Source organism: Drosophila erecta, unplaced genomic scaffold (assembly GCF_003286155.1).
Source record: "Drosophila erecta strain 14021-0224.00,06,07 unplaced genomic scaffold, DereRS2 tig00000126-arrow-pilon, whole genome shotgun sequence".
Taxonomy (NCBI): domain Eukaryota; kingdom Metazoa; phylum Arthropoda; class Insecta; order Diptera; family Drosophilidae; genus Drosophila; species Drosophila erecta.
The window spans coordinates 2,775,405-2,911,532 of NW_020825209.1; the positions used below are offsets into that span (position 1 = coordinate 2,775,405).

The following is a 136,128-nucleotide window of genomic DNA, read 5'->3' on the forward strand; positions in this document are numbered from 1 at the left end:
TGTTTTCTGCAGTGTATCCCCTTGTTGACCTGTCAGTGTCGCTGTTGCTGTCGCTGTCGCCAAAAAAAGAGCGTCGTCTTCATCGCAGCCCCAATCGGAAGGCTCATTGTATGGGGACTGCGGATCGGGATTCGGGGATATATATATCGGGGATATAGGATAGGGAGCAGGGACTCGACTCGGGCGATTCCCGATGCTGTGAGCTGGAAGACGGCGGATCACCAGATCGGGACTTTGTCTTTGATCGACTTGAAGACTGAAGCAGTGAACGACGGTTTGAATCTGAAGCTGGAGCTGACGTCGTTTGGGAGATACCGTTGTATCGCTGTATCCGCCGGTTCTGCAATGCATCTGCATCCGAAGCCGTTGCTCGAAACTGAGGTTGTATCTGAAACCAAAACTGAACGTTGCCGCTCAAGCTGTTCGTTCTTTTTTGTTTCGGGCTCTTGGCAATTGATTCGCAATTCCGTGGGGCGCATTGATTTTGATCGACCACGACAGGCGCGCCATTCGGTCGCTCGGCGGCGCCTTTCCCCCTCGATTCCTCTGCGTGTATAGCCCCCCTCTGACTTTGTTCCTTTATTTTTAGGGGGCAGACGCAAATTTTATTGACAGCGCCTGTTGGCAGCCAAGGATCGAGCGTCGAGGATCGAAAATCGGGAATCGGGAATCTAGAATCGGGAAACGAGAATCGGAGCCACTGAGCCGCTGATGATTTGGCACTCGTGTGAATAAGCACTCAACGAAGTAAAGTGCATAAGCTGAAACAGCATAACGATATCCCAAAAGCCCTATATACTCAACTAGTTAGCCGGGCACTTATTTAACGTATTCGTTAAACATTCTGCTTAGGATGCTGACCGAAGGCTTAAATTCCCAGCCTACACACATTTTTCGCCGACTTCCTTGGCAGTTTTCTTTTATTATGCCTGCCAAAATGCTGAAAAGGCTGACAACAAAATCGAGGGAATGCCGGGGTGTTCCAGGGAACTTTGGGTTCCCATCTGGGTTGAGCACAGACAACAACAGCAACGACAACGAAAAAGAAACGACAATTTGACGGCCCATTTCACTTGCAGTGTGGCATCACTACAAAGCGCCCCACGCTAATTGCGGCAATTAAGTGCACAAAAATCTAACGACAAAAATGCAAGGGGGGGTTGGAATGATATAATTTCAACGAGGGGGGCTACAAACGTTTTGGGGCCGCGGCCAATCAGCTACCTGCCTTTTGTTGTCCGGAATTCGGCGCTAAATGCTCTGCGCCCAGTTGCCTTCACCCTTTGAAGTTAAATAGTGCCGAGCGGCTCGGATCCTGCGACTTTATAGATAATGGTCGAGGGGCACGGGTATCTCACAGATCGCCAGATCGGTCGAGTTCTAAATGACATGCAACAGGCGGAAAAAACGCAAAAAACACAAACTAAGAGAACGTCGCCGTTCTGACAACATGTCAACAGCAGTTGGACGAGTGCGATCTTTTGATTATATGGCGAACTTTGACTACTCTTCCAAGGTATTCATACTTCTAAGCAAATATTTATCGAAGACTTAGCTTCGATTAAAGAGCTGCCTGTAACCATTTATATGCTTGATGTTCTGCTTAAAATATCTTGGTTATGCTCACCGAAATGCCCGGAGTTCTCTGTGTATCAGAGGCTATGGCATGGAGACAACAATTTGATAGACGCCAGTTTATGTCGCCTGAGATTGGTCAGGATCGGATGCCGAGTCCACTGTCGCCAAGCTCCCCGCCCTCCTTCAGTTAGAGGTGCCTTTGGCAGTCCTTTTTTATTCAGCTCCCGAACTCCTACACTCTTGCTTATCTGTATGCTGGCAGGAAATTTGCGCCGCTTTGATATGATCGCCGACAATGACAACGGCAACAGCAGCAAGGCATCATCTGCACAGCGAGAAATAAATACATACTTAATATTAAGCAAGAGAAGCAACATTTAATACATTGTCTTAGTATATGAAAAGAATATGTTAGGAACTTAGGTTGGCTTTGGAAAATATACTGAGAATTGAACAAGTTCATTGGCGTTATACTTTTTGTACGGTGTAAATCAGCGAACGTTGCTGAGATTTTTGATGGAACAATATTTTCGTTTGTCCGTCCGTTTGTCCGCTTGTCCGCTTGTCCGTTTGTCTGTCCGCTGTTGTTGTATCGTCGGGCCATGTCAAGCGCCAATTGGAGCCACACTTTGCCAGGGACTGGGAAGCCATGAGCGGGGCTAGCAGCAGCAGGGGGTGGGGGTGGGGGGCAGGACAGTTCGGTTTTCGGGCTCAGTGACTCCATGGTCCGCTGGCTTCTTCCTGTGCTGCCACTGACGATGACGAAGCGTTGACAAGGCGATGACAGATTTCTGCGAATTTTTCGCATTAGGCTTTGAACTCGAGCATTTGTTTTTGCAGCCACTGGAACTGGGTCGATGAGACCTACACCGCGAGAAACCAGATGGTTCGGAGACTATATTTTCTTATGTAGCTAGTTACATTGAATGTACTTGTATTTGCGAGCAATCTTTTTTAAAAATACCCTAGACTGCACACCAACCCATTAATAAACATGAGGACTATGTAATTAGTGTGCTCTTATTTTTCTCCGTGCAGGAACGGGTGAGAGGGGGACGGACAGTACCGGTGGGTACGGCGCTACTGTTTTCGCTCAAGCGCTTCGCTTGCTGGCGGCTCGGAACGGCGGGCAAGTGGCGCTGCCCTTTGATGCTAACGGTTCTAGAGATGCCTCGATTTCCGCAGAAATTGCTAATAGAATCACAGCCCCTTGGCCCCTACACTCCTACACTCCTACACCCCCTTGCCCCGCCAGTGGCCCATTCAGCTGGCCAACTTTATCAAAGGGTTGACTTTGTCTAAGCGCCTGCTCCAGCCGCATTTCTTTAATTTCCCGCAGAGGATGCTCGGCTGGAGGATGGTTTTACGAGGCTGCAGATTCTGCGATTCTGCAGACTCTGCAGATTGGGTCGATATGGGAGTGCTGGGGCGGGACAACGCCACCTGATGGCGACACGTAGCTCGTTTATGGCAGCGCCTGATGGCGGCGCCTGTGGGAAAATGTTATCCAACCCGCGAGGCTCTTTCGCTGCACTCAGAAAAACTGCTTGCACTTGCATATTATAGACTTAGCTGGAGTATATTGCAAACCTTACAGTTCTCACAGTGTACTGTCCAAAGAGGGTGTGGCACATGGCTCACGCTCAAACTCCCACTCCCAATTCAGCTGCAGCTCCATCAGGTCCATGTCCACGTTTATGTCTTAGGAGCCGAGATCTCGGTGGCTGATGCCCTTTGACCAATCTGCGCCAAATGCCAGCAAGTGAATGGCTAAAGCAGCAAAAGGAAAACCAGAAGCTGGAGAAATCCACTCAATGAGTTGGCCCTGGGTTGCTAATAAGGCGACATGTGAGTTATGAGTGCCGAGTGCCGAGTGCCTGAGGCAAATGAATACCAAGTGAGTGGCTGTGAAAAACGTGAATGCCAGATACCGAAGGTATTCGGCATTATGCCAATAGTTGCAGATACCAAAAACCGCTAGATTTGATGGAAGGTAGTGATTCTACCCAAAATATTATAGATGCTCATTAAATACACATGCCAATAAACATACCAAAGCATTAGAACTTGAAAGCGATGAATTAATTTTGGTATTTTGTTATTTCCGCTGCAGTTGATAAAAAATAACCGTTTAATTAGGCTCCCTTAATGACGAAGATAACGAACTTGAGCTATAAAAAGAAAACGAGTCTGAAGACAAAAAGCGGATTGTGTTAAGTGGACCGATAGGAACCAGCAAATCCGGCAGTTAACCAGCAACACCAGCGATTAGATCTCCAGATAGGTGATAGACGGTTGCGACATTTGTGGTTAATGGGCGAGATGCTGATGTTATCGGACGGGATCGTGCCTCCCCAGAAACGGAGGCATTTGGTCATTAGGCATAGCATTGTCACAATATTTGCGAGTCGGTGGCTGGTGGGTGGTGCGAGGTCGATTGAGAGATAGTTGGATAGTTAAGCCCATGTATCACCAGACGTACACTTACTCGTATGTCTATATCCCTCACCCTCGCTGACTTTTTCAAGTGCACACGCGTCGCAGGGCTAAAATGACAAAGACGGCGGCCGCCGTCAAGCCATTGAGATTTAATTGCACAAACGCCAGTTGAGCAATAAAATTTATGGCCTACAAATAATAGGTCTCATCCGAATCCCAATCCCAATCCCAATCCCAATCCGAACGAGGCGCTGAGGGGGTGTAGCTCTGTACCTTGGACAATCGAGGTTCTTTGATGAATGGCCGCAGTGACAACTCAAATGAAAGGCCAATGGCGCTGGCACCAGATGAAGATGCGCCTCAATACTGGAACACTTAGATACTTGAACAGCAAAATGTGCATTTTACTCATTCAAAATTGATTTATCAAAGCGTTTGTTTGATTTGAAGAGTTCCCAATACTTTAAACATTTAATTGAGCTCTGATTTGTAGGCTTTAGCTGCTATGGCTAGCGATACTTCATAAGTGGATTAATTTCGGGCTCATTTTTCGCCAGAAAACCAAAGTCAGCCCGCAGAGCTTGTCCATACGTATGTGATTTGATAGCGAGTTCAAAAACTTAGGCCCACAGCTGCTGATAATTCCTGTGATCTTCCTTTTATATTCCTGATATGGGGGTGCATGTGGGATTTTTGTTTTTTTGGTACTGGGCATGGGGAGGCAGTCAAGTAGATTTAATTGCCGCTAGCCCTCGATTTCAGATGGATTTTGGATCTGCCTTACTACTTTACTTTCTTTTTTGTTGGTGCAAATGTTCTCGATTTCATTGATTTCAATTGCTGCATTGCATTGCCCAAATATCGATTACAATAAACACACACAGCACTACAAAGGGCGGGACTCGGGCAACAGTCCTGCAACAAAAGGGGCAGCCAACAATGGAATGAACGGAATCGTTTAAGTTAAAGGCCATTAGAGGAATTCCAGCTACCTGAATATTTTCCCTTCCTCCCCCCTCCCCCCTACTCCTCCGCCCACCGGATTTAGGATCACTTAATTTTCTTTTCTTTCGGCTATTTTCCAGCACTCCCCCGCAATTTCCAGCTCGGTTTCAATTCGCAGATGCCAATTGTTTTATTTACACGTGTAATCGATAGCCGAATAGCCGAGCAGGTGGCTTTGCTCACTCCACAACCATTTCACATGGAATATTTTGTGGGCAAATAACAATAGTTTAAGTCGCAATGTTTATTCAAAACTGATAGCAGTCTTCTTTAAAATATATCAACAGATCGATTTCCACGGCATTCGCTCAATTAATTATACGTGTGCTACCCGTTCCGCTATACCAGCATAGTTGGGAGCCCTTAGCCATCATCGCGATCCGATCCTACACACGAGTGTATCTGGTCTTTCCCAATTGCCCACTTGCCCAGTTGCCCAACATTTTGTCAACGGACCGACAACAGATACCGCCCCTAATTACAGGCTCCCACCCTCTGCCTATTATGCCGCAAATCGCAAAAGCGTAAAATATGTGACAACGCCCGAACAGCGCTCCAATGGTCACAGCTTGTTATGGGCTACACTCAGCGGAAATGCGTTCAGCTGAAGCGTTCAAGCCCGAAGATCTGTGTGTACTAGGCAGCTTAATCTATGTAGTCAGCTTGTGAACGAAACTGCTGGTAATTAATTGAATATCCAGTTGCAGTGCACCCGTTGGGCTGCCGCTCCACTGGCCGCTCCACTGGCCGCTCCACTGGCCGCTCCAGTTCACGCCCACACGTTGCGTCGCCTCCTTGCATAATGGATAAAGAGCAGGGATCGGGGCGAGTCGGGGGAACTCCCATGCGAGCACTGCGAACAAACGCGATGGTTGTGCAAGCTGCGGGGGGTGGGGCGCTTCAACTGGGGCGGGAGGCCTAGGAACCCCCTTCCAAAACAGCCCAGAGATCGGGAGCTACGCTCCGCCGGCGCCCCAGGTGAAAGTGCGTGGTGCTTCAGTGCGGTGGACCTCCACTCAATGTCCCCTAAAGTAGCACAGGTTGTGGAAATCACACAAAAAAATGAGGCAGCTCCATGACTGGTTGCATAACGATTTTCAAGTTCAGAATAGGTAGCTCTCAAATTGCAGAGCGTTAAACGTAGTCCCAACGTCTTTAGGGAAAATTATATGGGGGAAGGTGCTTATTCGCGATTTAATGCCACCACTTAAAAGTTCTTGATTTGATGTAATCAAAACGGCGGTTTTATTAAATGAGTACTGCCAATATAGAGTTCCTGGCACTTCAATTGGCTTGCTTGGGGCTCTTCTTCTACGGGACCTGACTGCAAGACTCGTCTTCTGGGTGGGCGATTCTTCTCGGTTGCCCAAATTGCGTGGCCACCTCAGTGAGCGAGGGAGAGAGCAAGAGGGGGTAGCCACCAGGAGGGGGAGCGAGGAAGAAGACATTTTGCATAACGCGACATCAGCATGCAAGCATTACACGGAAAAAAACTGGATACATTTATAAAAACAGTGCATTAACTCGTTAACTCCTAAGCAATTCACGTAAATCGTAAGGGTGTGATGTAAAATAGCTATAAAAGATATGTATTACAGCAAATTCTACCCATTTTCTACCGTGTACTGAAGACTCACCATTCGCTCTGTGGTCTCCTATTTTCTCAGGCTAGCAATCAAATTGTGAGCTGGAGGGGGGAAATGGGGATCCGTGGAGGGACAACGACCAGCTAAATTTGAGCCCAAAGTGGAGGCGACGCGTCGCCATCATCATCTTCATCTTCATCAGGCGGACAAAAAGTTGAGGCAGCATCGTGCATTTACAATTTTCTGCGAAATTTCTTGAAATCTGAGCAAGCCCGCCCTCCTTTTCCACACCCACTCTCTGGGTTTTCCATTCTTTTTTCTCTTTTTTCCATTTGTTTGTTGTCTTGTTTTCTGGAAATTTCTCAACTGTTGTTGCTGTGGCCCGCCCGCCATCATCGCTTCGCAATTATAATTAAGTTTAATTGAGTGATTGACGTTTTTAGAGAGTGCGCGGTCACCCACAAATCTACAACAACAAAGCCAACAGCAGCAAGCACATTCAGAAAAAAATACCATTACAAAGATCGGTTCGATCTATCTAGAGTTTCCCCAGAAATTCGAAGCCCAACTGATCGGTTGTTCGTGGGAAAGATTCCTTGTTGAATATTGCCCGCTGAATATTTTTTTGAAATTTCATATGCGTATCTAAAGTTCTTTAAGTACTTCGTAAGTTTATTGATAAATACTTGACAGAACCGGTGCCCAGTTTCTCTCGGTGCATGACTAACAGAAGAGATTATGAAATCAACGAACAAACAACGACGACGTCCCCCGTCATAATCAAAACAAGTCAAAAACGTTGAAAGACAACAGCAACAATGGCCGTTTATTCAAGTGCCTCCGCTCCTCTGACAGCTGAAACCCCTCTTCCCCTACCCCCTTTTTGTTTTTTTTTTTTTTGGTTTTTGGGGGCGGGCTGCTTGGGTGGCCCCTTCACTAGACCAAAAGCTCAGACAGCGATTGCAGCATGCCGCTTTTCCACTTTTCCACTTTTCCGCTTTCCGCCGGCCACTGGGCATTGCACAAATTCGAGGCAGCAACTACTGCAGCAGCAACATCTGCATCAACAACAACAACAGAAACAGCGGACACGGCAGCAGCATGAAAATGTTGACAACTTTTTTGGCTCGATTTTGGGTGGTCCCTCCAGTTAGTCAAAGGAATTTGGCGAGGTGATTGGCTAACTGTTCCTCTGAACGTTGGAAACCTGGGATATGCAACCGTGATAAACATGGGATTCATATGAGTTTTGGTTTGGTATGAGTTTGGTGTTAAACACCTTTCATACTAGAATCGGTATGATTAAGTGCCCGAACTAAAACACCAGTTAAAGGAAACCTCAATGAAGCTGTGTGGCCTCGGAACAACCAACTTCCAACATCGAATAGAAGCTCAAAGACAAAAGCCACACACATAAGTAGCTACGTATGTATATACCCGACTGTCTTTGATTTTCCCCTTATTAAATCCCCCGCCGACGGTACGGATTGGATTGGCCATCAAAGCGGGTCATAAAATGCTCCCATTCAGCGATTTTTAACAAGCCACTCGAGTGGCGGAGGGCCCCATCGATAGACTCATCACATCCGCGCGTAATAAAATGCACGCACGCACGTCCGACACCCAAGAAGATATGGTGGAGTCACGGGCGGAGGGGATTCTGTTTTATAGGGGGGTATCCGCAGCCGTCTAATCAACTTTGATCGCATCTGGGGCCCTAAAAAGTGCCCACCGCACACACTCAATCTGTCCGTCCTCAGCTCGCCTTTCTTCTGACCATTTCTTCTGACCATTTCTTCCGACCATTTCTCCTGCTCATTTCTCCTCTAATCTCGCGTGATGGTCATTTGTAACACCTAACGGTTTGATTTGTATAATCGATTCACTAAAAACACTATAATTAACATAAGCTACGGCCATGATTGGACAAAACAAGTAGTTTTTCATTCTTTCCAATTGAGGAAGAATTCTTTCCAAAGAAAGCTACGTTAGAAGAGCTCTGGATAAACTGGACTGGAACTTGTGTCGCTTTATTTCTGTTGATGCATATCAGTCTCTAATCTTTCGTATCTTCTTATGAGCACTAATAATATGTTGGGTTCGATTTGATCATTATATTTGATATATTCCACAAAGTTCTGCCATTTAGTGAAACCTTTTCTTTAACGGCAATCAATGAGCTTGGATTGGCGGTTATCTTTTTGGCCTGGCTGCGATCCATCAAAGATCACCTGCCCGGATCAGAGCGATCATAACTCCAGCCACTGCCGCCGGTGACATCTCTCTATCCCCGAATCCCGAATCCCGACGCGCCAGGACTCCGGGCTCCCAGTTAATCCAAAGTTACGAGCTGCTGTCAAGCGCAGAGCAAAGCCAGTGACGTGACCCTTTGTCCGCAGTGCCTCCATAAATTGGATCGCCCGGAATCAAAATTTAGACGAGTCGAGATGGAGATGGAAGATGGAATGGGTTGCGATGGATTCGGATTGGATTGGATGGGATTGGTTGGAATTGGTTGGGATGGGATGGGATCCGTCGAGAGTTGAGTGAGTTCGGCGGAAAGTCGGACGGTCACGGTGGTCTATGTATGTCAATTAAGAGCCAGCGGTTCGCCGCCGCTGATTTATGCAATTGCCTTTACACAGAACACAATTATGTGAATGCACATTCTCTTGTTAGATTTTCTTTAATGACAGTTGGTATTGAAAATATTCAAAATAGCAATGGGTTCTGGAATTTGTATTCTTAGACATGCTTGTTTGATTAACTATAATATATTTATTCATAGACATATGGAACTTGCAGATACGTCTATCTTGTTGTATTTACTGTGAACTTTGAATCAGTTGCCTTCCAAATTCATTAAATGGTTAATCTATACTCTTTTTCTCCGAGTGACCGAGCGCCCACGGCTTTGGGTTAGAGATCAAGAAAGAGTGGGACGGCGACTTCCTTCCGTTACAGTTGCCCAAAAAAGAGTTTTCTCGGACATTGGCCAACTAATTGGCGGACGTTGCCCGCTTTAGGCGATATATCCAAAAAACAAAAAAAAAATATAATAAAACGGAGAAAGACGAGAGACAAACGAGGAGGCAGGGGCACTCTGATAATAACTTCTTCAACGAGCCCCATGAAGTGAAATTATTCGGGTAAACATGCACGCTAATTACAAAACCCTCAAACGAGCAGCCAGAAAGCCAAAAAAAGGAGGAGGAGGAAAAAAATAAGGCAGAAGGCAGACGAGGCGAAGGAGGCGGAGGAGAGGGGGGGCTTCAGAAAAATGATATAATATTTTATGAATCAATTCACGAGAGCGCCAAGTGGACCACCGTCGCTGTCAGCGGCGACGCCAGTCGCCAGTCTTCAGTCTCCGGACTCCAGTCTTCAGTCTCCAGTCTTCGGGGGGCCCTCTTCGGCCCCCGCCACGCCCCCAGCCCTCTGGGGACTTGGGAGGCACACGAATATCGCCATCGTCGTGCAGTTAGCGAATGAGCCACTTAAAGAGCCACAAATAATAATAACGACTTTAACGACAACCACAACAACAGCCGGAGATCAGGCCGCTGCCACACAGAGCGAACAGCGGTCTCCAGTCTTCAGTCCGCAGTCCGCAGTCCTCAGTCTTCGGTATTCGGTACTCCGTCTTCTGGGTCCGATTCTTCGGACGCAGTCTTCCGTCTTGAGGCCCAGGCTCTCGACAAAGTTGAGCTGCGCTTATGATCTCCTTCGCTGGGTTATGACTGGGCTTTCGGGATATTTTCGGGTTCTACTCATATTTTTTTGATTTTTTCTGTTGGGTTTTGGTGGGGCCTCCTGAAAAGGGTCGTTCTGGGGCCACTGCCGCGCCCTAACAAGCTCAAATCAACAGGTTTGTTATGATATGGCCCAGAGGATCGGCCAGTGGCTCTCAAACTGCGGCCGGGTCATTAAGAACAATCATAAGCTGGGTTTAAGCAGAGGCAAGATAACATTCGATGCATTTTTATTTATTTATTATATTTATTTAATATTATCCAAAACACATTCAGTAAATGCAAAAGTTGAAGCCAAAAAAATGCAGCCTGACATGAAAGTTACAAATTGCAAGCTGAGGTACAGGAAACTCATAAAATCAGTTGCAAAATGAAGGATATGTTCATTTTGGGCACTTGCATATTGGCAAATGGACTGTCCATCAATATTTGCACCTTTGACCCGACGCCTGCGTCATTAATAATGGCCGCCGGGCAGACAAACGACAAACTCACACCTCAAACAAACAGGGAGATGGCAGGCAAAGTCCACATTTACCAAAATTCTGTTTGCGAATCGAATTATTAGTTGATTTTGCATTGCTAAAAGTCACACAAATAATGCTGACCAGTCTGTTCAATGCAATAGTACAGTTTTCACAATTTTCTCTCCTTTCACTACATATTTTTCACCAAGCTTTTTCGATTCTCTGCCCAATCGTATGGCTCTTGAACACGTACCACTTTATACAAAATGGCTCAAAGTTAGTGCACCAGCTTAATCGCATAACTTACTACATTTGTTTAGTTTACGGAGCCAGCGGAACAACTGTGGCAGATGTCCTGGAATCTAGCCTAGACTTACGGGATTAGGACAATCAGAGTAATGAGGAGGGCATACGGAGGGGAAGTCCCTGTCAACAATGGCAACAGCTTAATTAGGTCTCTGTGCTTACCCAATTAGGAATTAGCATTTCGCGAAAGGGGAGATCTTGTGATTCCGTCCACAAAAGTCCCAAAGTCCCGAGGAAGGACTGCTGGAGGATCGAGCCCCGACCCCATATAATCTTACACGGGCTCTCCACAGGCTCAATGAATGAAACTCAAGCACAGGATATGCGGCGCCTTTGATGCCCTGGAGGAGCGGGCCCAAAGGGACGTGGGCGGAGCTGGCACAGAAAACTTAGACAGCCAGGAAAAGATCAGAGGATCGCTGCCGCCGAGCCAGCTTATGGTAATTCGAGACGCCCCAAACAAAAAAGGATGTGTGCAGCGGATCCATTCAGCGGCAAAATAAGGATAACCCACAATGACTGGGTCGTTCAACTGCGGAGTCAAAGAGCATCTGCATATAATATGGCGAATTCACGGCGATTAGCTGAACGTACGGCCAAAAAGTAGTTCAATCTTTTCGGGCGTTACATTTTCCGCCTGTTTGAAAGCCAATATACATTTTGACAAGCCAGCGAAAGCTGGTGTTGGTTGGGCTTTAATTTCTCGCATTTCTTGGAGGGAACTCCACTCTTACAGGAGTGAATGCATTGACCTCCTTCGCACGCAAGGATGAGGTGAAGTGCGGCGAGGGGGGCAGGGCAAGGGGCACGTGAAAGGTGAGCGAAGGTGAGGAGCAGCACATACAACACACACACTTACATGGCACTAGGCAATAATGGCCGGTCCGAATGGCAAACAGGGTTCCCCATAGGGATTTCGCCATACAAGGGCATACATATACATACATATATACATACATACTTGTATGCCCGTCTGAGAATTCCACCCCATTTCGAATGTTCGGCGTCTGGTTCTTGTGATTTCCTGCAGAAAGTGCCTCGAACGGAGCTCTAAGTGGCCTAATTAGCAGCCGTGCGGCGATCAACACCACTCGTCACCATCATCCTTATCGCATCGAGTGCGCCCTCTGACCCCTGACCCCTGAAGCCACCGCCCACCGCCCACCGCCCACATTTAGCTCTGTTTGCACAGCACTTACACCACATACATACATGTGTGTGCGCCCGAGTATTTTGCATATTATTTCACGCCATTGTAGCGCTTTCAGCGCAAAACTGAACAAAGTAAGGTAAAAACGTGGACGGAAAAAAAGATGGCTAAAAAGTGGTCAGGATGGGGAGATTAGGTGGTGGCTGGGGTGAAGATGGAAGCAAACTACGAAACAATGAGGCGACTGAGTGCCATAAAAACTCTGTCGCCGAGGCCTCAGAAACCAGGGTTACACATATTCCAACGTCTGCTCACTTGGACCACTGCAAAAATAAACGTAGTTCCACATTCAAGGTGAAGTAATGGTTGATGATCTTAAGTCTTTGAACATTCCTTTGAGCTTTCCCTTTTCTTAAGATTTTATTTGAGATTTTCCCTTGTGAGCCACTGCCTGCTGCTAAGATTCGAAGGGGCTTCTTTGTCTGGAGAAGCAATACTTCTTTTTTTCAGTGCTCAAACAGAGTCTGCAGTTTTTTGTGGTCTTTGGCGTTAGTCGCCGCACTTTGGGCGGCAAAAATGCGCTCGACACACAGCAATGGCGGCCTCCATAGTTTACGGTTTGATTTAACCCCCTCGCGCACTCCGCCACCCCCCTCCCCCATCACCTTGAGGTAAATGCAGGTGTGCCGCCCCCTCACGTCCCCTCCCCAACCCCTTTTCTGCCGGCTTTTTGGCATGGTTTCCGTTTTGGGCTGACGTTGCCACTGCCACTGCCATGATTTGTTGAATTTTCTTTGCTGCTCTTTTTTGTTTTTGCCATTTTCCTGTGGCAGGTGTTGTCGTTGTTGCCCCACACAGTGGATCATTTAGTGGCTCCACATCCACTTGGTTCTATCGCAGTCTAATGCATTTGAGCGCATTAAAACGGCAAGATGTTTCGATACTTGCACGAATCCTAGAGCCTTTAATTTGAAGATAATTTGTATAATGATAGTAATCAATCTGAATCTAAGTCTGGAAAATGTCTTGGCAGTTGGGAACATCCTTCGACTTCACAAGTCGCATCTTGGTATTAAAAAGGGAACCAAAATTCTTTAAATTTGTTGAGTTAGAATTATCAAAAAAATGTTCATGGAGACGTAGCGGATCAGCCAACTTCGTGGTATGCTCCAAGTTTGGACTTTGTCAATTAGCATAAGAGAGCGTTCTATGTGGATGTCGACCACTGGCTAAGCCAACTTTTCACATTCGGGCTCGGGGTCAGAGGTTGCACATTTTTGGTGGGGTACAGTTGCCACCGCTTTCGCTGCAGTTGGGTGCCTCAATTAGTGGCACTCCACCAGCGCAAGCGCGCTGAAAAGGGGGCAAATGTGTGGGGTTTTGGATGGTAGTAGGCTCGTTCTCGGATTGGGGACCCGCCATTCGAGAAGGGGTTCTTCCGAGGCAGAAGTGTGTGCCATTTTAGCCGAGAGAGTCGCACACTCGTCGGCGTGTGTGAATGACATGGAAGACAGCAGTAGCGACATATGCACAAAAGCGGCAGCAACAACGACACATGGAGGCGGCATTGTCAACGCTGCAAACTGTCACACACGGGCGAAAGAGGGGGCTTAAGGGGGCTAGCAGGGGGGCGAATGTGGAGACAAGTGGCTCTCAGTCGGGGTCACCACCCAGCCCCATCCACTATCCCCATCGTCATCGCCATCGCCATTGCCATCACCATCCACATTCACATCCACATCCACATCCTCCCACAAAACTGCGAATGGAACTGAAACTGGCATGCAAATTACTGTCGAGCATGCTCATCTAAATTAGCAGCGGGATGGTACGTAGTAGGAGGTGGGGGCAGGGGGTTATAATGTTAGGGGGGTTTTGCAGAAGGGGGCCAAACGGAACGAGAGGTTAAAGAGCCGCTGCGATTCGAAGAACACCGGAGGCTCTGCGACCGTAGGGTGGCATATGCATAATTATTTTTATTATTATTCCCTATGCCTGGTAGCCGTAACCCTGTGACCCCGCCCACCGTTCCCATGCCGCCCCTCGTGCCGCACTAGACCCCCTCAACCGCCGCCTCTGGCCAACCCCATTTGGGCACAGATTGCGACTTCAGCGCCTACAAAACAGTGGGACTAATGATGGTTAGGACAGTAAAAAGTAAAATATAACAAATAAAGATATATATCATTTACATGATCAAGATCGTGTGCGATTTACGCATTTGGATGAACTCGAAAATATCTACTGATGTTGAAGCCACTTACGAGTATGTGGCAATTAATACCAGCCCACTGTGCGGGGTCTCCATCTTCTGTGGCGGCTCGGAGACCATGGCACCGACGCAATGTGCCGTAAAAATAATTATGGCTGCAACTGCACAATTTTCCTAGCAACCCCCCTTTCGGATCGAGCCCTCCCGTTGCCGCCCCATGAGTTGCCACACCTCCTTGCAACGCTTTCTGCGCCCCTTGCCAGGAGCTTTTCTGCTGGAAAAGCGGCGGGAAAATGCGATTCGGGGGTGTGGCAGACGGTCTCTTGTCACAAGAATCTAATGTGCATTTTTACTGTACCGCAGCATGCCACGCCCCCTTTCGCCATGAGGAACTCAAAGCCGAAGCCCCAAAAGGGGCGAGACTTACCTTACATAATTAACATACATGCTATGTGTCTTCTATGTGCAGTTCCCATCCCATCATCCCTGAGCATAGTTCCATCCCAATCCCCTTGCCATGTCCTCTCCGTATCCGTGACGATGTCCGTGTCCGTGGCCAAACACGCCATCTCCGGGAACTGGGAATCGAGCACCTAGAAATCATCAGTGTCAGCTGGCCAAAGGCAAGCGTTTGACTCGAAGAACTACAGGTCCTGCAGCAAATTAGTAAGAAGTTTATAAAAACACAAGGCGTGCGAATTAATTCTTGAAAAGAAGATGAGAAAGGGGCTTTGTCTTCTGGGAGGCACAATAAAATACAAAAATAATGGGCTTTCAGGCGTTTATATTGAATCATTTGTGCCAAGTATCGATTATGGAACATGAAAGTAACACAAGTTCTTACAAATCAGTAACATAGCCAACTTGCATGGTGCTGACATGAATTTGGGTTTAGTATTATAGTTTTTTTTGTTGGTATTACAATTTATTGGCTAGACCAGAGCAAATTCCAGACCATATTCATATTCAGTTTGCCATTACAGTATGTCATCAAATCGAAAGTCAAGTCGATAACCACGTCGATTGCCTGGAAGAAGATATTCATGAACTCGATCGGCTCGAAAACGCGAAGGAATCGTATGATGTAAACTGCAGAGACCACAATCATCAGCGGCCAAACGATCGAGATCAGGAAACGGGCCACATAGAGGACGAGGAACCAGGCCAGCAGGAACGCCACGACATAGAATATCACGGTGGTCAACTCTTCGAGTTTCATTTCCTTGGGCAGATGTTTGAAGCCCGTCATGGTCAGCAACCAGTCAAAATACTCAGCCATTGTAGAATACATGTATCGCGCTGCTTGAAATTCCACAGTAATAACTGAAGCTCCGGACTGTTTGAAGTTCGATTGGGTATGACAACGGAACGGAAAAGTGCTCGACAACTTGGTTTTCGCTCTCGAAACCTATAAAAGACTGCCCGAGTTGATACCTATTTCCAAGTTCTATCTATTTCTATAGTTCCGATACAAATCAACACTGCTAGTTTTTCTTGCATCGAAATGATCGTAGTTCCAAGTCCATAATTAAATATAATAAATAATTTGTTATAGATTTTTTATATATTTGTTATTTGTTATTGTTGGCGCAGGAAAACAATATTTGGGAATGGGGCATAACCACCTTCTAATTTCCACATTTCCCTCGCTCATTTTCCAAAAAGAAAACAATGCAGAAAGTGTCTCTTGTCACAAGAATAAAGTGCTGTTTTACTGTACCGCAGCATGCCACGCCCCCTTCGCCATGAGGAACTCAAAGCCGAAGCCCCAAAAGGGGCGAGACTTACCTTACATAATTAACATACATGCCATTCAGCATATTGAATGAAACTCTCGCAAATTGATTGAATACCTTGGCTCATAGGGCATAGGAAATATTAATATTTTCCTTAAATTAAACTTTCTATATATGAATGGGTTAAACAAATAGAAGCAGTACCATTTGCTCAGCTTTAAGTCTTTCTGAAATCAATTTAAAAATCGCAGCAAGTAAGCTAATTTCTAGCCGACTTTTTGAGGCAACTTGAATTGGTTTTCCGCCAAATCTGAATGGTGCTCATTATGGGCTCGATGGTTTAGGTGGTTGGGTGGTTGGGTTGGTCCGTAAAAGGCTTTGCATTAACACCACCCAAACACCCCAAATGCAGCCAACCAAATGTCAAACGGGGCTACTTTTCTCCTCTCTCACTCGCTAATTTCTGTTTTTTTTTTTTTTTTTGGATTTTCCCTGTCGACGTTTTCTTCCCTGCTTCTTTAATGGGATTTACCTAAATGAGAGCTAATAATGCCCCGGTTGGGTCCGAAAGTGGAAAATATTTCCGGGAGGCTGTACAATTTAACATGCCATTTGATGTCGAGCTGGCTATGTTTCTGTTTGGGTTTTGGGCTCTGGGCTCTGGGTTCTGGGTTCTCGGTTATGGGTTTGTGTTTCAGTTCCTCCGGCTCTGCGTCTGCCTCTGCTGTGAGCCATGATTATTATTGGCACATTAGTCGGCGACTCGCAGCCAAGTGCCGAGCCATCCAGAGCCACTCCAGCCACACACTCGACACTCGCCTGGGTCCGGATTCGAACCCCTGACCCCAGATCCCAGATCCCCGACCCCAGACTCCTAACCCCTTAGCCCAACCCGCCACTGCGACAAAAATGCAGATTAATATTCGGGTAGAAAACTCATGAAAACTCCATTTTAATCAAACAAGAAGAGCAATGCAATATCCAAACTGTCGCTCAAACAGTTTAAATCAGTGCCTTAATATGCCTGAAAATAGACCGAAGGTCGAGCCGATTGGTATTAGAAGCAGATGCACTGTCATTGCAGCATGCCTTCTCACGCCCTATTTCGCCCAGTGTGGCTGATATTTGCGAGGCGGAGCGGAAGCGTCGAACGGAACCTGCATATGTAAGCAAAAGCCAGCGGCGGTTTTTGGGTCCAACCCTTGGAATCTGGAGGGGATGGAGCTGGATCTCAACGTGTGGGGATGGGCGTCCAGTTGGGGAGGGGGAACGAGTCCAGGACGACAATTGTCGCGTCTAGAGGCACTTACGCTAAATTGCATTTCACTTGTGTATGCGTGCCGGGGAAAAAAGCAAATAACCGACCGTACTTGCAAATACACTGGTACAAATACTTTACGATTCGTTTTGACCTACAAAAATCGCTCTTGGTGGTAGTGTTAGTAATAAAAGGATGACATTCAAAGAGATTTACATGTCTATTGTAGTTGTTGAGTTGCTGAATCTAGCTTACGAAATTCGTAAGCGTTTTTCCGGTTGCCCCATTAGCTACAGTGAAACCTCGACTGCAGCACGCAATGAGTGTGTGTGTATGTGTGTTTCGGGCCAGGTTAAAACAGCTCAACGCGCATCTCATAATTATCTCCTCGCTTGGCTGCCGATTTGAAGGGCCACCGCCACGGAGACAGTTTAATAATCGTCAAAATAGCCACCGAGGGGTCAGCCACTGAGCCGCTGTCCCTCCAGCACCGCTAGCACCGCCAGCCGATCTTTTCCAGCCTTTGTGCCTTCCTGCTTTTCTGCTTGTTGCATGTGGCTGCGGTGTCACATGTGTCTTCTATGTGCACTTCCCATCCCATCATCCCTGAGCAAACTTCCATCCCAATCCCAATCCCCATGCCAATGTCCCTCTCCGTGCCCGTGACGATGTCCGTGTCCGTGGCCAAACACGCCATCTCCGGGAACTGGGAGTCGAGCACCTAGAAATCATCAGTGTCAGCTGGCCAAAGGCAAGCGTTTGACTCGAAGAACTACAGGTCCTGCAGCAAATTAGTAAGGAGTTTAAAAAAACACAAGGCGTGCGAATTAATTCTTGAAAAGAAGATGAGAAAGGGGCTTTGTCTTCTGGGAGGCACAATAAAATACAAAATAATGGTCTTTCAGGCGTTTGTATTGAATCATTTGTGCCAAGTATCGATTATGGAACATGAAAGTAACACAAGTTCTTACAAATCAGTAACATAGCCAACTTGCAAGGTACTGACATGAATTTGGGTTTAGTATTATAGTTTTTTTTGTTGGTATTACAATTTATTGGCTAGACCAGAGCAAATTCCAGACCATATTCATATTCAGTTTGCCATTACAGTATGTCATCAAATCGAAAGTCAAGTCGATAACCACGTCGATTGCCTGGAAGAAGATATTCATGAACTCGATCGGCTCGAAAACGCGAAGGAATCGTATGATGTAAACTGCAGAGACCACAATCATCATCGGCCAAAGGATCGAGATCAGGAAACGGGCCACATAGAGGACGAGGAACCAGGCCAGCAGGAACGCCACGACATAGAATATCACGGTGGTCAACTCTTCGAGTTTTATTTCCTTGGGCAGATGTTTGAAGCCCGTCATGGTCAGCAACCAGTCAAAATACTCAGCCATTGTAGAATACAGTAATATCTGAAGCTCCGGACTGTTTGAAGTTCGATTGGGTATGACAACGGAACGGAAAAGTGCTCGACAACTTGGTTTTCGCTCTCGAAACCTATAAAAGACTGCCCGAGTTGATACCTATTTCCAAGTTCTTTCTATTTCTATAGTTCCGATACAAATCAACACTGCTAGTTTTTCTTGCATCGAAATGATCGTAGTATAATATAAATAATTTGTTATAGTTGGAGTGTACAGCTTATTTGCAGATCCTTTGGCGCAGGAAAACAATCTTTGGGAATGGGGCATAACCACCTTCTAATTCCCTGGCGATTTTCCACATTTCCCTCGCTCATTTTACAAAAACAACACAATGCAGAGAAGACAAAAAAAAGAAATGGAGACTCTTGTCAATTCATAACTGAAAATGAAACGTTTTCCGCTGGGCTTGTTGTTTGTTTGCTGTTACCATTATTATTGCTGCTGCTACTGCTACTACTACTACTACTACTACTATTATTGCTGCTGTTTTGTTTCATGCAACTTTTACCATAATTGCGGGTAGCATTATGACATCGGGAAGCGACAAGCGAAACGCAACCTGAACATAATTACAACAATTTGTTGTCTAGTGTTTGACAACAACAGCAGCAACAACAACAAAAGCACTGAGCAAAGAGAAGCCGAAGAGATGATTGTTGTCATGCTTGAATGATGCAACTGGAAAAGGCAGAAAACAGCAGCTACATCGGCAACAAAAGTCACGCACATTGACATTCGCCTGGAGAAACCGAAAAAGATGACACGGTAAGGCAGCCAAGGAAAGGTGGGAAAGCCTGCAGCACGCCTTCAATGCACTGAGCGAAAAAAGGTATTGCAAATAGCACTTGTAGAGCATGAAACTTTCCTGGTGTCTTCAGGATTTGTTGAGGCGTTAAAACCATACAAATACCGACTGCAAAAATCTAAATGTGATGTGCCCAATTTAGAAGCTAATGAGTCGCGGAGGCTCCTTGCTAAGCAAAACAATACTTAATACATGTTCTTTTCTGAGGTAGGAGAAATTGGACCTTATTCCTTGCAGTGCAGTCCTTCCCCCGAGGACAAGAAATACATCTGTGGCATTGTGGCAGCTCCTCTGCGATGCTCGTCACACTTCATTTCGACGCTTTCAACGCTTGTTGCGCCTCTAAATTAATTGCCACAGCCTGTGCAGCGCCAAAATTTAATGCAAAGTTTAGCAAATACAAGGAGGGAGTGTATCTTGGCCCCCAACGCCACCCTTTTCGTGTATCCCTCGGGATCGGGAGCTTCGACTAATTAGCAGCCGAGGCGCAGGCGCCAGAGCTGGGTAAAAAAGTCGGGCTATATGGAATCGAGACGCGAATCGGTAGGATATGCGCGCCACATGCCCCATTATCAACAATTGCACATTGCGCCATATTTTACAGTTGATTCTCATCTGCCATAGCAGATGCATTCAGGAACTCCTTACATGTTATTTTTGATGTTCTCGGGGTTTCGGAACATCATTGGTTTGGCATTCATGGGGTACATTTCGCTTTTTAATTGGCACACATTTGTTTTATAATTATTTTGAATTAAAGGTTACGAATAAGGGATAGAGGTCCGGAATTTTGATATAAAAAATATATTTGTTTTCATTGCAATATTTATCTAAGCAAGCTGATATTCAAAATCATAGTATTGTCCGCATACCATTTTACTTTATTTTAGTAGATATTTTATTTCCCCTCTAAATCTCATTTTTTTAGCTCCCTTTTCCCAATTTTAGCCTAAAATTTCGCGCCAAAAAACCGAATAAAGCCAAATAGTTGGAGTGGAAAATGAGGAATAAGGGAGGGGGAAGGCAAGGAGACGAAAAAGGACATTTTTGCTTGTGTGACAACATCGCTGCCTTCGTGTGTGTGAGTGTTTTCCTTCTCTCCATGTAGCTCTATCTCGCTTCTACACGCACGCACACACACATAAGCCCCGGACTCCGCCCACTAAGCGATCGCGATGAGATGAAAAAAAACTCACCACACCTCGGTAAAAAACGCTCAACTCATTTCAGTCACACACACGGCCACTCGCTCTCCCACTCTTTCTCACAGAGCATGCGCATTCCCTCTAGCACTTGCCCTCTCATTCTTGCGCACCGGCACAGTGTAAAATGGTCGCCTTGCAGGGGGCGTTACTCTATGGCTGTCTTGCTCGCACCAATGCGAACGTGGCGTAGTGTGAGCGAGAGGGAATGCGTTTTGGAAGGGGGCTTTTGAAAGCAAGAGTAGAGAAGATGCGACGCTGTAATCGAATTTGCATATTTCTACTGCTTTACGCTTATTGCATATTTTATTCATTACGTTCTGGCGCTTCGGCGGATGAAAACCCAAGAAAAGGCGAAAAGCGAAGGAAAGTGTCAGAAGGTATTCCGACTACCGTTAGCTCTGCGTAACATCGGTCCTCCCTTTCGCACGCCGAATCTTCATCTTCCTTCCCCACTACTGCTTCTTGTGGAGCTTGGACGTCCTTCTTTTTTAACTTTATATTTTAATAATTTGATAATAAAATAAAAAAAATTGTTGTTGTTTATTTCCTTTTTCAATTAAAAACGTGCAATTATGATTCTTACAAAAAATCTTTCGAAATAGTTCCTAATAAGCCCGGTTATCTTTACTGGTCTTATGTGAACTGTTCCTTTAACTCAGAATTAATATTTAAAATATTTATTTTACCAGGCTTGTTGGGTTTATTTACAATTGATTACAAAGTATTGTCAATCCAAATATAAATATTGCTTAAACTAATAGTTTCACGCATATGTATACGTCTTACAAGGATTCTGAGCTGTTTTAATATTTTAAAGCTGTCTCCTGATTTTGTACAGATACCAAAGGTCATAACAATGCCCCCTCCCAATTTTTTTTATTTGGCTCCTTTTTCCCGAAATTGGTTCCACGTATTTTTGCAAATTTGTTTATTTTCGCTTGGCAGGGACTTAATCTGTGCTCCAGTTTTTCGTTGTACCCCCCCAAAAAAATGGCCCTCACACACACATACACACACATTTAACGGTTTAACCGTTGTCCTTTTTTCCTAAGGAGTCAAAGGATGCGATTCGAATATGCGTGAGTTATCCGGCGTGTTGTTATCCTGGACCAAATAGGATACGAAAAACATAGCATAAAACCGGTTCTGAGTAAGTGCTCAATTACTCAGATACTCATTTACACACACACACAAAAGTGCTCACTCAAAACGAAGCGAAACGAGGCGAATTCGTGCCTCTGCCTCTGCCGGCGTCGACGGTGCTGCCGTGGTGAGTTTGGTGAAGCCGAACGCCAAGCAGAGTGGCGAATAGCGTCATTCAAAATTGGAATTCTGTTAGTAAACGTCGACACCTCATATGAAACGAAGAGCGGAGATCACAGCGGAAAAACCAGGGGTGTAGGTGGGTTTTGAATAGGACAGTACACAGAGGGGTTTCACTCAACGAAGAAAATAATACTTATATAGGGTTCGACCAGTGGGTAGGCTATGTATAGCCACAAGAAGCAGGAAAGCAGGAAAGAAAAAAGAATGGACTCGCCAAGAAAAGCTAAGAAGAGAGTGTAGGGATTACAAAGAAAGGCTTTAAAAAGAAAAGATGTAACCTACAAAATAGCAACTACAAGACTACCCACGACTTGGGTGTCAAAATGCTTGTCATTCGACAGACAGGCGAGGGGGAAAACCTATGCTAAGCTGGCCTAAGCTTTTTTGCCCGCGTGTGGTGAACATAACACGGGCCAACCCACCTCCCCCCACGCGATGGGGATTCCCCACTTTCGCACTCTGTCGGCGTCGCTGCGGACGTCGCTGTCGGCGTCTTGCACTTTGGCGCTCGGCGTCGTCTTGGCCCGGTTATTTGTTGTTTTTTTGTTTTTCGGGCTTTTCGGCTTTTTGGATCGTTCTCGGCCAGCAGTCGCCGCCTGTCATACGCTCACGTCAAACGCTTTTGCCGTCGCGTCGCCAGATAAACCAAATGTCTCGCCGTGTTTACGTGTGATTCCCCTTTTTTGGTCCAATCCAAAAGCAAAATAAATACTCTGACCTTAACCGATACGGTTCACCGTTTAACCGCTAACCGTTGACCGTTTCGTGGCCGTCCGTCGACGATAGGGAATCAAGAAACAACATCATCACCCAGCATATTCTGTTTTGTTTTGTTTTTTTGTGCAGCCCAGAATTTTTCGAAAACCTGACAAGATTCAACAAATAGTGTTTAAAAAGTGCGTAATGTGTGGAGTATTTTAACTTAAAAATAAATACATAAAAACAAACAAAGCAAGGTGGGAGTACTAAAAAATACAAATAACAAACACACTGGTTTTCGCTGAGATTTTCAACATACCGTTTCAGATCATGAAAATGTAATATACAAATATAGTATGTTTATGGCAATACAAGTTATGAAAAATATCTCCTATTTGATTTAATCGTTTCTTGAGATCTTATTGCAAACAGTGAAAGTAGAACCGATATTTTGGAGATCCAATAAGTAAATGGGAAAGTCCTTTATCAAATCCTGAAATAACTCTTACCAACTATGGTAATAGGCGCATCTCACCAGGGAGATTATTCAGATTGATCCAACCCTCGGCGGAATCCCCATCCCGATCCACTGAAGCGCAACGCAATCGGAACCATTATCCAATTAGCTAACTCTTTCCGAACCCGTATCATCAGTTTATCGCCTCGCCAATTGTTTTCTCATACTTTTTTCGCTACTTAACTGATGTGACAATTTGTAGCCATTAGCCGGAGGCAGTCAGTCAAACAGTCGCTAGATTTGCAAGTTGTTCAGGCATGACAAAAAAAAAAGAAAAAAAAAGAGACTATATATATGTGATGTGCTCTATGTGTGGGGAAGGACGGGGGAGTTGGGGAGCGGGGTTCCGGCGAAGAGATCACGATCGCATCTCGACACGCAGCTTAAAGTGTAAATCAGCTCGCCTTCCATTATGTCAACAATCTCTTTGTCTGTCCGTATTATTTACATTTGTCAAATCAAATTTGACAGCTGCGGAAAACATAATATCTCAAGTCGGCGTCTGCGGCACAGTCCGGTTTTTGTATGGGGCTTTATTCTATAGGGGATATAGGGGCAGCCTAGGACCACCGATACAAACGTGTATTCAGAACTGGATTTGTCGCTTGGCTCTGCTGTGCCAAACGAACTGAGCCATGAACACGAGAATACTTGGCCAAGCACTCGATCGATCTGGTCTTTGGAAAAGTTCCTTCACTTGAAGAACTGCAAAACAAATTTGAAGCGCTGTTATATATCTAGAAATTTTACCCCATTATGATGTGGATTTGAGGGATTTGCAACTTGCAAGCATTATGGGTACTTGTTAAAATTTCGAAAGACTGAAAATCTAGAGAGTTTCAAAACAGGCTATGTATGCACTCGAAATAGGACCAATAAAAGTTATTGATAACGAAAGGAGTCTAATATTCCAATCAACTGAAACGACAGGCTATTATCATCCGCATCAACTATGTTTTGAAAGCAAGAATTTGCCCTAATACTTCACCACCTAAATAGTTTCCTCTTTGGGGGAATTTATTGTAATACTTATTAGAGCTTAGTGACTTTTATGACTGTTTGGAAACATAGTTCTTAACCCTTCTCAAAGTAGTTAACAACCCCTAACCATTTGTATCCTTATCAAAGAATGTTTTCTTCTTGTTTCTGAGGCAACATGCATTTCCTTTTTGATCCATTATTAGTAGGGATTACACCATATGCATTGGGGCTAGAAGAATTGCTTGAAATTGTTCACTGCTAATGCAAATTATTACTCCACAATAGGTAATACATATTGGATGCCTTGATAGAATTAGGTGTTATATACATATACCGAAAGTACTGCCTAAATACCACAACATATAATGCCTATATATTTTGCTGACTTTTCAATTAATTGGAGAGGTTTCCAGTCGGGGTTGTTCGTTGGTAAGCAGCTAAAGGACTTATGACATGGATATGGGCTATGATTCGGGATTCACGATTCATTATTCGATGGGGTATATGTATACCGTGCTACTATAAAATGCCAGCTCCATTGTTGTTGTTATAACCGGCGGAAGAAAACGGAAAATACAATCCCCTCGTATTTTTTTGATTTCGGGAATTGGGAATGGCCTGGATGTGCGGCACTTATCCTTGTTTTTGGGGGTTGAAGGCAACACTGCACACTTAACCGATAAATACGCACCACAACCATATTATATGTGTACGTACGCACGTATATGGATGCGTGTGCGTTTGTACATCCGATGGACAGATCCTTTGTATCCTGCTATCCTGGCCCTATCTATTGACTGACTAACACGCCAGCTGACTTGGCAGGGGAAGAAGCCAGGCGCTGGGTATGGAGAAGGTCCTGTCTCGTGCAAAACTAACTGACATCCAAGCAACTTCCTTTGGCCTCAGACTTCAACAGCAGCACACGCAATTTTCCTCCAACCAAAACCCCCCTCCCAGCCGATGGCTGATGGCTGATGGCTTTCCGGGGGTGGTTCTCATTCGGGCGATTTTCCAACGTGTTGTAATCCCATTTGCAGGATTGCGGATTCAGGAATCAATTACGAATTTAATTTATAAGCAAAGCTCGGTGGAAAACTCAAGAGAATCCAGCCGAGAGCTCCCAGCCCGAAGCTCTCTCTTTCCTGACAAGGGTGCGTGTGCCTGCAGGTGGGTAGAAATTGTATGCGAGTTTAGTCAGCGGGAGGATGCTACTTGTTACAGGATCAAATTGATTTCGATGGAGACTGCTCTCGAAAAAACTTGAGGCACTTCATCGAGCCTTTTGATGGCATCCAGAAACTTTTTTGAGCTCGCAGCTGTCAAGTGCAACGTTGCCCCCTCGAAGATTTTCCACCCACCGTCTGACAATGCCAGAACTAAAATTCCTTTTCGTACTTCTCATCTTCCTTTCATTTCTTGTTGTTTTTGTTTTTTTTTTGTTTTGTTTTCTGTTGGAAACATTGCTGGAATGATTTGGCCGCCGACATAAAAAAAAAAAAAAAGTTTAACGTCTTGGCAGCTGAAACAAACTCCGCCTCTGATTTCCTTTTGATTTTTTTTCGTCGTGTTTTGAGTGGCTGTGCATAATGCATACAGCAAATTTTTGTCTAACAATTTGGCGCATTTTCACGCGATTTTTCTTCTTTATTTGTTTGTTTGCTGCTCTAGAGGTTAGGAAAAAATGTATGCAAGGAAAAAAAGAGAAAAAACACTTGACAGTTTCCTCTCGCTTTAATTGCTATGCAAATTGCCAAGGGAAATGCTTATTCAAAAGGATTTAGCATTCTTGTTTTTATTGTGCGCTAACTAAAGAATTCTCGTTAACTTTCTCCAGAGTTTTTGGTTTTTCATATTTCCTAATTAGATTACAAAAACAAAAAAGGCGAGTGGAGGGAAAAGAAAAGAAAAAAGAAATAGAAGACACAAAATGTAATGGATACTGGCATTACCTTAAAACCTTACAAATTTTAATTTGGAGAAAAACCAATCTCTCGTAGATGCCCACTATTTTGGGATAGCTAAGCATCAGACTTGCAACTTTAAAGGATTCAGTTGCCATAAGTTTCGAATGCGAAATATCTAGCAAAATCAATTCAATTCAATTTCTCTTCTTCCATTTAATTTGACTTCTACTTATTTTCGGTCTTGTCTCGGCTTTTATTCATTTATTTTTTTCCCCATTTTCTTTTGATGGGGAAAAGCTCAAACCGAGCGCAACTTTTTATGACAGCATCACTTGTCACTTTCAATACAATATCATAATGGCCAAAAGGAGCTTAGGAAAGTAGGGAGGTTGAGTGTAACTAAAGTGTATTTCTATCCCAGCGCCGACGCCTCGATTTTTGCCATTGTCTGGCCCTCTCTCTCCCACACCAGCTGTTGCCGTCCCTGTCTGTTACTGACTTTTACATTAATGAGCATGTTTTTATTTATAAGTGTTCTTTTCTTTTCTTTTCTTCTCCTCACAGCATTCCTAGCCATTCTCTGCAGTTCTTTGTTCGCCCACGAGCTTTGTTGTAACACCCTGCTTGGGCCCATAAACTCCCCTTGTGGAAACCCCTCGAAAGACCCCTCCAAAATTTTCCACCCACTGCCCTTTGGTTTGACATTTTGCTGGATATATATATTTTTTTCGGCTCTCGGGCAACGCTCGATTTCATTTGATGTGCCCACTGGCGCGTCCGTTTGGTCAGATTCATTTAGCTGATTGGTCAGTGGATTGGCAAGAAATCGTGGTGATCACAAGAAATAGGCGCTGCAGCAACAGCATCCAAATATACTGGGCAATGCTATACCAAAGAATCTATCCATAAGTTAATGCATTGCTATATGAAAAGATTTTGTTAGGTAAAGAGCCTTTGGATCACACTTTAATAGACCATTGCGATTCTAGTATACTTTCAAACTTTCAACTTCCAAAGATCTTGCCGCAATCTTCATTTCGTACATCTCGAAAGAGAGCCAACCACTCCAGTGGCATTCCATTAGTCCGTTCCATACCTGCAACTTCGATTTGAACTGCAGGGCGCAGTGCAATGTTGTTGTTTACCCATCGCACCTATAAAAGAGCCAGAGTTCGGATATGGGGATTACGGGCATTACGGGGATTACGGGGGGCAAAAGTCCAGAGGGTGTGTTGACCCTTCTCTCTTTGAAAACTTTGGCATTTTCTTGCGCTTGTTCTTGCGGCACATTCACATGCTCTCCCGTCCATTTTAGCCATTGTGTGGCATAATTGCTGAACGCGTCGTCAGCCTGGCGCCTTTTTTATTGCAACGCCCCTTTGGCCAACACCCCATACACTCATGAACTCAACAGCTCACTAGCTCACCAGCTCACCAGCTCACAAACTCACATACCCCCACACACACACACACACACTCACCCATACAAATCCAATCCGACTGGCAAACAAACTTCGACACACACGCACACAGCCGCAGGTCCTGTAATGAGCTTCTGCCTCAGCTTTTCCAGCTTTTCCTTTTTCCGCTGGTCAGTGCAGCGGCACTTCAGGTTGCACTCCGTTATGTATGTGGGCTGCGATTCAGCAGTACTACCCTGTAAATGGGCCTCTGGAAGTGGCCAGTGTTCGATGCTCAAGGTTCGATACTTGAGAACCAATAGTATAGGTCTTGAATTTGGAAATGCCTATGAAACGGAAGTTTTTATATATGATTTCATATTTATGTAGTATTGGTGAACACGAAATTGCGAGGACACTCTGAACAATTGAACTTCGCAGTGTATAAAAATCTGATAAATATTTGAAAACCCCGAGTTAAGAGCTTAATTTTCAAGTTGAAAAACTACATTATTGGGTATCATGAAGTCGGAAAACTGCACTTTCGCAATCTTGTTAGTTAGTTTTTTTTGTTTTTTTTTAGTAAATTCCTCTGCAGCTATGCTCTTTGCATAATAAACGGAAAGTTTGCTTTTTAGCGCATCATAAAAGTTCTGCCAGGTGTCATGTTTTCATTTACACTTTGCTCTCCCGCTTTGGCCCCTGTTTTCCCCTCGGTTTTCACTGTTTTTCCGCTTTTCCAGATGCACTGCATGGGGTGCCCGCTGCTGCCGAGTTTTATGAGCGCCATAGAGAGTTTTGTGCGGCTGTTTGTGTTGGCGTTGTTAATGGAATCGTAGTTGGCTTTTGAAAGACTTGACACGAGTCAGACACTTGATGGCAAGCACACACACTTGCATTCGGGGAAATGAATAAATAAATATGTGAATAAAAGTTTTCAAAATGTTTCACAGCGATTGCTGGTAGGAAAAGTTCTCGTCTTCTCGTCTTCTCGCTTCCCGCTTTTGCACTGCTCCAGAGTTTACTATTTTCATATTCAGGCCGAAAATCGATTGACAAAATTTATAATTAATTTCAAATGGGTTTTACTAATTTGGCCGGACGAACGATGTGATTTCCTCATCTGTTTAGCCAACTGGTGGGCCCCGAGAATTGATTTTCCTTAATTGGCCTGCACTCAAATCGAAAGTGGAATATGCTCGTTTAATTAACACAACTGACTGGAAATTGCTTTCTAATATTCCTCTTGGCTTATTTATCGATCAAATAAAGTGCAAGCTAATCGAAGTGTATCTTTCAAATTGGTCTTAAGGTACTTTTGATTATTATTAAAACGATTTTTTTTCATAAACTTTATGAAAGTATGTTTCTTGGGTAGGCTTTTAGAAATTCGGTGCCTTTTTACGTTCTTCATGTAGGTTTTCCTTTATTTTATGTTAAATAAGATTGCTGTCCTAACTCTTTGGAAAAACCAAATGCATCGTGAACATTTTCCCTGTACTATTTTTATTCATAGAGAGATTACTGTACGCGGGTAGCCCTCATCTATACTCCCATCTGAGAGTGCTCGTTGTGTTTGTTTGGATGGATGGATATGGCCACTTTAGCTGGGGATCAGATCCGCTTTGGCATCCTTGACACATCCGCAACTGCCACACACATGCACACCAACCAACACCCACACACACCCCCACTTTAACCCACACTTGGACATGAGTGTGGGTGCCTTGTATCTCACATGTCGTAGGTGGCTCTTGGCTTAGAAACGAAGACAACTTTGCCGTTTGCCCATTGGCAAGCAATCGCCCCATCTCGCTCTGGCCGGCTACGGCGCTCTCTGTCGCACACACTGTCTCGCCCTCGTGGAGACATACAAACATTTCCATTTTCCCAGTGAGTGGTAAATTGTCAAGTGTTGGTGTTGGTGTGAATTTTGTGTACTTTGGCCACTCCTCCGCCATCGAGGAGATGCCCCCCTCTTGCCCCATGTTTTTCCATCCTGTCTCGCCCTCTCTCTCTCGCTCCGCACTACCCATCTCGCTTGCACACAGAACGGACTGCGGGTCTCCGTGTCTTGGCCAATCGCTTGTGTAAACACTCGAAGCCCAGACATTCCCTACGCCCTCAGAGCTTTTCACACAAAAAGTGTTGGCTGCACACACCACCACCCCCACTTTCCAGCCCACCCGACGCCCCTGACTCCAACCACTTGAAATACCCCAAGTCCTCCTTGCAGCCCACTTCTTACACTCGCAATAAATGTGGGTAAGTTGATGAAAATCTCTGGAAATTCGAAAACTTTGAAACCACTTCAAATGACGGTGATAAGTGTGTTAAACACTTTACTGGAATATATGATTGCATACTTTTAGTGACGGCTATGCAAAGGTTTCACAAAACGTATAAAAATTTGGGATTTTGTGCTATTAATCGAACATGTAATCGAAATATGTATATTTTCCACGAGTGTAGTTCCCTTTTAGCAAGGCGATTATTCATATTGCAGCTTTGCAGCTGAGCTCCGGACTTTGCCATCCATTTATCTTGGCCACATTGTTGGTGCTACCAACTCCGAACCCCTCCCCCCAACTCACGCCCCCTCCCTCCGCCCAACGAGTTGTCCGTTTCGCTTGCGGCGCGGCGTGCAAAACGCTTTTGTGTGTTTAATTGCTTGTGAAGAGCGCTTTTCAATGGAACTGCCAAACAGCGAGAAGAAAGAAGAGAAAGTTGGGTATCGAGTGGGAAGCGGAGGAAGAGGAGGAAGAGCCGGGTGGGAGAAACGAGAGACAAAACAAAGGCAGTGCAGAGAGGCAGAAAGAAACGCCGGACCCGGCAAATCGCCATGAGCCGGAAGATGCAAGAAGTCTGGGGGAAATGGGGAAACTAGGGAAGGTGCATCTAATGAAGAGAAGGGAAAAATTAAAAAAAAAAAATACGCTGATAATATTACGATTAAAAAATGATAGCAGAACCCAAAAGGCAGTATAAAATTATAAATTTAGAAGAAAAAAAAGTAAGTGGGGCAGGTAATAAAAAAAGCAAGGAAATTTAAATAGAAAGAAGCCACAAGAGCCAATGGTAAACATCGCACCAACTATTAATCTTTGCGAAATATGTTAAAATGCAAGCATGCCAGTTTTGTTTTACCAAAGTTAGAATACATCCAAAACTTTAGCCATTGCAAAACACGTTACTAAGTTTTGCAAATTACACAAAATATTTTACACTTGCAGTGACTAAACTTGGAAAAATCAATCAGGGCAATCCCTACAAACCGAGTTTTGATAGCAAAGTAATTTTATTTTACAATTCGATCATATTATCATCTGTTAAATCGCATTGGAGTAATCTTGTAAAGCTTACAAGGTAACTACGCGATAATCCCCTCTGGTAACACAATCTTTATTCCACTTTTCGGCGCATCGCGATAACGATAGAGAAAGAGGGGGAGAGGGAGAGGGAGAGGGAGAGAAAGCGAGCGAGTGAGTGAGTGAGATGGGTTCTCGGGGGAAATGCACTTTGTTTTTCACACATTGCCCTAACTGATTAACTTTTGTGTTGAGCTGAAAAAACAACAACAAGCGGCCAGGATGCAAGGACTATGCACAGAATGCACACACACACACACACGACAGCCCACATACATACACACGCACGCACACACACATGTAACAGCCAGACACACACAGACAGCAGACAAAGCCGAGCAAACAACATTGAAAGTCTGTCTCTCCGACGCGTCGGCTGGCTGTCGTGTGTGTGTGTGACAGACAGGCGTAAAGTTAATTAAACAATAAATACACACACACACACGCACACACACACACACACAGACGCGCCGCGTTAAAAATGGCGAAAAACTACGGACTACACTTGGCAGCCTGGCGTGAAATTCAACACAACATAACACACTCAAACACACACAGCTGCGGTGCGCGCATGCATCGGTGAGGCTGTGTGTGTGTGCATTGTCTGTTGCACTGTAATTGAGCAATTGCAGTGGCCACCCACTCGCCGCCCAACCGCCCACAGCACACGCCCACCCATCCATTATGCCCACAATGGCTGGCAGTTTACTTGACGCTGCAAAGTAGGCAATACTCATCAGACGAACGAAGTGGGGAGCAAAATATAGAGATGAAGGATTCTACTCAAAAAATGGCGGTTTAGTGCCAAATTGTATCACTATTATGCATTATTTTTTCAGCTCATTAAGTTAATTTCACAAAAGGTGCCCATACAGAACTAAAATTGTGGTAAACTTAGTGATTCTCAATTGGTAGTTCGATTTTAGTATTGACACGGTATTTGTTATAATGCAAGATCCAGAACACAATGTTCGAACCGAATGTCACTTATATAGAAAGTGAAAGAACTTTTTCTAAAAAAAAATACTACTTAGCATATTATAATAGTTCAGCTCGCGCATTTGAGCTATCTATAATTGGATTAGTACAAAAACAGAAAAAATGAAAAGAACACAACAAAGCTTTAGTAAAATGCGAGGCCCAACAATTCAGGGCGGAAAAGAGTAATATTTTCTAAAAGTTAAGCGCAAATGCGCGATTTTAGCCATGAATTGGCTATATATGCATGTACATATATCCGTGGGTAGACCTAAATATGGAAAAAAAACCAAATTCTGGCAGCTTCAATATTCAGGGAAATAAAGGCAAACCCAGACCTTGTATGACACACCCACACACAGTAATAAGTAAGCATATATGTACATCCTGTTTACATAAGACTAGACATATTTATTATGCTATCCCCCCTTTTGTGATGCTCCTTCTCTATTCACGCGATATATGATTTTTCTTCCCCATTTTTTGGGTGGCTGCCAGTCCAACCATTGTTTTCCTTTGCCACATATAACATTTAATTTTATGCTAATTTTATCGATTGCCTCAAACGTCGAGCAAGAAAAACAAGAGCAAGCTCGTAATTTTCCGAATCTTCGCTTCAGGCAATTGGAAATTTGTTGTATGTGTGGGTAAAATTAATGGAGTATTTTCTGTAACATTCGAATAATGAGTTTCCCATCGATTTAAGGTGGCATTTGAGATCTATTAAAAATGTAGAGTGCTTATTTTCATATTCATATGACCATTTATTGATATCTTAAACCTACTTTTTATATAAAAAAGGGCCCCATGATTGGCACTTTATTTTGCTTTTCAATAAATGTATTATGGGATGCCAATACATGTAAAGGATACACGTACACCCACACACAACACAAACAAAAGAGCAGCATCGCATCCGCAGCTTCCCAAAGTGTTAACCCATTCGTCGTCACCTTTTTGCCCCAAACATATTTAGATAATTTAACGCGCGCCGCTCGTAAATTTCCACAAACACTAACACACACACGCACACACAGAAAAGGAGGAAGCGGCTCACACAGACACGCACACATACACAGACAGAGAGAAAGATAGAAATGCCTCCACCCACACAGACATAAAGCAAACAGTTGCAGACACCCACACACACACAAACACAACTAAACCATGTTAAGCAAATAAACAAGAGAGTGCGACAGAGAGAGAGACAGAGAGAGAGGGAGAAAGTCGCTGAAAGAGAGATAGATATGTAGGTGGGAAAAGAATAGACAGCCAGTGAAAATAAATGCCGCCAAATAAAGTTTTCCTCTGATAATTATGACCTCTCTACTTATTTTTTTTACACACACACATCAACTTTTAATTAGCTACAAAGCGCGAGCAAAAAAATCACTTAAGAGAGCGAATGAGAGTAGGATGCTGTGTGGGTGTAAGTGTAAGCTTTTTCAACACACCTCTCGCACACAGTCACCACAGACACACACACTCTGAATCAATACCGAGAGAATTGAAGAGCATACGAGAGAGAGATAGAGTGAGAGAGCCACAAAGACCCTTTGAAAATGCCGAAAAACTTGAGATTTTCTGCATTTTGGTTGGTTGTTTATTAACACCTTTCCACTTTTGACTTTCACCGACTTTTTACAGCATTCGTATCACTTTGTGTCCACCATTCAAAAAATGTTTGCGCCAAATGTCATAAAAAGGCGTCCGAAAATTGTTTCACACATGTTAGAAGTAGACAAGTTCTTTTTAGATTGATTTTGTGTAATTTAAATTCGTTTATCTTCTAATCATAAACTAAAACATTAAAAAAAAGATTCTGATTTAATGTTAAATGTAGCATTTTAAGATGTCGAGAATTGAAAATAAATTATTTTTTCTGTAAATTTGATTCCAAGTTTTTTTTAAAAAGAAAGTTTCGTAGACCAATTAAGCCGCCTTTTCCACGCCTCCTTGTTCTTTCTTTTCCCCCAACTCTTACAACACACAACTCCTCCGCCTTCTTCTTCCGTTTTGCACCCACACCAAGAAGACTCGAACTGCAAACATCCCACTCATTCGAAATACAAAAAACCACCGAAGAAAGAGATCCGAAAAAACCAACCGAAATCGAAGAAGAAACGAAAAACGTCGCTGCTATGCTGTAATTTTTCACACCACACACACAGACGCAAATGTTGTCACCTTATCGGGCGTCTCTTTCGCGCAGGAGAGAGAATTAGAGGTTCCATTTTGATTGAGCTCTCCCCTCATCCAGGGTGTGCAAGTGTGTGTGTGTGTTTGTGGTTAAACTTGTCACACAAGCAAAAGAGGAAGAAGCAAGTCGCTTGTCGTCTTTTTCTTGCACACGGCAAAGCCGCCATATTGCCGGCTCGCTCTTTGTCTCCTTTTTGGTTGTGTGCGTAAATGCTTGTGTACGTGAGTACGTGTGACAAAATACATTTGGCTTCTTGGTGTTGGTGACTTGAGCCGGTTGCCTTTTCATTTGCACGCCTCTCGCCATCTGCCATCTCGCTCGCACTTCTGATGTTTGCCCTTTACTTTTGGCGACAAGTTTGTCACACAACGTCGACGTCTCTGCCACAGTCGCTACCTCTGCCGGCGTCGCTGCCACTGTCGACGTCGACGTCGTTGTTGCTCTTCTGCTTTTTCGCACTTGGAAATTTCACGCTCACCGTTATCCCCTTTCGCAAAGCCAAAATCTTTTCATTTACATTTTAGGGACGCATAAAAGCTGCCAAAGCGGCTAACAAGCGTTTAGTTTTTGACGGGTTAAGGTGGGCCAAAAGCTGGCCAGTGGGGGGTTAAAATTCGATGAGTGGTGTGTTTTGGCTGGATCCAGCGGGTTAAGAGTGGGTGGTACCTCGCAGTTTCTTACAGCAATGTGTGTGTAATCACAAGTATTACCGAAGTCGAAAAGTTACTTTAAAGACGGAACGACTTATACAAACTATTGAGCTCTCGTAAAAGTTTATCTTTATATAACGTCTTTAGTTACTACTTAACTTAACTACTGAACCAAAGCAGCATATGGCGTACATTTGAGATTTTTGGTCTTCTTTTCGTGCAGTGTCGTTGATTGTCTGGAGGTCATTGTAGGTCAACTTTTGTGCCTTAAAGTGCTTCTCGCAGCCGCTTTATTTTATCTCTGCCTGGGAAATGCCACCCCCTTTGGGCTGCTTGGCCGCCTCATTTATCTCACCACACCGTCCCTACTTCCACCACCGACACCCTCTCCATCGCCACCCCTGGACAAACATTTGACCATTGAAGCGCATTTTTCGCTTGCGCGTCATTTGTCAACTTGGCCGCTTCTTTTTTCATTATTTGCTTCCTTGCGATTCTGCCGCCCCTTGTTACGCCCCTCGTATTCGCCTCACCCCTCAGAGGCTGTGATTTAGTGTGCCTCCTTTTATTTGCTTCCAACTTCTGTTTTCCTGCCGATTTATTTCGTTCGTAATTTGTCGATTTAGGGAATTTATTCATCTTATCGGTTTATAAAAAAAATACTACTTTTTTAATTTTTCTGTCTTAATACATATAATTTTGTTTGTCTTTTATGTATTTTTTTGTTTCCCCTGTTCTAATACTTTAAGTTTAATGTTGTGCCTCTGAGTAAAAACCTGCCTTTTAACTATTTATTTTGGTCTTGAAATTAAAATATGTTCTCTGATGTATTTATTTCTTAGTCTTTTTGTTTGTTTTCTTTAGTTTTCTTTAGATTTTTTTATATTTTTTTTATATTTATTTAATTTTTATTTAACATTTCTTTCTTGAGCCTGATTTTTTTCTCCCACCCTTTCTCGTCCTCTCGTCCTCTCTTCCTCCGCCCCACTCCCACGCCCTGCACCTCCTATTCTTCTGCTCTTCTTGCTGTAGTGGTGTCAGCTGCCTTGTTACTTCTAACACGCTGCTTTTGACGCGACGTCGCTGCCGCCGTTGGTTGGTGCCATTTCCCATTACACACACAGATACACGCACACACAAGCGCGCTGGCACTCTCTCGCACACAGATCCGCACACACTCACACACACACACACCTACACAGGCGTCAACTCAACACTTTTGGTTCGAGTTTTTGGTTTTCTTATTGGAACCCCGCAGTTCACTCATTCTCTCGCTCCCTCTCGCTCTCTCTCACTTGCACACGCCCTCCGCGAAAGAAACTCAACACTCTCGCTCTCTCGCTTGCACCGAGCGCACCCCCATATATGGCCATCCCGCTCTCTCGACGCCCTGGGCCAGCGGGAGAGAGCGAGAGAGTGCGAGCGGCGAGCAGAGCGAAGGCAGCGCTGTCGGCGTCGGTTTCGGCGTGTGTGTATTTCCAGTTTCCAGTTTGAATGCGACCGGCGTGTAGTTCGTGTCGTCATCGCCGCTCTGTCGCTTTTGTCGCCTGTCGTTTGTCGCTTTTGTCGTTTGTCGCCCGTCGTCGTTTCTCGTCGTTTGTTGTTTCTCCCTACGTTCGTTGTTCGTTGATCGTCGTGTCGCCATATCCACCTTTCTCCTCCAAATCGCCGATTCCCTTTTGTGATCTTTTTTTTGCGTTCTTCCTTCTTGGTAAAAAACAAACAAACACAACCCAAACTTAGAAAAACAACAAACAAACAACAGTTACAGCAAGCGGCAAAGTAAGAAAACTTAAAATTGCCAAGTGAATTTGCTAAACAAAAGAGAAGAGAGAAACAAAACAAGATTTAAACACTTTCGCCGTTTTGCCGTCGCCAAAACAGAAAACGGAAAGGCAAGCAAAAGTTCAAAACAAACAAAGAAAAAGGAGAACATAAGCCTGATAAAGAACTGAAAACATAGGAACTAGAAATCGTATACAAAAATCTTAAAAACTACAGTCGGAATTTGAAGACCCGAAGCTTTAAATTTAAGAAAGAACGCACATTGAAACATTATAAATATGAATCATTGTTTGTATCAAATTTTCTTAATAGTTAATGATTGTATCATTTACAGAGCCAGATTTTAGGGTTAGGCTTTAAAAGTAAGAGAAAATTGTAGAATTCCAAAAACTAACGCCGGTAAAATGGGGAGAAATAATAAAAAACAAGAATCACATTGGATAAATGCTTCAAAACACGCAAAAAAATAGGGCGACACTCGCAAATATTTATTTTAATCATTTTATTTAATCGTAATGTGCTTATCACTTAGACAGAAAGAATCCATAAACTAATTGGAATTACTTTTAATATTTTAGTGGTCTTAGGCAACATATTATTTCTGAAACTTTTTGAAAAATCTAACTCAAAATCACCAGCCCGAAAATCTCAAGCGAAAAAAACCAACTAAAAATCATATTTATGTTTATTATAGCAATAACACAAGAATTTTTTTGAAACAACAAGAAGAGAAATAAAGTGTACCAGTGAGTGTCCCAAAAAAAAGTTAAAAAAGAAAAACAAACAAAAACAAGTACCTGTAGAACAAAAACAAAATAAAACATCTAAAAATTAAACGTCAAACTAGAGAGATCCCTTTTTTTGGAGAGATCGCCGTGGGAAACCCTTTCTGCATGACGCACTTGGTTGTTTGAAACGGTTATGTGATGAGATACGACGTCCAGGAGCTGCTACTTCATCAGTCTGCTGAGGATCCATTCGCCAGGTTCGCCAATGGGATGGCATATCATCCATTTCTGCAGCTAACGCAACGACCCACTGACTTCAGCGTTTCCTCGCTGTTGACGGCGGGTAGCAACAATAACAACAACAACAGCAGCAGCAGCAACACCAACAACGGAAACAACAACTCCAGTTCCAACAACACCAATTCAAGCACCAACAATCTCGTGGCCGTTTCACCAACGGGTGGTGGTGCGCAGTTATCGCCGCAGAGCAACCACAGCAGCAGCAACACCACCACCACCAGCAACACCAACAATTCCAGTTCCAACAACAACAACAATAATAATAATACTAATAATAATAATAATAATACCCATAATAACAACAACAACCACACGAATAACAACAATAATAATAACACAAGTCAAAAGCAAGGACACCATTTGAGCACCACCGAAGAAACGCCATCGCCCGCTGGCACACCACCGCCCACAATCGTTGGTGTACCGCCAATACCACCGCCCAACAACAACAGCAGCAGCAGCAGCAGCAACAACTCCGCTTCAGCCGCCGCCCATCCGTCGCACCACCCAACCGCCGCACACCACTCACCAAGTACGGGTGCCGCCGCACCACCCGCCGGCGCCACAGGCCTGCCGCCACCCACACCGCCGCATCACCTGCAACAACAACAGCAACAGCACCCGGCCCCACCACCACCCCCGTACTTTCCAGCTGCGGCACTGGCCGCCCTAGCTGGAAGTCCGGCCGGGCCGCATCCGGGTCTGTATCCCGGCGGTGGATTGCGCTTCCCGCCACACCATCCGGGCGCCCATCCGCACGCTCATCATCTGGGCAGCGCCTACACCACCGCCGAGGACGTCGTCCTCGCCTCGGCCGTCGCCCATCAGCTGCATCCGGCGATGCGACCGCTCCGGGCCCTACAGCCCGAGGACGATGGCGTTGTCGATGATCCCAAGGTCACGCTGGAGGGCAAGGATCTGTGGGAGAAGTTCCACAAGCTGGGCACGGAAATGGTCATCACCAAGAGCGGCAGGTGAGTCTATCAGTACCCGCTGGGTTACCTTAGGTTACCTTAGGTTACCTTGCAACCGAAATAAGCTAGTGTCAGAATGATTTGGATATGTTTGCTGTTATTATTGGCAAATAAAGGGGCACAGATCTGGGGCCGAAGGGTCGAAGGTCAGGTCACAGCCCGGGCAGCAGCCTTGGCCACTTGAGCACGTGTGGCGACGTCTCAAGCTCCCGTTAGCCGTTAAGACCGCTCCCAAGTTCCACGCCCAGTTGAGCTGAAAGTAGGTGAACAGACGCCCCTGTTCTTCCCCTTTTTTCGTTTCATTTCATTTCGTTTTTTTTGGTTTTTTTTTGTATAATTTTCCATTTTTCCAGCAGCATGTCATCAGTCGCAGAAACTCAGACTCGAGAAGATGATGATGATACGTTGATGATTATGCGACGACGACGTTGACATTCAAGCTGCGTTGGCGCGTGAAAATGCGTTTTGAGCTTCACACCTACTTGAGAAAGTATTCACTGAGACACACTCACACTTGGCCGCAGTGAGTGGAGTGAGTGTCAAGTGAGTGCAAGATGTGGCAGCTGTGAATGCACTCAAAAATGTCGCCCATAGTGCTACTCACACTTGGCGATTTATAATAAAGCCATAAAGTCAGGGATTATTTATTGAAGCTAGCTACACAGATTTACGTACAAATTTTCATCATTTACATATTTGCCGAAACAGTTTTTTTTTTATAAAGAAGTAAACAGAAAAATGAAATAATCCACAAGGCGAATTGCGTAATTTGCTTTTAACGATCCCATGAATCCTATTAGTATAATGTTGAAAATCATTAACCAACTTACAAAGCTTGCTGCCAAATTTATAAAGTTTCCTTTACAAATTTATGTTTGGCCATAAACTTGCGTCCAAATTGGATGTCAAAGCCCCCTTCATTTTTCTTTCCATTTTACGGTAATTCATACCATAGCTAGCCAAATTCAATTAGCTTCTGTTGCTGTTTTTTAAGCTACAAATTGCCTGACGCCTCGGTTAAGCCTCTTTGGCCAACGCCTTCTCCGCCGCCTTTTCCCATATATTTAATTCTATATATATATTTATACATGTATATATGCGTATATATGTACATATAGTGACAATGCCAGTCTGGCGGCGGGGCGTGGCAACAACACCAATAGAAAGTGGAAATAAGCGCAAAAATAAAAATATTTGCAAATAGTTTTGTGTGCTGAAAGTTGGGAATACGTCTGGCCAGGTGTCTAGGGCCACTGGCCACGCCCCCAACCGCCCACGCCCCCATCTGTACGCAAGTAGTTGCATTTTGTTGTTGGTTGTTCGCACTTGGAGAAGTACACAAAAACGAAAAAACAAAAAACAAACAAAAAACCGAGAACAACAAAAACCAGAAATAAAAGCAAGCCACACTCACGAAAAAGTTGCTGAAAATTATATTTTTCGAGCTTAAGTAGAGAGGTTCCTGGCCATATCCTTAAGCTCATTAGCAGTTTGGCGATTTGAAGTGTGAAACTAAACCAAGTGGCCCAGCCAACTGCAATTCCCCTACAAATAAAATGAGGCAAGAAAAAGCAGGCGAAACCACCATGCTTCTTTACTTTGCCAGTTGGTACAAAATATGTGCACTTGCAAAAATTAAGATTTATGGAGTGATTTAATTTGTAGTCCTGTTATAGCAAAACTGAAGATTCAAGTCGCTTCTGTAGGGAATTTCAAGTTGCCTATTAAGTATAAGGATTACACAAGTTTTCCGCTGGACGATCAGTGACTAGCTAATAAAGTTTGATCAGTTGTATTAGTTGTAAAATGATGAATAATAGAAAATATATGCATTATGCAAATGCTATTTTTTCTCCGTGCTCCCGAGTTCATGACCCTGCAAGAGGGGAGGGGCGGGGGCTTGCCCCAAAGTGTGGCATGCAATTGTTGTAAAAGGGGGCGTGGTGTGGTGGGGCGGCCGTGGATGGGGAATGGGAATGGGAGGAAGTGAGATGGGCAGAGCAGGGGAGCCCCGAGTGGCTTGTAAAAGTTTTAAGTACTTGTACCTAGCACACATATGGAGATTATGGCAGTGTGTAAGTTGCAACTTTTTTGCACGCCACACACACACACACACACACACACACACACGATGTTTTCGTTGTTCTTGTTGTTGTTTTTACCATTTTTGCTGTTGCATGCTTGCGAGACGTGCGAAAAAAAAGCAACAACCAAATGGCAAAACAGCAAACAGAATTATTGTTGCCGCTTCTGTTGCCGTTGCCCCATCATCATCAATGTCAAAATTATTGTTTTTCCTGCCGCACAAGCTCCCCCCCCACCCGCCCGCTGGAAAACACCACCCCCTCCCTTTTGCACTCTTCATGTGAGTGCCACTTGAATGTTTTGCGAGTGGATTTGCATTCACTTGGCTCGATTCAATCGGTTTTTGTGCCTGTTTTTAGCGCATTTCGATTTCGATTCATTGATGCAATGATTTGGAGGCTTGTGGCTTTAGTTTTTCATTCACAAAAGTTTGACAGCACCTTCAGAATGACTTGTTTTCCACATTCTCAGTGTGCGCCTACCGTTTGCTTCCTGCAAATAAAAAATACAAATCTACTTCACTTACTTAACGGCTAAAATTAAATTTCACTTCACATCGCTCTGCCTCGACTTCAATATTTTTCGCCCTTTTTTCTCAATTTGTCGCTGGCAATTAAGTCGCTAAAGCAAATAGCGTGAAATCTTTCATCGTTTTGCTGCTTGTTGCTGTGACTTATCAATTAATTGAAATTGCTGTCTAAGCGCAAATAAATAAAGTTTCCCCTCGTTTGCCACACCCCTGAACATTTGGCGACACTTTCAGCGCGAGAAGTCAAGGAAATACGATTTGAAAAATAGGGAAAACATTGAAAACAAAAATCTATAGAAAATGTCAGAAATTATCAAATGTTGACCCCAAGTGTGAGCCAGATAGCACATAGCACAAAAATAGCACATACTCGTATAGAAGATGGTGCGAGATTGCTTTGATTTCAGCAATTTCTAGCTAATTGAAAGCGGCACTTTATTGGCCCCCAGGAACTGTCCTTCGAAAGCCCTTCTATAAAATCGGAGCTCAGTGTGAGTTTCAATCGCCGAGAAGCAGAAAAGTAATCAGTTTTTATTGTAATATGTTGTGGATATGATAAGCAAATACTCGTATGACGATGACTTGTCTTTTAGTACCCCATCATAGTTTCTAATTGATGTCGGACTTTGTGACAAGCATGCGATAATGTGACAGACAATATTTAATGACACGCCACAGGACAGCCAGTCTTTCCTAACTTTTGGTAGTTTTTTTTTAATTTTTTTGTTTTTGTCGGGATCAGGGGTCAGACCCTGGGCAACCGCCTGTCAAAGTTCACTTGTTTAATTTTCATAAATAAAAATTTCCCATTTTCTCCATATTTTGTTGTCCTCCCCGTGCTCCCTCGATTCCTGCCTTTTACGTTTTGGGTAAAAACTCAGCTGACGGCGACAAAACGCAATCAAAGTGCACTGGCCTGCCCCGCCCCCCTGACGCCCACCTTCTGGAAGCCGTAGGCTCAATTAAATGGGCGTGTCCGCCTTCTAGTTTTTTTGTATTTTTCCCTTTTTTTCTCTATGTCCCCAAGCTTTCCTCCACAAAGTCATTAGCGGGCGGGGAAAAGGGGTCAATTGGGGGTTGAGGGCGAAATTTTGTTATAGTGTACAACCCCTGAGGAGCCACAAATCCCACCCACAGTGTCCCCCATTTCTCATTTTCCCTGTTTTGCCATCTTGGAAACGTTTTTCATAATTGTGTTAAAATTGTCGTCCTGCAAAGGGGCAGGAAAAATTATCGATGTGCTAAGTTGACAAATACGTGAAGGTAAAGGGGGTTACGAAAAAATGCCCCTTCTAAATTACACTTAATTTGCTTAGTAACTTGGAAATTTCTTTGGTCCTACGCTGTAATTTGCCTTTCTCCTATTTGGGCAAAACCCTTTTGCAGTGTCCATACCAAATTCACTTGACAATTTTCAGTTCGATAAAAAATGCATAATAATTGGCATAGCGTTAGATTGTCCCACCATATGGCAGATACATACATACATATATCCTTTGGATTTCGCCTGACTCTTGGAAAATGCATGAGTCCATTGGATAATTTGTACGTAATTTGATTTCAAATTGATTTCGCCGACATGCCGGGCACAGCTTATGGAAAATTGGTGGGATCCCACAGATAACTGCACACAACGTGCGTGTATAACCAGTAATTATTTACAAAAAGTTTTTCAAATAGCCACTGCGCAATTTGCTACTCTTCTTTGTAACGAAAAATACGCATATTGCTATAGTTTCAATCACTTTGTGCGCTATCATTTCATAAATGGAATATAGCATGCCTTTATTTAGATGTGTGTTTCCTTAGAACGTATTTTTAGCAACTATGTGTTAAATTTTGTATCCAGGCAGTATTCGATTTTGTTATATGGGCTAATTCCATATTCCCCCGGATAAGATTGCTTTGGGTTTTTATGTTTGACTGTGGGACAAACGTGAATGCAATTTAAACCCTTCAAATAAATATTTTTACCTATCGGCGAGTGTAAATGATATAAAATAAAACCAGTTTGGTCCAAACTACAATCCGCACCACCCAAAAACATAAAACCGAAATCCAAGTCCGAACACAACGCTGCTTAAATTACAATAAAAATGTCATAAAAAATCTTAACAAATTAAAAAGCGACAGGCATTGGAGAAAAAGAGAGACAGCAAAACATTTAAGTGGCGCATTTTGGTGGCTGTTAATTTAAATTGCATTTACGCCTACTTTGAATTAAATGGAAATTAATTTGAGGAACACCCAAAATTTCAGTATTTTTTTTTTTTTTGGTTCGGCTAATTAAGTAAGCGCTTCCGTTGCCGGTAAAAATCCAAGTTTCCCCTCAAAAAGAAAAAAATAAAGCGCCCACGCAGCGGAAGTTGCAAGTTGGAAATTGAAGCGCGGCTAGCGGTTCTCCTAACATGGCTTAATGACGTCTGAGTTTTTGGTCAGAGAACCGCAACCAGCCGAAAATTGATGGTAACAAAATGCCGCTAAATGGTTTCGGTCTTAATCGAGAGAATTCAGCTGTTTACACGCTCCGCTTGGCTAATGAGACGTCAGTTTTGGTGGGCAACTGATAAGCCTAATGGGTGATTATCACATTTAAGGAGGAGGTGTTGAGAATGGTGCAATAACTGCAACGAAAGAAACGATTAGAATGTACACTGGTACAGTGGAATGAAACGGTGGAACAGATGGAATGAAACAGAGAAACTTCATGGATGAAGGAACCCCGGATTTGGTACAGAATCACACATTTCGAACCCCAATCTCTCGACAACTATAAGCAACGCCTGGAATTCGAAACAGCCCGCCTTGAACTGCATGGAATGGAATATTTAAAACGCATTTGCTGGCGCGGCTTCCAACTTTTTCTCCGTCTGATATTCCCTTTTCTCCACGGACAACTTGGAAATGCACAAAGCAAACAAGGCGAAATATGACAACCAACAACGACAGCAACAACCCAAAAGATGACGATGATGACGTCCTTTATAATGAACAACATGAGTTCAGAAGAACCCAAAAAGAAGAAAGGAAAGAAAATAAGAAAAACATAACCGAACAAAAAAGCAAAAACAGCGAGCAAAAACCAAAATAAAAAAATAAAAAATTCGCACAAAGAATGGGGCAAGATACAAAAAAAAAAGAAGGGAATACCAACAACAACCTTAAGACAGAATGCCAGGCGAGTGAACAAGGAGAGTGCAAGTGAGATGGCCTGCGAGGCGAGAAAGAGACAGAGCTAGCGAGGACGAAGACGGCGTCTTTTTGGCGCCAGAAAAATAACGACAATGCCTGACGAATGTGCGTGGAGTGGTGGAGTCCGCTCAAAAATCGGGCCGGCAAAAGGGGAGGGGATCGACGACGGCGGGGGTCAAATATATAGCACTAAAGATCGATGGGTTTCGATGACTATCGAAGTCCCAGAATTCGAGCTAACACAATTGTAGACAAAAGACATGCTAAATTGTAAAATTTCATTTCATATGCTGAATTTCATTATATTTGTTGATCTCATAAATCGATTTGGTAATCGAAATCTTTGATGGTAATCTGTGGTGCTAATATCTTGGCTGCTGCTGTTTCTTTGTGTGGTACTGAGAACAATGCATTCAAGTTGTTAGCTGGACATGTGTTTGGCATTGGCGCTCAATGAGTACAAAAAAAGCTTAAAAAAGCAGGAAAAAGCCTCTCTCAAAAAAGCAGAGAAAGTGATCGAGCAGACGACAAACAAGAAGAAGAGGCTGCAGCAACAGCAGCAACAGCAACAAAAAAGAAGAAGCAACAGCGAAGTCTAAAAGAAATGTCAAAAACAATGAGAACGGTCGAATGAATTTGACAAACATTTCCTAGATGTGCGATGGCAGATCAAAGAGAATCAGCCGGCAGAGCGGCAGCAGCAACAAAGTCAACGACAATCTGTGGCCATCTTACTCGCACTCAGCGTTCGGAAGAGTAGTCAAATATACTGTCTCTTTCACAAAAAAAAAAAAATAAAAAATACTGGCATCCTGTGATTGTTGATCGTTTGCTTAATATTATATTAATTATCAACTATCATTAGTTGTCGATGGTTTTTGCAATTTTTTAAGTAATTAAGTAAATATATTTTTGATTAAAATATTTAGTTTCAATATATTTTTAGTAACTTAAATGTTTTGGTTTTATAACATGTATTTTTTATGGCCTAAAAGTTTTCTTAGTATTCCTAACCAAATTATTTTCAAAATTCCTACTTTTTTGTTCGCCCATGTGTTACTTTTTTTTTTGTTTACCCTTTTCGGTATGCATTTGTCCTCGTGGCAAATTCACGCGTTCGAGGCGAACTCGGCTTGGCTTTTAGCATTAGTTTACACTTGATTAGAACGCTAATTGGCAAAAAAAAAAAAAAAAAGATATTGAGCAACACGATGGCAAAAAGGACGCTCAGTGAGCTGGGAAATTTTCGCGGAAATGCGGCAGGCAGTTAAGCTGGTCCCCTAATCCTTTTGATCTATGCGATATACCTGAACCTGATCTTATCTTCGAGTGCTGGAGTGGCGGGTTTGATGGTATTTAAATTTTCCAGAAATTAGAAGTATCGTTTTCAAATGGGGCCAATGTCGTTACTTCATTCATGTGGGCGCAGTAGTGTTGCTACATGTTGCTAGTATTGCTTGGCCAATGCACATGACTGTCCAAATATTTAAATAAATAAATGTTCAAGAACTTGCATTAACTTCTCGACCCTTATCAAATTGCCCACAGTTATGGCAAAGTAAATGACTTAACTTGTTTGAATTAGCATCCCAGAAATAAGTTTCTAAAAATGGAAACGTTTAAATGTCAAATTCAGGAGTTTTAGTTTAGTGCAATCCTTCTGATGCCTGGCGGCTTGTCTTCTTTCTCACTTCTTCGATTCTGGCCACTACATGAACATACATACATACGTTATGAACATACATACTTACATATGTTCTGGTCTGCCGAAGTTTTCTGAGGCTCAGGCGACGCTTTATGAATTTTAAGTGGCAAAAATTGACGAGTTGCTTTGGTTTTATTTTTTCTTTATTATTATTATTGCTGCTATGCACATTTCTATGTATGTATGTGTGCATATTTATTTAATATTTTCTGGGCTGAAAAATTATACAAATTGTATGGGGCATTTGGTGCGTTTTAACTGCTCTGCGTGTTCTGTTTGCCTGATTAAGCTGCCAAACAAAATCCGAATCAGAGGCTGAAACTGAAACAGAAACAGAAACAGAAAATAACAAACATCGGCACAAAATACAGCTACGTTTTTGGTAACACACACGAATTTATGTTGCCACTTGATTTTTATGAATAAAAATTCTTCTTATTTCGGTTTCGGTTTTCTGGGAAAATAAAAATCAAATTTATGTAGCACCTACAACACGGTCTCCCCCATTCCAGTTTTTCCTGTCGTGCGTTTTCCACGAGGGAAATTAACACGAAGCCAAAAGGCAATTACGCACGCACATCTAGCGAGTGGATAGCAAGAGGTTGGGGGTTCACAGTTCTTGCTCGAAATACAGTGGGCACTTGCAGTTTGATGGGTCAATGGGGTGCAGATAGCACCAACGAACTCTTGTTGCACTCAAAACATGCATTTCTTGGTTCGATCAGATTGATAAGTTAAATATGCTCTACGGCTGTCATTATTGTGTGGCTTATTAGGAGAGGTTACTGTAGTGGCACTGAGCCGTTGTGTATGTGGCTTTTAGGTGTCAATGACGTGTGCTATCCGTTTGCATTCAGGCCAAAGTTCTTTTAAAAAATATGTCATAGACTCTGTGATACTATGTACAAAATGAATAGTTTAGCCAACCGATTCGAACAATTATAATAACAGGAATAGCGAAATTCATCAGCATTATTTACAATAAGAGCTCCAACAAATGTACACCAACGGCTGCAAAAGCAAGAACACCAACGGCCAAAGCGAGAACTATGCCAGAAATAAACCAACAATCAAGCCGGAAACTACACCAATATGTTCACCAACATTTACACCAACGAACTACTATGAACTGAACTAGAGTGCAGGAAACCTGCTAAAGAACATAGCTCTTTGCATTCGACTTTCTATCTCTGTCTGTGCATCTCGCTGGCTCTCTTGCACCACCCACCGCTATTTTGAGTGTGCAGTCAATTAACGGCAAACAAAAGTTTTGCAGTCTGTGCTGCGTTTTGCCCCACTCCCTTACACTTTGCAACCCACTTCATCTAGTGGGTGACGAAAAAGAGGAGGTATACGTATACATACATACATACATATATATAATTTCACAGCAGCACCAAAACTTTTTTGCTTTATGCCTTACATATGTATGGTGTTGTATTGCTGTTATATTTTTTTGTATGTTGTTTTGCTTTTTGTTGTTTGTCTGCCAGCATCGCGTTAATTGAGTGTGAAGTTGGGCTTTTGTTGTTGTTGATTTTAATTGTTAAGCAACAAAGGCGCGAAATATGTTTTAGCTGTTTTGGCTTTTAATTAAGCTGCCAGCCCGAAAAAAGTTGCGCGAAAAACGTAAGAAAAAATCCAAAGTGAGGCAAAAATAAAGAAACGTAAGAAGCAGTAGATTGCGTGCAAGTGGCAGTAAAAAGTGTTGATTTCATTAAAAGCATTAAAAGCCATTGTAGCAACAAAGTCAAAGTCGCTCTCTCCATCTCTTTCTGTCGTTTTGGCCGCTCTGGTTAAAAAAAAAACTAATTTTTTTTCCTTTTGTGATCGTGTGTTGACTGCATTTAATTGTTGTTGTGCACATGCTTTTGACGGCGACGTCGGCGTCGCTGCCCGCGTTCGTTGTCACTTTGAGTTAACAACTCGATTACACGCTCTGCCTCTGCCAGCGCCGCAGCCGACGTTGCTGTCGTCGCCGCCGGCCATGTGCAATTTTTTGAATTATTAATGAATCTCAGCAACGTTCGCAATAAAACAGCAGAGAAGCCAGAAAGAACGCAACGGAACCGAAGGTTCCAACTAAACCATACCCTGCACTCTTTGTTTCGTCTTCCAATGCTGCAAAAGCATGTTTTTGGGAATTCGGGCGCATGCAATCATTATTGTTACATTTCCAGCATCTTCAAACCAAGTATTTAACTAAGATGTTCGTATGCCAAGCCTGCTACTTTTCATTGCCCTGGCAACCAAGATAACTTCGTTAAAAAAAGCGAAAGTAAAGTTTCGACTGTAAAAGTTTCATAAATGTGTCCATACCAAAATTTCCATATCCACATACTTTCCAATACGCCTGGTATCGAAAATGCCCATCATTTGTTACAGGGTATGAAAACGGCAGCAGAGAAAGAGCATGAATAAAGCAAAGCAAGTGGTGTGTAAGGCAGCCGGATCGTGTTAATAAAAAACAATTAATATTAAGTGTATGTTTAGTGCGGCTCTTGACGCTGTTGCTGTTATTGTTGCTCCTGTTGTTGCTGCTGCACTCGTTGATTATTTGTACCATTAACGCGTTGTCGGCAGAACTCGTTATCTGCCGTCTCCCTCTCGTCGCGTGTAATTACTTTTAGTTGGTCATAATTTGTCAATAGCTATTTTGTTGCACTGCCAATTGCCAGGCAGTCGTCAGCAGTCAACAACAATTGCAATCCCCCCAGCAACAACAAAAAACCAATGCAACGGAAGTGCAAGTGTGCAATCGTGTGTGGAGAAAGAAATAGAAAAAAGACAAATACAGTGAAAGATAGAGCGAAGCGGAGGGGATAACAGAAAGTGGAACAAGTTAGGTGACAGGCAGAAACAACTTGGCCAGATCCAAGCTGTGATTGACAACCGTCAATTGCGGGAATTCACATCGCCAATGAAATTCCATTACTCGCCGCTCGTTCTTCACTACTCGTTCTAATTGTACCGTTAATTAAAGAATATAGTGCGAAGATAGTTGCAGAGCTTTGATAAAGATACTCTAGCTTTTCTAATGGTTAGTTTTTTTAGTGTTTAAACACACTCGCTACTCCATACTCGTAGAACACAACACGTTGTAGAACACAATTTGTTCGTATAATTACTGGATGAATTGCTGGCGTCTAGTTACTTAAAGTATGTCGAGAGGTCAGAAGAGTTGATTTTTCAAATCTGCACTCGTTGCTCTTGCCTTTAAAGTGCTGGTTAATTAGCATAATTGAGATAACTCGATGGCCGACCCGAACGCACACAATAGTAGGTAATCCCCATTTAGTAAAACCCCGGTCCCTCCGGGCTTCCTCCCTCTTCCGGTTCTCTTCGCTCTTTTTCTCGGTCCGCTGGCCAAATCCCTCTCTCTCAACCTGTACCCGCTTCCCTGCGCCGGCGCCTGATCAAATTTGATCGAGCAAAATAGCACATACAGGGAAGACAAAGGGAGGCGGAAGAAGATGAGTATGGGCAGGGTTCAGAAAGGGGGAGAAGGTCAGCTGCCTGGAGGGATCTGATCGCAACCCTCGGGGGTTTGTTTTTGCCTTTCTTTGTTTGATCCGTACCTATAGCGCCAGGTAAGCCACATCCTCTGTCCTATGTTCTCGGATCTCATCCTGATTCCACCTCTCATCTCTTAGCTTCTCCCCGTTTGGTTTTGTTTGTTTTTCGGTCCTTTTCGGTCTCTTGGTTCTCCCTTCACGTCTTCTTCATATGGCCACTTGTCCAGTGTCGTTTGTATCTGCATTTTATTATCATCAAAGGCCGCTGGGCTTTTTGGCTTCCTCCTCTTCCCTGTGCCCTTTGCCGATCGTTGTATTTGGCCCTTCATCTAACTAAGTAGAATGGTCTTCTTTAGAGCCTTATAAATGCCCCCTGGTTTTCTAGAGTTCCTTATAGAAATGCAGTTTTAAGTATAAGTTGCAGTTGCAGTATAAGTTTTCGCTTTAGATTTCTGGTAGAACGCTGTTAGTTCATTAGTGGTGATTTTTCGGGCTCACTCTCCTGATAAGTTAAGATACTTCGTATTCTGCGTCTTATGACTTGGATAAGCTTTTGAGTGGAGCTTAAGTATCTCAATTTGTGGGGTAAGTTTTCCTGGGTAGTGGTCATCTATCTGGTCATCTACTTCTCAACCATCTCATTGGATCCCCTCCTTGCGGGTTGCGCCCCTGGCTTCTCAAGGAACGGAGGCCCATTGGCAAAAGGTAAACAGACCACAAATTGGACAGTGGAACACATGTTTGGCGCGTTAAATGCTCGAGCGTGTTATTTATAACGTTTTTTATGCGCTCAACAGCTTCGCAGCCGGGCCAACCACTTGCTCTCTCATCGCCTTCGTCTTCCTCTTCCTCACTCTCTTCAGTCTTCCTGGTCGTCTTCTTGGTGCTGAGCCATGCTGGTGGTGTTGTTGTTCTTGTTAAGACGCGTGTACCCAGTTGCCCCTCGTGTTTTGGCCAGTTGCTGCCGTTGTTGTTTGGTCAACACCTTTTGTAGACTCTGGCTCCGGGCAAAAACGAAAAAGAATACCCCCGCCGTCTTCTCTTCTCTGGTGAAGAAAGGGGCTCTGAAGAAACCAAGAGCAAACATGAAAAAAACGGCAGCAGTTGTAAGTTTCTGTTTGTTCTTCGTCGTGTTTCGTGCGACCGCAAAAATATGCGTATGGCCATCGTCCCTTTTTTGGCCTTATGACAGCCAACGGTCATCGGGGTCTCATCGAGTCCTTGAGCACAACTGACACACCAGCACACGCAATGTCCTACGGAGCGCCACCAAAAACCAAAAGAATTCCCATTCTGGATCAAGATCGGTATCTCTGAAAGGCAGTTAAGGCGTCTCAACTGGATGAAAGTCACGAAGAGTGAAAAAGAATTTTATAAAAAGAAGCAGTAATATATAAAGTTGGTTAGAAATATTAGATCGAGTTGGGCCGACAAAAAGCATTCAACAATCTTCAAACGCTCCCTACAGCAAATGTGATTTTGTGGCAGAGCCAGCTGTCTTCAGTGCAACTTGCTACCAAATCAAATCTCTGGAAAAAGAACAAGCCCCAAGCAACAGGAGATTCTGCTGCAACAGAAAGCAACAGAATCGCACGGTTTCGAGGAGAAACCCAACAGATTCAACAGGTGAACATAGTAGATCCCTCTGCCGAGATTCTTTCCCCGGGGTTCTTTATATTTCCTATATTTCATTTTTTTGGGCCTTATCAGGGGAGGATTGCGCGGAGGTTTCTGCGAATCGTGTTGATTTGATTTATTTAAAACCAAACAAAACAAAACGCACAGGCAAGCAACGAGAGAGAATGCGAATTTATCGCTGTTCGATCATAAATAAGAATTATATAAACATGCGTTTGGGACCTCAGTGCACACCACCCATGAATGGGGCCCTCTCTTCTTATTTCTTTTTTTTTCTTGCTGTTTGTGTTTCTTCTGTGGGCTGAAACAAGTTGCAGTATGTTGTCCGTCTTCATCATGATGAAGATTATGATGATGGGGCTCGGAGTTCGCCGTGTGTGGGACACATTAGAATCCGGTCCTTGGGCTGTCCTGTCTCTCAACCGCATGTCGGTTATGTTAACAACATTTAAACGCAGCTCGTTTAGAATCTGAATCTTCCCCATTGAGAAACTGGAAACTGGAACTGGGACTGGGACTGGGAACCCGGAGCACCGAAGCCTCGAGCCCGTGGAACGTAGAACGTAGAACCTCGAGCCTAGGCTCGTTATGTGCCCTCCGCCTTGTTGACTTTGAGGATTTATGAGTGTCTGACGTGTGTGATGACTGTTATTAGCTGCGTCCGCGTCCTCAAACCGAGCTTACAACAATTCAACCAACAACTTGCCAACAATCTCAGCAACCAGCGAACAAAGCATTTAGCACAGAGAGAAAAATTGGTTACGAAGGACATTTGGTATTTTCATACCATCACAAACTATTTCGAATTGTAATCCTACAAAAAAAAATACACTTTAACAGAATTATGTAAATTGGTCTCTGGGAAAGTTTAAAAAATCAGTTCGATAGTATTTAATAGTATAGATACATATATTTGCACAGTGCAGCGAACAAACCCAGGCAACCTCCACGTTTCCCGGTTTTCAGAGCTGTTTAAACGGATGTGCGGATGTGTGCATCGACATGGCCATCGGTGTGTCCCCCCTCCACACACCTTAAACTCCCCCTTCTGAATCATCATCATCTTCTTGGTCGTGATCGTGATCCGAACCACTCAAGAAGGATCTGCTTGGTTCTTGGTTATGTATTGCACGGGGAAAAAGGCAATGCAAACAAACAAACAGAAACGCGTTAATGGCGCCTACCACCATAATTTAGACATTAAACGTGGGCGCAGGGGGCGTGGCAGCCATCGAGACTGTTTGTTTTAGCGATTACTCACTGTACATCAAATTAAGTTGGGGGAAAAGATCCACCCTGTGGCAATTTGAAGGGCTTATAAATAAGAATTTCATTTGATTAAAATGTGTATTAAGAACCGGTGATTTTTTGAATAAATTATTGAATAACTACGGCCATTATAACTTTTATTTCTAATAAATCAATTAAATTTTCACTGTACGTTACATTTGTATAACCTGAAATATTTATTAGTATTTAAATATCATTTTTCACTGCCGACAAAAATAGTTCTCCACCCGTTATTTATAGCCAATTAATTATTATTGCCATAAACCCATTGGACAGTTAAAACTACTCGTAAAGGAAATAATCATATGCATCCCAACTTATTATTTGTTGCCCCTTTAATGGCTTTCAACTGCGACAATTTGCATGGAGATGAGCTCAGTCAGCTTTCATTCGATGGCTCTTCCAATTCCACTCCGCAGCGTCCAATCGTAGAGCATCTTGAGCCCATCTTTCTTTATCCGCCTGGCTTTTGAGCTCACTTGAGCACTAAATGCGCATAAATTACTTACACTTTGGCAGGCAAACATTGACAGGGAAAAAATAAAGGAAGTCCAAAGATGGGGGCTGCGCCCACTGAACAACCCACTGAACCACCCACTGAACCACCCATAGAACCACCCACCCCTGCACAAAACTTGGCCAACGAGCTGCAAAGCATTTGACGCACAATTTAATTAAATATAAGACAAACTCTCTCTCTCTTTTTTTTTCTCTATGGTGTTTTCGCCCCCTGACAAAATGTATTTAAAAGTTGGCCATAAATAATTTAGCACCAACTTTGGGGTCGTCCGTGTATCTATGAGATACTTTCTTGCTACCGCCCCCATTTCCCTGCTGGTGTGCTGCAAATGTCACTGCTGCTACCACTTGGGAAATATTCGCCTGTGAAATCGCATCTTGGCCAAAACCAACTTGAGACATGGGCGAAGAACCTAATTGAGGTTGAACCAATTAGTGGCGGGTCGCCAGGGATCTTTGGCCCGAAAAAAGGCCAAAGAAAATAGGTATGCAAGTAAGAGCCTACAAAAGTCGCCACGAGATTCCAATTGCAAAGTTGCAAAATGTGGCCCATTGAATCCGACTGCAATTTTCAGTTTTAAGTTGACATTTTTTTAATTTTCCTTCTCCGGGAATAATTGAATTGATTAGGCTTCCATATACTCGCATGTTATACTCTAAATCAATCATTATAAACGTATGTAGTTTTTTTTTTTCATTCTATTAATGCAAATCAGAAGCATCATATTTTATTCAACCGATTTGCCTGCGTTGCATGTGCGACAAATGAAAATGAAATAAAAATTGCCGCTAAATTGTTATGCCAATTGTTGTTACTGCTGCCTTTGATTATTGTGCGAAAAGTCACACAACTGACGAAGCCGCCGGCGTGCATATTAAACAGGCTAAAAGCCAGAGGAAACTGAAAATTATTAATAAATGAATGCAAATAAGCTGGAGGGGGGTTATAAAAGAACGCACACTCGTATACTGACAAATCAAAAGCAAAATTTAAAAAAAAAAAGGGTTAAGAACATTTCATGCATGCAAATGAGCTGGAGAGCATGAGAAATGGCCAATGGGCGGACCAAGCGAAAAAAACTGACCGGCAACCCAGAAAAAAATATACAAAAATAAAGCAAGCCAAGCTAAAATAACAAAGCAGAAGCACACACACGAAAATTAAACCGAAAAAGAAAAAATAATAATAATAATAAAACCAAATACAAAAAGCGAAAAGGCGAAAAAGATGCGGGGGCGTCATGCCATCCCTTTTCCACCGAAGCGGGGGACACATGTGGAGAAAAAGGGACAGCAACAGCCCAAAAGCAGAACAGGTGAAACAAGGGAAAGAGAGGGGTAGCTACACAAAGAAAGAGAGGGGCTGCATTTGCAAGGTTAGAATTTGCAAATAAAATAAAATAAAACGGGTGTGCTAGTGTGTGTGTGGGTTTTTTTGTTTTCCTGTGTCAATTGACCGAAAATGATGGCGACCAAAAAAAAAAAGATCCAAGTGTTTCAGCAAAAATGGCGCAAATTCATGTGTGCATTTCCGTGTGCGAGTGTGTGCGACAACAGCCGCAATTATGAGCAATTATAACAAAAAAAAATATAAATAAAAAAACAAAGAAACAATACAAAGGCAGGCAAACAAAAGCGGCGACAACACCAAATAAGAACAAACCAAAACAAGAAGGGGTGGACCTTGTTTGTGTATGCCTACATACAGATATATAATAATTATCCATATTGGCGGTGTCCGCTTGAAATACACAGCAAACGACTTTAGTTACTTGAGCTCGCGCCTTTAATAATATAGTTTTAGCAGAACAGCACACTTCTAATTTGCATGAGAAGAATGAACAGACTTTTGTATACCACAATTTGAATGGAAATAAATAAATATCTGCAACAGAGCGCGTGCTTAAAAATCTGTGGATGTTTTTATTTGCCCCACATGATTGGAAATGCGGTTTTTGCTGCACTTGTCAAAACGCCACTTGTTGAGGCTGTTTTTTATGTGGCCCTTCCGCAGACAACATAAATCAACACCCAAAGTCGCCGAGTGGCTGAAATCCGAGTTTTCAAAGCCTGACCCCGCGACCCCTGAACCCTTGTCTTTTCTTTCCGCTTATCTGCGTGACAACTGCATTTCAATTCATAACAATTAAGTCGAACAACAGGCGCGGAAACTGTGAACAGCTAATAATCGGGGGACTGAAAAAAAAAAAAAACAAAAACAGATTGAGGGGCGGCGACTGCGAGAATTCTAATCGACGGCAAGGTTAACGGGTTCAGCCATGTTTTATTTTTTTCGATTCCCCCCCAAAAACAAAAAATATATATATGGGCGCACCAAGGAGGGGGCTCATTCACCTTATCAGGCAAGAAAAGTCGGCGCGATGACAACGACACAATCTAATCGCTACCCTCGATAAGGATGCGCCAACTGGTGCAAGTGCTATCTAAAGTTCGTATACCCTATATTATTATTTTAATGTTTCATTGCACTTTCTTTTGAAGCCTCGTACCTTGCTATGTCAGTTTCTTTTACAATAGTGTGTAGACTAGCTTAACATTAGGGCATTCGTAATTCGTTCAATTTCGATTGATACCACGATTGGCTTCGCTCGTTTCACGCTCTCCCAAAATGAAGCGATCAAATTGTAATTACACCCGATTTCCCACATTTGATTTATTCATTGCGCCAGATTTATGCTCAGGGTCAGCCGGCCTTCGATAAGGAATACAGGCGATAGTTTTTCCCAATACAAGCTGCACAGTTTTTAGAAATTTATCCCCTATACTGACTACTTTCTGCTGGTGCTGTTGCCCTGCCCCGTGATCCTGTTTCTGGGTCCCACAGTTGTTTCGGGGCCTCCGATCTTAATGACATGGCCATTCATTTCGGGCCAAAACGAGACGGGAGTGGGCGTTACCACTAACTGACAGGCTAAAACAAACGGGCAGCGTGTTTACGAGGACTTGGGGCCGTGGTTATGCCTTCATAAATTGTTTTATTATTATATAGACTTGATATATGGCCCAGCCACTTGGTCAGTCAGTCTGGGCCTGTCAGTTTATTGGTTTAACTAATTTGCCCCGATCCTTCGACTCTTCGGTGCCTGCGTGTATCTGCTTGAGTGTGTGTGCGTGTGGGTAATTAACGTTTATGATGCAGCTGCCTTTTGGTCCTTGTTTGTCTCCGTCCAGTTAGCAAGTTCCCAGTTGCGAAGTGGGTCTCACAAATTTGTCAAATACCCAAACGATGCACATCTGTAAAAGGCAAAAAACATTCCCTTTTCCGCAAGCAATTTGCATGCAATTGTCATTCAATAAAATTCAAATTAAATGCAATGCAAAAAGTGGCCAAATAAATAAATCAACCGGGCCAAAAGACAGATGTTCTCTAGGCAAATGATGTAAGATGATGTTGAATATGCACCCCTTTTGTTCAGCTTGTATCGGAAATCCATTGGCAATGTGTTGACAAAGATTAAGGAGGCACTCCGAAACAACAAAAAAAAAAAAAGAAAAAAAAGCGACAGCAATTTTGTTGTCACAAAGCCAAACTGTCAACGGATCCCCAGCCACTATTTCTTGAGGGTTTCCCCGTACCCGCACTACTGCTACCAATTTTCGGTTCCCTTTGGGCCAACTGCAGGTGCTACTTTAATCCCCGCGCCGTGTTGACAAAAAGGAGAGCCAAAAACCCACGAATGCGTTTTGCAAGCCAACCTCTGTTGGTTTTCTTTTTTTTATTTCTGTTTGTCCCCCTATATCATCTCCGTTGCAGCCTCTTTGCCTCGGCTTCTCTTTCTACTTTTTGGTGTTTCCGAGCTGCTGTTTGATTGACTATCAGATAATGCATTGACGCTTCTAAGGCAGGTCGGCTGCCTCACCTCTCACCTGCCATCGAGAGCGGCACAGGTGCGTTAATAGACGCCAGTAGGGTCGGGAAAGCGGTCAGGACGCCGGACACAGGGTACACAGATGTCACCTGCGGATCTGCTGATGGCATCGCTAATCGATTACATGGCCACCGCAAGCGGCCAAGATTTAGATAAGTGTCATAGGGCTGACTTCGCCGGCGTTGAAGGATCGGTTTTGTTGAAAAATAGCCAACGAATGCTTGATGACCACTCGCTCACTGAAAACTGGGTGGCTCGTAGAAAAATACTAAAGTATAATTGTTGTTTCGTTCGAGTTAGCAGACATTTTAATGTGATTTGAAATACACTTTTGTAGTTGTTTACTAATTGGCCCACATTTTCGGAGGTTTATTTTAAAGGCTTTCTTTTCTGTTTGAAATGATCCCCTCAAAGAAGAAAATTTATACAAAATTTTTTTAGTAAGTGCCGAGACTTCGGCTTGACCTTATTTCGTTTTCTCAACTTTACTCTTAGGTTTTCATTATTGCTTGTCCCTCACTTCGGTTCTTACCAGTTCTTTTTCTCCTGTTTGCTCTGAGCCCAACCCAATTACAACTCAATCGTTGAACATTTTATTTTCGGGCCGGGCTAATTGATTAGCCATTAACCCCTATGTGGGCCTGACGAGGACAACTGAGCGACACCTTAACACTCAAGAGCTCAGCGAAAAAAAAAAACAAAACGGAAAAAAAGAAAAGAAACGCAGGGAACGCACTGAGCCTTAATTAAGCTTAATTATGGGCTCATGGGCTCCTTCTCCTTGGCGCTTTGCGTTGCCAACTGCCTTCAACACTTTTGGCCGGGGGAAATTGAATTAGCCGTGGTGGCTCTCCGTTGAAATGTGTGTGGCAAAAACAAACAACGACGCTGGGTGCTCTGGTCAAAAGGTGCAAGTTTTACACGTAACGATTTGCACGAACCTGAATCTCGGTTTCGGTCTCGGTCTCAGTCTCGGTCTCTCGGTCTTTTGGGCCAGAAGTCTGAAGTCTGGCGTCTCCGGAGCCAGCAGCGCCTGTGGAACCAGCACAAACGAGAGCAAATCGTTTTGTTGTCGAGCAAGCCAGGCTTTTCAGTTCGAAAAAGAGAAAAAGCTGAAAAAAAACACACACACACACACACACAGAGAAATTCAGCGTGTGGTGTGGGCCCAGGAAACTGGCTCCAAAGTCGGCCTCGCTTGGGGCCATGTCTCTGGTCTTGGTCTTGGTCTTGGCCTGGTCCCTGGTCCCTGGTCCCTGGTCCCTGGCCATAACAAGCTGCCAACAACTGGCGCCAAGTGCTCAATAATGTTAACGAGCTATTCAGTTAAGACAACACACACACACAAGCACACACACTCTCGAAAAACAAAAGCCCAGGCAGCGAAAAAAAAAAAAAGAGTCCAAGCCAAAAGCCAAAAGCAAGGCAAGGCAAGGCAGACAGACGTGCCTTCGTTCCTGGCAAATAAAAAATAATTTGCAGTCGAAAAAGGCAGGCAGACACCCCCCTCCCCACCCCCCGCACCGCACACACCTCCCTGGAAAAGGGGGTGCGCTCTCCTCCAAATAGAAACATCCTCGGTTCTGGGCTTGCCCACCTCCATCGGTTCAGTCCACAGTCCTCAGTGCTCAGTCCTCAGTTCTCAGTCCCGTCCAGTCAGTCAGACATCACTCAGCTTGTTAGCCCTCCTTCCACGCCTCTGGTATCCGAGGCACCAGCCCCCCTCCTCCTCTCCACACCCCTCGATGTTTGTTGGTTTTTATCAAAATGCAGTCGCAGCTGATGATGATCTGTGAACATGAACAAGACGTTCGTTAAATTTGATTCATGAGGCGCTCTCGCTGCGAGAGCCCCAACCTCAACCTAAATCTTTGGCACTGAGAAAAAAGAAGTACACACGTATTTTGGATGCACTTCAGCATGGATATCCTTTAGCTAAGCGCCTTGTGGAATCTAGTATCGCAGCTTTTCCCTTCTAGGAGAACAAGAACCCACATGGTTCGGGAAACGAAAAGTTACTTTGTTAGACATCGATTGCAGCTATCTGAAAGTATACCCCTTTTCTGCCAGTGCAACCGAGCTGAACCTGAACCCGAACAGCGATTGAGTGATTGCTACTTAAAGTTATAATTTTCATATTTATGCCCGTGTGTGTGGAGCGCGAGATCTCCTCTGGCCAGCGAAGATGCCCCTGCCTCTTTCTCCAGCTCCGGGTTCCTTTTTGGGTGGATGGGATGGCTGGGATGGCTGGGATGGCTGGGATGGCTGGGTTGCTGGGTTGCTGGGCTGCTGGGCTGCTGGCTGCTCGGTTCTTCCGAGGGACAACGACATCACATCGCATCGCATCGCATCGGAATCGCCTGTGTGTGTTCCCCCTTTTGGCCGGGCCATGTAATTTTCGAGTTTGCACATTGCCACCAACATGGCTAATCAACCTGGCCAAGAGGAACCTGGCACTCTGCCTCTCTTTTTAGCCCAATTTGAATCCGAGTGGCGGGAGTCCGGAGAGTCGGGGAACCGGGCGGTGAAGAAATCGGCGAGCCGGGGGTGCTGGGAGTTTGGGGTTTGGAGTTTGGAGCTCGGAGTCGAGCCGAAACAATTTGTGGCTTGGCGCCACTTGATAGCTTGACTGGTCTGGGGGTTTTGTTTGCCTTTGCTTTTGGCCAACTCGTAGTCCGAATCTGATAATGATGATGATGATGATTGTGCGAGTGCGAGTGCGACTGCGACTGCAGCGATCTTCGCCGGACGGATCATCTGGGCCCCGAAGGTGGGCCCCTGAGAACCAGAACGTGGTCTTGGCAGAGCGTTCTTAGGCTTTATAAGCCGCACTGATTAATGTTTTATTTGATTAGCCCGAGAAAATGACCATAGCCCCCGATATTCTCGGCCATCCTTGCCATAGCACACCCATATCTCTAATCCCTCATTTCGCTCAACTCCTTATTTTGTATTTTTTTGTTTTACTCGTTGCAGACAAATGTTTCCGCAAATGAAATTTCGTGTTTCGGGACTGGATGCCAAGGCTAAATACATCTTGCTACTGGACATTGTGGCGGCGGACGATTATCGTTATAAATTTCATAATAGGTGAGTTTTAGGGGCATGTGGTTTCGCAAATGCCATCCTATAATCGTTATTATCGTAATTACAGTCGCTGGATGGTGGCTGGGAAAGCGGACCCCGAGATGCCAAAACGCATGTATATCCATCCAGATTCGCCCACAACGGGTGAGCAATGGATGCAGAAAGTTGTTTCATTTCACAAATTAAAATTGACCAACAATATTAGTGATAAACATGGATTTGTAAGTACTGTACGTCTTCTTTGTTTACCGCATTAGTTATCTAAGATACACTGTAACCACAACCATGCCCACAACAAAAACACGATCCAAAACTCAACGATACCAAGGAATTCTACTGGACTTGCAATTATTTAGCGTTGCTTAGAAGCGGTATGAGCCCAAAAATGGAGCGTTATTTTTGTCTTGAATAACATAGCGAGTGTATGTGAGAATGTCATGAGTGACTTTTCAATTCCCTAAGTTCCTGTTTTAACAAGTAATTAACTCATTTGCATCAAAGCTTGCTGGCAAAAAAGAACCACGCGATTCAACGGAAACTTTAGCACATCAAAGCGAACTTTATCTAGGCCCCATTATCAAAGAGCCTGCGCGCCTAACACTCGGCACTTCAAATATCATCTCCACCAGATCCAGATCCACCCATCTTATTTATATCGCTTTCTCATTTGCTGCTTTTTTCCTCATTTCTTGTTGCTTATCAATGCGAATTTGCATGGCATCCGACTCGTTTTCGTTCGGGTTTGCACTTTGAAGTATATAGTACTCCATGGCTGGCTGGCTTATCTAAAACTTCTCACACGCATGAAGCGAATGGATAAGCACGGAATCGGATCGCCGATTCTGGGATGCGGTGTGCGGCATGGGGGGTTACATAAGGGGTAGGGGTAGGGGCGCCAGGCGAATTGTCGGTGGACTTTTCATTTGAAGGCCGCGCTCGCGCGCTTCTTTTGACTTTGTAGTTGTGCCGACGCCGATCGCGTAAATTTCATCAACTGCTGGGCAAATTTTCATTTTTATTGATCGGACGGTGGTGCCCACCCGTTGCGACTTTGCATATATACACCACTCACACATACATATAAATATATGCATATATACAAATATATATATGTATATACACTCTTTCTCCCCCTTTCTCCTGCGATCCACGATCATCATGATCTTGGGCGGGCGCCATGTGGTTCTGCAGTTTTGTGTCATGTCTCCGCCTGCTTTTCCTCTTTTTTTACATCTCGGCTCGTTTTGCATGGCGAGTCATAAATCGCACAGCTAACGAACAAGGCGGCGGATAAGGGCTGGCTACTCCACCTCCACCTCCACCTCCCACTCCGCTGATCCTCGGACAATTGGACAATCCGTGTCTCGTGTCCGGCGGTGTGCGTGGGCCTCCGCCTAAGTAGCCTGTGTTGGCCATTAATTTCGCTTGGTTCAAACGGCAAAATGCCGACGCTGCGTGTGGCTGGTGTGGCCAGCGATTACGAATCGGTGTCCCAATCGGTAGGGCATTTATTTCATCAGGGGCTCTTAATATATATTGGTATTTAAGGCCAATATTTTAATGAAATATCGTCGAGAGTCTGCGCTCGAGCGAGCTTAGCCATTGTAATAAAATTCCATATTTCGACGATCCCATTTTGTAAGTGCATTTTGTAAGTATATATATGTATTTTCTAGTATGCTAGTTAGATTTGCATGAGCCAACACAATTCTAGAGCTAGTTTACACTGCAGTTTCCTGGAAATAAAATCACTTCTTTCCAAGGCGAGCACTCAGACTACTGCAAGACATAAATCAATATGTAATTTACTCAAATATCGGAGATAATGCTGTTTAACTTTGATGGTTTCTGGAAACAACAACAGCAGCAACAACAGCAGCAACAACAGCAGCAACAACAGCAGCAACCCCTGTGTGTCGCCAGCTGTTGGCGCTCTCAAAAGCGTTATAATCATATAATCATGGGATAGCACGGGGCACCTGAGCGTTATTATAAAGTCTATAATTTAACACTTTTTGCGGTCGTTGTGGGGTCAATGTGGGCGGTGGTGGGTGATTTTATATGGTTGATTTCTGTTGTATTTTTGTCTACTTCTGTGCTGCCTGCTTCTCGCTGGCTGCGTGTCAAAACAACAACGTCGCAGGCCTTCAGAACTTCAGACCTGCAATTCCGTAATTGTGGCCCACCTTTGTTCTGCCATATACATATACTACATACACTACGACACTACGGTGTGTGTGTAAATATGTCTGTATATAGGCAGCGATTCATTTGGATGAGGTGCCCCAAAGCGTTGCGGAAACGGAAGCGGCTTTTCATACATTGAAATGCACTTAGCGGGCGGCAGAAAACGCGCGCGTTTTTAAACGCCCTTTGCACTCGCTGAAATTGTGTGAAACGTGTGTGTGTGTGGCCTGTTTGCCTGTGTGTGTGCTGTGGAGGGTGTGTGCGTGTTAGTCGGCCATGTTGCCGCAAAAGAGCCACCCTAATAAGGTATAATGAACCACCAAAAGGGTCAAAGGGGGTGGGTCAACGAGAGGGTGGGTTTGCAGGCGGCAGGAAGGTGTCGCCTAATGCGTTTAATTGTTGCAGTTCAAGTTGGGACAGTCTCTACTCCAATTAGCCACCCCAACTACTTATTTTCTCTTTTGGTTTCGTCAAAACCCCCCATGGAAAATACAAATTCCGAGAAGTTTTACAAGCTGAAATAGAATGTGCATGCGTTTTTTTTCCCAGTGCTCAGAAATTATCCCGTCAAAGCTGAAAAGGGGCAGAAAAAGATGTGAAGTACGGAGCTGGGGCATATGTCTGCTGCCATTAGTTTCCCCATAGTTCAAAGCATAGTTGGCCATCTTCTGTGTCCATTCAACCATGGAGAAGTGGTCTGGAGCATCATCCCAGCCAACGGATTTCCAATCCTCCTCAGCATCCCGTCCATGGATTTCTGAGCCGAGCAGACGAAGCGAAAATTCAAAAAAAAAAAAAAAAAAAATATTGTCCGAGGAGAGGAACTGAACGGAACGGGTTGACAAACTAAACTCAAGTGGAGTTCCATTTCCGGACACGAACACGGACGCAAATCAAATTAATTGAGGCGCAAAACACACACTCACACACTGGAGAGTCCTTTGGCCCATCCTTGGGATAAACCGTATTGTACCTACGCCGTTCAAGCTCAATCTCGGGCAGCGTTCTCTGGTGGTTTTCTTGAAACAATTCGCTTAGAAAATCAAAGGCGGCCCGCAACTGCACGTGTGTGTGTGCCTGGGTGTGTGTGTGTGTGCATGGGATATGGGCAATGGAATATGGGGCATGTTATATGGTAGATGGGATATGGCCAATTTGTCTGCTTTAGACGCGCTCTTTAAGGGCCATCCCGGGGTCAGGTAGTTAGGTAGTTAGGTGTTGCCCAAAATACAATTTGAAAGGCTCTTTTGAAGTTGACAGCCTCCGAGACTCAGATCCAGATACAGATCCTTGCCATCCTTGGCTCGTGTGGTCGAAGGTCTCTAAAGGAAGATAATATTTAATGGGAGTGGGGCCTGCACTGAATTGCTTTCAATTGAAGTGGATTGGAGTGGATGGAATGCTCATTGTGCCACCAATTAGGCACTGACAAAGTCTAATGTCCTGGCTGCCTCGGCAACGAACTTGATCACTTAACTGCGAATCGATATAACTATTTTTATGCTTATCAAGTGCTTAGAAGGCCTTTTACGAGTCTCACAGTGCATAGGGTAACTCAGTGCTAAATGTAATTTAGTAGGTTTTTTTCCGTTAATCGATAAGGTTTAGTTATGTGAGTATCGCCTTTAATTCAGAGTAGATCTAAAATACTCGCAATTAATAGGTTTCTATCGGTAGGCGCCTGTCTTTCGCCTGCTTACTGCACATGGAGGGGTGAGCAACCCCTGGAAATGCAACCCCCGAAATACTAAGCCATTAATGAGGATGCTTTCTACCTACTGATGGTGATAATGCTGCTGCTGCTGCTTCTGCTGTTGCAACCACAACGGCCTTTTGTGCCCATCTATATGTATATATATTGGTGTATATATGAATGCCTGATTTCTTATCTAATGCCTAATGCCACCGCTATCTGGCGACCATATCATATCATGCGGTGCCCAAGAGTCCCGGCCGAGAGCAAAAGGGTATCATTGGCTGCTATCAGTGGCGATCAGCTAGATTAGGCCTGCTGTTCTCCGTCGTTTTGCCAAGTGAAAGGAGCAATAGCACCGGCAAGGCGACAGCAGCCCAACTTTTTTCTCTTCGGCTGTTTTTTTTGCAACAGCTGGTTATTTGTGCCGTTTGTGCTGCCCTCTCGGTTTATTTATTTTTTTTTTGTTTCGAGAAGAAACTGGTCTGAGCCATCAATCATTCAACTGATGGAAGCCACACGCAATTTGCCGGAGGGCGTAACTCGGTTTGGAGCATGGTAATGGGTTTGGGAATGGGAATAAAACCAGGTGGAATGGGAGCGTAGATTAAGTTGGCGCTTGTGATTGGAAAATCATTTTTTTATGGTGCTCCTAACTCCGTTTTGAGCCACAAAACTACGCAGAAAATGGCTCGGCGAGTAAATTTCTCATTAATCACGTAACGCATTGAGGAACTTCGGAATTCTAAATGCCTACCAACTAAATTACAAAATCAACTGTAATAATTGTTAAATTCTATGGTATGAAAATGTCAAATGCAACGATTAAGGATGTCCTCGTTAAATCGCAAAGCCCTTCAAGCCTTCAGTTGTTTCAGGACCTCTCCATTTAAAGTGCTGACGTTAAGGTCCTTGAATACAGGAGGGAAAAAAAACGAAACTTACCCCGGTAAACTCTTCAAAGGCACAAATTTCTCGTCTCCCCTGCGCGACTTCAGACTTCATTTGAATATTAAAAAATTCCAAAACACAAAATGGAATTTTTATTTGCGATATTTTGTCGCACCTCAGCGACAACGTACTTGCCACCTCGTTGTACATTCAACGTTTTAGTAGTGCCACCCCCCCAAAAAAAAAAAAAAACTGGAAAAAAACTGACTGTGGACGGATCTCGGTTTTAATTTAACATAAAAGCGCGTTGGCCATTAGGCGCTCAACCAACCCCTCTCGAAAATAAAATAAAATATAAAATACATATATATACATATATACTCGTATATACAATGGTGTGGGTTGTGGGAGGTGAAATTTATGAGGCATGCTCAGGTTTTTATTAGATTTTAACTAGGCCTGGCGCCAGGGCTCTTTTTTGTTCGGGGCCGAACCCAGGAGTCAAACGTGCCAAAAACATTAAATATGTTAATTAGTTTCAACGCCCGTCGACCGCACAAACCTAAACTAAATGTTCCAAAATTTGTGACAAAACACCCGAAAAAAGGAAGAAAAATGCAGGACTTTAAGTGCCGCTGGTCACGTTAGCCTCGCTTTTTGGATTCGGATCCAAGAGTAATATGCTAATGCCCCATGGGGCTCTAGGCGCCCTCTAGCCCCTCCAAGCCCCTCTAAGCCCCTTAACCCTTACTGCGATGGGCTTGGCCAGAGTGAGATTTCGATTTGGCCTGGCATTTTAGCGCTTATCTACATCTGCTTGTCCGCATTTGTGGAAAACACTTGGCACAGATAAGGGGCAGGAAAATTTTGAAAGTCTGCCCCCAGGGCTGGAGGAAATTAATTAAGTGGATGCGCTGTTGGAAAAATTTTCAATAGATTTATTTGCGCATTTAAACTAAAGTGCTTGATGGATACCCTTTTAAAGGGGCAGTTTCTATTCAATCAAGAGCTGCTATGCGATAGATATGTATATGTAAATGCACCCAATAGTTTCAGAAGACTGCACCCGATACCTACTGCCTACTTCTCCAAATCCCTCATTAACATCAGACCACAAAGGAGAGAAGTCAGCAATGGGCCTCTCAATGGCAGTTAATCCCCTTGATGATTAGTTGCGGCCCGCCCCTGGATTCGTCTCGTTTCGATTCGATTTTGCTGATGGGATCGGATCGTATCGCATCGTATCGTAACGGATCGGATGGATGTTACTGAATGGCAGGATTATGCGAGCCACAGCAACAAGATTATCCTATCCTAATATCCTTAGGGAAAAGGTAGTGAAAAGGCTCATCTTGGCCTGGGATCCCCGATCGTTGTCTAACAACATAATTAACCAGACCCACGCCCACTTTTTCCTTCCACTTCCTTTCAACATGCATGTAGAATACGCTTCGTTCTCTTTTGAGGTTCTTGAGATTGCTCATACGCCACGTCTCCCGCGGTGCAGTCACCACAATCTTTGGGTTTCTTTTTTTTTTATTATTATGTATTATACTCCTCTATTTATTATTATTTCTCTCCCGGATTTCTTTATTGTCTCCTTGCGCTGCGGTGCATGTCTAAACAAATGCTTAGAAATTAAGGGCGCGCGACGACAGCTGAAGACGAGTTTATGATGCCAGGACAATGCACACATGCTGTGCAAAGCATTCCGGGATCCCATTGTGCGGCAAGTGTGCGTGCAGAGCGATTAAGACCCCTTCTCTACTCCCCATAAATCCAAAAAAAAAAAAGTAAAAAAAAATTTATATTTTCATCTCAGTATCTTGTCATTCAGTCACACAAGAATACAGCAAATCCAAGTGAGCAGCGCCAGCTGGCGAGGAAAGCCCATTGTTTGGCCATTGTTGCAAAAAGGAGATCACAGAAAATATTTTCGGGGGCGGCACGTTGGCTTTTCCATTAGGCCAACGCAAATAGACAAGCTTGACTTGGATTTCCATCCCAAGAGACAGACGGTGGGGGGCGGGGAATGGATTGAGCTGGGGCACAGGAAGTGCAATATTTGTCTGGCAAATAGATTTCTAAACGCGACTATCAACTCAGAAACGCACTTTGCCCCGAAGTGTGCCTCCTACACAAGGGAAAACGTTTAAAATATCGCAAGCTAAATAAAAATATTGAATAAATGATGCCAAGAGTGTTGAATACATTAAAATATATCGCACACAAGGTTGAGAAATAATTGGTTTGATTCACTTTAAATTTCTTCAAGTGTAGAGCTCATCCGAGTCTTCTCCGACTGAAGTAGCGCCATCAGATCGGTTGGAATGGGATCGTTATGCCATGAGATGTGTTATCTGCAGAGTGCCTAAGTCTGAGGTGACAGTTAAACACCTCAAACATGCTACCACATTGTGTAAATCTCTATTGGTATTCAAATGTTTGTTCCCAACTCAGGCTGTCTGTCGTGCATCTTTCATCTGTTTGCTTGCGTGTCTGTTTGCCTTTGTTTCCATTTGAATTTAAGATATTTGCCCGTGATCTCTGGTGTTGTTTGACTTGTCTGCAAGTCTGGAGAGCTGTAGATTCACATTTGGAATCAGATTCGTATGGAGAATCACCTGCTGCAGTCACCAGAAAAGATAGCGCATTTTTCCCCACTCAGACAGCTTGCAACACTCGAGTTTTCGAGTGGGACGAAAACGGAAGCTGCCTTCGCTGGCGCCTGAAGACTAATCTTTTTAATCTCTGAGGTCATCAGATATCAGGCCATTATCTGGGGCTTTGTGTGGGGAGAGAATATTTAAAGAGATTTGCCCATTGTTGTGGCTTCTTTTTGGCTTTCAAATGCATACTTTTTGAGTAAATGTGAATTGGAAATGACATTGCAAAACAATTTTTTCGTTCCATTTCTAATATTACAATAAAAGCAAGACTACATCTAAGTTCTTTTTTACGTTTTGAATATATTTTCTGGTGGCGCCACTGGCATATATGAAGATACCGAAAAGTCAGGCAATCTTTGATCCTCTTGTTGATCTTTACTTAGTCGAGACATGGCCGAGACTCCCAATTCTGGGTCCCCAAAAACCATTCATTCCCTTCTCACTGTTTACCATCGTTTATCTGTCTCTGCTTTGGAAGATTCTTTCACTTTGACTTACGGACAAGTGAAAGTCATTGACCAAAAAGTCGCCCCTTGAAATTATGGTTTTTTTAAAGTCACCACTTTCGTTAGAAGCCCAAATATGTTTCCAGAATTATAAACCATATCGACACTCTTATAATTTCACTTCCCAGTTTGATTCGATTATTGGCCTGATTTATCGTCGCCATGTCATTAACCGTACAGAGCTATAGTTAGTATGACAACAATTATGGCAACAACTTTAACAACATCCAATATACAGACAACAACGAGAACAACTTTGATGTTGCACGCAAATTCTGTGTTGTCTCTCATTATAAACGTGGGGCGCCTGTGGAAAAAAGTGGGGGTTGTCGTAGATTGATAGTTGCTGTAGTTGAATCTTGTTAGGGCTCTGGGTTCTATGCGTTTACTAACATACATATACTATATCACAACTCCATTGTGGACATGATTCTTGCGTGTTGACAACTAAGTTGTCTCTGTCAAAGCGTCAATCACTGGGAAAACAATTTTCAAAATGTATGAATGTGTGTATTTGCATAAAGGACGCCACAGCAATATGTGGATGAATAAAGTGTATAGAGGAAAACTTGATTAGACAAGGTACACGCACAAAAAAGAAAGAAAAAATGGGATAAATAAGACAAAGGAAAAAACAAACTATTATTGGGATAATTAATTGAATCAATCGATGCGATGCCTGCCGCTGGCAAATGGAGCGAAGCCTTTTCTTATAAATATTGCACTATATTTCATTATTTTCTCCCCGATAATTTACACACACGGGTCAGCGGCAACAGCAATAACGAAATAATAACCTAGAAAATGGTGGGCAATTATTGTTATCGTTGCACCTCAGCCAGATGATGATGGGAGTCCAAACTGAAGCGAACCGAACCCTGATCTATGCACAGAAAAAAATACTGCACCATGATTCGGAGTTATTTATGAATTAAATCATTAAGTGTGCTAACACATTAAAATAAAGGTATATGGTATATACCAATAGGAAAACCAAATTATAAATTTAATTTGTGAAGTATATAAAACGTATTGAAATGTTTTTCCTCGTGTAAAGCAATATTTACCTGACTACCTGGTGGAAAATAGATGAATGACTATATATGCCCAGACTAGGGCGTTGCACAGTGGGCGTGGCAGCGGCACAGTGGAATAGAGGTTATTACCTCGTTTTGTCTTGTGGCGCAGTTTCTCCGCTCGAGTGAAAATGCCCACTAAAACTGAAAAGAAAATAAATGATAGTAAATACTTTTAATACGTGAAACACTCAGAAGGAATTCAATTAAATGGAGAGCTTATTTCAAAGAAATCTGTAACCCATATGAACTATATATTATGAAAGCCAATGCCAAAATTTATCGATGTAAATCAATAACATCACTTATTTGCATGTGAGATAAAGAAATCACAGCTTTAAGCATTAAAAACTTCTGTGTGGCTGGCAGTTAATGTTTTCCTCGTTTTTTTTTATCAACTCCCCTCGGGCGTTAACCACATTTTCCAGCTTGTTGATAAATTATCGCTCTTAACGAGAAAAGCGCATGGAATTGGCACCCAAAACGCCCAACGAAAAATACATTGCACATGCAACTCAGGCAGCCAAGCGCCGCCCGTCATAATTACCAAAAAAAAAAAAAAGAAACAGAAAAATATTAATGAATTATTTGGAAAAACAAACGCCACGGGTTAGCGGTGTTAAGGCGGGGGGCTCAACACAAAATTAGGCATTTAATTGTCTCGGCCACATAGCTCTTACCAATTTATATAGAGGCCCTCTGAAAAACGCCAGCTGACAGGCGTCACGTTGGAAAACCAACAAAAATTTAACTGCCAGCGATGAGGCACCAACCAAAAACGAAAAAAAAAAAAGTGGAAAAGGCGGAGGAGGCACATGCAACGTCGACCCTGGCGCCACAAAATGGGCGCAACGTGGTCAACCACCAAAAATGAAATGAAAAAACACAAAATAATAATACAAATAAATACTAAAACTCCAGAAGGAGAAGAAAATTAGTATGCGTCTGCGGCGGCAACATCATTTTTCGATGATTTATTAAATGAAAAATTCAACCTGAGGATCCTGACGATTTCTACACGCGTCTCATTATTAAATGAAATTATACTTTTTATTATAGATTATTAATAATTTGTGACACGTATTCGCTGCTTCCACCGAAAGCGAACGAAAATTCAACGGAGTGGGGGTGATTTTGATGATTCTGATTCCGATTTCATTCCCGACGGGCGCCGATTTTGATTCGAGTCGATTCGTTTTGATTCATTTTGATTCTGAACCTGAGTCACGCCATCCTCGGGAATGTCCGATCAATTTTTCGATGCGATGCGATGCGATCACTGCTAAAAATACATAAATAAATGCCATCCCCAATACACAACAACCTCGACGAAATTGCAATCAGAAATTATTCAAGGTTGAATAGTTAATATATGTTTTTAATATATCAAACTGGATGTGAACGGTCCGCATCCATGGAGGAAAGATCTTCCTTTGGCATGCACTCTGTAATCAAAAATAAGCTGAAACTCTAGAGATTTCCATTCTGAAAAGTGTCTAAGGACCGAAAACACCCTATATTCTAGCAAATAATAAATATTTTTTGGGAACGTGAATAATTATATTTGCCCAACAATTTAGCTTATTGCGAGGTGGACTGAAGATGGGAAATCGGTTGGGCTTTGGGGCAATGGTAATATACTCGTATGTGCACATATGTACGTACATATGTATTTGACCGGCTAATGACCGGCTTCATTTATTGATGACGATTATAAAGCAATTTGTGCAAGTCAACAATTCCTGACCCACTGGCCGAGGTGGTTTGAGTGGTTTAGTTCGACTATGGGTTCGGCGGTGCAATGGGCGCTTTCCAGTAATTAAGCGGGCGACGATCGACCAAGTGGGTTAGCAATTAACCCTTGGGCCACTCCGACTATTTATTATTTATATATAAATATTTTTTTTATTACGTTTACGATTAAAATGCACTCAAGGCGATGACAAATTGCGGCGGGGAGTGTACCTAGTTTAATTGCCCGGGCTGTTTGAGCTTGCCAGTGTGAGTGCGAGTGTGAGTGCGTTTCGCGTGCGTCTTGAGCAAAATGAAAAGAGAAGGAGAGAAATAAATAAAATAAAATAAATAAAATGCGCGCACTGTGCTAATTATAGTCGCCCCTCTCTTTCTTTTCGCATACACCCCACTCTTTCTGGCTCTCGAGTGGCCACCTCATTCACACATTTCCGCCATTGTGGTAAAAAGCCATTGCAATCGCTCGCTCTCTTTCTGGCGCCTCAGCACCTTTGGTCTTTTTTGCTTTCGCTTTCTCATCTTCCCTCCCTCCCTTTTGCTCTCTCTCTCTCTCTCTCTCTCGCTCTCTCTCCCTCTGGCCAGCTTCGTCATCTTTATTTATGCCCCCAGTTGTTGTTTTTCCTTTATTTTCCTTCTCCTTGCTGTTTTTATTTTTTATTTTTTTTTGCCTCAAGTGTCTTTTGTCAAGCGGCCATGGATTCTCCTCCTCCAGTTTCTTCTCCTGCTGCCTCCTCAGCTTTCGGGCTGCAATTCTTCAGCTCGCAGCATTCAGATCCTTAGGATCCATCTCTGCCATGCTTTTCCTTTTTCATTTACCCTTTTTTCTTTTTAAATATTTAATTTCTTGTCTTATTTTTTATTATTAACTTTCCTTGCACTCGGAAGAATACCAATTACAAACTAATTAATTCAAATAAATTTGACTGATAGATGAGTTGAATAAGTTTAGGGAGACATTTCCTCTTATATTCAAAGCTATTTCCCTACTTCTATGCCACAACATTAGTAATTTTGTATTGAATATTTTTTTTAGTGCACTTTTCTTGTTGTGCCCGCCTTGTCTTAATTTATTCTGCTCATTTGTTCGCTGCACTGCATGCAAATTGCCAACAGCCATTGCTGCTTCGCTCGCACACTTAACCTGACACCCGGAAAAAAGCGCGGAATTCGGTGGAGTGGAGTGCATCGGGTGGCTGGGTGGCTGGGTGGGTGGACCCAGTGGAGTACTTGGAGCACTTGACAAACACCCAAAAGCAGTCGCCCTCCCTCTCCCTCACTCTATCTGTCTCTTTCCCACTGCCCAACGTCGACGCCAATTGCGGCCGCCGTCTCTTTCCTTTTTTGGCGCTCATTAGGGGGAAAAAAGAGGAAAAACATTTCCGCTAGCCGAGTGGCGGTCCATATCCTCGCATTTTTCCCCATGATTCAAGTGCGCTAATGTCTTTGGAGTGCTTCGCACTCTTCACTCACTCATTATTTAGGCATTATTATGCAGACATTCAATGGGGATTTTGCATTCAGCATCCATCTGGGCTGCTTATTGTCACAGGCAGGCCCCTGGTACTCTTTCAATTCCCATTTAATTGGATTTCTTAAAGCTGCACCTTGACTCAATGGGATTGCCATTTGTGACCGAATGCGATTTACCATTTTCCGAATTGAGTTCGTCAAGTGGCCAGGCGGGCAAATGGAATAAATGGGTAAATGGTAACCCGGATGATGATTCCAGTGAGTGGCAGGTGTTGGCAGTTTGAAGTTGAACTGGGGGATTAGTCGTTCTCAGTCGATTGTTTGCTGTCTGCGTTCGATTTGTGTATGGAGCGTTCGATTGGGGAGCTTACAAGATGCGGGAAATTTCTTAGTAGCTCGTATCTCTGGGAAACCGTATAAATAAGATATATTTTATTCTCCGAACAATACCCACTGCCTAATGATTCTGTTGCTAAGTGCTGCCCATGGTATTTGAATGCTTTCCAAAATTCAACAGAAATTCAACCCTCACGAATCCCCCGAGTAGCACACATATTTGATGAACTTTTGATTGCTGACCAGGCACACTTTTGAACACTATAATTTCGATGGTCAACACTGAAGTTCTAGCGATGGTGTGGGTCCCCCAATTTTCGAACCAAGTAGAGTGCGTGTGTTCCACTTTTGTCTGGCAGCCATTTACAAACGATTTGTCAACCGGCTAACTGACTTGGCTTTTCCTGCCTCTTGTTTTTGGATACCCAAAAAGAAAAAAAAAGAAAAAAATCCAAAAATCGTGGCTTGTTTTGGCCGATGGTGGCCCTTGGCTAAGAACTACTCAAAAACATATTAATCACGCAGCATCAGCAGGCCCAGACAGCTGAAGACAGCACACGAAACGAAATCGTTTAATTGCCACTAACTCAGGCCCCAAACCTCAGACATCAGACATCAGACTTGGGTTCTCGGACTAAGCCAATCATGGTCTGCTGGCAGTGAGTCAGTTAGGGCCCAATTATGGCTGATAGACACAGGGTAGATGCAAAAGATACTTGTGCACACGACGAGGTGAATCTGGGATGGCAAATTGTTAGGTCAATATAGGGGGCACAACAAAAATACATGTATATACCAAGACTCCTACTGCGAAATGCGAATATATTTGAAATAGTTATTACTGTGATGGGATTGCAGTATTAGTCTGAAGTTGATGCATTATATTTACGATTTCAAGGCACACTTTGGTGTGCGTTTTTCCATTCTGTTGATCTCGAAAGTTCGTCTATCAATGACCAGCTCGCTAAGCTGGTCAAAATCAACAATGCTAATATGTGTAGGCCGCCCGCAGGTCAAAACCACAACCAAATCTTTGGGTTTAGCTCTGTAGCATCTCGGGCGTATCTGTATCTGTATCTGTGCTAACGACTAATTTCAGTTCCCACGGAGATTTGAAAATTAACATTTTGCTTAGCTCTCGGGCACTGTTGGGCTGAATTTTGGTTTGTTGTTACAGTTCCTGCGGCTAAAATCCAATCGAATCCAATACACCAGTGCGTATTTCGGATATTACCTGAGCCAGCGCCAAGCGAAACGCACACGAAGATACCCAATAATTTTGTAATTAATGATGTGAGAATGAGCTGCGGACAGCCGGAGTCTGAGCCAGAGTTTGAGTTTGAGGCTGAGGTTGAGGTTCGGGCCACAGATTAACCCCTTTTCGGCCTGCTTATCCCTTTGGAGCTGTAGCTGTCGACAGTAGGGTGCCCATTTGAGACCCCCGGGCTGCTGGGTTGTTTGGCATTTTGTCATCATCATCATCATCATCAGCAGCAGCAGCAGCAGCAGCAGCATCAGAATCAGCATCATTAGAGCCGGATTATACACTCATCTGAATCTGTTTATGTTTCTGTTTCTGTATCTGCATCTGTATCTGTATCTGCATCTGTATCTGCATGTGGCTTTGTCTTAAGATTTTGTGTGCGTCTGTGAGTGCTCGAGTGTCGCCAAAGGCTTCAACTGGCTCCCCATTGTTCTTCTCAGTCTGCTGCTGCTGCTTCTGCTGTCTTCGCAGTTGATTAATTGACTGAAATCGTGTCTGGGTATTAATGCGCACTGCTAATTTAATGCCAAGATCCCATACTTAGGAAAAGGGTGTAATGATATCTGAATCCAATTAATTCTACGATATCTAAAAGTATAGATTTCCTCGGCATGTCTGCGAAACAAAAGACTTTCGTGATGGTAACTAAGCCGTGTATTTTGCAAAAGATTCGATGCATGAAATTTGAACAAATATACTTGTTTTCTATAAAATACTCCATGTTTTCACGTTCAAGGGAGACGATTTAGTACAGCTGCCTTTTGGCAGCCAAAAAAAGGACTTCAAGAAACTCAAGCAGAACTCGTACAATCAACTCCTCTTTGAAATGGTTTTAAAGGTTTCCTCTAAGCCCTTTTCGCTAGTTCCCGCTCCGCGCTTTTTCCCGCATTGTTGCCATTATGGAACCTTTCTCTGAACTCTGATTGGGGATTTTCTTGGCCTGTGTTGTTCAACGACAGGAGACAGCTACCATCTAGTGACGACGGTGGCAACTTCTGGTTGTGCTCGAGGCCTCACGGCTTAGCCATCCCCCTGCCGAATCTATCTGTCTTTCCAGCCAGTCCTTTTGGCCAGTCTTTCGCTTTGTTTCTGCATTGCCTCCCACTGGCGGCCATTTGGGGCGGCCGGCCACCCGCTGCTCACGACGCCCAGCTCGCTCGCTCCCTGATAGGCCACCCCGCCAAAAGTTGAGCCACCTAGCGTCATCATACCATGCACCACCTTTGTGTGGCTCAATGGCTAAGTGTTGCGCTGCTTGTAGTTTTGTCGTCTGCTGGCTGGTGGCTGGTGGCTGTTGCCTGCCGCTTGTTGCCTGTTGGCTGTTAGCTGTTGGCTGGCAAAAGGTCAGAACTCTGGCTGCTGTTTTTGTCGTGCCAGCAACATGTGTACCCCATCACATGGTCGCCACGACAACGCTGAGACCTAGAACGGAGACCCTTTTCTCCTTTTCTCTTTCCCTCGGCCCCCTTTTTTCCCCCATTTTTTGATTTGGCCAACCGCCCCCGATGCGATTTCGATTTCTATCGATGAATTTCATTTGTGTTCTATTTACTGATAGCCATCTAAACTGCGCTCTGCTACCGACGGCCGGGCAGCCAGCCACACAGCCAACAACTTTAAGCCAAAGACGCTGCCTAAGCCAATTTGTATGCCCCGGACCCAAGGATGGCACAAACAAATTTTATGCAGTCAGGGCCCCCATCAATATATTTGTATGTGTGTGTGTGTATACATATGTATGAAACCGGTCGGTTGTCGCTTCCTTTGGCGCACGAGTTTTCAGCAAAAATTTCTTATCTGTCCCAAAGAGCCTCGCTGTTTTCTCGAGCTGGTTTCAAAAATTTTATGGCAGCACCAGCGCAGAAGCGTCGACCACCGGCCTGAAAAAGAATATATATGTATATATATACATATATATATGTGGATATATACAAGGGAAGAAGACACTGAAGAATCTAAAGACACTGGCGTTAGCAACGTGGCGACCTTCAGAAGACAGAGAGCCACGCATTTGTCTCTACGCCATAAAAATGCAGCGGACCTCGGCTTATTATTTTGGCAGTTCGAATTTGTTTTGGCCTGAAGCTTGGTGCCCGGAGCCGCCTGAAGAAGAAGCCGTCGAAGAATTGGAGAATCCAGAGGGCATCCAGAGTCTCCGGTCGCCGTTGATTTCGAGTTAAGATTTGAATGTCGCTCCTCCTCCTCCACGAAGACAATGCCCCAAAGAGGTTGTCGTCGTCCTCGTCCTGTGGCGCTCACAAAAGCTCGTGCTCAGCTGAAAACCCCCCTTTTGAAAACCCCTCTTCCGACTTTGACTGGCCGCTGGTGGCCTCAACGTCGTCTTCGTCGTCTGCATCGTTGTCTGGGGCTCTTTTATTTTATTTGCTACGTTTTTTTGGTTTTACTTCTCTCGGGTTTTCGATTTTGTTCCTTTTTATTTTTTTATAATTTTTTTTTGGGCTGGCTGGCGCCTGCGGTATTCCTTTGTCGTCGTCGTTTTCGCTTGTCGTCGGCTTTGGAGACCGCTCGCCTATATGAGAAATGATCGGACATGGGAAACAAAAGATTTGCAAATGTCTTTGGCTTTTTGGTTGCCGAATGCAGGGGGTGGGGGAGGGGGAGGGGGATCACAGTGCGGTACACTGTGTGGACAGTGGACAGTGGGCGACAGGTGACGCCAACAGTGGCCAGGCATCTATTTAAGCGAGCCAGCGAGCCAGCGACCAGCAGGCAAGGAGGCAAAGAGGCAGGCCAAGCCAATTACATACAAAATACAAGGCCTGACAACGACACACATTCATCTTGGGACGAGGCGACGCGACGGCGGCAGCACAGGCGCCGTCTTAGCCGCCGTCCTGTAACAAGCTTTCGGGGGCAACATCACATCGCCCCAGTCCAAGTGGTATCTGGTATAATGCATGTGGCAGTAGTACCCCCCTACCTTCCTGCTTTGCATGGGGATGTTGCGACTGTTGGGATGCTGTTTCTTGGGCGTGCTGCCTGCTGACTGACGGCAAAAGCCAACTTGTTAATTAGGCACAAACGAACCGCAAGCGACCACAAAAATGCGACAAGGTCGTTCTCACTGCGGACTTTCAGCTAACGGGTTTCGATGTGGCAGCTGCAAGACGCCACTGTTTCTAAGCGCGCAGCTAACCTAATTTCAGGAGGGGCATTTCATTGGTTTCAATAGCTGGAATTCCAATTTGAGGGTATTTTAAGCGGCTTGTTACCCTTCTTGCGGAGCCACTATCCATGCAAATATGTAAGTTTCACCACCGTAACTAACAACGAAAAGCTGGCAAAACTTCAGCTAACTACTGGCAGACCATATTTAGTGCATGGCATCCAGAGTGCATTGAAGAGTTTGAACTTCTAACCCAACAGCACTAGACTAAGCCATTAATTAAATAATTCACTTAAGGCCTCCTCAGAAGCGATCCTCATTCCTCAATAGCAGTCCCAATTTGTGTCACTTCAATTTGGGCGCCACATAGACAACAAGAGAGAGTGTATCGAGTGCAACAATGGGGATTTTCTGCTGGCTCCCGAAGCAGCGGTGGCCTGCACATTGGGCGCCTTATCGCAGCGGCTCGTTTTGTGGCGGCTGTCGTGGACCACCGGACGCGTAACGCCTCGAGTGGGAACGAGCGAGAGAGAGGGGGTGACCAATGGTCGCTGTGTGGCCTGGCCGGCAAAAACAAAAACGCAATGTGGCACTTAAGGTGGCTACCGCTGGCAGCTCGCTACGCAGGCGCTTTGATTGCGGCACAATCCCCCGCCGGCCGATGTGCCATTCCCCATTCTTCTTTATCATTAAACGCATAAATGTGAATCTGCAACATCCGAGGCAGCAGCAGCAACAGCAGCAGCAGCAGCAGCCTTGTGTGGTTATTTATGGGACGTAAATTTTTATGTCTCGGCTGGGATCGATATGTACTTGGCATAGGCCATCGTATTTCCCACCAAAACGCGTCGGTAGCAGCGCCATTGCCATCGTCATCATCATCATCATCATATCATCGTCATCGTCATCGTCAAGCGTCGTCCTCTCATCGGTATCAACATCGTCATCGTCATCGTCACATGAATCTGCCATTTTATTGCCAACTTCACTTTGGCGGCAGTGTTATTAACGCACATTTTTATGGCCGTCACATGAGGATGCGCTGCCTTTATTTTAGTATTGCTGCCACCGCTCTCTCTCTCTCTCTCTCTCTCTCTCAAATAAAATTTAATTTTATTTCTAAGTTTGCGTTTTGTTGCTCGATTTAGACTTTCTTTCTTTTGCCGGATTCAACATTGACCACCCCTCATTAGCATAGATCGCTGTGGGAGCACGGAAATTGTGGGCAGTCGACCTACTACCTTAAAAGACTCGTATTCATTTTCTCCAGTTTGTTTGATTTTAAATTTGTCTTAATTTTCGGGGGGATTTCCGTTGCAACTGATTAGCCAAATTGGTGCGAGGAAAGGGGAAACGAATGTGAATGAACAACAACGACGATTTCCTCAATCAACGCTGGACGCGGTGTGTGTGTTGATTAACATAATTTTACACTTAATTTCTCGATTGGCCGCAAGAAGCGACAAAAACACACACCGTAAGGGAATTGGTATTGAAATTGGCTTTTATTGGACCCATTTTCGGGGTGATTGCAGCGCACCTTACCGTCTGAAAACGTTTATGACCTCTAAAAAGTTAATTAAAAATACATATTGCGTTTGATCTTCAGGGCGCGGAAGTGCTACCTATGGAGTGTAAAATATCTATCAGTCTGTTAATATTCCTAATGAATTTATAATTGGAACTCCGTAATATACTCGTATACTTCAGCTTCAGTAATAGACAGCATGATTTTCTTCCCCAGCCCAACTAAAGTACATGTCCTTTCCGTTTCACGCAGTTTCATGCATTTGATTTCGGGTCTGCTAATTAATTTTTATATCCAACTCTTCGCCACGCTCCGCCATCGTTTGTGTATCTTGGCCCTTTCCTTTTTGTTAATTAAGGAAAGAACTCAAATAGCTGCCAGTGTCTGTGATCTCAAGCTCTTTAGTTTTTCAGTTGCCACTGCATTTTCGGCTAGTGTGTGAGGCCATTAAGGCGGCTCTCACAGCGTGTGGCGCTGCTTTGGGCCTGTGAGACTCTGAAACACTCAGAACACTCAGAAAACTCTAAAAACTCTGAAAACCCTAAAAACTCTGAAAACCCTGCCCACACACACGCTGAGCTGGCCCATTATCAGGCTAATTTCCATTTCCTCTTATTTTTCATTCATTAAAACAAAAGAATACAAAACGCCACAGTTTCAGAGTTTGAATATCAAACAAGTGACGATTTGTATATGTGTTCTGTAGAGCGGGTGTCTCACTTACCATATAGTAAAGTGACTGACTGATGTCCGGCTGCCAGTAATTAAGTTATAAAACAATTTTAATGCTCCGCTGCCTCAGTGCTGCTGAACTCTGTGATAAGATAGCGGCTGTCATCAAAAGGCTGTGGATCAGTGGATCGGTGGATCGGTGGATCGGGGGATCAGTGGATCGGTGGATCGTTGGATCTTTGCATCATCCGTGTGGGTCAGAGTCAGGCCAAAGGCCCAGCGACACTTTCGATGGCCTGGCATCGAAAAAAAACCGATTGCCAAATTAGAACCCAAAACTGTGTTTGGCTTTCCGATCTCCCACTACCGACCTCGTATAAGAACGCGACATATAAATGCGGCTCATTAGTCGAACCTGCGCTGCCCATTAATTGCCTAGATATCTGGGCTATCTGCCCGGCTACTGTATTTGCCATCTCCGTCTCCATCTCCGCCGCTTGGTTCCAGTTCCAGTTTGAAGTCGAGTTCAAGCTGGGGTTCCCTTCCCCCTTGGCTTTCACTCCGCTTTGCGCTTTTATTTTCATTAACATAAAATGTTTTGTGTTGATTTTTATATACAGTAAATTATCGGCAATTTATGCCGCAGTCGGGGCGGTCGAATGACCAAACTACCAAGCGCTCCGTTTGGCTCCGTGGAGGAGCCTTTCACATTTTCTTGTTGTATTTCTCGCAGTTCGGCTTCCATTCATAAAAACGCGGGGCGAACATTGCGTATGCTTAATTTATCGACACTTAATGTCAATGATGCGAGTCGGGCCGCACTTCAATTAAAGTCCAGATCCACTCCATCCATTCCATTTATCCTACATCTGAGTGTGTGTCTGCATTATGCTTAACACTTGTCGAACAGTAGCCTCGGCTTCAGTGCCGATCCCAGATCCCAGAACCCAGATCCCAATTTTCAGTTGCATATCCACTCAACGTTCCAAGTTCCAAAGACAAACCCGCATCGCACAACTCTTCTGCATGCGTGCAAATAAATTTGTCTTTTAGTAATTGCCGGGTTTTCGAATGGAGGGAGTGAGATCCCAGATCCCAGATCCCAGTCCGGTGCATAGGGAGTAAGGTATAGGGATTGAGACCTGAGAATTGAGATCGAAGGCCCCGGAATGCCATGCTGGTATAACCATTAACGCATTCGTTTGCATCTCATTAAGACAACTGACTAAAGAGCAACAGGAATGAATTGGATAAAATAAAGAACTTTTAGTAAATTACTGTTTTATACAAGCCCGACATATAGATTCATATTTAGCAAGACCCATTGACGGATTCGCAGCTCCCACAAATCCTCCTCCCTGCTGTGCATGTCCGCTCTTCGGATAATGCCAGGTAAATTGCCAATTGGCGATTTTCGTCGAGCAGCTGAACTACTTAAGGTAAACAGCAACACCAATCGCAACACCAACACACACTTGTTGTTGGCCTAAGCGAACAACTTTGGTGGACAATCGCTTAATGGCTCGCCTGCGGAACATGAAAAAATACTCAAGTGTTATCGATTAATGTCCAAGTCTAGCGGCTACCGAACGAGCGGCTGAACCTGAACCTGAACCCGAACCTCAACCTGAACCTGAGCCTGAGCCCAAAACCCAGAATACAGAACACTCCAGAGACCCAAAACCCGAAACCGAAACCCAAATCGAAAGAAGATGCGACTGGAAACCCGCTTCTTCTTGGCAGTTCGCCGATGTGCGGCTGCTCAGCCAAAACTCAGTGGCTAAATGGACGACAACAACTTGAACAACAACGACAACGTCGCGAGTTGTTGGTTCTTTATTATGATTATTCGCCTTTTTAATAAAGAAGAACAAAAGGCGCCGACAAATATGGCAAAAGAGAGTAAAAAGAGTGAAGAACAGAGAAAAAAAACTGCGGGCTTAAAAATCGAGGGGGTTGCGGGTATTCGACGCAAAGGTATGGTGTATGAAGAGGGGTTTCAGTTGATTGCGGCATTTGGATGGTGCTAATGTCATCGAGCGTTGAACACCTTTATCAGTGTTGCATTGAAATGCACACACGCATGCGCCGAATGGCCAGTTGCATGTTGCATGCAACACCACTACTGTTGCTGCTCCTTCTTATCGCAGCAAAATAGTTGGCCCAAAACCAGACCCGATATCCCCGATCCTCCAAACTCCGTACACCGTACACCGTACACCGTACTGTTTACTCCATCCGCCATTCGCCATCCGCCGTTCGCCGTTCGCCGTTTTCCATTCCCCCAGTTAGTTTCTCAGTGGTGGGTCGCCATTCAATTTATTAGCTGCAATAAAACGCAAATCATCGGGCCGCAGAGCGAAAAGAGCGCGGCATCGGCAAAGTGTTGAAATCATTTGAAATATTTGTCATTTGCTGATAGTCGGAAGGGGATACGATACATGTCTATAGCGGGGTTTCGAGATCGGTAGCTCTCTAGCCTAACCATTAGCCGCCCCTGGGATCCGAACCGATCCTAACCGATCCTCTCCTCCTCCTCCTCCTCCTGCCGCCTTAGTTTTTATCTATGGCCCGCCGAGCTCTCCATAACTCGACTCATTTATAAACAGGCAGCGGCGGCGGACTTCACATAGACGACGGGGCCTCTCTTACTGACCACTCGCTAATTTATGGCCCTCCTATGGGCTAGACTTCAACAAGATTGTGGCTAAAGGGGCAGGAGGCGGTGGAAATGGCAAACGCAAAGGCGATAAATAATCATCGATAGTCGGCCTAGGTGTTTGCCAGTACGGGTGTGCGCTTTATGTGGGTGGCGGGTACAAACGATTATTAATGAAGCACCCGAAGAGCAGGCGTATTACAAATCGATTAACGTCCATCGGAGGAGTGTTTTTTACGATCTAAACTGCTTCAATTGGGTATGGCCAAGTTAAGCAAATCGATTACTTGCTGATAAGTTATGGCACTTGGCCAACTCTGGCGTTTAACGACGCCGAAAAAAATCTTTGAATATAGCTAAAAAGCAAATTTCATAATGACGGCCGGTTCATTTCTTCTTCGAACTTATCGAGTTAATCGAAATTTAAACAATAATTTTTTTTTTTTAATAGGCTAAGCTTATACTTATTCAAACCAAGTATATGGCATATCAAAGCAAAGTGTTGGCCACCATGGCGTTCTGCTTGCCTCGCCAAACTAGCCACGACAGTCGCCAATCGATAACCCGTGGCTATCGAGGCTGGTGGGGATCACTGGGCCGCATCCAACCGCAGCCACTGGGTGCCAGAACTCGTGTTCCGAGTTGGCTTTTAGCTGCGCATTCGCTCCATTCAGCTCCCGGCCAATCGACTGTGACTGTTGTTTTTTCTGTGGAGAGGGGGTGGATATTTTCTAGAGGACCAGGCACGATCGATTTGCATACAAAAAAAAAAGAAGGAAAAACAAACCGCCGCGGTGGACAGGCAAAGGCATCATTAGGCAGCTGCTGCACACCGATTTCATTGAATATCGAATGCTGAATGTTGGGTTCCTTTTTTGCTGGCTCTCGTTTTTTTTCTTCTTTTTTTTTTCTTTCAGCTGCCCCCAAAACGCCGCCCATTTTGCTAAGCAAATTTGCAATTGGCTGCATTCTGGTGGATTTCTTCTTTTTTTGTTTGTTATTTTTTTTTTAGAAGTGGGGTCCACATACAACTCTTTCTGTCTGTCCATATCTCAATCGGTTTTCTGTGGGCTCTGGCGGCCTTCGCTTCGTGTTGTCATTAAAATGTAAATCCGTTTAATTAACATTTTATCCCCCCACCTACTCTCCTCGAATGAACACCGACCACCGGCCGATAAGGCAGCCGAAAAGAATTGTTATAAATTGTAAATAAATTTTGACTTGGTCGGTCGTATTTCGGGTTCGAATTCGAATTCGTTTCGATTGGCAGCTGCATCGTGAGAGTTTTGACATGTCCGGCAAAAGAGATTTTGAGACTTGGGTGGCTGTTTATTTGTCCCGTTTTTCGTTTTTTGTTTCTCCATTCGGGGGCATTAAAATTATGCATAATTTACAGATTAATATGAGCACGGTGGCCCCTGTCGGTGGACCGCATCTCTACTGGGTCTACTGAATCTACCTGATCCGGCGACTTAATTAAGACATGGACTGAGGCTGGGCCTCTCTTTCTCTCTTTCTCGCCGTTCAAGAGTTTCGTGGTTCGTGTTGATATTTATGGTATAGATCGCTCAATATGCATATCGCTTAATACTTAATACAGCTTAATAAAAACGACTCAGCTCAATAATCTGGGCTTAGTCATCATCATCATCACCATCGTCATCATCATGTGATGATCATGATCATCAGAGGCGCTTCAATTATGGCCATAATTGGTCAACAGGTAGCCGAAAATGGTTGTGCTGCCTAATTGAGTTCGGAGATGATCGAGAGTTTATCATTGTCATTGGCTCGGAGGTGCGGTGCCTTAGAACTGGCGACCGTTCGAGATCATTGAACCAATGATGATCCAGGGGATCAAGCGGGCAAGCGATCAAGCCATCAGTTGCTCAAGTCGCGAAACATTTTGCTGATCACTTGCTGCCAATTTCAATTTGGCATCGATCTTCTTCACACGATCTCTCGATCGATCAGCATTTTATTTAGCTCGTTTGTTTGTTTTCTGCATTGCCAATAAGAACACACTTGGGGCGGCCAATTAAAAGCCAAGTTGGAGCAGACTGACATTCACTCACGATCACCTTTTGTCTGAGTTCTTCTATTTTGCCATTTTGCTGAACTTTCCACTGCAGCCAAGTGAAGTAAAGTGGAGTGGAGTCAATTCAATCTAACTGGCGATCACCGTTAACTCGCTGGTTACATGCCAAATCGAATCAAAGTGTGAGTGATCATTCAATTAACCCAGCACGCCAGCAACACCAAGAGCAACTGCAAAGGCAACATCGACAACAACTCGACGACAGCAATCACACAAGGCAACAACGACAACGACAACGACAACGACAACGACAACGACAGCAGTGCCATCATCAGTTAAATTATGTGATAATATGCCAACAATGAGTGTGCAACAACAGCAACAGCAGCAACACGGCAATCTCTCGGCAGCAACAGCGATTTTACCTTTTAGCAATCAACACGCAAAAGCCCAAAACAAACGTGTTGCTGGCGGGGGAAGGTGCCACATCAGTAGTACACCAGCAACAGGAGCTCAAGCTGGGTGCAGATGCAACCAGCAACACGTAGCAGGAGTAACAGCAAGTGCTGCAGCAGCAGCAGCAACAGCACGGCAACTGCAACAGCAGCAACCGCAGCAACACCAAAGGCAACATGAAATTGTCGCACCATTTTTGGTATTGACCGCCGGCGGCTCAATCAGTTTGTCACCCGGGCGATATATAGAGTGATTAACTGCTCCACGGATTGGATTGTACTTTGTCAATATGCGCTGGGCAATCACACACAAAACTTGACACTGCGCACTGGACACGGGAGCAACATGCAATTGCTACGTGCCGCAATGCATAAGTGCAATCATATATGTGCTAAAAATCTAGGCAATATTTGATGCATAATTGCCTTGGGTTTTTGTTCGCCAATCAATTCAATCAGCAAATACAATCACGACAGCTCCAGCGGCAACATTACTTGCAGCAGCAGCAGCCGCAGCAACAGCAGCCGCAGCAACAGCAGCAACATCAGCAATCTAGTTGCTGCCTGTTTTGAGTGACGACAACTGGCGACGACTGCGTGGCGTCCGTGTAATCGCACTTCATGTCTAATTAGACTTGTTTATGCCCATTTGGAAAAACTGCAGAGCAGTGGAATCAGCAGCAACATTGCATGCTTATATTTTTATGGCTATCTTCACGGTTATTTTCATTTAAATCGCAATTCAAACTCGGCACAAACTCAGCGAGCAAAATGACATTTTAAATGACAATTTTGCGCCTTGTGCGCCATGCATGGCAGCCCAATGAAAAATTAACGTAATAATGCAAATTGTTTTATCAATAAATTCTAGACACACACACACACGTGAACACACAGACTGGCAGCGTAATTATGATGATTGTTCAAATGAATTTATGTGTCAATAAATTTAAAGCAAATTAGCAAATGACGTTTTAAGTAGACGACGACGACGACGACGACGCGTTTTGCCCGCAATTTATGGACTGCGATTTTTTCATTTTCGCTTTTTTATTTTCGAGTTTGATGGATGATCGCCGGCCGTAAAGTGTTTGCCTTTTAAAGGCTTTCCAGCTTGGGCCGATTGGGGATTGGGAATTGGGGATTGGGAATTTTCCGGGGGCTCAAAAGCGGGTGGAGCAAAAGCGTTTAGTTCAAAATGGCGGGCAATTAATCAGCTCTTTGTTGGTATTTTGTTCGGCCTTTTATGCTTCGGCTTTTCGGTGTTTTTCGTTTTCTAAAGTGCTTGATTGAATGCGCAGTTTTCATGCCGTTTGAGAGGGGTATTTATAGTTGCTTTGATTGATTCGATTCCAACACACCATGAGCGATAACAGCGATAAAGCAAATGTATTTGATCCCAGTAAAGTCACACTCCCTCATAACTTATATTTGACTTTATATTATTTAAAAAAGCCTTTGTCCTGTGCATGTCTGTGTAGTCGCATCCACAACTCATGCATCCTTAAAGCCCATGCCCATGCCCATGCCCACTCCCATTCGCGTTCCCATCGGCCTCCTCCTCATTCAAAACACCCAAAAGGCATTCACACAGCACTCGCATTAGTCACACCTTCGTTTCTTTGGGCCGAGTCGCCATTGGTGGTCTGGGCTTTGGTTTGGGCTTGGGTTTTGGCGAGAGGCGTGCGAATCCGGCGCAGATACAAGATACAAGATACTCGTACTATGAGATACACATTGTGGGGCTGTCTCGCTTTGTTTGCTCTCTTTGTCTCCTTGCTTCGCTCGTTCGTTGTAGCAACAAACCAAAAGTTGTTTTTTTTTTCTTTTTTTTTTTCATTCCAAATTACACGAACAAAATGGCGGCGGGTGCTGCTTGTGGGGTCTCCACACGCAGCAGCAACAGCAACAGCAACAAACGACTCGGCAACAACTTGTCCGGGTTTTACTAGGCCTGTTTGTCGCTTAATCGAAGTCGAGCTGACGAGTTATGGTAATTAAAAAGGTGTTCCTTCTGCAACAACGGATCGAAACGGATCAAAATGGATTGGGCAATATATACATACATACATTCATACGTATGTATGTGTATGTAGAGGGGATATTGCAGCTTGCCTGGGAGGTCCCTCCTCACCGCTCTCCGCCATTCTCTGTCAGCCTTTTCTCGACAAATTCATATTTTATGACAACAACTTTGTATTGGCACACGGCTCCCTCGTAGTTCTCCCTTCAGCCTTCTACATTCTGCCATATAATACGACTACTATATATCTCCTTCTCGATTTTCTCGTGCCTTTTGGTGGGTGGTCGTTGGCTGTGTTGCAAATGTTGCCGCCGTTGCAGTCGATGTTGCTGTTGCTGTTGCCATTGCTGGCGTGTAAAGTGAACGGCGACGGCGGGAAATCGTCGGCAATGTCGCCGTATTTTTTCGGGGTCCCTTACCTGGGCAAATTTACGGTAAGGCAATTGCACTGAGCGAAAATATAGCCATTTACATTTACTGCAATGACAGTGTATCTACTCTCTCTCACACACTCGCAAAAGATTCGTAGAAAACATTCACTTTAGGGACTTTTTGAGCATGGAAATTCTCACCCCTTCCTGAGGTACACCTCTTTTTCTCAGTGTGCCTGTGCTCGGAGTCTTTCGCCGTTCAGTTGAGAGTTTTGTGAATTCTTTGCACCGTTCCTTGGTCTCCCGTTTTTGTTTTCCCTCGGTTGGTCGAAACGAACTAGCCACAGCCGTCTGACAATCCCACTAATCCCCCGTCCATTTGCATCTATTTTTATTTGCCCGCCCGCAGACGATCCTGAACTCGATGCACAAGTACCAGCCGCGTTTCCACCTGGTGCGAGCCAATGACATCCTGAAGCTGCCGTACTCCACGTTTCGCACGTACGTCTTCAAGGAGACCGAGTTCATCGCCGTCACAGCATATCAAAATGAGAAGGTAAGTAGTACCGCCTCGTCGTCGATGAATCGCCCATTAATCGCCCATTAATCGCCTCTTTTCCCACAGATAACTCAATTGAAAATCGATAACAATCCCTTTGCGAAGGGCTTTCGTGATACTGGTGCCGGCAAGCGGGAAAAGAAGTGAGTATCACTAGTGAATAATTCTGACTACTGCAGTCAAGTGCTTTTCCTTTGATAGTGCACTTTGAAGTGATTTCAACCTGGGGTCAAAAATGTCATACTGAAGTATGTGGCTGGGTTATACGAATTATCGTGCACTAGCTGAAAATGAAATAGCACTGCAATGGCTTAATCGTTAGCTAGTGCAAGTTGGCCAGAGCCCTGTTTCAGTTTAAAAATACAAGTAAAGTAGTTGCCTTCTGGAATTACTCCTCTTTCACCCGGAAAGCTCATTCAGTTTCCGCATTCCCTTGAAAAATCATTATCAAAAAGCAAACTAATCAGGACACGGCTAATGGGACGAGGAGCAGGGGCCAAAAGAGAAGAAGGGGAAATGGTTGGCCTTTTGTGGCTGTCAGACAATCAAAACTTTGCAGCTCCCTAGCCGAGAGCTCATTTGTCTCTCTGGTCTGGAATCGTATTGCCATTTACCAACAAGAAACTGCCATCTACCATCTAAATCTCCATCTCTCCATCTCAATCAGAACAGACATCCATCCATGTATCGCTGCCCCCTTTTTGTCTGTTTTGTGGCTTGATTAGCAGGCCGAAGAGATAGAAATACAGATACAGATTACCACCAGTTACAAATACGGATACTTTTACAAACGCAGCTGAGGGACATTAATTTTTGTCAAATCTATGCGGAACTAATTAGCCTGCAGCTCGTCAAATTGCAAGTCATACAAAGGAGGCGGAGCGTTGGGCGTGGCGCGTATATATGGAGAACCAATGATGATGCTCATGGCCATTTGGCTTCTGTTTTTCCGGGGGTTATACTGATGACTGGCACCTCCGATGGCAGCTCGAACATGTAATCCATATTGATGGATTGATTTCAATTTCCTGTCGGAGGCAAAAATCCCCCGAAGGGCTGTTAACGATGATGGTCAGGAAAAGCTTTGAGTTTTTAGCACACAGATTTTCCAATTTCTGTTTGCCACCCGGCGGGGGGGAGGATTCTTGCTTTTTTAGAGTGGGGGAGTTTGGGGGAGATCTCCCCTTTTGAGTGGTTCCGGTTTCCTGTGGGTGACTTAGCATAATGATGAATGACATTTAATAGCCACAACCCCCCGCAGGAAAAAACGTCTGTGGAAATCCATGTCCATGTCCATGTCTAAACGTTACAAATCAATTTTCACCCACAGCCACCCAACGAGGAACATCCACCACATTTGACACAAACAATTTACTCAAGCCGAGTTTCGGTTTTGGGTGCACTGATTACTTCTGGCTTGATTGGCATTAGCGTGTCTGTCCAACCTAAGCTCTTCCCTTTTTCGTGCTCGAAGACCCGCCAAAAGTTAGAGGCCGAAAAAATCAGAGAATTTGCCTGGTCATTGATGTGACAGCCGGTTGTCAGGCAGTCAGTCAGTTATTCAGTTATTCAGTCAGTTAAGAGAACTCTACTTTACGTTCTACCCAATTGTTAATTAAATGCTGGCGGTGGGTTAAAATGGAAATCGACTCGAGAAAGGGGTCAAACAACCAAGCCGCTAAACCGCTTACAATTCCACAAAGCAAAAGGCCCAAATGTGTAGAAGAACAAGTCCTCGGAGCTGCCGAAAATCCTTGGCAATTAGTGGCGACTTAGTCAACTCTTTCTTGATTTTTTTTTTTTTGTATCCCCGCAACCCCCTACCATGACAACAAAACAAAGGCGAAGCCTGGGTGCTGCTGTAAAATGATGATGATGATGATGGTGATGGTATTCCCTATTCCATATTCCATCTTTCATATTCCAATGCTGAGTCCTTCACAGCAAGAGATGCTAATTGGTGGCAATCTAGTGCGCAACTTCCGCCGGAATGATATTCAACTGCTGCACAAAACCCCTTTTCGAAACTCCTTTAACCCCCCTTGAACCACTGCCACTGCCTGCGGCGCAACGAGAACCGGAAATCCAAAGTGAAAACGTTTTAACAGCAGCAATTGAAATTCGCTTTTCTCGGCGCCTTTTGTTGTTCCTGTTGCTTTGGGATTTTTGCGCAAAAACTCTCACCCCAGCTTAGAATTTTTTTTCTTGCATTATATGTATTTTTTTTATTTAACCCGAGGCGTTAGTTGACAATAGGTCTCGGTCTCGGTCTGGGTATTTATATACATATAAATAAATACCTATTTATATTTAGATGGCAGCGGACTTTGTGGGCGTGCGTGGGCCGTTTAGGCCGCAAATTTAGACGTAATTCAAAAATTACAGAGCACACAAAACAGGGCAATTTCTTTGGACCTCCTGCGAAATGGAAAACCACACCCATGCCAATAGGGCGTTTACTCTCTGCCACACCACACCGCAGCACAACAACAAGTACACTAACAATGGGAGACAAAAGGGCAATAGATAAACGTCTTTCGGTTTTGGGCCGACTTTTACGGGCCCCCTGCATGAGATATTCAGGAGCGGACTAATACGGAAAATAAATATAAAAATAATAAATATCATTTATTTTGAAAGAGACCCATGGCTTAAATCGTCTAAGTTGAATATGGTTAGTTGAGCACAAGTGAATATTAGTCATCCTTACATTATTCAGGGCCCAAATAGCGCCCTCCTGCTCGAAATTGGCGAGCGGTCCTGGAAGACGACGTGAAAAGTTGGCCTTCTTGGCCTTTGTAGTTAAGTGGGTGGGTCAGATACGTTGGCTGGATTAACACAAATTGATTTGCTATTAAATTAGGCTCACACACAGATACACACAGGTGGAAAAACAGTTAAGTGTAAAAGAAGACGCCCTTGGCGCAATGCCAGCAATGCAAAAGTGGGCGGTTGGGCGGTTGGGCGGCTGGGTGGTGGGTGGTGGCTTTCCACTGGGTGTGGTTGCTGTGATAATGATACACATACACCATTCGCATGTGTGCGCCGACTGCTAAAATTGCCCAATTTGTGAGGCAGTTTCGGCTTTGATGTGTGAACAACAGCGGTGCGGAAAAATAAGGAAAATTGAAATGGAAAATGTGAGGCTTGCTGGGCGATGGTGGTCGTGGTGGGGGGAAAGATTGGCCAGAGCAGACACTAAATTACACTAACGTGTTTTGAATTATTTTTCAATTTCATTGTCAGCCGCAGACAGGCTACGGACGTACAGAACGGACGGAGTGGAGGACTCCGGCTCGTTTCCGCCTCGCATTGTTACATTTCAATTAAGTTTCAGCGAGTGATGCACAGTCGGGTAGGCATATATGTACCTACATACATACATACATACATACTCGTACATATATGGCATGGGCAGTGGCTTTTAGGACCCGCGTCACTGAAAACTGACACAAGGTACTCTGCACATTTAGCCAGTTTTTCCGGACTCGAAAGGTTCCATGCTCAAACGCCGCGAGCGCAGGTTTATCATTTAGCAGATATTTTGGCAACCAACAATATTATCAAAGCTCCAATCCTGATCCCAACGAAAATGCCGCTGGATAATCAACCGTGAAATTCAGCTGAAAGTTAGGAAGCAAAGGGAAGAGCTAGTTGCATTGGTGGTATTTAAAAAGGGATTAGAGGTTCTATCACTCCAAGCTGCTAATTAGCCTCGAAAAATATGGCATTGTGGGGTATTATTATTCGATCTGACTATTGGATGTTCTAATTTGTGGCCCCGTCTCTCGTACAACTGTTGTTACAGGCAGGCACTGATGTCGAACCGAGGGTCCGATTCGGACAAGTTGAATCCGACGCACGTGAGCAGCTCACGGGCACCGCTCCACCTGGGCCACGCCGGCCGTCCGCCTCACCTGCATCCCCATGCCGCCCTGCTCGACAACCAGCAGGACGACGACGACAAGCTCCTGGACGTGGTGGGTCCGCCCCAGAGTCCGCTCCTCCCGCTCAGCCACTCGCTGCAGCAGATGCACGCCCACCAGCACTCTGGTAAGTAACACTCCAAATGTATATAAAAGCAATTAAGTCTCCAGCCAGCCATTTTTCTAGCTGCCATTTAAAATCCCTTCTGATAATCTTGACATTCGCTTCTTGTTTACTTTTTCAAGCAGCCCTGGCTGCCTGGTTTAATCACCTGGCCGGCGCTGGAGCCGGAGCCTCGGAACATGCAGCTGCGGCGGCGGCCAATGCCAGTGCGGAGGATGCACTGCGTCGCCGCTTGCAGGCGGACGCGGATGTGGAGCGGGATGGCAGCGATTCGAGTTGCTCGGAAAGCGTCGGCGGCAGTACCGGCGGTGCCTTTAGGCCCACCTCGACGGGCAGTCCCAAGGAGGCGGTGGGCGCGGCTGCCGCTGCCGCAGCGGCTGGCTTGAATCCCGGTGGCGCCAGCTATCCGTCGCCGAATATATCGGTGGGTCCGCCCATTCACCCGTCGCCGCATTTGTTGCCTTACCTGTATCCACATGGCCTGTATCCACCGCCGCATCTGGGCCTGCTGCACAATCCCGCTGCAGCGGCGGCCATGAGTCCGGCTGGCCTGAATCCGGGTCTGCTCTTCAATGCCCAACTGGCGCTGGCCGCCCAGCATCCGGCTTTGTTTGGTCACGCCTACGCGGCGGCGGGACACACTCCGGTCTCACCACTACAGGGCCTGAAGAGCCATCGCTTTTCGCCGTACAGTTTGCCGGGCAGTTTGGGCTCCGCTTTTGATGCAGTGACTCCCGGATCGAATGCCAATCGATCGGGAGATCCTCCGGGCGGCGGCGGCCTGGGTGGTGGTGTGGTGGAGAATGGCCCCAGGAGTCTGAGCTCCAGCCCTCGACCCCGACCTGCCTCCCACTCGCCACCAACTCGACCGATTTCGATGTCACCGACAACGCCGCCATCCCTGATGAAGCAACCGCGTGGCGGTGGTGCTGGCGCCGGTGTGGCCCAGTCCCAGCACTCGCCTTCGGAACTGAAGAGCATGGAGAAGATGGTCAACGGACTGGAGGTTCAACACAATGGCAGTGCGGCGGCAGCAGCGGCGGCGCTTCAACTGGCCGAGGAGGCTGCCCAGCACCACCACCACACCCAGGCGCACCACCAGCACCAGCAGCATCAGTCGCACCACCAGCAGCAGCACCACCAGCAACCGGCACAATCACATCCGCACCATCAGACCCATCTACACTCGCACCATGGGGCGACAACGGGCGGTACGGATCAGTGACAATTACTGGACGGCCGCTCCGATTGTGAGGATGCCGGTCTCGAATTGGAACTGGAGCTGGAGGAGGATGTCGAGGATCTGGAACAGGATCAGGATGAGCAGGACGAGGATCGCAGCTCGGTGATCGATCTCGATCTGGACGTCGATGTCTGACCGCGAACGGATCAGCGACATTGCCTCTAGCCTCTGAACTACACGGCCACCGTCTTTGTGGTTTAGCGTATAGCGTATATGTACATATATATATCGGACGATTTGGACCCTAGACTATAGGCATTTGTAGCATATATAGTGTATATTCCTCTCTCTTGGCAAACTCACTCTGCTCGTTTATCGCCAGCGTTAAGTAACTTTTTTTTTGTCTCGTTTCTAAGCAAAGCCTAGCCGCTAGAAATCGCTGGCGATTCACTGGCAAAGTGATGGAGAGGTCTATTGAAGACAGAATAATAACAAACAAAAAAAAAAGAAAAAAAAGAAACAAAAAACAGGAAAAAGTTAAGGGGACGTGGCAAAGGAATCGACGAAACTTTTAGCGCCTTGAAGGTTCCAGACTTCAAGATCAAACAGACGGAATAAAAATGAGAAGTAGGGGCAAAAGCTATCCTCAGACAAATTTATGTATCACCCATATATGTATATTGATTGGATTGAAAATAGCAACATCAAAGATGGCGCCTCTTTATATACATCTAGAACACACACACATATATATATATACATATATATATATAGTATATATAGAAGCTGGTATATATACAGAATGTAACCTTAGTAAAACATACAAGAAAAACAAAGAAAACAAAAACCCACAAAAAAAATACCACAAAAACAAAATAAATGCAATTTTTTTTCTTAGTCTTAGGTGGATGAATTTTTTTTTTTAGTAAACGTAAATAAAACCTATATACATAGAAATATATATACATGAATAATTTATGTAGCTTTTAAGTACCAAGATACCGTAAACACTCAAAAAAAAATGAACACACACATGCAGCACCACCCCCTCACACACACAAACACACACACACACCAGTGACGAGTTTTCTTCGTAGACGATGGAAAATGCTTATAAACTATAAAAACTATGAGAGCTTGAGTTTTCCTAATTTTACCATAATAATTTTTTTTCCATTTTTTTCGTACTTTTAAGTTCTAAAAACCAAAGAAGAAAGTAATCATTTTTTTTTTTCGTATTTGTATTTTTATTTCGGAACCCCCTGAGATGCTAGTTTAGGGCAAGAGTTCTGTGTGTGTTTATATCATAAATATATATACATATATATATATATATAAACGATAATTGTATTGATAAAAAAATAGAATTTTTTTTTAGTAAAGTACTTTTTTTTGTGTAAGGCGGATTGAAACGAAAAAAAAGAAAAGAGTTGAATTCAACGCATGTTCCTCGCATAATTTAAGAGAGAGCGACAAAGACGCAGCTAACACACACCCACACACCTCCCTCGCACACCAATACACGTACACTCACACTGTACACCCACACCAGAACGGAGAAAAATACAAGAAAAATTCACAAAAAAATAAATAAATTAAAATACATTTCCGTAGCGATTTGTTTTCCTTGTAACCCAATAATATTGCAACAACACAAAATCTTCATCGCAAAATCATTACCTGTATCATCATCACATAGGCATTCTTATGATGGAAGAGAATTATTTTTTTTCTGTTGGTTAGCTGTTTTTTGAAAATGAATTATACGCAAAAGCAATATTAATTATAGTTAATTAAATTTAAAACAAACGCAAACAATCCGAAACAACAAGAACAGCAACAACAAGAACAAGAACAAGAACAACAAGAACAAATTATGTACGAAATGATATATATATTTAAATATATATATGTATATGGATAAAATTAATGAAGAAGCAACAACACCTCATGTCACTGCAATTATATATAAAATTAATTAAACAACAACAAAACAAAGGAAATTAAATAAAAATTATTACTAAAAAAAAAAAACAAACAAATACTGCATTTTGAACAAATATTAATGGTGCAAACAGGAATAACAGCAATGACAAAACATGCAATCAAATTTGGTTCATGTTTCATTAGTTTTCGCGTTTATTTGTTTCAATCTCTTTTTTTCCTGTTTTATTTGGGCTTATTGTTTGTTGTCTGGTCGCTGGATTTTCCCCCCGCATCCTTGTGCCCGAAATGAGCAGCGCCATCGGGAATATAAAATAAATGAATAAATAAATAGCAGCGGCTGGCAAACAGTGCGTGTCATAATTAACTGTTCGCGCTCTGACCCACACTGCCTGCCAATTGTCTGATTGGCTGGGCTGCCAATCCTCTGGGTCATTAAAATACTGGCCAACAAGCGAGTACAAAATGCAATTGGCAAGGAACAGTTTAAAAAGGACATACATAGGTTTCAAACTTTTAGCAGACATATGTATAGTGTAAAATCTTCAATCCCTGTATGTTTCTAATTGTTTTTGCAAAACTTTTGCTTATCTGCACCCTCAATTTGGAAAGTTTTCACTTCTTCCGGCTCGCAATCGAATGACGATGATGGGCCCAAGGACTTGGCCAATTCGACGGCCGGATGACGAAGGTGTAACATTTAATTTAATAAAAAACTTTGTCTGCCACCCAGTTTTGGGCTAATCCAAAGCGGCGATTATCGGCGGCGTGGCTAAGCCAAGCGTTAAGCACTGGCTAATAGAATTTGGCACGAATGCTTCGAGCTCGACGAGATAACGTCGGATTACGGCGTACTTATATTTGGGATCCGTAATTGAATGCCCGCATGCGGAATATTTATTCATATACATACACACTCGTATATCCACTAATTTGTAGCCTGGAATCGTTGGTTACGCCCGACTGGCGGCGGTTGTAAATTGTAACGCTTCACTAGCAAAAGGCGCAAAGAGTTTAAGTGCGGCCGTAAAAACTACTGGGACACCCCTTCCCTGGTATTTGTTAACCCTTTTCCTCTCTTTTTTTGCCCACGCACTGAGTGTTTTGGGCCAGAAGTCAAATAGAATTGAATGCCAAACATAAATTACGTATTATTAATTGCCGCCGCCGCTGTCGCCAGTGTCACCAATGTCACCACCAAAACGGCCAACCTAGCCAACTGCTCGACAAAAGGGGTAATGTCGATGTTGTCAACAATAGCTTCTCCACCTCCACCTCCATCTATACTTCTATATCCATACCCGAACCCCTCCCCATTCACCGCCCACGCACTTGGGGCATTTCCCGGGCCAGTTGCTGATAAAAATCGTAAGTAAGTAATAGTGTAGCATTAATCATTTATTATTAAGCAAGTCTTCGGGTTTCTTCGCGGTTATTTAGTTGTAACTTCGACAAAATAGCTTACAGAGTGGAAATAAACACCGTTCTGTGCAGTCGACAATCAACGCTAATGATCTTGTACACTATTTGAAGCCTATTGGAACAGTCATTTTTTTTTTAATTTTTCCCATTTTTGATCAGCATCATCATAAAACTTTACAAAACCTGTTAAAAATTTAACGTATTTAAATGGGACTTCCAATGGATTGGGGATTAAATTCCGAGCTCAACGAGGTACGACATTCTATATTTGGATCATTTTATGCGTTCTTACGGCCAAAATACTGATTATTTTCCTTCAATAAATGGGTATATGGAAATCTGGCAATATGGGGTTTTCTATGGTAAGTTTAATAGGTATAACTTGGTAAAAATAGGTCGCCTAGGGGGAATGAACACTGTTTTGTGCAGCGGACAGTCAGCGCTAACGATCCAATTCCTTTTTTGAAAGCTATTTGAAAAATATTTAATTTTAATTTTTCTCATGTATGATGTTTATAGGAATCAAAACAAAAATTAAGACATGTCCCATGGCTGAAGTTCTTAACTCTATAACTCAACTTATGTTCATCGGATTTTCAAGTGGCATACCTCTAAATGTTTCTGGCGCAATTCTCTAAAAATCTGCATTTAAATTTAGAAATTAATTTTTTTTTAATATTTTTGTAATTTTTCTGATGTTATAAAGTGTGGAAATTCAAAAAAGTTAAGAAATGTCCCAAGGCAGAAGTTCTTAACTCCATAACTCAACTTATGTTCATCGGATTTTGAAGTGGCATACCTCTAAATGTTTCTGGCGCAATTCTCTAAAAATCTGCATTTAAATTTAGAAATTAATTTTTTTTTAATATTTTTGCAATTTTTCTGATGTTATAAAGTGTGGAAATTCAAAAAAGTTAAGAATTGTCCCAAGGCTGAACTTCTAAGCTCCATAACTCAACTTATCTTAATCGGATTTTGAAGTGGCATACCTCTAAATGTTTCTGGCGCAATTCTCTAAAAATCTGCATTTAAATTTAGAAATTAATTTTTTTTTAATATTTTTGCAATTTTTCTGATGTTATAAAGTGTGGAAATTCAAAAAAGTTAAGAATTGTCCCAAGGCTGAACTTCTAAGCTCCATAACTCAACTTATCTTAATCGGATTTTGAAGTGGCATACCTCTAAATGTTTCTGGCACAATTCTCTAAAAATCTGCATTTAAATTTAGAAATTAATTTTTTTTTAATATTTTTGTCATTTTTCTGATGTTATAAAGTGTGGAAATTCAAAAAAGTTAAGAATTGTCCCAAGGCAGAAGTTCTTAACTCCATAACTCAACTTATGTTCATCGGATTTTGAAGTGGCATACCTCTAAATGTTTCTGGCGCAATTCTCTAAAAATCTGCATTTAAATTTAGAAATTAATTTTTTTTTAATATTTTTGCAATTTTTCTGATGTTATAAAGTGTGGAAATTCAAAAAAGTTAAGAATTGTCCCAAGGCTGAACTTCTAAGCTCCATAACTCAACTTATCTTAATCGGATTTTGAAGTGGCATACCTCTAAATGTTTCTGGCGCAATTCTCTAAAAATCTGCATTTAAATTTAGAACTTAATTTTTTTTTAATATTTTTGTAATTTTTCTGATGTTATAAAGTGTGGAAATTCAAAAAAGTTAAGAATTGTCCCAATGCTGAACTTCTAAACTCCATAACTCAACTTATCTTAATCGGATTTTGAAGTGGCATACCTCTAAATGTTTCTGGCGCAATTCTCTAAAAAACTGCATTTAAATTTAGAAATTAATTTTTTTTTAATATTTTTGCAATTTTTCTGATGTTATAAAGTGTGGAAATTCAAAAAAGTTAAGAATTGTCCCAAGGCTGAACTTCTAAGCTCCATAACTCAACTTATGTTCATCGGATTTTTAAGTGGCATACCTCTAAATGTTTCTGGCGCAATTCTCTAAAAATCTGCATTTAAATTTAGAATTTTTTTTTTTTTTTAATTTTTTTGCAATTTTGCTAATTAATGAAATCGTCAAATCCAACAAAAAATGGTCAAAATTTAACGTGTTCAAATGGGACTTCCAGTGGATTGGGGATTAAATTCCGAGCTCAACGAGGTACGACATTCCACTTTTAGGCGTATAGTTCAAGTTTAATGGCCAAAATACTGATTATTTTCTTGTTAAATAGTTTCCAAGCGTGTTTATAGACGTAACTTGGTGTAAAGGCCACACAGAAACGGGGTCCTTCGGAAAAACGGTGTTTTTTAAGTTAATTACCAAAATGTAAATTAGCATGATGCAAAATACACAAAATAAAATGTATTTTTAAGATCCGAATTTCAATTTGAGCCAGTCCCACCTGCTGATCCCGATGACAGCCATCCATCCATCACCCGAAACTTTCCGCACGTCATTGGGTCGAACATGCAAACACTCGCTGGTATAAATATTTAGATATCCGTCACTAAACATGAATTGGCATTATCATAACTTGCGTTTTATTGCCAAAACATTTATGAGAGACAGACAGCGCGAGGAAGCGTTTCGGAGGGCGTCGGAGTTCAAAAGGTGGGCATTGCGTCGAAGTGCGTGTCGAAAGTTACTGGATAAAGGAATACCCTTTTGTCGGTACTCAAGGGGGGCGGCGAGGGGGGGTGGCCCTGCCATAATGATCATAATAATAGTTTTACGGGTTAGAGAAGTCACAGTCGCAGCGACAGCGACAACGAGCAGCAATAATTTAGCAGCAAATCGACATTGGGTTAAATCGACGAAATGCCTCTTGTCCTTTCCTCTTTTTGAGCAGTGATGGCACTTATATAGCCGTGTTAATGTACCCACTTTCAGTTTGATATTTACGATATTTTCCACTGGTACAGTTTAGTTACACCTAATGTTACTACGTTATTACCTTGCCAAGGTACTAGTGTACCTTGTGGAGGCACATTGTCACAAATCCCATAAATTCATGAAGTACCTTAACCAACACTGACGTTAACCCCTTGACGGTGCGTAAATGTTGCGTGTTGCGTTAACCCAAAAGGGTTGGCCTTCGGTGGGCCGCTGGGTGGGTGGCTCAAGTTTGTTATGCATATTTGATTAGTTAGCGCATTTTGTGGATACGCACAGGAAGTTGACTCTTTGCGTGCAGCACTGCGAAGGGGTTGCGGGCATCCCCAACCCCCCAAAAATCTGTCGCACCCCCCCCAACCCGCCTGTTTGTTCAATGGGCGGAGCTGTTGTTGTACGTAAGCGGCCGCACGGCAGCAATTAAAATGCTCAACTTGTCAACAACGCATTCCATTTCCATCCCCCAATCCAGCAGTCGTGCAATCCATCGAGCCACCGAGCCGCCGAGCCACCGATCCACCGTCACTCCTGCCAATCCCTTTCGCAAAAGGCTTTGATTTGTGGGCAACAAAAGTCGAAAAACTGTTGACAACATGATGATGGCGATGATTCAGTTGGCTGTTTGGTGGCGATGATTCAGCCGATTGGGATGTTCCGAACGCCTGCCACTTGACTCTGGATGCTGGCAACTTTGCGATGGCTCACCATCGGATTCGTAATTAGCAAATTTGTACGCATTATAGGTAGCAATAATATTCGCTTTTGACCACGAAATGTCTGTAGTATTTTAGCAAGATTCTCCTGATTTTGTTTTATAAAATGAATACTGAATATCGTCAACTTTTTTATTGAATGAATTCTTTAGGCCACAAGCAACTCATGGGATCATTGAAACTTAGCCCCATCGGTGGCAGTGAATTTTAAGAATCTTGCAACTTTGTAAGGATAATTTGCATAGACTTCTGTTTTCAGCTGCCTGACAGGAATGCTTCAATGTAGAATGGGATTGTGATGTGGAACAGCATGCCCATTAAGCAGTATCCATTATTCCTGGGCGGAGCTGCAAGGCCACAAAAAGCTGCCACAGTCAGCACCTCGATTAATGGACACGGCCTAATCAGGGAAACGGGCCGAAGGATGGGACACACCCGACCACATATTGGCGTATCCTGTGCTGTGATCATTTTATAAGCGCAATTTCCCCCTTTTACGATTATCCTCTCATGCGAAACAGGGTTTTTCGAAAGAAAGAGTGAGGGTAGGAGGGCTTTACCTATCAATACGTGGAAATTTGTTTTCAATTTTTCGGTTGCAGCGGTCATAAAAAGAGTTCACGCACACTCACTCACACACATGTGTACACCCACCTGTGTTTTTGGTAAAGGGTTGACGGGGCTGGGGGCTGGTGGCTATATCCCTACACTGTACTATACGTATTTGTGCAACCATCAAAATGCAAATGCGCGACCATAAATAATGTGCGCAGACAGACGTTGGAGACGGAGACAAGCGGCCTAATAAAAACCACCCAAACGATTTAAACAGAAAAGAAAAGTATATACAGTAGAGGCCCAAAGAATATATACCTATAAAATCGACACAAAACCCAAATCGAAGTGGGCGTGGCAGGCGGGGGGTTCTCTTTTTTTTCTTTGGTTTTCGGGTGACGCTTCAATGGCTGCGGCGTTAAAGGGTTGCCATCGATTTGGTCGCTCTGCTCGCGTTTAAACGACGCGACAAATTAAAATTCCCTACATCCGGGAAAGAAAGGAGCCCCCTGCCCACCGAAGTGCCCCCTCCCACGCCCCTGCCTTAGCTGCTGCGTAGGCGTTGCTCTACAAGTTTAACCAAAAGTCATGCTCGATTAAATTGCTTTTGTTTGGTGGGACCTCGCGAACGGAAGTCGAGTTACCGAAAAAAAAAGACTCAAAAAGCCCATGAAACACCAGCGAGCAAGAGATCCATCAGATATATTCGAACTTGCATATATTTGTAGAGCCACCATACTATACTATGTCCCCATCCATTGATCTGTGACGCACACATGTAGGTGCGGCCTCCGCAGCATAATGAAAGGGAGCTGCCCTTTGTGTTTGGCGGTGGGGGCGCAAATTTGAAAATCAGTTAACGGCCAATTTGTTGGCCAGCCGCATAAGAGCCGAAAATAATGCGGTGCCGCTTGGTGTGGCATTGTGTCAGTGCCTCCCTCATCAGCCAGCCTATATATTCCCCAGCCCCAAACAGCAACAGCAACACCAATGCCGTCCCGTACTGGTAGCCATCGATATCCATTTACTTATTAACGAAATACATTTTCCACATTCGGCCAGCGGCGGCCAAAAGATGACAAGATGATGGGATGTACCCGATATCTGAGCCTGCAGTTTGGCGAAACTCTATTTGCGGTAAATTGTCGACCCCTCGAATAACAATTCCCCTAATCACACGGAAAACAACGTTTACTATCGTTTATTGGGAACTCAACTGATCTACGCTTTGTTCACTTTATCTAATGGGTTTATCTTCACTTTATATACTTTTGCATACCTTTTATACCTTTTGCTAAAGTATGCTACATTGCGGTTCAAATGTACTTCCTTTTCTATTTCTATATATATATATTTTTGAAGTGCCCAGCTATTCTTTTTTTTTTGCCGTGCACCTTTCAGAACGAGCCATCGAAATGAGTGAACGGTGGACATTCGCGTGGACTGGCTGGCCGAACTGGCTGACTGACGCTGCCATTATCCAATTTCCATATGCAAAGCCAGTTGACATTTTGCGGCAGCTACAATCGCCGCCCCCTTCCCCCCTTTCACCGTCCATGGCCCCACTATATGGAATATATATTCCAGCACCAGAACCAGCCCCAACCCCGACCCCAGCACCAACCCAATCCCGATCCCAATCCCAATCCCCTGCCCAACTGAGCCAGTGTTGTTCCACTTGCATAGCAATTTCGTCTGTGCCGTTGTCGTCACTTTGATTGATTTGACTTTTTGTGCTGCGATTTTCGTGTCGATTGCGAATGTTTTGCGGGAGGGGGGAATGTTGGTGGCTAGATGGTCGATGGTCGCGATGGGAAGGGGATTCCATCGATCGGCTGTGGTTTTGTGGGATTAAGACTTCTGGCACACTTGCAACTTGAACAATTTCTTATAGAAAGCATTTCAAAATAATAATTACATATGGCTATTTCACACACAGCCAAACTAAGAAGAACATACGGGGTATAGTACTTAATCAAGTAATTGGTTTTACTTGTTGTCCAACTGTAGACCTTTGCCACTGACCAAAAGGAACTGCTGAAATTCACTCACGAGTTTCAGACCAGACAAAGGCGAATCGAATCGGAACAATAGGTAAAAGTGCAGATGAGGGAGCAGAAACTGTCGGCGGAGATTGTCAATAAAGTGGAAGAGGAGATTCGGGATGGGCTCTTCCTGCTGCCCAGAACTTTATTGTCAATGCTCCGTTTAAAATTCCAATCGACACCCGAATGCGGCAAAGTTCAAGCGGCTGCAGATCCGCGGATCGGGGATACTATATAGCCAGAATTGTCGAGTCGAGTGTGTTTTTGTGCATATTTTATGCAAATTATCGCATCGCCGCCGCGATTTATGTGGCTCTGCGAGCCAACTTGCAACTCGAGCGATGAAAAAATGTAAAACAATTTAACACTTTACACGACATTCAAATACTTTTGTGGGAAATTACCCTGATGCTCCTTGCACTCCATCCTTTGCCGATTGTTTCGGCACAACTATGTATAAGTCTGGCCCCCGAGTAATTGGCCGCCTGTTTATTGGGTGTCGTCAGCAATCGGCAATTGGCAATTGGCAATTGGTGCTGCCAACTCCCCATCTCAATTTTCTCCCATGCGAGAATATTTACCCCCTTCGCATCTGCATTTGGCGGCCTCAAATTGACATCTCCATCTGACTGTGTGCCTAGGAAAATCGGGATGGTGAAAGAGATGGCCTCGCCGTTGCAAGTGCATTCACAGAATTCTTGGGCTACGACAAAAGATTCTTCAAAAATTCGCACTTAAATTGGTGCTAGTATTTTACTATTCTTTAAACGATCAAAGAAAAGTGGGCAAACCAGACCAACCAACATTTTATTATACGGTATCCCAGTTAAATCCACTTTAAGGAATTAATTCGTAGGTAAGCTTATTATTAACAGCTCCGTATGTTTACATTGTGAACATATTACCAATAATCGTTTCTATTTTGTTGCTTCCTCAAATTAATAATTACAGATTGCATACGGAAATTTTCGGATTTTTCTATTGTGCCATTATTATTGGCTAATTGATAGGATTAAGACAACAGTTGAGATTAACCATTGTTCGAAATGAAAGTCCTCTATTATTATTAAATTGGCCTAATGCAATGGTAACTTGATTAGGTGCACTTGGAAAAAATATATAAGTAAATGTATATTGTAGTATATATACTAATGCTTATTTTATGTTGCATGTCCACGTTTATGTTTTACATCAATATCGATGTTATTATGATGCCAATATTTTTAGAGTATATATATTTTTCATATTTGTTCATCTTTTTCTCTGTATTCATGCACATGTGCATATACATATGTATACTTATGGATAACAATGCTATTGATTTTGCTAGCTACTCGCAAATTCCCGCAAAAATCGCTGGACAATAAGGGCCGCAACGACAACATTAAGAACAACGGCAAACACTGTTTCAGCAATAAAGAAATCGACGACGAAGCCAACAAAAATTGGTCCAAAGAATCGGGCATAATAAATTGGCTACAACTGACGGATTGTGGGCAGACAGGGGCCCAAACAGAAAAAAGAAAGAAAAATAAAAATAAAAAATCAAGGGGGCAAAGGGGGGTTAAGCGCAGAGGAAGAAGAAGCAGCAGCAGCATCAGAGGAAAATACGCGCACGGTTGCACAGGGGGGTGGAAATGAGGGGCAGGGAGCGGGGTGCAGCGGCTTCTGCTGCTGCTGCGTCCAGCATTTAACACTCAATTTAATACGAAATTTATGGGCAAGCGTCAGCGACGACATGCGACTTCGATTGGGAGATTGTGAACGGCACTCGGCGAAAATATCACCGAAAACTGGTAAAAATGTATTTTTGAGTAACTATCGCAGTGGAACAAATTTGGTTTCTTCCAACATATAAGCATGCCCAAATTCATAGATAATCAAAACTATGCTCAGATTGAGCCTGGTTATGCTTTTTGTTGGAAGGCGGCCACACCTGGCGAGTAAATAGTTTGACCCTGCTTAAATGAGTCTGGTTGCACAGTCGATAATAGTCTCATTTTTTAGCTATTACATTAATACTAAAAACTAAAACCATGATTTCTTCCTGTGTGCAGTATTCAGAATTGGAGAATTTTCGGAACCGACTGACTAATTGACTGACTTGGCGGACGCATCGCCGCACACTTGACTGCCCCGATCGGGGAAATTGGATTGGATGGGTGGGGTGTGTATATAAACAGTGGGCGGGGGTGGGACAACTCAAACAAATTAAAGACATTAGAGTTGATTTAATTTACGCCTGGCCATCTGACCCCGCAGCAAAACGGACCTGCAATTGGCACTTTTTACGCTGCCCTGTGACAAATTGCCGTCCGGCCACCAAAAGTGACCCCTCCTCGCAGGCCCTTCTATTCCTGAACAGTTCCATATGGGCCCGCACGATTTAATTGCTGGGGTTGCCTGGGACTCGAACTGAAACTGGGACCGAGCACGAGAACGAGAATGAGAATGTAACCGAGACCTGCCCCCGGAATTTGGGAATCTTTCGAGTGTCAATTTCGTAAATTACAACGATTTGCCAAAAGGCAAAAGCCAGATGGGAAGCGTTACATGAGGGGGAGTTGGGATAAGGCAACACCAAGGGTTGAACGCATCGTGGGGATTAAGCCATCAGGATAATGCGTTTTCAATACTAGTCGAGTAATTTTCTAATGAACCTTGGACGTTTCAAGATGGGTAGCTCGAAATGAGGGGTAGGGGTTGAGTTTGGCTGTCATTTAGTTCGATATGCCAAATGCAAGCCTTCTACAAACTAACAACCTCAAGGCACAAGAAATAGTTTTTGCAGTTGAGAGACAAACCATCTGTCGAAACCAATTTATTCACAGATCGCCAATAAAGCTCATAGTGTCATCTCCAATCGCTTTTCGTTGAGGTAAATCGCCAAATATTCACTCAATCGCAAATTGATCAAAGCTTATCTAAGACTTTGGGCTACCCAAAACCAAAACCCATCAAAAGCAACAATGTTGATCATTTTAAAGATCGGCACAAGCTCGAACTCACAAATTTAGGCTCTGGCCCGCTTGTGCCGGCTGAATGAGTTCGGATCGAGGGGTTCGGATCATGAAAGAAGGAAGGGGTCCTATAAAGAAAGAGCGGGGTTGCTGCTTAGGGGCAACGGGCTGAGGGGTGAGTGGTGAGGGGTGCATATCTGCCGGGAACTGCCTTTTGGTGCCCTTTAAGGCCTATCGCGTGATACGATCGCATAACCGACTGTCGTCTTCGTCTATAGTTTTTCGCGCCAGGAAGGAGCCAGCACTGTTCAGTTGGCTATTTGAGAGCTGGATTTTAACACACCTCAATACTTCGATATCTTCAATAAAAGAATAAACAAATTTTAGAAACAAAATTTACGCCAAAACATATCTAATTATCTAGCTCCCAATCTGTACAGTTTCTCACTAAAATTTGCAGAAAAATTCGCTAAAAAGAGCACATACTTATAGGTAGCTAACTTTAATACCCCTTATAGCCATTTTTAGCTAGATCGTCGGCCCCACTAAGCGATCCCAAGCATATGTACATAGGTGGTTGCCGTTACGTGCGATCGGTCAGTTGGAACCGATCAATTAGGCAAGAACAGGGAAGGTATCGGAGGGTATAGCCTTAGGCATATAGTGCGATTCCGATTCCGGATCGGTGGAGACCAGACATGGCGATCGATCGATGGCAAAGTGTTGGCCCTAATGGGAAAAGTGGTTTGGTTAAATGCATCGCTGGTTTTTGTCCAATATGCCAGTGTCAAAGGTCAAAGTCGGCCAGTCGAGGCCGTACACATATGTACACATATGTATGTATGTATGTCTAGCAATCCTGACCGCCGCACCTGACGGCTATTTCACACGGTGGTGCGGCGGCATTATTATATTTATACGGTGGTGCTGTCTTGCGGTTTTATGCCAGTTGGCATTGCTGTAATTTTTAGCACGAAAGGTTGTTTGCCACAATGCGAATGCGTGCGTATTCAACTGTCAAAGTCTTTGAGTTTTGGGCGTTTTAATCAGCAAATAACAAGGCCATGTCGGCATACCCTTCCTCCAAGCCTCCTTCTCCATATGCCATTGAAATTGAATCGATTCGATCGGCATTGGAGTCGGAATTGAAATTGGAATTTCTTGCAGTTGTTGGGTGTCAGTTTGATAAGTTGGTTGGACCCCAGACCCCAAAACAATGCCCGCTGTTAGCTGTTCCGCCCGATCTCTTCTGGCGTTAGCACCTATATATTTTTATATACGAATATATATGTGTATATATTTTATTCAGTCTCAAAGGTCTGCAACAAAGGCAGCAGTTGACATTCCAAAGTCCAGCGTGAAGATTCGAATGGCTATTATTTCTGGCCTTTCTGGAGATCGATGAAGTGGCCAGTGAGCAGCAAAGTTGGCCAGGTTGATAAATCAATCAAGTGACAAGTAATGCCCGATTAAACAGCACCCACCACTAACCGAATTCAAATAGCTTGTAATTTAAGAATAGTTCCTATTGTGAAATTAATCACTTTGAAAACCCTAATTGGCATGGCCAGGATATCCCAGCGAGGTGATTGCCTGGATCCTTGCGGCCTCTTTGCCCGTGGTTAAAGATTTATTCGCCTCTATGGATCCATGTCTGGCTTGAAGTGCTCCCAATATGGAAGTGCTCCCTCACTCAGGGTGCAATTAGATTGTTCCGTGGCTGTTTGGCTTGCATGACTTGGGAGCATATGCTATATGGCTATATGGCCTGTGTATGGTCCCTGAAAGCGATGCACACACGTGGCCAGCTGATTAATCACGTAAATGCGTAGTGGAGCACTCTGCTATATATGTATGTATACCCTGGATATACATATCTACCATCGCCCCTTTTCCCCTATTGAGGAGTACGTGCAGCCGGAGAACACTCTTGGTCTAACGAACTAAATGGCGGCAAACGACGACGATGGCGACAGCGGTCAACTTGAGTTCCTTCAGTTTTCTGATGTGATGTGATGTGATGTGATGTGCCACACGCATGCGGATGATGCAGCAGCACACCCCCGCCTCCAAAATTTGTATCCTTATGCTGCGACCACGCCCCCTTTGGCGACCCCATTAATATGCCATGCGAGCGCTCAAATTGCAGGCCTTCCTGCGAATGTCTCATCCGAACTGCAGCGGAAATGTGGCCACTCCTCCATAGCACATCATACCATACCATACCATACCAAACCATACCAAACCATACCAAACCATACCAAACCATACCACACCATCCTCGACCTCATGCTCCTTTCTCTATAACCCAAAACGGAACGGGAACGGAAACGGAATCCAAGCGAACTCAGTTGAACCGACCAGAAGTGACCAGGACACAGTGCAATTTGGCAGCATCGAAGTCAACTCTCGCCCTGGCGGCTCATCATTAACACACACACACACTGGGACTGACGGCACGAGGAGGGGCACGAAATGAGATACACTTAGAGAAGCAGAAAGCTACTTAACTCTTATGCATTGAATAGATAACCCTACTGGAAAATACAGCCAAATACAACTATTTTCTAAGACTGCAAGTAGAGTTAAAGGTAAAAAATGATAATAGGAAGCTCCTTATTATTATTGTTTTCTTTTTGTGCACATCCGCGCAGAGTTGACTACAATTCAACTTCAGCCAATTGAGTTGTGTCCACTGCACACTCAAGGGGCAGGGAGGTTGAAGAGCGCTGGATGGGATGGGATAGGATAGGATAGCATCGTGGACGTGGGCAATTTGGGGGGCAAGGACTCAAAGGTTTGCAACCGCAGTGAGAGACGGGTAAACAACAAATGGTTTACGTGCCCCTCAACTAACGGACTACCAGAGCGCTCTCTAAGTCCCCTGAATCCCACCCAAAACGAAGTTATACAGTATATGGCATGTGGTCCATGCAAATGCGGAGGCTTAGGACAGGCATACTGAGCAACGAAGAGCAGCTCGCTATGCATCATTAATAGTTCTGACATCCCCGTTCAGAGTGAAATGTTGACTTGGCACATTTTGGAGGTGACTCCAGTTAATTTTCCTTTGAGATGTCACCAAGTCGCCTTTAACACGTTTTTACTTGTTTCCCCTTTTTGTACACATGCTGTTGAAGTAACATGGCAAGCGAAGCTAAAAGGTCAGCTTTGAGTGTGACCACTCTACTTTAAAACGCACAGTGTGGCCTTGCCTTTAATTTTAAAACACAAGCAACTCAAGACCTCAAGCAGGAAATTTCCACCCCAGCAACAGACAAGTGTTTCAGTTTAAGCATAAAGTGTGCAAAATCACAGTTAATATATGATGACACCCGAAAAAAACAGTATTAAAGTGCTGTCGCAACGAGCAGCATTGATAGTTGAAGATGCAGCGGCACATAAAGCCACTGCGACAAAAGTGCGCAATGTGCCGTCGGATTGAGCCCAGCAGGTGATCTGCCTCCTCTTCGATTTGACTTGGGGTGACAAAATGCGATGGTAATTGCTGGAATAATCGCTCCATCTCCGCTCCACAATCAGTTCGCCTTTGTCCCGTAACTACGTTAAGTCCACGTCGACGTGGCCCCTTTCCGCTGCTTCAAGAAGCTAAATCCAAGTCCAGGAAGCTGTCCGACCGCACGAAAAATCCCGTGGTTTCTGTTGCGTCTCAACCGCAAGGCAATGCCACCCCTTCCGATTCGCCCTCTCCCCCTTCCACCACCCATGGCAGCTCCTGTTTCTTTTTGGGGGGTGGCTGTGTGATAATTTGGGTGCAGCGGCAGTCGCTGCGGGAAATGTAATAATACATCCGAAAATCAGTTGTTATTATTGCTAAGCGTAAGCGATACGGCCAGATCCGGTTACCCCTTCCACTGCACTGAGCGAAATAAGTTGGTAAGCTAGACAGATTGTCTTCACATGTGCGTATGTAACTTTGGCAATAAGTCAGCGTGACATTCATGAACCAACCCGAACACAAATGCATGCTTTCCAACCTTTTAATATATTTTAATAATATTTGAATAATATTTTACTGTGTATATGTGTCCGAGTTCGCAGCGGAACCCAGTACGCACTTCTTCGGCGGCATAATCACAGTAATCATAAGCCAGTGGCTGGGTGTCCAGGGGATGGGAATCGCTGAAAAGAAGTGAGGAGTTATTTGGGCAGAGCACCCCACCGTCTCGTTGTTGCTGTTTATTTTTTACGCTGACTCAATAGAAATGTTTTGTGCAATTGCGGCTCATAAAATCACAGCGGGTTGGCGTCTGGCGCGATCGGGGAAAACGAAAAAAAAAAAGAAAAAAAAATATTAACAGAAAACCCGAATCCGGACCCCGAGCTCTGGAGTTGTGCAGAACGATGACAACAGCAATAAACATTTTTTTTGGTCCTGCCCTCCACTGTCCAACTTCATGTATTCGCATTGTCGGTGGTGCAAGCTGCCAAATCAAGGAGTTCACTTTGTGGCTCCAGAGTTAACGTTACTAATTGGTTGGGAAAGAAATTATACGGTGTTGAAGAGATCAAGTGGACAAGGGGTTACCAAATAGTCGATCTTATATATCAGCAAGGTAATATCAGTGAACAAGAAGCATTATAATTAAGCTCTGCCTCTATTTTGATACCCAAATTCCCGACGATTGCTATCATAATCCAATGGGCCCCATCAATATTAATCAACATAAGCTGCGCTATAATGGTTGCCATAGCCGGGTGTTGACACCACTTGCACCACCCAGGGATCGGGGCCACCACCATTATCTTCCGTTGAGTACTGCGTGTTTGGATCCGCCAAATATATATAAATATATATATATATATGTATACATATATCTTTCTGTTTTGGGATCCTTTTCGGCGATGTCACCGCCGCTTTGCATGTCGCAAGTCCACAAAAGGTGAGTTCGCCCCAAGGAGACAGCGCCACCGAAGCAAAAGAGTTGCGGGTGACTGGGTGGTTGGGTGGTTGGGTGGTTGGGCGGTTGGGCGGTGGTGCCAGTGCTTTTCGAGTGTGGGTTGGCTCAAAAAATTAACGGAATAATAAACAGGCGCTGCTAACGACACGCGGACAGAGCAGAAAGGCAGCCAAAGCCAGCGGCACGAATCCTTGCGAATTAATTGTAATTCATGCGCCGCAATTATCACAAAAAGGAGTCCTGAAATTCCAGGCAGTTTCAAGTTGGTCCCTCCAGCTATATCCTTTCAAAATTCTTTGTACACTCATAAATATATATCACCTACTTGTCCTCATTCAATAATTACCTTTTAAGAATACCAACTTGTTATTTATATATCTCGTAATAAATGTAAGCTAAAAACATGTAACCATATTCTGTTATTCGTATATTCTGTTATTCCATATTCTGTAATCGGTAAAGCTAATGGTGAATTTGTGGTTTTGGTAGTAGATAATAGTTAAAATCTTTTACAGAAATTGTTCACTTTGAAATTTGTTCAATGTGTATGCATATATTCAAAACCATTGGATCTCCTACCGCCGTGGCCCGTTTCGAAAACAACTCAAACTGTCAACTGTTTTCGAGGTCATAGCCTAACAACCACAAGCACGCGGATTGGGGCATTGTGGGTGGGTTGCAGGGTGGTGCGGCGGCTGGCGGGGAAGACGCTCGGTGACGAAGGCTCTCGCGCTTATTTAGTGACACTGATGAGTGGGCGTGGCAATAGCAATGAGCGTTAAAGTGAGCAGCGCCAGCGAGGCAGAACGTTTGGGTTGCCCCACAACTATATCCCCCTATCTATCTATGTAGACATATATACACATATACTAATATATGTATATCTAAGCCACCGCACCCCCTTTTAATCAGAGGGGCTGTGGCCGTGTGCAAAACTTTTCGCTCTTTTCCACTTTTCTTTTGGGGGGGCCCTGGCCACAGAATTATGTTGATTGGCAGCAATTTGTCATAACGTGAAATGAGTTTGTTGTCGTAACAAGCTTAAAAAACCACCAATCTCTGCCGCCCCCACAAAAGCGGATAGTTGGGAAAAATATGTCGATAAAAACAAACAAATTAACATTAAATGAAAAGATTAAGTGTTTAAGTTTTGCCCTTTTGCCAGGCACGAAAGACGGCACCGCCAACGTTCTGGGGGATTTGTGAAGTTATGTCTACCACAAAATGGCAGCCACAACATTTTGAGAAGGGCTATGCAAATTAGGGGATCTATATAATTTTAATTGTACCTATAACTCGGTTTTCCCCCTCCTTAAGTAATTAGTTTTTTCGAAATAGTCGTGCCTAATGGCTTACTGAAGTGTTTTTTCGTTTGTGGTTTAACTTTGAAGACTTTCGATTTTCTTATGATTTTGGATTCATAACTTTACTACTTAATTGTCTTTGCACAGATTTTGCAAGTCTTTGGACATTAACACGTTGATGTTATGCAGGGTGAGTCGATTGTACCGCTCATAAAGTTTTCTTCGTTCTATCTAGCCCACTGGAAACAAGGACAAGCTGCTACAAATCCAATTCCTTGCTGTCTCTCATTCTCTGCTTGGTACAGTTGCTTCTTCCGCTCAAAGTTACAGGCAAAATGCAGAAAAAGCGCCGCTGACAAACGACCCGAGGCGGATCCACAGGACCGGCCACAGCCACCGCCGGAAGTCGAACAATTTCAGGCTATTTAACTTGGCCAGCCGAGCTCTCCGGTTTTCAGTTTCCAGTTCCCAGTTCCCAGTTTTCAGCTCCAGGCCGCTCCGGTCCACGCTTTGCCACGCTTTGTTGACAATAGTTTCACAGCAAATTAAGAAAAGGTTGGACACAGCACAGCAGCCTCCGGCCGAAATTTGTGGCGACACTTTCTATGCAAATTGCAGCGCACACAAACACCCACACACATGGTCGTAAACCTCCCCCTCACATGGCGCAAAAGTACAGTCACCACAGCGGAAGTACAGTCACGTATAGCGGACGCAGCGTTGCATGTGGCTGCTTGCCACTTTATGTGTGCATGTGTGTGGGTGTATGTGTATGTGGCAAGTTTTTGGGCAAACTCTCATAAATCTTCGCTTACACAATGTTGGCGGGTCAGTTGTTGTTGCCGCACCGCCCCCACGCCTCCTTCACAGCCACCCCGCTGCTCCTTCGGCTTCCCCTGCAACCACCAGCGATGCCACGTCAAAAATCAACAATTAAAAGCTAAATCTAAAAAGATAAATCTGTTTAAAAGTATTTTAACCTATACCTAACAGCGATTGCTTAAGCCACAGCATAAAATGATAATTATTCGGATTACAACACATCTTTTTTAAAGTATTTACCGCTAATTTTATATAGATTGTAGAGAATTAACTTACGATCCTTTGGTAAAGTTATGGTCCCCAAAAATAAAGTTTTGTGACATACGTGTATATGGATGTGACTGTTGTTCTATTTTTTACTGGCCGAAAAATGTCCAATTTGGCAACACAGGTAGCCACCGCAGAGCCATAAACTTTTGACCAGCTTTGCATATTTGGGGGCATCTGTTGGCAAGGATGTTGAAGGGGTTTGGGCTTTGCCAGTGGTGTTTCAAGGCAGACAGGAAAGTTTTATTGAACATATTGTCTAAACAACATTATCCAAACCAAACCGAAGTTTCAAGCCCCAAACCCCTGTATCATGCTGCTGTTAGTTTCGGAGTCAATTGAAATTAATTATGTTGTTGGTCGACAATTTATGCGCCATAAGTTGGCCCACAAGTGTGCGGCGGCATAAATTGCCAAGAGAGTATTACCACACGGGGAAAAACAGATATATGAATAAGTTTGAGGATAAACTTGTTTATAAACGCAATGATAGTAATTAAAGACGTCATAAGCTTGTTTACATGCATAGCACCTGATATTTAAAAAATGTTGTGCTATTTTAGTTAAGACACCAGATAAGAATTCCTCTGCTTTTACACGAAAAAATACGAATTATAGGGAAAGGGAATGTTATTTTATAGATAAGAATTCCTCTGCTTTTACACGAAAAAATACGAATTATAGGGAAAGGGAATGTTATTTTCGACCTGCATTACATGCTGGCAATTCTGGCAATTTCCATAATGACCAAAATTACACTGACCGCGAGCCAAACGCTGACAAATTTCCCATCGAGTGTCGCCTGACACTTTAAACGCCCGTCTACCTGGCTTTATTCACCTGTGATGGATAAGAAAATTACAAAATTTCATGTGACACTTCATAAAAGGAAAACCAATTGGCCAGTCAAAGAAAATTACAGCAGAAATTACCCAGCGGCTAAAAAAGAGTTTGAAAACGAAGACGAACCTTGCATATTAAGCAGTTGAAATTTTTATGAATGAAATCGAGGGACTGTGCCTGGGTTTTCGTTTTGGGGCTTGTGAGATTACGATTTGGATTGGGGGCGATCTTATCTCGGTTCGTTGACGCCACACTCGATTACCTCGACACTCGACACACACCTAGGAAAAAAAGTGGATAACCACTTTCAGAAGTTGGGGGGATCGTGACAAGTGCACTTGATTGCCGAGAGAACAATAAGCCAAGATTTCACTGAAGTCGCGACTTCCGAGAATAAGAAACCCGTCTAGGAAATGGGCTTGCCCACCATTCAATATTTCACCTGGTTTTCTGGGCTATAATAAAATAAATCAGCTGGTTCCCTAGTCTATAGTTACACTCAAGTGAAATCTGGTACGCTTACCGGATTTTTGTTTCGAAAAATCTGATTACTAAATGATTACGGAAGTGTTGGCTCCACCAAGTGTGTTTCTCCAAGTGCCCTCCGGCGCCACATAATTGAGGCCCTACTCTTGGGGAAAAATAAAAAATCCGTATAGACGCGGAACTTGAGGACATCCTGAATAGCTTTCTTTGGCATTCAAAGCCCAAAGTACTGCACTCCAGTTTTGACGTTCATGTGTTTCATGTGCGATTCACACCTGCGGACCCCAGCAGGTGTATATGTATACCCATATGGCCAACTCAATTCCATTTGCCAGCCACATGCTCAACGGAATCCCGGAATCCCGGGCAAAAGTAACTGGAGCGGAGGCCAGGAGTGCCACTCGTCAGATAATCGCAAAACGGCCCAAGAAGAGCATCCTCAAGAAAATGATATATAAAATGCCAGTGTCCCCCATACAATTTCCCCATTTCCCAGGGCGGGGCCAGGTCCAAGTCGGTGAGTGAGTCGACACATCAAAGCAAGTGCACAAATTAAGCTAAACAAAACCAAACAACAGCCAGCAACTCGCATACACAGGACAATACAGGGGCTCTGTAAAAAAAGGGGACTGAACATCTTCATCGCGAAAATGTAATGCCATTAGATCAACGCAAAAATTCATAATCTAACTATAAACTTGTGTCATGCGATTCATTGACGTATTATTTTCTGTTTAAAAAATGCCCCCTTTCGAGCTACGCCACTGGTGGGGACAGTCTTGTCGGCATTCTTTCAAAGCGTGTCCCTGCTCCCCCTTGCCGTCCCGTGGCCCCAGAAAAGTTAGCCCCAAGTTGCAGGAGCGTCAGATGAAGTTGCTCCACTTGAACTCACACACTCAAGCCTTGCTTGGTTAAGCATGTGTGCGTGTGTGTGAGTTAGTGTGTGTGTGTGTGTATGGTTGAAAGCTCAACTTGAAAGTAGCTGTACATGGCTGCCTTTTTTTCAGCGCAACTTTGACGACTCCTCAGCCCGCAGCAGGAAAAGGACGAGCCAAGACGACATTCCTGGGGGCCAAGGAAAATTTAGAAAACAAGCAGGGAAAATGTGGGCTTGCAAAATGTAGGTGCGGATGAGAAGCGGTAGTTTTTCCCTGCAGGGACCAATCTACGGTATTGCGTAAACAAGGCGTCAATCAATCGATCGATTCTATTTATAATCGTGAGTATGCAAAGAAAAGAATGTCCCTTGTTCTCAGTCCAAAGAGCAATATAAATTTCGAGGAATCGCAATTAACATTTTGTTGTTAAAGGGAAGCTGTAGTTTATTCTTGGGATTGGTGAAAAATGTCATTACTTAAGTTCCGATTTTCTACTCGTATTTTCTGTACTCCATACAAACGTGCATTTATTTCGTCTTTTCATTTTTCGTCCCAAATATTTCTGCTGAACTTTGACCAATAAAAGGAACCCAATTAGGCTCATCGTTACTCATTTTATGAGGCAAACATGTCAGAACACCTGAGTTGTTTTTATTTTGCGATAATAAATGGAATTGAAGTGCATAAGTGGTAGTATCAGCTATCAAATAGCTTCAATCGATTTACGCAATTTTGCTGGCTTTGGTAGGGAACATTTTGGAGTGCCAATTGCACTCGACGCATAGTATTTGGTATTTGTGAGAAAAACATCCCCACATATCGAAGAGGCATTAACTAATTTTATTAAGCCATCATCAAAAAGCCGGACAAATTGCACAGCGTCGGCTGGGAGGCAAAGAGGACTACAAACGCAAAAGGAAAAACTGCGGGCTAGCTACGAAAATTAAATGGACTGGAAAACTGGTCACTCACTCGTGCCTAAGGAACACTTTCGGGGGTGGAATATCATTCATCCATTCATTCATTTCTGTACAGAGTGCGTGCATAAAACATAGCTTATTACAACAACAACAACAACAAGAGCAAGAAGAACAACAACAACTGGTGCTGGGACATCCGCAGAGCATCAAAATTCCCAAAATTCTGTACACAGAAAGGAGCTTCGATGCAAATTTGGTTGCTCCTTTTGGCTCCTTTGGCTCCTGCTGGTGCTGCTCTTGTTGTTTTCGCTATTGCTGTTGTTGTTGTGGCAGAAACTAATGGGGCACAATGTGTCCACACACACACACACACACCGCCTCGGGTTGAGAGCAAAGAGTCCTGGCCTTAAACATGAGCTAAATCATCTGTAAATGCGGGCCTCAGCACGAGCCTCGGTTCAGTTAACCACACTGTCGGAAAAGCCTGTGAAGTTATGAAATACGAACGAAATTTCAAAAATTTCTACATTCCAGTTGAAGTTTAAATGAGAAATCCAACATAATGCTGAACAAATGTGCAGTGAAAGATTCCACCTCTCAATAAAGCATTGTATGACTTTATTTCTCCATGTGTAGGCTTCTTCGGTCTATCGTTTGGTCCAGCCCCATTTGGGCTAGTTGGTTTGGGTGGACTCAGTGGGGTTTTGGCCAGCATCGCCGTCCTCATCATCCTCATCAGCCATGGCCAACAGCACAGTCGACCACGTCCTCACAATGCACACGCACTACGCACATGTGAGTGGGAGGATTGGGCGGATGGGATGGTCGGGGTGGTTATTCCAGTGGGTGGCGCTTCAGTGGTCAAGTGGGATGGCTGTGCTGCTGCTGCTGCTGCTGCTGCTGACGTTGCTCTGTAGCCGTTTCAGGCGAGAAAATTAAATTGGCCAAAAGTTGAATCCATAACTTTTGGCTATGGACTGGACACACACTCACACTCGTCTGTGAAAATTGAGTGTGTCCAGGATGGGTAGTGAAATGGAAATGAGAATGGAAATGGAATGGAATGGAATGGGAATGGGAATGGGGCTGGATGAAAATGGATGGGCAAGCAGAGTCGGCCATTTTGGTTCGACCCCAAGCGAAGGCCGGAAAAATACGTGTGCGAAAATGGTCACGATGAAAATGGCCAAACAGAAAATTGGCAATGATAAGCCAGCTATAACTGAGCCAAAAAGAAATGGAATCAGTTTTCTAATTTTGAAATATATTTACTTATAGTCAATTAAAGAAACTAGAAATAGTTTGCTATTTCTGAAAGAATGATAAATTTAATAGCATTAACAACTACAATATAGCATTTAAACGAAATATTTTAAATATAATGAAAAATATAAATGGCATTGCTATGCAAGAATTTAAATATTATAGCACCTACTTGGTGTGGAATGGCTTTGAAATTGTAATCGTAAATTGTAAGCATTGTAAGTTTCATTTAATTGTCAACTGTATCTCTATTTTTCGCATTTCAAATATTGCCGTCGCATAGCCCGAGGCCGTGGCAATATTTCCGATTAAATTTAATCTCAACTGTGATAAAAAGAAACTGCAAAATTAATACTTGACATACCGTAAAGACTTTTCCCAGCCGAGCGGAATGCAATAGGCGGATGAAAATTCAGTGTCTGGTTTACTACCAAGGGCATAAAAACCTTAGTGGCTTTGGGTTGAAGGGGGTTTCATGTGGAAACTCTCCTACTAACGGGAATGACGGGAATTTCAGGGACCACCAACTTGGGAGCTCCATTTTGGGGTCACTCTAATAAAGAGTCCGTGTCGGGATTCGAGGATTCGGGGAAACCCCACTCCATAACATACATGTGTGAGTTTCTGCTTAAAAGCCAACAGCAGCTGCCCGAAAAACCAAGAGGAAAATGGTAAATGCCAGAGGGGGGAATCTCGGGTGAATGCAGTGGGGATCCCACGGCCTGGTTATGTTTGTTGCTGCCTTGTTGACTGGAAAATATGACCGCCAGCTGTTTGTTGTTCTCCAAACCAGCCCCCACCCCCAACCCCCCAACACATGTGTATGGTGATGGGGCGGAAATTCATGCACTGCTGGAACCACCTTCTTGATTTCTGGGTATTCTTCCCCACTTTCCACAACTCATGTCAAAGCTGATCCTTAACCTTTTTCTGGATTCACAGCACCAAAATAGCTATATTTCCTTCCTTTTTTATTTCCTGAAAATTAAAGTAGTAACTCAGGCCGAAAACCATTTCTCAAATATTTTTAAAGCAATAGTAAGGAATTATATACCTTATTTTCTTATAAACAGTTTTCTAAAAACAATGTATTCATTAAACAATAAGTATTCATTGAAGAATAGCCGAGGTATTTAATACCTTCCATGCTCGCGCACACTACCGCCATCTGTCCGCTAACGCCGGCAACGAGCGGGCGCCATCTATGGGACGGTGACAACACCTCGCGTTTCTTTCGCTGTGGTGGCACAAAAAGCAAGAAAACAGGCTTCGTCTTCAGCGACTTTACTTCGGGGGTTGATTCTTTGTACTCCGATTAAAGACAGGGTTGTTATTCGCATTCGGAAGGCGATTTTGGGCGCAGCAAAACTTGCAAATTGTGAGATACTCAAGATCGCTGATATTAAATTTTTAATTTGGTATTTCCTATTATATAACAACAGCACTCAAATGGAAAATAAACAAAAACTAAAGTATTTTTTTAGTTAAATTCAATACTGTTTAGCAAGTAGTTGAAAACGATTGTAAAGTGGTTTAAGCACTTAAGTGCACTTTAATTTTCACTTAATAACCTTATAAACCACTATTCACATCCTATTTGATGTAAGCATTACATAATATCTAAGAATCTTTTAAGCTAATGATGATTATCAATGTTCAACTGTGAGCTAATCGGTTGTTTAAAACCTTTTTCAAATGAGCACGCATTTGCGCAAGTGTCTGACTCTTTTCGTTCTATGTTAATTAATTATGAGTGAAGAACTTTTACCAGACACTTCCAACAATGCTCAGTATTTAATTAGGTGCTCTGAAAATAATGAGTCCAAGCTATTTGAAATATTTTAATAAAATTAGCATCGGTGGTTCATAATTGACCCCACAATGTAGCATCCAACCACTTGTTGCCCCACTTTTGGATAGTTAAAAACAAAAAATAATAGAAATGATTACCCCTAGGAAGAAGCGGGAAAATAAAAAGGCGCATATGCGTGTTATTGTGAGGCTATAATAGGGATGTTGGTGTAATAGTATGAGGGTGGTAGTGCGGTGGCTAGAGTGTTAGTCGCTCCTGGTGGTCATGTGTCACCATTGGCCAAGTACTTCTCAAAGGACAGCGAAGACACACTCGAACGCACACCAATGCAGATCGCAAGAGAGCCCAAAAGAGAGCCAGAGAGAAGAAGAAGGGAGAGCGAGAGAGAGAGAGAGTGAGTGCAATACGAAGCATTAAGGGTGCTTTTCTGCCGACGTCGCTGCCGTGGTGAGTTTCCTTCGGTTGCCGTCGTCCTTTCAGATTTGTCACCACCGAAAGGGGAGGATTTCTGGGAGCAGAAAAAATCTATACAGTAGGTGGGGGTCCTTGTGAGTCCTTGTTTTTACTACTACTATTGTTGTTGCTTTTCTGTTTTGTTTGCCAGCGTCGTCGACTGGATGTTTTTAGAAGTCTGTATGTATGCGTGTTTGTTGTCCTGCGTGTGTGACAAAATGGTGAATTTGCTCTCGCCGTCGTTTTACATGGCGTTTGCCTTTCGTTCGTTTTTTTCTTTGGTTTTTTTTTTAATAAAATGGCAGCGCGTGTCCTAGCCAAAAGCAAAAGGAGGGTCCTTCTTTTCATACCGCCCCTTGCACAGTCGCCTCGCATATGAAATCCGAAAACACAAAACAATAAAATGCTTCAGATGATGATGGGATAGATACTGATTGCGTTGGGTATTGGCGTTTGAAATGCTGGTTTTCTAATCTTTTTCGGGTGCCTTGATCGCTTGTTATGAAATATACTTAGAATACAAGCAGATGTTACTTAATCTGGACATACATGTGTTATGTAGGCAAATATGACTAGGCTTAAAGCAAGCGATTAAAAATGACGTTACTTAAGATCTGCTAAAATGGGATAACTTTATGTTCTTCTTAATATATTTTCTTCATTTATTTTAAAGCCCCATAACAAGAGTTTTGTTTAACATACCAAGTATGCAATTATAGTTGGAATGCTCAAATCATATAAAAACATTAAAATACTTAATAGATACAATGAATTTATTGAGTAACAGAGTTCATCCTGCGTGCCAATAATTGGTTTCTTTTTCCAATACTTGTTCTCCTGGGTACTCTCCTTTTCTTTTTCGCAGGACTCTTTGGTTATTTCCAATTTGAGCTTGAGCGAGGCGGTCTTTCGTGTCAACCGTCGTCATCCTCAGACGCCATTGTAGTGCCTTGGTTTTGTTGTTAATTTTGTTGGTGATTTTATCGTTGTTGTTGCTTTCCTTTTTTAAGAAGCTTGTCCTGGCATTGTTGTTGCTCTTGTCATCCTGGCTTTGGCGTTGGCGTTGTCGCCCCGAGGGTGAAAATAAGGCATTCAAGCGAGAGACACATTCAACATCTATCTTATACAGCATTCCACTCATTTATACATATATACGTATGTACATATATACACTTACAAACATATATACATACATGGTTATACAAATATACCGCATACATATATATGTATTGTTGTTGTCTTCATTTGCGGCAGCCGGCAACTTGCAAATTATTTAAGATGCCATCATTTATGTATATTGATTTGCCCCTCCAACAACAACATGATGAACAACACAATTCCGAGGAAGATAGATACTTCTATGCGACCATTTGCGAGCACTAATTGAAATACTTTTATCAGTATTTCTTGTTCTAGTCATGCACAACAAAAAAAGCCTAAGCAAAAGAGGTTTCGTGGAACTATAAGTTAAGTCACCAAGTTAAATAAACATTTAAAATACATGAATTCTTTGGGAAGTATTTAAATGCAGTATCTTTTCTCCTACTTCTGTTCCTATATGAAGTAGTATTTAAAATGCGTGTTCAGTGGATGGGACTGTTTTTTTTCCAAGTGCAGCAGTTGCTGTTGTTGTCTTGGGCTCATCCTTGGTATCCCTGTCCGTTTATCCTGCCCCGAGGGACTAGCAACGATATGATCTAAGGGCTGCTGCTGTCCTGATTTGGCTTCCTTTGCTCTCCTTTCCATTCATTTGGTCTCGTTTCATTTCGGCTGCTTTTATTTTATTTCGCTTAGTTTTGGCTTCGAATCGTTTCTGTTTTTGTTGTTCGCGCCTGATTGCGCAATTCGCCAGCCCACTCAGCTGTAATCATCGTCAGCAGCAGTCGTATATCTATCCTCATCATCATTATTGCAATCATCAGGTAGAGGATCGCTAGCCCTTAAATACACAATCTGCAAACTGCAGGCAATATGGTAAAATGGATGCCACCCCGGGGAAAATAGCCGGGAATTGGGCCAATGTTTCTCTGGTGTTTGCCCCCATCTGGTGGCCCCGGAAAATGTGTTAAATATTTCAATTTCAAATCCAATCCAATGCAATTCTAATAACCAAATCCGGGGCCGTATGCAATTTGCATGGCCAGCTGCTGGCCAAAAGTTGAAACCCCCACCTTGCAGCCCCCAGAGAAATGGCCAAACGGAGTGAAAATATTTTATAACTTGTTTTACTTTTGGTTCCGGGCTTTAGTTTCTGTTACGCATTTAGAAAGTTTCAGTTAAACTGTCGCAAATTGAGTTTAGTCTGCTGACACATTCCCCCAAAGTCCCTTGTAATAGTTTGAAGTGATAAATTTTCGTAAAGCCATCGATACAAAAACGAGCAATTACGGTTTTTCGAGAGGAAAAGTGGGGATATAAACGTGTATAATTGAAGGTAACAGTTCCAGCCAGTTCGCTGGCATATTTATCATAATTTTTCCAATACAAATTGGCTTGTATAAACTAATCAAGTACTCCGACTTTCACACTTTTAATGAAATAATATGAATCAATGTAGTACAAATCAGGAATAAGACAAGCTGCATCATCTTAAAACATTGTTTGATTGTCCTGCAAATTAAAACAGCCATGGTGATTGCATTTTCATTATTTAAAATGTTGGGAAAATGGGGAAATTGTTGGATCGTTGGTACAAATATGTGCATTCCCGACGCAGTCAAGCGTAAATCTAATCAACAATCGAATTCAAAATTCAAATCTCGTTCTCTCACGTATGCAGAGGCGTTCGAAAGTATACAACGTGTTTAAAAATGCAAAAGGCGTGGGGGCGTTGGGCGATGGGCGGCGCTCGATGGGCGTGGCACATCCATTTTGCGCGAAATATGCAAATTCAAAATAAATCAAATCAAACGCGCCGCACGAGGTAACGAAGCGGCAGCAACACCAGCGCCTCGTTGACCAAGGGATAGCCAATTTGGGGGGCTGGCAATTGCAATGGGGGCAAAACCAGGGGCGAGGAGTGAGTCCACGAAGGGGTACGGCCTCCTAAATATTTTATGTTGTATTTCGCGCTGATTGTTCATCGGCAAATTGCCTGGAAGCGCTTTGAACGCACCATAGAGCGCCCACAACAAGTGCAACATTTTCAAAAATCCGAACGGATAGCCAACCAAACTGATCAAAGCACATGATACCCTCGATAAGGCTAACAAAACGGTTTGATCAATCTATAGTCTATAATACAAGTTATTGATTGAGGAAATGCATTCATTCGGTAATCATTAAAAGATCCTCTGAAAACACTTAACTTACTTAACATGCTAGTATTGCCAAGATCGTAACAAATCTTTGTATAATCTATTGTGTAAATCTATTGTATATAGTAACAAATCTTTGATTGCGATCTTGGCAATACTAGCATGTTAAGTAAGTTAAGTGTTTTCAGCTCCCGATATCTGGGGTCAGAGGGCAAAAGGACCCTAGAAGCGGAAATGCCGACGGTTACAGGATGCAAATGCTGGCCGAGAAAAGTTGCACCGCACAGCAGCGCCCCCAGCGTCATAAATACGCAACAAACGTAAAAATTAAACAAAAACATAACAAATTAATGGATTCATGTTTGTGTGTGTGTGTGTGTGCAGGCGAACATGGAAATATTTTGTGTAGCTATGCACTGTGAGAAAATCAGCAAATTATTGCCTTGTGCTATCCCATTTCCTTATTTCAAGGCATATGAAATGCAAACAAGCGACTTTGGCAATTTTCGGGAAATTCATGATATATTCTTCAGTAAATCTCGTGATTGCCAATGTTTTTTCGTGTGCTTTGGGGGGAATTGAAGTTGGAATAAATCCTGGCTAGCCGCATCGGTCGCTAGGCCCGATTGAGTTTAGTCTACATGCTCCCACCGCTGCTGTCCATTCTTCCCCCGCTCAGTTTCCCGATTCTTTCGTCCTTGTAACCCCGACATGGGGCCACCCGATTTTCCAAGCGGCGATTCCTATAACACTTGTGGAAATTGCGGAAACGGGAGATCCTGTTGGGCAATGGGTTCGAAAGAGTTCGAGTTCATTGTGCATAGTCAAATATTTTTCACCATAAATTTCGCACGTCCATCAAAAATTGATTGCGCAACGGACCGTGCAACCTTTGCACCTTCAACTTTTAAACAAACACACACACGCACACACACTCTCGTGCATTGTTGGCGTTCAAATTTTGAATATTGTTTACATATGGGCATTGTCCAGAATTTTTAGCCACCCGCAGATTGGCGGTGCCCTCCTCTCTCCCCCTACATACCATTTTTCTCTCCTGTTACCCATATTTAAATTTTCGATTTAGAAACAGCGATAAATAAATCCAGCGATTCGATTGAAAAATTACACATTTCCTGATGGCAAATTATGGACAATCTGGGGATTTAAAGATAGTACGGCTGTGTAGAATAATTCTGAAATGCATTAAGCCCATCCTAAATGGTTTGATTTAACTCGTAACATATCCTTTGCATTATACCTCCTTATAAATTGTAGTAATTGCTGCTTTCATAATTTGGATTAATGCTGGCATAAATTTGCGCCACTTTGGGCCGTGTCCAAACAGCGATTAAAGCGGCTGGCAATCACTTGAATAAATTTGTTTACCCCAGCAGCAGCAGGTGGCACGGTGGCACGGTGGCACGGTGGCACCACCCCAAAGCACCTAACCACCGAAACACCCCTTGAATTTTGCAGCACCACCATCGCCAATTGCTGTCCCCAAATGCAGAACGAATGGGGAAAAAAGTTGAGATGAAATGGCTGCCGAAGTGCAGCAATGTGCACTAATTTCATTGCTGAGTGCTTTTAGTGGGGACAGCGGCGCTGAGCAGCACCACCCTCTAACCCTGCCAGCCATGCAACCATTGGAAAAGAACCGCCAATCCACCGGGCGAATGAAAAACCCGAGTGGAGAGTGGAAACTTCTGCACAAAAAAGAAAGATGTCAACAGCACCAATTAGTTTGAAAAATTGGCATAAATGAAGCCCGAAGCGAAGAAGGGTGGTGCCGGTGCAAGTTGCTGGTGCTGGAGAAGTGGGGGAAAATGGGGGAAATGGGGAAAATGGGGCAACTGGGTGGAGCAGCTGCGACAAGTGCCTGCTGCCATTGCCATGTTGTAAATAAATGTAGTGGTGGCTCAGCCTCGAGAGCCACTCGATTTGGAATTATGAGCACCGCCCAGCCATCTAATGAGAACTTCTTTTCGAGCTCTTGTACACGCCAAACAAATTCGTCGGTTTTTTCTATATTAAATTTCAGCTTAGGATTTCACTTTACTTACAATAGCCAACAACTAGCTACAGCTTCTATAACAACGCCAATCAACAAATGAATTATTTAATTACTTTAAATGCATATACGTTTTCCTTTTATTTCGATTTTTAATCACCGTTAATCAGCAGATTCCTTAAATAGAAATGGAATAGAGGATGAAGAACATTTTCTAGAAATATTCTCAGTGTACTGCTGCGGTACCTAAACTGGATGTGCGACAATATTCCTGAATGGGTCGGGTCACTCCAAAATCGGTTAGCCGACGAGTCAAGTGAGTCAAGTGAGTCGCTGAGCCATTGAGCCATTGAGCCACCCAACCATCGAAACCACCCACTCCAGTGGTTGGTTGGTCATTAATTAAAATACACAAAATTGCACAAGTGCCCAAAGCGGTTCGATAAGGCTCCAAGTGGCGGACCCAAGGGTTCTGCTTCTGCTTCTGATTTCGATTTTGATTCCGTGTTCCGAGGTTCCCGGCTTCAAAGTGTCGCCCTCGCCGTTTGTGTTTTGTTTTGTATTTTGTTGTATTTTTTAATTAAGTACGGCTGAAGTTCTTTTTGCGGAATGAAAGGCAATAAATGCCACTCTGGCAAATGAAATTCTCCCTGAGCCACTGCAATTTCGAGAGGGGGATTCTAATTTCTTTATGTGAAGCCCAACAAATGCCAAAATGGCCGACATCTGTTCGAAAAACGACGGAGGCAGTGAGATTGGCCCGTGGATGGAGGGTGGTTGAACTGTCGCCCTAATTAATACACCCCATCATCCGTCGTATCCCAGAAAACTAAGCCCTCCTCGAGCACAAAACTCGCCATTTAGCGTTCAAGTGCTTGTATTCGTATTCGGATTCGGATTCAGATTCGTATTCTCGAGTGCTGGCGACAAAATTTCGATCGCCCCGTGCATCCGCATGGCCAAAGTCCCATATCCGCATTAGCATCGGCCCGAAAGATGTTGAGATTAATTTCGCAGCGCTTTTAATCAAATGCTGGCACATGTCGATGTCGTCGGGGGTGCAAATTGCCAGCTTATGTGCCATTGATATACATATAGGGATTATGGGGCATTTCGTCAAATCAAACAACTTGCGACAATTCCCGGGAGCCAGATCAAAATGGCCACCCTCCGTTTCGAGCTTGCCAAACACCACCCACACCACTAGTTAACCACTCTGGACCACTCTGCACCACTCTGCACCACTCCGCACCGCCCAACCGCCATTGACGGCATTCAAACAGACAAGGAGTTGAGCCAAGTGGAAAAATAATGAAAACATTCGAGGATAATGATGACGTCGCCGTCGACGGCCCTTGAAATCGATATAAGGTCGGTTGTTTGTGAGGGGGGTCTATACATATATGGCTATATGGCTAAGCCGGGGATAAGTGAGCCGCCAACCACCCCGAAAGGAAGCCAACTTCCTGGGCCATCCCTGCCAGCACCCAGGACTCCCGGGGTCGTCAATCCAGATTCAGGATTCTGAGCACGGGAGCAGGGGGCACTCGACACAACAACCGTCAGCGGAAGTCCTCGATAGGCCTCAAGGAAGTAAACACTCTTCAAAAATCCCGCAAAAGCTTGTCGCCCTCCAAAATGAGTATTGGGCCAGAGGTTTACGGAAAATAGTAGTAGGGTGTTGGACCCGTTCGATCAGTTAAACTAGAGATTCGTGTATATTTTATTTATTTGCTGCCCAAGTGCAGAGTCTTCCTCTTAAATGTGTTCAAATCAATAGACATATTATTGCCAATGCCTGGATGATACTCATGCCCTCTAAAACATCTGTCACTTAGGGCGCTTGACTTTAAGCTCCGATTTGGAGGATGCCACTCCAGAAATAAAAACACAATCCCCATTTGTTAGTTCTGGCGGTGTTGTGATGAAAGCATGTCCTGCCAAGGAACAGAAATGGGAGTCACGTAAAATATTTTGTCGTTTGTAATCTATTTACACAAAAGGACGCTCCCGACTGCACAGTTACCCTATCCCTTCCGCCCAATTCATTCCCTCTTGTCGTGTTGTGTTCTGTTTTTCAAGAGCAGCAGAACAAGGACATCCACATGGACGCACGATGGATGATGGAGCAGCATCAACAGCAGGACCTGCAACTGGGATGCACAATGCAGGATGCAGGATGCAGGATGCTGGATGCTGGATGCTGGATGTGGAAGCTACTGCTGGACGGATTGTCATGGTGAGGCGACATATCATGACAAATCCTTTGTGTATGCATTGAGACACTGGCACGAGAAATGCTGAAGGACCAAGAGCACAGGCTGAAATGCACTAAAAAATATTGCAGGTAGCATTCTCTTTTAGTAAACTCACATTTTCTTTTAGCATTTTCCAATGTTAACAGAAAATGTTTAGGAAGAAATCTGTTTATTCATTACCATCTTGGTATATCTTTCTATATTATTTACACTTTTTTGCTACAATTTTTGCCCAGTGCTATTCCTCTGCTGCTCTGGTGTTGGCGACACAGTTGACGCGCACTCGCCAAATTCTTGCCCCGGCCACGCCCACCACCTAGCGCCCCCCTGCCCAACACCCACTTTTGTAGGGGCTTTCAGTGGCAGTGGGTGGCAGTGGGTGGCCTGTGCAAATAAAAAGCGAAATGAATGTACACCCATGTGATATTGTGTGCTTTCCTCTGGCTGCCCATCATCGTTTTTATCCTCTATCTCTGTCTGTCCGTCTGCCGTCCCTTTCTTTTGACAAACACAACAACAAGATAGAGCTCCCCGGCGCAAAGAAGACAAACAACAACAACGACAAACACTGGGTATACTTTACTTTTTGCTGATGCTCCCAATCCCGTACCCATTATCTTTTCGAGTTTACCTTGCTTGTCTTTTATTCGCATTTCATTTCTTTTCCTCGGGCAAATTGTTTTTTTTTTTTGCTATACGAAGGAAAACGTACATACATACGAGTATATGTACGCATGTACAAAATATATGGAATTTTAGTAATTACTATTACTATCCCTGAAATTACTAGAATATGAAATATGGGGTTACTAATGCATATATTTACCCAAATCGACCAAATGATATAAAGATATTTGTGGAAATGTAATTTCACAAGGCAGACACAATTTCGAAATACATCTTTACGATTGCATTTATTTTATATTTAATTTTATAAAATATCTATCAATACACAGGGTATTAAATCTTTCGAATCAATCTTTGCAATTTCGGTGCCGCCGGCTAATCACACCAAAAACATACATTCTGATCTACCGTGGAATCGAAGTGTGGAAACAATGTAATTAAATGTACAATAACATTGATAGAAAATAAATCTAATTACGTAAATATAAAATACTCTTGAATAATTTATTTTAATGCATATTCTGACTAAGATATTGCTGGATTTTGGGACCCACTGTGTCAGTAAAATGTGTAATTTTGATGGCGGGAGCAGGACGACGTTTTCTTGTCCTCTCCGTCATCTGCCTACTGCCCAGTGTGTGTGTATCTTATGAAGATATCCTGCACCTCCTGCTCCCCCTGCAGCCGTCCCACGAGATTCCTCCAGCCAAAGGACTATGTGTTATGTGCCGTGCCGCCGTCGAGTGTTTGGTAAATAACACGTTCCCTGTGTCGTCGCGTCCGAATCTGCACCACCATCGCCACCATCGTTACATAGGGTTGCACTATACCATGCCATGCCACACCATGCCATACTATGCCATACCACACGATACGATACGATACGATGCCCTTACCATTACCATATAGAATGCCCAGGGGAAGCTTTCGGCTTTCGACTTTCAACGCTTTCGGGGTGGAATCATATACTATACTGCGGGTATTCAGTATTCCGTATTCCGATTCCGTATTCACAAAAACCGGCAGCTGGAGAAGCCAAGTGAAGTGAAGTGCCAGGGCGGCCGCCATTATACCAATCACTTCGAGGGGCGGTGCTGTGGCAACCGTGGCAGGCGCCTAAACAACAACAAGTATACGTGTACGCTTATATCAAAAAGAAGCGGGAAAACGAAAGCCAAAATGAAATGAAAATGAAAACGAAACGAAACGAGACGAAATGAGATGGGTGGAGTTGAGTTGAGTTGAGTTGATCTCAGTTGAGATGAGATGAGATGAGATGAAAGCGCGACACGTGTAGCCACCCGCACCATGTAACCGACGACCCCGGTCGTTTTGACTTTTAATGAAATGAATATGCACCGCCAGCACCCACACGGCCACCACCCGCATATGCACTGCGAAAAAAAGGAACGCATTTAAAACGATAACCAAAAGCAAGCATATACAAGAGATGGACAAAAGACATGCAGTTGTAATTTCAGTCTACCCTAAAAATAGCCATAACATCTTTTTGAGTATTATTTTTCAAAGTTAAGCGAAGAGTTAGTTGAGAGTTAAAATTTAAGAGTTAATACCAATTGGTCAAAAAGTGCCTTTTCATTCGGCCATGAAGGACTTAAGTTTTTCCCAAAGTGCACAGTGGCTTTGGCTTCCCGATGAACGTTTTGCCTTTGTTCGGCCCTTTGTTCGCATTCAAGTGTCGATTTGTATGCCCCAAACTCCGACTCCGATTTCGACTTTCCGGGAAACTGCATCCGGCGGAGAATGTGTGCCGGACGGATGCCGTAAACCGTTGCCGTTTGCCGGGTGTTGCCGTAATGCACTTGAGCATAATTTATGCTGTTAATTAGCCCCGACTCAGTCAATGGCCATTCACACGATTCGCCCCGATTTTTCGCATTTTCCAACCAACGTAGGTGAAACGCTCTCCAACCATTTTTCCCCTCTTCCATGTGTGTGTGTGTGTGCGCCCCCGCTGGTTTTGGCATTGTTTTTGGCCCTAATGAGCCAACTTTTCAGCGCGTCATGTTTAGGGCCTGAAGTGCGGATTAGGATCTGGATGGTCCTGGATTCGAGATGGAGCTGCGCGATTGATTATGGGATGCGATGCCAGTCAGTCGAGGGCATTCGCAGAGGTGTGAAGAAAGTGGATAATATGGCTCTTTGTGTACTTCAGAGCAACTCATAGCAAGTAAGTAAGCGGTCAGTCAAGTGGCTTTGAAACTACTCTCCGCTGGAATTCGGCAATACAGATCAAAAAAGACGAGCAATAAACGACGGGAAAGGAGTATTTCACTGGTAAATTGGGCAAAATATTAACAGAATTATTACTCATTACTATTGTATATTTCAAAATTAAACATGAAATGGAGTTAATGTTAAACTGAGGGTAACGAAGCGTATAAGAGTAGAGTTAATCCTAGATATTTTGCCGCTTGAGCACGTCTGCTATCCCAGTCTTGCGATGTTGCAACCCCAACGCCCCAATTTGCAACCATCGTAAACATATGGATACTAGATACAAAAGAAGTGGCATGCAGCTGCAAAAAGGTTTTTGTCATTTCTCAAGGATATTTCACCATTTCTTCTTCTTTGACTGCTCCAAACGAACGATTTTAATTAACTGCTAGTTGCTCTCTCCCTCTGCCCGTCTTCCCGTCTCCTTTCCACAGTCTGCCTTTCTCTTTCGATGGGTCCAAGATAAAAGAATCGTAGAAATGGGAGTTACGAAAAATCACCAGCAAAGCGTTTTTCCCCCATTTCGTTCGTTTCTTTTTTTAATATTTTTGCTTTTCTTTCCCATTTTTTTTTTATTGGGGTGTGAGGGGAAGAGGCATTTGTCAAAGCTTCGTGGGTGGAAAAAAAAGAGGGTGACGAAATGAGGGGCGACGGAGATTGGGGTCCCTTTGTTTGGTGTTTGCTGAAAAGATTGTTTTGTTGTAATGCCGCCATTTTGAAACTGAGTGCAGCTCCACAACGAGGCAAGCATAAAACACAAAAAAAACAAGATAGAATACTATAGTTCCCCGACTATCAGATACCCGTTACGCAGCTAATGGAAGTGCAAACGAGAAATTTCAACATTTTCTGGAATATCGGTAGGAATTGGGGAAAAAATAATAAAATGAAAAAAAACTTAAAAATTGCTTAAAAGTGTGGGCGTGAGAGTTTTGTTCGGTTTGTGGGCGATAGAGTGGGCGTGGCAATATTTGGAAACAAACTTGCGCTGCGTCTATGTCTCTGGAAGCTTCATGCTTAATCTCAACATTCTTTTGTAGTTCCTGAGATCGACAAAAAAATACAAAAAAAATTAAAAAAAATAATTTTCTAAATTTAAATGCAGTTTTTTGGGGAATTGCGCCAGAAACATTTAGAGGTATGCCACTTCAAAATCCGATTAAAATAAGTTGATTTATGGAGCTTAGAACTTCAGCCTTTGGACATTTCTTAACTTTTTTGAATTTCTACAACATCATACATCAGAAAAAATACAAAAAAAAGTTAAAAAAAATATTTTTCTAAATTTAAATGCAGATTTTTAGAGAATTGCGCCAGAAACATTTAGAGGTATGCCGCTTCAAAATCCGATTAAGATAAGTTGAGTTATGGAGTTTAGAACTTCGCCCTTTGGGCATTTCTTAAGTTTTTTGAATTTCTACAACATCCACACATCAGAAAAATTGCAAAAAAGTGTAAGAAAAATAATTTTCTAAATTTGAATGCAGATTTTTAGAGAATTGCGCCAGAAACATTTAGAGGTATGCCGCTTCAAAATCCGATTAAGATAAGTTGAGTTATGGAGTTTAGAACTTTAGCCTTTGGACATTTCTTAAGTTTTTTGAATTTCTACAACATCACACATCAGAAAAATTGCAAAAAAGTGTAAGAAAAATAATTTTCTAAATTTGAATGCAGATTTTTAGAGAATTGCGCCAGAAACATTTAGAGGTATGCCGCTTCAAAATCCGATTAAAATAAGTTGAGTTATGGAGCTTAGAACTTCAGCCTTTGGACATTTCTTAAGTTTTTTGAATTTCTACAACATCATACATCAGAAAAAATACAAAAAAAGTTAAAAAAAATATTTTTCTAAATTTAAATGCAGATTTTTAGAGAATTGCGCCAGAAACATTTAGAGGTATGCCGCTTCAAAATCCGATTAAGATAAGTTGAGTTATGGAGTTTAGAACTTCGCCCTTTGGGCATTTCTTAAGTTTTTTGAATTTCTACAACATCCACACATCAGAAAAATTGCAAAAAAGTGTAAGAAAAATAATTTTCTAAATTTGAATGCAGATTTTTAGAGAATTGCGCCAGAAACATTTAGAGGTATGCCGCTTCAAAATCCGATTAAGATAAGTTGAGTTATGGAGTTTAGAACTTCGCCCTTTGGGCATTTCTTAAGTTTTTTGAATTTCTACAACATCCACACATCAGAAAAATTGCAAAAAAGTGTAAGAAAAATAATTTTCTAAATTTGAATGCAGATTTTTAGAGAATTGCGCCAGAAACATTAAGAGGTATGCCACTTCAAAATCCGATTAAAATAAGTTGAGTTATGGAGCTTAGAACTTCAGCCTTTGGACATTTCTTAACTTTTTTTAATTTCTACAACATCACACATCAGAAAAATTGCAAAAAAGTGTAAGAAAAATAATTTTCTAAATTTGAATGCAGATTTTTAGAGAATTGCGCCAGAAACATTTAGAGGTATGCCGCTTCAAAATCCGATTAAGATAAGTTGAGTTATGGAGTTTAGAACTTCGCCCTTTGGGCATTTCTTAAGTTTTTTGAATTTCTACAACATCACACATCAGAAAAATTGCAAAAAAGTGTAAGAAAAATAATTTTCTAAATTTGAATGCAGATTTTTAGAGAATTGCGCCAGAAACATTTAGAGGTATGCCGCTTCAAAATCCGATTAAGATAAGCTGAGTTATGGAGTTTTGAACTTCGCCCTTTGGACATTTCTTAACTTTTTTGAATTTCTACAACATCACACATCAGAAAAATTGCAAAAAAGTGTAAGAAAAATAATTTTCTAAATTTGAATGCAGATTTTTAGAGAATTGCGCCAGAAACATTTAGAGGTATGCCACTTCAAAATCCGATTAAAATAAGTTGAGTTATGGAGCTTAGAACTTCAGACTTTGGACATTTCTTAACTTTTTTGAATTTCTACAACATCATACATCAGAAAAAATACAAAAAAAGTTAAAAAAAATATTTTTCTAAATTTAAATGCAGATTTTTAGAGAATTGCGCCAGAAACATTTAGAGGTATGCCGCTTCAAAATCCGATTAAGATAAGTTGAGTTATGGAGTTTAGAACTTCGCCCTTTGGGCATTTCTTAAGTTTTTTGAATTTCTACAACATCCACACATCAGAAAAATTGCAAAAAAGTGTAAGAAAAATAATTTTCTAAATTTGAATGCAGATTTTTAGAGAATTGCGCCAGAAACATTTAGAGGTATGCCGCTTCAAAATCCGATTAAGATAAGTTGAGTTATGGAGTTTAGAACTTTAGCCTTTGGACATTTCTTAAGTTTTTTGAATTTCTACAACATCACACATCAGAAAAATTGCAAAAAAGTGTAAGAAAAATAATTTTCTAAATTTGAATGCAGATTTTTAGAGAATTGCGCCAGAAACATTAAGAGGTATGCCACTTCAAAATCCGATTAAAATAAGTTGAGTTATGGAGCTTAGAACTTCAGCCTTTGGACATTTCTTAACTTTTTTTAATTTCTACAACATCACACATCAGAAAAATTGCAAAAAAGTGTAAGAAAAATAATTTTCTAAATTTGAATGCAGATTTTTAGAGAATTGCGCCAGAAACATTTAGAGGTATGCCGCTTCAAAATCCGATTAAGATAAGTTGAGTTATGGAGTTTAGAACTTCGCCCTTTGGACATTTCTTAAGTTTTTTGAATTTCTACAACATCACACATCAGAAAAATTGCAAAAAAGTGTAAGAAAAATAATTTTCTAAATTTGAATGCAGATTTTTAGAGAATTGCGCCAGAAACATTAAGAGGTATGCCACTTCAAAATCCGATTAAAATAAGTTGAGTTATGGAGCTTAGAACTTCAGCCTTTGGACATTTCTTAACTTTTTTGAATTTCTACATCATACATCAGAAAAAATACAAAAAAAGTTAAAAAAAATAATTTTCTAAATTTAAATGCAGATTTTTAGAGAATTGCGCCAGAAACATTTAGAGGTATGCCGCTTCAAAATCCGATTAAGATAAGTTGAGTTATGGAGTTTAGACCTTCAGCCTTGGGCATTTCTTTTTCCATATTTATATTTTTATATGGTCGGAAACGCTTCCTTCTGCCTGTTACATACTTTTCAACGAATCTAGTATACCCTCTTACTCTACGAATAACGGGTATAAACATAGCAAAATGGTTGCCAAATGAGGCAAAAAATGGGGAGCCAAGCGATATAATTACCCACTGCGTCTAACCAGCTAATAGCTATAAAGAATTTCCACTTCTCAAATGCTACGAACACATGTTTGTATTTTTAAATATTTAAGTCTGTACCATTTTAGTAACCGTAATGAAATTTTCATTTTCGAGCTTAAATTTGCAGATATTTCCGTGAATTTAATGAAAATTCCTCCACAGATTTGCCCAAGAAGATCTTATAATTCTCTACTATCTAGCCCGTTGGTCAAATCATCAGTTAAATGCCTTTTCATCTCATCCCAATCAGTTTCCAGCAAAGTGGTGCTGCAATCCTGAGAATTTGCTGCCCTGAAAAAGAGCCAAGTTGATTACCATTTCCATGGATATCTGACGAACCCTCTTGCCACCATATTGCCATGACACTCACCCCGATACCCACTCTATATAAGCCGCTATACATACATACATATTCGTATAGATATATATATCTATATATACGTACATATCTCTATGTCTGCAAGTCTGTAGCAAAGTGTGTGTCCCCTGGCGTATTTATGTGTATATTTGTTGGAGAGGCGTTCTAATTAGAGAGCAAAAATTCACGCAGATTGACGCAAGCACCACTCAGCCCACACAAAGTGGTCCGGGAAACAGGGATTCAGGGTCTTCCAGGGGATTCCAGGGGCTTCCAGGGGGTTACGGGGGCCAGAGACACCCTCGTCTCGCACAATAGGAATGCGGGGTGCAAATTCTTCAATTTAATAACTCACATCCGGAGGCGGTGATGAAAATGTTGATGATGATGAACAACTCCGCCTCGACGAGCAACTGAATGTGTTTCCTAGGCATGTATATACAAACACACATATGTACATACATATACTTGCAGATACTATGTATGGGATGAACAATAAGATGTTGGGACAACAACCACTGAAGGACTCCAAAGCGCCTGACGAATGGTTGACACGGACGCAAACACGGACACGGATGAGGATGCGAATGCGGATGCGGATGCGGATGTGGACAGGGCCAAGGACTGCCTTTGGCACCCTTCAATAGTCCTAATCCAGGGCATATAAATTCCGTTTTATACCATCATAATAATCCGTAATAATAGTACACCCTTAGTGACTCATAATTAATTAATAATAATAATAAATTAAATATACATGTATGAAAATATCCGAAAAATTTCGAAAATATTTCTAGATTCAAATTATAAATATTTATAGCCCCCTCATTAATGAACTTATTTATAGTGATCCCAATTTAAGCTCAAGGAATACATTTCTGTCATTTGTGAAACCAATCCAATCTATACTCGTAAGTTCGTATAATTTGTCCGAATTCGCCACTTAAAATAAACCCTTTCTCATTGTAGCATTTGGTTTCATAAAATAAAAGTCAAGTACCGGGTATCACAAAGTCGGAAACTTGATGAGTTTTGTTTGTTTTCCCTTTTTCCCGCTGGTGTTGTTGGCGGTGGTTGTTTGCACAACAGCAAAAAGAGGGTGGTTCCAAGGACGTGGACTGGGTGGTTGGGTGGTCCAATGGGTGGGTTGGTCATAACGGAAATGAGACGTTTCATTTACATTCACACAAAGAGCTGATTTGGGCTCGAAAATTGGGATATACTTTGAGCTTGAAAGTGGGATTTTGTGGCAAGGGATGGGTTCGTCGGGTTTGAGTAAATTTCGAATTTGGGATTGCGGATTGCGGATGGCGATGGCGGATGGCGGAACTGAAGTTAAACTGAGAACAGAGAAGCATGCAAGTGACAGTTGGGTAATTTCCAAAACGAGAAAGAGGGTGGGCAAGCGGCAGCAGCAGCTAACATGTCGAGTGGTGACTGTACCTGTTCCGTACAGTCCGCACTCTCGGCTCATGCATATTGAATGCTTATTCCGCCGGACAGGATGCGGACCAACATTTCGGCGGAAAGGGCGGGACTACGGCGGAGCATTTGTATTTCCGGTGCTTAAGACAAATTTTAAAAGAGGCGCCATCAATATTTGATGCCACTTCCTGGCTGAACTCGCTGGCAACTCTGACAGGATGCAATGTCCTTGGGTTTGGGTTGGTTTTGTGGCCCCAAGTGGGAGCGAAAAGGTGGCAAAGCATTCTTTACACATGTCAAAATAATGCCATGTCATGTGCGTTTATTAGGGATTTGATTAGATTTTTTGTGATTTATATGCAGTCATTATCAGTTTCTGTTCTTACTATTCAGCAAATGTAGCAATATAAATTCAGAATGCGACATGGCTTAGCGTAAATTAATACTTACTAACTAGGACATGCGGATTTCTATACAATTCGATGTTAATGAGGTATATCATTTGCGAAACAGTTCATGGGAAATAATTAGTAGG

General features: G+C 43.3%; 1 protein-coding gene across 6 annotated transcripts; it reads left to right on the forward strand.

Moving 5' to 3' along the window:
• The first annotated feature begins 22,805 nt into the window (after nt 1-22,805).
• On the forward strand, nt 22,806-93,575 carry LOC6551011 (optomotor-blind protein). Of its 6 annotated transcripts, none has more exons than XM_026981968.1 (8): nt 22,806-23,217; nt 37,441-38,748; nt 60,088-60,201; nt 60,266-60,428; nt 87,325-87,471; nt 87,541-87,617; nt 91,274-91,527; nt 91,647-93,575. In XM_026981968.1, exons 2-8 carry the CDS (start codon nt 37,673-37,675, stop codon nt 92,747-92,749), a joined length of 2,934 nt encoding a protein of 977 aa, XP_026837769.1. In that variant the 5' UTR covers nt 22,806-23,217; nt 37,441-37,672; the 3' UTR covers nt 92,750-93,575. The 6 variants fall into 6 exon arrangements, with proteins under 6 accessions (XP_026837769.1, XP_026837770.1, XP_026837771.1 ...); XM_026981969.1 differs by having other exon boundaries at nt 91,650-93,575; XM_026981970.1 differs by having other exon boundaries at nt 91,283-91,527.
• The last annotated feature ends 42,553 nt before the right edge of the window (nt 93,576-136,128 follow it).

Excerpts from the sequence above, each read along its gene's own strand:
- LOC6551011 (XM_026981968.1), top strand. The coding sequence starts at position 37,673 with ATGAGATACGACGTCCAGGAGCTGCTACTTCATCAGTCTGCTGAGGAT. Across the intron at positions 38,749-60,087 it reads GTCATCACCAAGAGCGGCAG|ACAAATGTTTCCGCAAATGA; the intron begins GTGAGTCTATCA and ends TACTCGTTGCAG. Across the intron at positions 87,618-91,273 it reads GCCGGCAAGCGGGAAAAGAA|TTGTTACAGGCAGGCACTGA; the intron begins GTGAGTATCACT and ends CTCGTACAACTG.